The 109,264-nt window shown below is 40.8% G+C and overlaps 2 protein-coding genes across 9 annotated transcripts; both read left to right on the top strand.

Moving 5' to 3' along the window:
- Nucleotides 1-5,939: 5,939 nt before the first annotated feature.
- On the top strand, nt 5,940-30,078 carry ARHGAP11A (Rho GTPase activating protein 11A). 7 transcript variants are annotated; one of them, XM_063652545.1, is made up of 13 exons: nt 6,222-6,316; nt 6,444-7,398; nt 11,141-11,211; nt 14,546-14,642; nt 15,214-15,467; nt 16,124-16,287; nt 16,531-16,677; nt 19,759-19,833; nt 20,630-20,797; nt 24,028-24,157; nt 24,983-25,091; nt 26,825-26,963; nt 27,302-30,078. In XM_063652545.1, the coding sequence occupies exons 2-13, from the start codon at nt 7,270-7,272 to the stop codon at nt 28,888-28,890; spliced, it is 3,072 nt and encodes a 1,023-aa protein (XP_063508615.1). In that variant the 5' UTR covers nt 6,222-6,316; nt 6,444-7,269; the 3' UTR covers nt 28,891-30,078. The 7 variants fall into 7 exon arrangements, with proteins under 7 accessions (XP_063508614.1, XP_054307401.1, XP_063508615.1 ...); XM_063652544.1 differs by having other exon boundaries at nt 5,940-7,398; XM_054451426.2 differs by lacking the exon at nt 6,444-7,398 and having other exon boundaries at nt 6,085-6,316.
- A 2,581-nt stretch (nt 30,079-32,659) lies between these two features.
- Nucleotides 32,660-88,771, top strand: SCG5 (secretogranin V). Of its 2 annotated transcripts, none has more exons than XM_054451428.2 (6): nt 32,660-32,816; nt 34,632-34,864; nt 71,383-71,532; nt 76,204-76,313; nt 83,391-83,444; nt 88,189-88,771. In XM_054451428.2, the coding sequence occupies exons 2-6, from the start codon at nt 34,639-34,641 to the stop codon at nt 88,282-88,284; spliced, it is 636 nt and encodes a 211-aa protein (XP_054307403.1). In that variant the 5' UTR covers nt 32,660-32,816; nt 34,632-34,638; the 3' UTR covers nt 88,285-88,771. The 2 variants fall into 2 exon arrangements, with proteins under 2 accessions (XP_054307403.1, XP_054307402.1); XM_054451427.2 differs by having other exon boundaries at nt 32,697-32,816; nt 76,201-76,313.
- Nucleotides 88,772-109,264: the final 20,493 nt, after the last annotated feature.

The raw sequence follows: 109,264 nt of genomic DNA on the forward strand, positions 1-109,264 counted from the left end.
AAAAAAGTTTAAAATATAAAAAAATAGAAAAAATCTTATCGAATATGGAAAGAAAATATTTTTGTACAGCTGTACAATGTGGTTGTGTTTTGAGCTGTTACTATAAACAAGTCAAAAGTTAAAAAAATTTAAAAGCTGTTTAAACTGAAAAGTTATAGTAAGCTAAGGTTAATTTATTACTGAAAGAAAAAATTTTAATAAACTTAGTGTAGCCTAAGTACACAGTTTATAAAGTCTATAATAATGTACAGTAAGGTCCTAGGCCTTCACATTCACTCACCACTCACTGACTCACCCAGAGCAACTTCCAGTCCTGCAAGCTCCACTCATAAGTACCCTACGCAGGTAAAATTTTAAATCTGTGGCCGGTCGCAGTGGCTCTCACACCTGTAATTCCAGCACTTTGGGAGGCCGAGGTGGGCGGATCACAAGGTCCAGAGATCAAGACCACCCTGGCCAACATGGTGAAATGCCATCTCTACTAAAAATACAAAAATTAGCTGGGCATGGTGGTGCATGCCTCTAGTCCTAGCTACTCGGGAGGCTGAGGCCGAAGAATCACTTGAACCCAGGAGACAGAGGTTGCAGTGAGCTGAGACTGTGCCACTGCACTCCAGCCTGGTGACAGTGCAAGACTCCATCTCAAAAAAAAAAAAGAAAAAGAAAAAAAATTTAAATGTTATATCATAAATTTTAAATCTGTTAAGATACATAAATACTTGCTATTGTGTTACAGTTGCCTACAGCATTCAGTACAGTAACCTGCTGTACAGGTTTGTAGCCTAGGAGCAATAGATTATATCACATAACTAGGTGTGTGTGTAGTCGGCTACACCATCTAGGTTGATGTAAGTACTCTCTATGATGTTTGCACAATGACAAAATTGCCTAACAATGCATTTCTCAGAAGGTATCCCTGTCATTAAGAGACACATGGCTATAGTTTCCAGGTGATATCTATGCCGTATTTGAATAGCAAGGCTCTAGTTTAGAGCACCGTTTAGGGAAAACCATTGGCCCTGTATCTTAACTTGGGTTGCCTGAAAAACAGGTACTGAGATGGAGATTTCCCCACAGGAGGCTTACTTGGGAAGGCTCTTGGAACAACACAAGGAGTAAAAGAAACAGGATTGGGCAGCCTGTGAAACAGTTGCCACCATCTCAGCTGCTCCTTCAGGAAGCTCTAGAGCTGGGAGGTCCTTCAATTGTCTTGAGATATGGGGGCCAGGCCTATGAAACCCCATATTGACCAGGCACAGAATGCAGACTGCCCACGGGAAGGCATCACTTGGGGTGAGGCAGGTCCTTTTCATGGAGCAGCTCTCAGAGGGGGACTTTGCTGTGAGCCATGAGGAAACAACACTGCTGCAAGTGGGGCCAGTGAGCACCTCAGCCTGGAGGGGGATCTAGGTGAAGCGCCACAGTGTCTACTACTCTGGTGATAGCCCCAGTGACCTCAGGAAATCACTGTACTATTTTCCATCTTAGTCCACATTTAGGACAGAATATGATAGACATTCCTTCAAACATTTCTGTTTTATTAATAAATGAAACAATGTGGCCGGGTGCGGTGGCGCACACCTGTAATCCCAGCACTTTGAGAGGCCAAGGTGGGCAGATCACAAGGTCAGGAGATCGAGACCATCCTGGCTAACACGGTGAAACCCTGTCTCTACTAAAAATACAAAAATTAGCCGGACGTGGCAACGTGCGCCTGTAGTCCCAGCTGCTGGGGAGGCTGAGGCAGGAGAATGGCGTGAACCCGGGAGGCAGAGCTTGCCGTGAGCCGAGATCACGCCACTGCACTCCAGCCTGGGCGACAGAGCAAGACTCCGTCTCAAATAAATAAATAAATGGAACAATGTGTCTGTGGAATGTGCCAGGCCCTAGAGGCAGTGATTCTAGGAACAATCATTTTGGTTTTACAGAAAAAACTCTGACCTAATTTGAAAGTTGCACAAATCATCTTATTTCAAGCAGGGATGCAGGTAAAAAAGGTTCAGGAAGGCCCTTTGGCAGACGCTTTATGGATTGATTTCACAGAAATGAGAGCTAGGTGAGCTAACATCTAAGGAAAAGGATGTGTGCCATCTAGTGGCACTAAAAGCAAAGCCTAATGATTAACGAAAGATTTCCCTTTTCATCGTCAGAGAACTCAGTGAGGTTTTCAGTAGTGTTTTCCTACTTTTAGAAGTAGGTGTGGGAGTTCACTAAATGAAATAAAATTACAATGTCTACAGCTGGATAGCTGTGTGGGGTAACACATAAAATTGGATCCATTCTTTCTACACTGGATAAATTCTAAATTTAAGGACCGGGCACAGTGGCTCATGTCTAATTCCAGCACTTTGGGAGGCAGAGGCAGGCAGATCACCTAAGGTCAGGAGTTCAAGACCAGCCTGGCCAATATGGTGAAACCTCGTCTCTACTAAAAACACAAAAATTAGCCAGGTGTGGTGGCATGAACCTGTAGTCTCAGCTACTCAGGAGGCTGAGACAGGAGAATCATCTGAACCCGGGAGGCGAAGGTTGCAGTGACCAGAGGTCGCATCACTGCACTCCAGCCTCAGAGATCTAATATTAAAAAATGAAAACATAGCAATACTAGAAAATTAATTACTAAAATTTACAAGAGTGAATACCTTTATAACTCAGAAGTGGGGAAAATACTTCTATCTATGATCAGAATCCAGAAGCATTAAGGGAAGAGATTAACTATAATTTAAACAAACAAAAAAGGCAAAAAGTCTAAAAAATATATGCAGCTTATATCATGAGGGACTAATATAGAAAAAGCTTCTAAAATATTTTTTGAAGACCATCCTGAAAGTAAAAGATGGACAATTTAAATAAAAAGAAGTACAAATAGCCCTTAAACAGGTGAAAAGATTGATTTATTGCACTTTGTTTTCCATTTTAGGAGTTGCTTTTACATTTTATTTTATTTATTATTATTTTGTTTAGATGGAGTCTCACTGTGTCACCCAGGCTGAAGTGCAGTGGCCAGATCTTGGCTCACTGCAACCTCCACCTCCCAGGTTCAAGCGATTCTCCTGTCTCAGCCTCCTGAGCAGCTGGGATTACAGGCATGCATCACCACGCATGGCTAATCTTTGTATTTTTAGTAGAGACGGGGTTTCACCACGTTGGCCAGGCTGGTCTTGAACTCTTGACCTCAGGTTATCCACTCACCTCGGTCTCCCAAAGTGCTGGGATTACAGGCGTGAGCCACCACCTCATTTTGGCCTTATTTTGTATTTTAAACATGTTACACATTTACAGGGTTCCAAGTTTATATATAAAACAAGATACATTCAGAGGTATAGCTTCCATTCCTATTTTCTCCTTCACCTGTTCTTGATCTTGTCCTATTGTTTACCATTTTTATTAGATTTTGGTTTACCTTTCTATTGTTTATTTTTGAAAATATAAGAAGTATCTGTTTGTATATGTATCTCTAACACCCCATATACCAAAGGCAGCATACTATATACACTCTTTTGTGCCTTGCTTTTTCACTTCACTTCACATCATAGTCATATATCTTCCACATTCCTTAACAGCTTCATAATACTTTGTCGTATGCATGCATCATTTGAAAAAAATGTTCCACTTCATTGACAAAAAGATAAATACAAAACTATACTGAAGGCCAGGCGCAGTCGCTCACGCCTGTAAACTCGGCACTTTGCGAGGCCGAGGTGAGCGGATTGCTTGAGGTCAGGAGTTCGAGACCAGCCTGGCCAACATGGCGAAACCCTGTCTCTACTAAAATTACAAAAATTAGCCAGGCATGGTGGTGCTTGCCTGTGGTCCCAGCTACTCAGGAGGTTGAGGCAGGAGAATTGCTTGAACCTGGGAGGCAGAAGTTGCAGTGAGCCAAGATAGAGCCACTGAACTCCAGCCTCGGCAACAGAGTGAGACTCCGTCTCAAAAAAAAAACCAAAAAAACTATACTTTGATAACATTTCCCACATATCAATTTAGCAAACATCTAGGAGTTGGACAATTCATTCTATTGGAGAGGCTGCAGAGAAACAGGAAATGCTGCTGGTGTGAATACAAAATTGCACAACCCCTATGAAGGGGAATTTGGCAGTATTAAACAAAATAACATGTTCTTTTACCCTTTGACCTAACAATCCCATTTATAGAAATCTATGCTAAAGACCCACTGGCAAAAGCATGTTATATATGCACAAGGAAACTTTTGTATAGCAAAAGACTGGGAATAGTCCACATATCCACTAGTAAGGGCCTGGCTAAATAAACTACAGTACATCCATATATAACCAAAAAGAACAATTATGCCCAGTTCATTTAAAACACAGTATCTTGACTGTACATCCCTAGTTGGATACAATTTTAGAAAAAAGGAAGTACATGCAAAGTTAAACTTCATTTATCTGTCTAATGTTAGCAATATCACTATTGTTATTGTTTTTATTCTTTATCTTGTTATTGCCATTATTGTTATTGTTTTTATATAGCTGTGAATATAGGTAGATGAAGCAAATAACCATTATGTTAATATTAATATTTATTAATATTAATTAATAAGGCAATGAAAAGAACCAATATTTTCATTGCCTTCTTGTGTGTAGGAAAAAAGAATCAATATTTTCTTTTTTTTAAACGAAATTCACATTTTATTTAGATTGAAATAAACTATACAAAATTGATTTTCTTCACCAAAAATAACAGCAATATTCTCCATATTTTTCTAGATAAACCACAACACTTACTTTGTAGGTTTTCCAGGTTTTGCTTATAAATCAAGATGAGGCAGTAGATAAGAGTCATGGAAAAAGACAGAAAAAAAAACAGACAAATCGTAATCCTTTTTTAAAGCGGAGCTCTTTTTGTTTTTCGTCTCCTTTCTCTTAAGATGAAAATATTAAGAGAAAGGAGACGAAAAACAGAGCTCCGCTTTAAAAAAGGATTACGACGTAGAAAAAGACACAACACTCAAGATTGTCATGGGTCTTTAAGAAAAGGAAATTTGAGACGGCTAAAACGCAGAACAGTGTGGAGTTTGGGGAAGAGATGTGGCTAAAGACAGCGTAAGCAATTTTTTAAAGTTATGTCTGAAGCAAGAAGAAAAGAGGAATAGGTTCAGTTTCATCTCTGATACACCGTTTCTTGTTAAAATTGATGTTTTTTTCTGCAGGTATTTGCTTCCCGAATGATGGTCCCACTCAGCCATCCACCTATACTTTCTACAAAGTCAATTTATACTGATTCTTCAGATCAGTTAATCACCGGTACGTTTCCCCTCCCCGGTCAAGGATCTTTTATTATACGCTATCATAGAATCATATTCCTTTCCTTAGTGCACTTCTCTCAACTGATAAGTGCCCCCATTAATGTACTTACTTGACAAACATATGCCTGCCTTTCCTCTTCCAGGGCCGAAATTGTGCCTGGTTTTGCTCATCATTCTATAGTATATAGCAGGAGTTCAATAAACAGTTGTTAAAGCAACATATTTAACTTACATTTTGTTCCCATCTCTTCACTCAGAGACTTTTCTTTGGATTGGGAAGGGTAAAATACCCGAAGACTTGAACTCCAAAAGAAACAAAATTATTCTATGCAAACGTTTCCTACTTAAAACTCATTCATTGGGCAAATATTCATTTAGTCCCTGGCACTATTTGGTAATGGGAATACAGGAGTGCATATGGCAGATAAAGTTCTGTTGCTGCCCTTACCAAGTTTCGTGGGGGTGAGATGTGGTGTTAGTAAATGCATACTATATTGTCTGTATTTAAATCGAGTCCAAATCTCTCGCTCTAAATCCCGCCTTGGGATGTTTCTTACATCCCAAGAAACAGAGAATATTTTGATGGGATCGCTGATGTTTCAGACTGCAAAAGCAGCTCAGGGCGTTTGCAGTCGTGCAAGTCAACAAGATAACCCTCTGGACCGGAAGCTGGGCTCCTCCCGGTCTCCTAACTCCAAATCCAACACCAAGCTTCTGCAGCTGCCACCTCCCGTAGACTTCGCATTTCTTCCGCACTCTCCTCTCACGACGGGTCTTCTTTGTTGTACTTGATTTCCTACGCAATAAGATTTCAGCATCACCATCAGTCCCCCAAAGGCTAATTCCCACACAGCCGAAGTTCCCACCAAGGGCCGTGGGTTAAGGTTACTAAAATCAGCGTTTCTGAATCCCGTCTCAAGTTGTCTCATCTGGGCTTCCGTAGAACGGTTTCTTCGTAAGAGTGTTTTCAGCAACAGCCGAGCTCGGAAAAAAACGGGAATAAGTTGTCTTTTACATTTCCTCAAAAACTGTGAATGGTCTGAGGCGCAGGTCAGGTGTATTTAAATATCCTTTAAACCGTATTCCCCCGCCCCAAAAACTGGCCTTGAAGGAACAAGTGAAACTCATCCTGCTTTTCGTGTTTGCCCGTTACGCCCCTTCGCCCGCACCTATCTAGACAGGCAGCTCTCGGCCACCCTCCGGGGTCCTGATTTTGAAAAGAGGAGTGGACCAATCAGATGTGGAGCGCTGTTTGGCGCTGGCATTTGAGCCTGGTCTGAAACTGCGGGTGTGACCGCCGTGGTGGTTCCGGGTGTCTTCGGAGGAGCTGGGGGCGAAAGCATGAGGCTAACGGCTTGGCTTCAGTGAAAGCACCGGGATGTGCAGGCCGGGAGGTAGAGGCAGGCTGATGGGGGAGGGAACAAGCAGCGTGTGAGACGGGGTGACGGCGGCGACCAGCCCGGGCGGGCACCGGGACTGGAAGAGTTGCCTGAGCAGCCGGCTGGTCCGGCGGCCAGGCTAGGGCGGGGGCGAGCGCCCAGTTGAGCCTACTGGGGTTGGAGGAGCGAGAAGGGTCCTCTTCACATTTCAGAGCAAACCAGACGGGGACAGTAAGGTTTGGAGGAAGGGGGATCGTTGGAAGTAGCAGGAAGTGGAGAGAACCTGGCAATAGGCGAGAAACCGAAAGAATCAGAAAGAAGAGAAGTCTATGTGAGTAACTGAAAGGATTGGGTGACCAGAAAGAAGGTTGGTGTAAGTGAAGGAAGAGTGAGGTGTGGCTGGGTCAAAGGGCTAAGAGAAGAGGGTCTGTGTAAGTGGATGTGAGTGAGGATCAAGGAAAAGCCGTGGAAGTGGCCGGGGGTCGGGGCCGCAGGAGTGCCAGACGGGGCCGGAAAGCAGCCGAGCGGAGTTCAAATTTGAGAGCGTTTGGAAATTGGAAGACTTGGTGGCGAACGAGGGTCAGGACCTGCATCCCGCCTCAGAGAGTTATCGACGTGTCCGGAATGTGGGATCAGAGGCTGGTGAGGTTGGCCCTGTTGCAGCATCTGCGGGCCTTCTATGGTATTAAGGTGAAGGGTGTCCGTGGGCAGTGCGATCGCAGGAGACATGAAACAGCAGCCGCGGAAATAGGGGTAAGTTCTGTGAAAAGGGATTTAGGTTTAAAAGAAAGGGCACACCCTTTATCATCACTTACTACCAGATCATGCTAAAATGTTCACTCTGTATCAGAAAGAATGGTTAGGTGTGTAATTCAGTTCAGATGGTCGATTGCTGATATTTAAAAAGTGACATTCTTGTTTTTTCCCCCCAAGGATTTTTGATCATTGAGAGAAAGTTGCAGGATTTTCCAACTTTAGCATTATTGACGTTTTGGATTAGATAATTTTTGTTAGGGGAAGGCGAAATGCTGTTCTGTGAATTGTGGGATGTTTAGCGGGATGTCTGTCTTTTACCCACTAGATGATGGTAGCATCTCTCAGTTGTGACAACTAAAAATGTCTCCAGATATTGCCAGCTTACTGTATTTGGAACAGGTAGTACGTTGGGAGGGACAAAAACTCTACTCCTCCACCCTTGTTTTAGAGTAAGGCTGTAGAGGGACAAGGGAGACCAGTGCATTTTCTACATGAATCCGTAGATGAAGAAGTATGACAGAACATTAGAAATAGGCTTCAAATGATAACTGCATATTCACTAATTTGGGAAACAAATTTGCTGCTTGGCCATGTCATACTTTTGAGACAGCAATTTTTTTTTTTTTATATGAGTAAATTGAGAAGCCAGAGTGGAAGAATTGAGAAGTTGTTGATGTTTTGGTGGTTGAAATAAAGGGATTTTGAATGAGATTTTAATAGCTCTGCCACATAATCAAGAATTCCATTGTGAAAAATAAGCTGAATGTAAAGCATTTTATTTTAAAATTATGTGCCTAATTTATATGGTACTTCCTAGTACTTGGAGACAAGCTAATAAAATTAATATACATTGCTTTTAATAGTTTATGGCTTCTAAAAAAAAGTGCTTGGAGAAGAAAACCACTAACAAAAGTAATATGTGTACCTCTTAATCGCTGATAAACTTTGGAGAAGTTATTTTTGTTGGTAGTAAATTAATGGCAATACATGTACTTACATTTAAAAAGCTACAGTGATTTTTTCTGATTGTTGAGCTGGCTTTCCAAGATCTCAAATGTAGCTGATTTTGTAAGTATATGGAAGAGTTTGTATATGGACTTTTTTCACCCCTTTTCTTTTCTTTTCTTTTTTTTTTTTTTTTTTGAGATGGAGTCTCCCTCTGTCGCCCAGGCTGGAGTGCAGTGGCGCGATCTTGGCTCACTGCAAGCTCCACCTCCCGGGTTCACGCCATTCTCCTGCCTCAGCTTCCCGAGTAACTGGGACTACAGGCGCCCGCCACCACACCCGGCTAATTTTTTGTATTTTTTAGTAGAGACGGGGTTTCACCGTGTTAGCCAGGATGGTCTCGATCTCCTGACCTCGTGATCCACCTGCCTCGGCCTCCCAAAGTGCTGGGATTACAGGCGTGAGCCACTGCACCCGGCCTTTTCACCCCTTAACAAGAAAAACTGTTGCCTGTTTTCAGAGTCAGATAGACCTGAGTTTGAGTCCTGTTCCACCCCACTACATCTGTAAACTTGGGCTGCTTGTTTGATTTCCCTAAGCTTCAGTTTTATATCTATAAAGTGGGAATGCATTTCTCCTTGGATTGTTTAGGGATTTTTAAAAAGTGAAGCTCTTTATGTAGGCCTAGCACAGTGCGTGTCACATGCCACTTCTTCATCTAATGATAGTTGTCATATCATTGGTCAGCCTCCTAATTGGTAATCATGCCATATAAATTCAGCTAGAAACACTTATAAGAATATTCTAATGAAATATAGAAGATCATTGTGTTATGAGATCTAATGGGATAGTTTGTTTGAAAACAATTTCTTTAGCCCACTGGTGTTTGTTAGCTAACTGTAGTTTTAAGTTTTAAAAACATTTTATGAGATTAAATTATAGTGGTTACTTGTGAAACCAGTTATTCTAAATAATAAGACTTAAGGAAAAAAACACGCTGAATTCTAGTTATATATAACAGAAGTAGACTTACCAGCTTAAGTATCTGGTTTATTTTTACATTTGGTTTGATTGCACAGTATCAAGAAAATTCTGATTTACCCAATAAAGGGGTTGCCCATACTAACATTTTTTAAAGTTGAGCTTAAAATGATGACATAATATTAACAAATATTTTTTGAATGCTTTCTCTGTGTCAGACACTGATACAAGTGTTTTGTATGTTTTAATTTATTTAGTTCTTCCTACACCTCTATGACTTAGGATGTGTGTGAGGGTACTGAGGAACAGAATGTTAATTTGATCCAGGTCACTCAGCTGTTAAGTACAAGAGTCAAGATTTAAAACCTGGCATTTTTGTGGGTGCGGTGGCTCACGCCTGTAATCCCAGCATTTTGGGAGGCCGAGGCGGGTGGATCACGAGGTCAGGAGATCGAGACCATCCTGAATAACACGGTGAAACCCCCCCACCTACTAAAAATACAAAAAAAAGTAGCTGGGCGTGGTGGCGGGCGCCTGTAGTCCCAGCTACTCAGGAGGCTGAGGCAGGAGAATGGGTGAACCCGGGAGGTGGAGCTTGCAGTGAGCCGAGATCGCGCCACTGCACTCCAGCCTGGGCCACAGAGCGAGACTCCGTCTCAAAAAAAAAAAAAACACCTGGCATTTTTGCCTTTAGGAGCCTACTCTCTTAAGCACTTACTATACTATACTGTCTTTTCAGCTTACAATATTTGTAAATTAATTGGAGCCAGGTGCTTGAAAGGGAATTAGTATAATTTTGTTACTGTGTTGCGTCATTGACAATGCTGAGTGATTTTTATTGTAAATATAAAGTTAAATATAATGCTCATAAAACATAAATACTTCTTGGTTGATAACTTGTGACATCGAAAAAAAGTACTTCAGCATTCACAGAGCAGATGCATGTAAACTAAATTAACATATGAGATTATGCATACCCACTTAAGTTGGAATAACCAGACATTTACAGGCTTGAATTTACCTTTCAGTGCTGTGGAAAGCGACATATTTTTAAGAGGTTCGAATGCAAAGATAGTGGCAGATTCTTTATTCTTCAGTGTGCAAAAACATTCAAGTTAACCAACACACAGCTTTACTCTTGGGATCTTAAGTGTATTAAAATTTGAATGTGAGGTTTTAAAAATGGGTTTCCAGCTAGTTAAATGAAGTTTGACTTAAATATTTGCATACTCCTGCCTTGCTTACCTCAGGGCATGGTTTGAAAAGTACTCTTCTATAGAAGGTGGAAAATGTATTAGGTATAAAAATAACCTCTTCTGATGTAATTTTAGGAAGACTCAATGAATGACAGGAATTAGTGTTTTGCTTTTCAATTGACTTAGTCTTTTGTGTAAGTATTTATAAGGTGACCAAAAGAAAGTATATAGTAAGCATTTATAAGGTCATTAAAGCAACCTATAGTATTTTGGGGTAAATGTTAGTGTTTTGGACCAAATTCTGTTTTAAGAATTTACTGACTAACCCCTAACCAAATTGACTTTATGATCAGATTGGGAACTTGAGTTTACTAGATTATTTGAGGGGAATGACATTATCTTGGCCATCTTTGTACCCCCAGCACTTAGCATACTGTCTAATATAGTAATTATTTGTTATCAAATGCACTTGAAATGATTATTTTTGTCTTGATTGATAGTTTATCATTTATTTCTGATTTTTTAAAATTTCCTGAGGTCTTTAATTTGCCTAAAGTTTAAGAAAACTGATATTATGCCTAATATTTGTGTTAGAGTAACTGAATTTGTCATTTTAGGGTAAAATATTTGGAGTACCTTTTAATGCACTGCCCCATTCTGCTGTACCAGAATATGGACACATTCCAAGGTAAGCAGAGTTTGAAATGAAGAAGGCCGGGTGCAGTGGCATATGCCTGTAACCTCCGCATTTTGAGAGGCCGAGGTGGGCGGATCACTTGAGCCCAGGAGCTTAAGACCAGCCTGGGCAACATGGTGAGACCTCGTCGCAAAAGATAGAAAAATTAGCTTGGCGGAGCACACTTGTAGTCCCAGCTACTCAGGGGGCTGGGGTGGGAGGATTGCTTGAGCCCAGGAGGTGGAGGCTACAGTGAGCCTTCTAGCCAGGGAAATGAAGAAGAAGAGAGTAAACATTTCAAACTGGTTTTAGAGAGTTTAAAAGAAATAGTTGATTAAAACATACTTGTTTCAAACCAGCAAATGATTTCATCTCTCATAGTGTTAAAAATATTTTTTTAACTTTTACATATTTTAAATTTATAATTTGTACTCATTCCCAGGATTGAATTTTAAAGTCCAGTAATGAGTAAATGTTAGAAATCACAAAAAATTTTTGTTCTGTTAAGTCAGTTTTCAGTTCTATATGAATTCTTTTGCCACAATTCAGATTAAGTAATATACTGAATTAACCAATTCAGTAATAATTTTGACTTTTTTTGTTTGTTTAAAAAATATTGGCCAAGCACATTAGCTCATGCCTATAATCCCAGCACTTTAAGGGCCAAGGCAGGAGGATCACTTGAGCCCAGGATTTTGAGACCAGTTTGGGCAACAAAGCAAGATTCCATCTATAAAAAAATTCTAAAGAAAAATCAGCTGGGCAAGGTGGTGTGCACCTGTAGTCCCAGCTACTCCTGAAGCTGAGGCAGCAGATTGTTTGACCCTAGGAGTTTGAGGCTGCAGTGAGCTATGATCATTGCCACTGCACTCCAGCATTGGCAACAGAGTGAGACCCTGTCTCTTGAAAACAAATATTGGATAAAAGAATATTTAAGCTAAGATATTCGAGTGTTTGTGAAAATGTATTATGTGTCACTTAGCTTTTCTATGCCGCTTACTATTTATAAATAACCTTTTGTTCTTTTTTTTTTTTTTTTTTTTTTTTTTTGAGACAGTTTCGCTCTTGTTGTCCAGGCTGGAGTGCAATGGCGTGACCTTGGCTCACCGCAACCTTCACCTCCTGGGTTCTAGTGATTCTCCTGCCTCAGCCTCCCAAGTAGCTGGGATTACAGGTGTCCACCACCACACTTAGCTAATTTTTGTATTTTTAGTAGAGATGGGGTTTCACCATGTCGGCCAGGCTGGTCTCAAACTCCTGACCTTAGGTGATCTACCTGCTTCAGCCTCCCAAAGTGCTAGGATTACAGGCGTGAGCCACTGTGCTGGCCTATTCTAACTGCATCAGAAATTACTAGGAAATTTCTGATGTTTTAAGAATATAATTTTTTAAGAATATAATGTTTTAAGAATATAATTTAGCCGGGCGCGGTGGCTCACGCCTGTAATCCCAGCACTTTGGGAGGCCGAGGCGGGCAGATTACGAGGTCAGGAGATCCAGACCATCCTGGCTAACACGGTGAAACCCCGTCTCTACTAAAAATACAAAACATTAGCTGAGTGTGGTAGCACGCGCCTGGGAGGCTGAGGCAGGGGAATGGTGTGAACCCAGGAGGCGGAGCTTGCAGTAAGCTGAGATCGTACCACTGCACTCCAGCCTGGGCGACAGAGTGAGACTCTGTCTCAAAAAAAAAAAAAAAAAAAAAAGAGAATATAATCTAAAAATGCATATGATGAAACTTATCCTTAATTCATTTCCCCTCCATCTAAAGTAGGGTTCATTTGGGCTACTATAGACCAAGAATCTAGGTTTTAATTGACATGTCATCCAAAAGCAATTATCGAACACCTTGTTGCCTTAGGACAGTTTCCCCCCATTCATCCTATAGGTGTAGATTCACTGTCTTCTTAGGTAACCGCTTAACCCTTTTGCTCTTTAAATGACCTATGAAAGGCTTGATTTTCTTATAATGAACACCTATAATGATTTTCAACAGGCCAGGCACAGGAGCTCATGCCTGTTATCCCAGCACTTAGGGAGGCCCAGGTGGTGGATTGCTTGAGCCCAGGAGTTCAAGACCAGCCTGGGCAACATGGTGAAACCTTGTCTCTACAAAAAATAGAAAAATTAGCTGGGCGTAGTGATGTGTGCCTATAGTCCCAGCTAGTCGGGAGGCTGAGGTGGGAGGATCATTTGCGCCCAGGAGGCAAAGGTTGCAGTGAGCAGTGATTGCACTACTCCAGCCTGGGTGACAGAGTGAGACCCTGTCTCAAAATAAAAACTAACAGAAAAAAAAAGAAAAAAACAGATTTTCAGCATCTGGAATTGCAAAGTCATATTCCCAGAAATAATGACTAAATCTTCATTGTAATTTCATGACCTACTTTTTATTTAATTAAAAAGACTGTTTTGTCAGTTACCTTCTGTAAATAAGGCTGACATTCAGCCACTGTGCACCAATACAATTGTATCAATTGTTTGTAGCTGATATTCATTCTAATCTGTGGGTCCCAGCTGTTCAATATCTAGGTATCTAAAGCCAACATTGAGATTATTGTTCAAAATAAAGAAATTGAGCACATTCCCCTTAATATGAAAAGGCTTGTAAGGACTGGGATATATCCTACTTTTCTGAGGGATAATGTTGGGGTGAGGAAAAAAAAACCTTGCCCTGTTTTTGGGTAATGTAGGAGATGAGAAGATCACCCATGGAGAGAGAGTAGATAAAAGAAGGTGGCCTTGGACGGAGCCCTGGGTTGTTCCAGCATGTGGAGGTCTCACATAAGAGGAGTGAGAAAAGGAGTTTGAGAAGGAGCAGGCAGGGAGATAGCAGGAAAACTAAAAGAGTAGTGAAAAAGTATTTTTGAGATGAACAGGGAAGGGATCAGGTGTGTCAAATGGTGATAGATCAAGCAATACGAGGACAACACACTGACCATGGATTTGGCAAGGCAGAGACTGTTAGTGAGCTTGAAGAGAGCTATTTCTTTGGAGTAATGAGGTATGAGAATGATTGGATAGAGGAGAGTAGAGACAGATATGAAGAAGTAGAGGCAGAAAAAAAAGACAAATCTTATGCTCTGAAGGGAAGCAGAAATGAAGTAGGATTGAGAAAGATAAAATTTAGTGTGCACATTGGAGCTGTTATGAGTAAAAAGATGGGCCTTGGAGAAGAATTTGGGAAGCAAGTAGACAACTAAAAGTAACATTTTTATCTCAAAGACTACAGAGATTTGTGGCTTTAGAGCCTCTGAAAGGTATGTAGTGCTTGGCCTGCTCATGTATGTTAGCAGAGGAATAGGATTTGATACGTATATCTAGCCACCTGAAAAAATACCTCTTTCAGCTTTCTTGTCGATGCTTGCACATCTTTAGAAGAACATATTCATACTGAAGGGCTTTTTCGGAAATCAGGATCTGTTATTCGCCTAAAAGCACTAAAGGTAAGCATATTGTTGAACTATAATTTTTCATTTGAACCATTTTCTGATTTGGTTTTTAAAACTGAAATATTTAGAACTATTAATATGAATAGTTGACAGAAATTGAATTTGCATTTTTTTCATTGCAGAAGAATTTTTTTTTCCAAAAGAAATGGTATATTATTTCTATCGTGCTTTAAAAATTTAATAGGGTACTTTAAATTCATGGTCCTTATTTCTATCAAGTATTATGTAAAATGAAAAAATTTGTTAAGTTGTATTGTTGTTAGCCTTCTAGAAGGAGTGATATAGCTGAGTGTGGTGGCACATGCTTTTAGTCCCAGCTACTTGGGAGGCTAAGGCAGGAAGATTGCTTGAGCCTGGGAGTTTGAAGCCAGCCCAGGCCACATAGTCTGTGCCACATTTCTATAAAAATAAAAATAAATTTAAAAATCATTAAAAATAAAGTAGTGACATAAGAGTTAAGAGAAATTTATTAAAGAAAACTCTAATTAGAGTATAACAAAAGATACTTTATTTGCAATAAACTCTTAAGTTGCCAAAATACTCAAGATGATTATATTTATTTCAGAATAAACTGGATCATGGTGAAGGTTGCCTATCTTCTGCACCTCCTTGTGATATTGCGGGACTTCTTAAGCAGTTTTTTAGGGAATTGCCAGAGCCCATTCTCCCAGCTGATTTGCATGAAGCGCTTTTGAAAGCTCAACAGTTAGGCACAGAGGAAAAGAATAAAGCTACACTGTTGCTCTCCTGTCTTCTGGCTGACCACACAGTTCATGTATTAAGATACTTCTTTAACTTTCTCAGGAATGTTTCTCTTAGGTAAGTGGTAATTAAAACTCTTGGCAAATAATAGTTGAATTTTTCAACTAACGTTTTATGCTTGTAGATATGTTCAATTTCATTTGGAATGGAAATTTTTCTTTAAAAATTACATATTTCGTTACTATGAGGCGTATACTCTAATTTAAGAAACAGCATACCAAATGATATAATATTTCCTTCTCTTAAAGTCATCATCATGAATGCCTTCATGGTTCATTGGTGTTTATAAGATTCATTGTCCACTGAAAGGCTTTGTTTACTGGGTTTTTAAAATATTTCTGTTTTGCTTTTCAAAATTTCCCTCTCCCTGCTCTCAGTGAGCCTGCTTATTCTAGACATACTTGCTGCCTTCTGATACTTCCAACTTTTTATGTGTAGGTTTGAAAATCAGATAAAGATGTTCAATTTGTGTGGAAAAGCAAAGTATGAACTCTAAGATTAGCATGATTTTTAGAATACATATTTAAATATAGAGAGGCCATATATTTCTGGTTCTTTCTTATGTTCAAGCCAATCATGTAGATGAAGGGTAACTATTTTGACTTGTGTATGACTGATAATAAGAGGTCTTCAAAATGTACTACATAACATTATTTTAACTCTTCTGTATTTTCACCTTTGGCTCCATCTAATAAAGCCTTTATTCACTTAAGATCCAGTGAGAATAAGATGGATAGCAGCAATCTTGCAGTAATATTTGCACCAAATCTTCTTCAGACAAGTGAAGGACATGAAAAGATGTCTTCTAACACGGAAAAGAAGCTACGATTACAGGCTGCAGTAGTACAGACTCTTATTGATTATGCATCAGATATTGGTAAGATGTAGTTGCATTATTAACAGAATTTGTTTAAATGAGGAAAATCTCTGTTTCTTCCAAAGGAACTATGAAGGCAACTGTTAGAAAGTTGGTATATTACTGACCTCACCCCCACCCTACAGTACCAGCCCCTCCTGCAGAGAAAAAAAGAAAAGAAATTGGTGTATTACTATCTAAACATTTTTGGGGAAGAGTGGAGGAAGGATAATAATTGTCTTACTTGTGAACATTTTCATTTAGGGCGTGTACCAGATTTTATCCTGGAAAAGATACCAGCCATGTTGGGTATTGATGGTCTCTGTGCTACTCCATCACTGGAAGGCTTTGAAGAAGGTGAATATGAAACTCCTGGTGAATGTAAGAGAAAGAGAAGACAAAGTGTAGGAGGTAAGTGGCAGTCCCATTTTATGGGGGTACAGTGATTTGCTTTAATCAAAAGTACATTTCACATAAAGAAGCATGAACTGTGGTATGTGCCTTTTTGATGCTTAAAGCACAGCTGGAAAGATAGGACGTATGCATGTAAAAAGTTAAAGCAATAGTACAATCTAATGTTAAGTGTTAAATCTTTAGCACAAACATAAAATGTGTTAAAAGGAGAAAAGTTCCCTGGGTTGTAATGATCAGGGCTTGTCAAAGAGGAGCCAAACTGAACCTTCTTGAGTAATGCATAGAATTTAGTGGGATTGGGTGGAGGATCAGAATACTTGTATCCTATTCTAGATGAGAAGGATGCTATGAAGAAAGGTTTGTGTAGGGAAGAAGTAACCTATGTCTAATGTAGATAGAGCAGTATGACTTGAGTGAAGTGTTCAGCATGAGGATAAAGGATGGTATTATGGTAAACTTAATGCCAGGCTAAAGAATTAGAATATTAACCTGGGTGTTGGTGAATCATTGAAGATTTATGATGTGAGGGATGATATGATGAAAAAAAATTAGAAAATTACCTGATTTGAAGAATTGAGACTTGGAAGTAGGGAGAATGGTCAGCAATGTGTGTCAGTAATCCAGGCATGAGATTATTGTTTGAACTTGTTTTGAACTTGTTAGTGACATGGATTAGTTAGTTAGGAGTACGAACTAAATAATGAAGGAAGTATTATAAAGGAAGAATCAGAAAGACCAAAAGTTTTATGATGGTGGAGTTGGTAATAAAACTTGCAATCTCCTTGATCAAGAAATCAGAGGCCATTATTCTTCCAATTACTTTAGGAAATTTCTTATCTTTTGAATATCAGAACCAAATGTTACTAACTATCCCAATCCCTTTTTCATCTTTTGGTTTATTTGTTATTGCATACTTGTGTTTCTTCTTTACCTCCTTTGTAGATAAGATAATACTGATGACTTATGTATGATTTTCCTAGGGCTATTGTAGCAAAGTACTACAAACTAGGTGGCTTAAACCAACAGAAATTTGTCTCACCGTTCTGGAGGCTAGAAGTCTGAAATCAAGGTGTTGGCAGAATGCCTGAAACCTGCAGGGGAGAATCCTTTCTCGCCTCCTCCTGACTCCTGGCAGTGGCTGTCAGTCCTTAGCATTCCTTGGCTTGCAGCTGCATCACTCCAGTCCCTGCCTATGTCATCCCATGGTGTTGCTCTGTGTCAGAACTTCCCTCTTACAGGGCACATTGGATTAGGGCCCACCCAAATGACCTCATTTTAACTCGAGTACATCTGTAAAGACACTGATTCCTAGTATGGTCACCTTCATAGGTACTAGGGGTTAGAACTTAAACATAGGTTTTTTGGAGAACACAATGCAACCCATAAAACTTCCTATCCCAAGTGGAGATACTTCTCAGATGCAGATCATCTGTATTGCCCTCTTTCCCAGTCCTGTAGTTTCAGTTATCACATCTAAATAGATAAGCACCACATCTGTACCACCGTTATCTTGAAAATGTCAGTTCCACTTTACTAATGGCTTGCTAGGCAGACCTCATCACATCTGCTTTTCATTGGTGCTTTAAGCTTAACGTTTTGAAATGACCATCTTCATCCTCTTTATCCTGGTTCTGTGTGAATTCCATTTTCTTCTAACAGCACCACTATTCCCTAGATACTCAGGCTTTAATCATGGGTTCTACCTTTTCCTGTACCATCTATAATCAGACAGTTTTCATGTCGTTTAAGATTCTATCTCTGTAGTGTTTATTGCATTGTTACTGTAAGAATCTTCTTGGCCGGGCACGATGGCTCACGCCTGTAATTCCAGCACTTTGGGAGGCCAAGGCAGGCGGATCACGAGGTCCGGAGATCGAGACCATCCTGGCTAACATGGTGAAACCCCGTCTCTACTAAGAATATAAAAAATTAGCTGGGTGTGGTGGCGGGCGCCTGTAGTCCCAGCTACTTGGGAGGCTGAGGCAGGAGAATGGTGTGAACCTGGGAGGTGGAGGTTGTAGTGAGCTGAGATCGGGCCACTGCACTCCAGCCTGGGCAACATAGCGAGACTCCGTCTCAAAAATAAAAATTAAAAAAAGAATCTTCTTGGTCTTTATGCCTCCTCCTTGAATCTGCCCTACATATTGCTATTAAGGCTCACTTTTTTTTTTTTTTTTGAGACGGAGTCTGTCTTTGTCACCCAGGCTGGAGTACAGTGATGCTATCTTGGTTCACTGCAACCTCCACCTCCTGGGTTCAAGCAATTCTCTTGCCTCAGTCTCCCAAGTAGCTGGGATTACAGGTGCACGCTACCATGCCTGGCTAATTTTTGTATATTTAGTAGAAATGGGGTTTCACCATGTTGGCCAGGCTGGTCTCTAACTCCTGACATCAAGTAATCTGCTTGCCTTGGCCTCCCAAAATGCTAGGATTACAGGTGTGAGCCACTGCACCTGGCCAAGGCTTACCTTTTAAATTGTATAACTCTACTCAAGTGTCTCACACACATACGCTTCAGAAATTTTAATTGGTAATAGTGATATTTATAGCTTGGCATTAAAGGTCTTTCATAGGATTGCTCTAGCATACCTGTCTACTATTTCCTGTCTTTGAGCAACTTTAGTCAAACTATGTTATTTATTTTCCAGACACTTTTATTCATTTGCTTACATTATTTATTGATATAATGTTTTTACTTCCATCTCTACCGATCTTTTAAATACCTTTATTTGTGCCTCCATTTCCATGGTTCTTGCCTCAGTTCAGACCTTCATCTTTTGCCTTAACATGTAATGATTTCTTTTTCCCTACCCTTACTGTACATTATATGTATTTGTATTACATTTCTTTCTGTATTGTGTCTTTTTTATTTTAGGGATATGGAAGTATAAGTGGGGAATGGAATAAAAATATATCCTTTAGTATTTTTCCTATTTTGAAATAATTCCTCTTAAATAACTTAAAATTTATAAGCCAATGTAAAGTTACATGTTGAAAGAAGACCGCAAATATTAATATGAATTATTGGTGAAAGACAAGTAAATGTTAAGTTGTAATTGCTTATGCCTTGCATTTCAGATTTTGTTAGTGGAGCACTAAATAAATTTAAATCTAACAGAACACCTTCTATTACACCTCAACAAGAAAGAATTGGTAGGTATTTATTATATGCATTTATTTAAATTAAAATTTGTATAGTATTCTATAAAATACAATTACAGTAATAATTACCTAACTTATATTAGTTAGTAATCAAATTTAGTTTAATCAAATCAAATATTATTTTTAATAGACATACTGTACTATATATACTATGTTGTGACATTGCTAATTACATAGGCTATAATGAACCCAAAATTGTAGGCAAAAATTTTTTTAGTCTCCTATGTCTTTAATCTTCTTAATCATGCTTTTCTGTTTGTAATTTAGATGCTATTGAGCGTGTGAAAATAGTTCAACCTCATTTTTATCTTAGGACTAGAAGTTCATTATTGTATATTTCAATTTTTTATCCTAATTTGCTTGTGGCTGAAATTATTCAGCCAGTAAGAGTCAACATGATCTTCTGTTTTCTAGAGTGAAGAAATGAACTGGTTAATACTCACTTATGATGAAAAGCAAAATTAATATTTAGTTTTTGTTTCAACTCCTTGACTGTAATTTCTTCCTTACATTAATATTCTTTAATGTATATCATATGCATCTTTTAGTCTATTAAAGTAACTGCTGTCTCTTAAGAGTCTTGCCTCTGCGACTTCCTTATTTTCATTTAAGTAATTGCAGAGTGTTTTAGTTAAACAACATCTACTTAACTGATGATGTAAATATATTCTTATTTTTTGTTTAGCTCTAAGTAATAGCTTTATAAGAAGAAATTATGTAAAGCTTTTGTATGTTGTCAACTCTGCAGTAGAAACAACAAGTTGGTTTTCTTTTGATATTTTTTCAGCCCAGCTATCTGAATCACCAGTGATTGTTACACCAAATGCTAAGCGTAAATTGCCAGTAGATTCTTCTCATGGTTTCTCAAGTAAGAAAAGGAAGTCCATCAAGCACAATTTTAACTTTGAGCTGTTGCCAAGTAATCTCTTCAATAGCAGTTCTACACCGGTATCAGGTAGCAAATAGAATTTATATAAATGGATTGTAAACATTAAAATGAGTGCCTATTCTGGGCACAGTGCAATTTCATATTAATAATACCACCCTTAGGAACTAGAACTTTATTCTGTTTTATCCAACTTATGAATTTTTATAAAACCCCCTGCCTTTTAAAATGGACACTGTTTCAATATAGTGTGTGTGTGTGTGTGTGTGTGTGTGTGTGTGTGTGTGTGTTTTATGACCACATCTATTGAAAGTTATGATAACCCAGAGTAGTAGTTTGGGCTTCTGGTGATAGCATTGATGCTTAGGTTTTATGCTATTAGGCATCCTGAATCCTGCTATAGTTACTTCTGGGTCTATAGCTGTGGCTTTTTTGCTGTCATTTGTTGAATTGAGGTTGCCAGATGTTTGATCATGTCTGATTCCCAAGTAGGAGTGTTACTATTGCAGGTTATGGTTTGAAAATGAGGGTATTTTTAAAGTTTTAGATTTGAGTACCTTTTGTAAAAGCTTTAGAACTTTGTTGACGCTGTTCCTTGTGCCATGGCTTCCAGATCCCTTACCAGCCCAGCCATTTTCTTCCATATTAACTACAAGTTCTAATGTGGCCAACCAGAGCCTTCAGAGAATAATAGAGTATGATCATGCTAATCCAGAGATTAGCCTGGGTCTTAGATTCAATTGGCTCTTCTAGCAGATACAGAATTCAAGTTGGCTCATATTAACCTTATGATCAACCAAAAATGAAATGAAACTCAGCCCAGGGTCCTCCGTCTCATTTATCTAACATTTAGTCAAAATGTGAGTGATCTCTGATCATTTTAGATTTTTATTTTGTTGGTTTCAGACAACGTTAAGTTTCATTTTTGATTCATTATCTGAGTTATATGAGTCCTTCCCCAAAGCCTCTCTTTTTCCTGTTGTCCAGAAGGGTTCTTATTTGTTTCATTGAGAAGTTGAACAGAATAGCAACTTGAGGTTTTCCAGAAAAAACCACTTCTTCACAGGTTCTCTAGGGCTCATTGAAATGTGATGATAGTAACTCTGAAGCTTATGTCTGTAGCTTTTGCAGTGTTCACAGGTTGGAGACTTAAACTTTTTTAAGTATCATAGTTCAGTTTTTTTTTTTTTTTTGAATATTTAAAAGCCTTTGCAGTTTTGGAGGACTTTTTCCAAATGGCAAATAGGAGTTGTAGTTCTACCTGCCTTTGCTTATTAGCATTACATCTTCCCCAAGGAATGAACATAGTGATTCCTTCTTATCCTCCTCCAAGCTACCGAAACAGAGGTTAAACAGTCTTGTGCTATTTTTATTTTGAGCTTGCCTAATCAGTGAATTTTCTTTATAAAAAAATTAAAAAGTTCAACAACAGTAATCCTATTATTTTTACACCACTTTTCTTTGACCCTACTTTCTCAGCCACAATTCAACAAATTCCATTTGCAAAATTGAAAATAGATTGATTTCTAAGTTTAGATTATAACAAATATGATGCTTTTAAAAATATATAAAGGCAACATTAGTCTGTAGTCCATAGAGTATCTATTCATAATTTTCTCTTTTTTTTTTTTTTGAGACAGAGTTTTGCTCTTGTTGCCCAGGCTAGAGTGCAATGGCACGATCTCTGCTCACTGCAGCCACCATCTCTCAGGTTCAAGCAATTTTCCTGCCTCAGCCTCCCAAGTAGCTGAGATTATTGGTGGCCACCACCACACCTGGCTAGTTTTCTTTTGTATTTTTAGTAGAGACGGGGTTTCACCACATTGGCCAGGCTGGTCTTGAACTCCCGACATCAGCTAATCAACCTGCCTTGGTCTTCCAAAGTGCTGGGATTACAGGTGTGAGCCACCATGCCTGGCCATAATTTTCTTATATATGTGATAAATTTGCATTGTTCCATATATTCTGACTGTGCCTCCTGCGACCATTGACGCATTTTTTATTTTTATTTTTTGAGACGGAGTCTCACTCTGTCTCCTAGGCTAGAGTACAGTGGCATGATCTTGGCTCACTACAACATCCACCTCTGATGTTCAAGCGATTCTTGTGCCTCAGCCTCCTGAGTAGTTGGGATTACAGGCATGCACCACCACACCCAGCTAATTTTTGTATTTTTAGTAGAGATGGGATTTCACCATGTTGGCCAGGCTGGTTTGAACTCCTGGCCTCAAGCAATCCTCCCACCTCAGCCTCCCAAAATACTGGGATTACAGACGTGAGCCACGGTGCCTGGCTGGACACATTTTTAAAGTGACTAGACTGCAGCCCTAGAATAAAGCTACTTATGTCACTTTAGATGTATAATATTGGCTTCCAAAATTTTCTTTAGCTAAATGCACCCAAAAGTTTCTATGGTGGTTGTATTTTTTCCGTTTTCATAATTGAAAAAATGTGAATGTCTCTGGGAAACTTTGTGAATTCTTTATTAATAACTCAGATGAATTGAGAGGGTTCATGTTTGTTGAATGTGTCCTGGGTGTGATTCAAACATAAGTGTATATGGAGCCTTTGTTCATAACTATTTTACTTCTTTCATAATTGTTTACTATAGTTGATTTCATAATATAAATGGTGTTAAATAATTGAGCTTCTGTTGTACCAATAATTATTTGCATGGAATACAGCAGCAGCCAAGTGATTAGGCATGTGTTATAGAATAATTAGTTTTTGTTTACTTGCCAAAAATATTGAACAAATTACATTCCGGAGTCAGGTGGGTAGCAGTTGGCCAGCAGGTATATCTCAAATACTCAGATTCCAACTTGTTTGCCAATAGCTTATTTTTTATAATACCATTAATTAGTATTATGTACTAGATACTGACTAAATATTTTATATAGATAACAGTAATATTCATCATAGAAGTCTGTTTTCAGAGCCTAAAGCCATTTAGTAAGTGATGGAGCAAACTCAAGCCTGTCTCCAAATCTTGTTCTTTTTCCAGTCTGCAATGGTGCCTACCCCTGCCTTGTATTATTAAAAGAGTTTAAAGAAAAGCTCTAATATAAAAGTAATGCTTAATCTGACCTTTAATTGGCAAGTCAAAAGTAAGAAATGAATGCTTTTTCTTAGCTGAGTTGGATTATTTGACACTTGAAGTTTCTAACCAGAAATTAAGTGATTTCGGTTGTTGCCTGGGATAGAAATTAAGGCTTTGAATCTAATTGCTGCTATTACTATTTTATACTTTAAAAGGAAAATAGGTATGCGTGGTATATTACATGTGGTTATTTTTGTAGTTCACATCGATACAAGCTCAGAAGGGTCATCTCAGAGTTCACTCTCTCCTGTACTCATTGGTGGAAACCATTTGATCACTGCAGGTGTGCTAAGGCGAAGTAAAAGAATTGCAGGCAAAAAAGTTTGCAGGTACTTTATCCAGGGCATTTTGTTTTCATCGGATAAATATTTGGTGTACACATAATTAATAAAATGTTTTGTCTTTCTGTCAAGTATCATATTTGAGTCATAATTTTTTAAAATCCCTTCTGTCTTCATAGTCTTATTAATCAATTGCCTTTTCAATACCCACCAGAGAAAAATTACTAATTTGAGTCCACTTTGCTTGCTTAAAATCCTATTTTATGTTGATGGTGTAATTTTAAAATTTCCTGTTAGAGGCTGGGCACGGTGGCTTATGCCTGTAATCCTAGCACTTTGGGAGGCTGAGGTGGGTGGAGCACTTGAGCTCAGGAGTTCAAGACCAGCCTGGGCAACGTGGCAAAACCTCATCACTACTAAAAAGTACAAAAATTAGCCAGGCATGGTGCCACACGCCTGTAGTCCCAGCTACCTGGGAGGCTGAGGTGAAAGGATCATCTGAGCCCAGGGATGTCAAGGCTACAGTGAGCTGTGATTATGCCATTATACTCCAGCCTGAGCCACAGAGTGAGACCTTGTCTCAAAAAATAAAAAACATACAAAAAAATTCCTGTTAGGTTAAAAAGCTACCCTATTCTAACAATTCTGATTTATAACTGACTAAATAACTTTTAAGATTAGCAGATCATTTTTATATGCAAATGCAATGTGTTCATATATAGTATCTTAAAGTTGAACTGTTTTTAAAGAATTATTAATCCATCCAATTATTATCAATATGATTTGCTGTGGACTTTATTTCAAATTTCATATTTCAAGTATTTCTCTGGTGTTTATACTATAAACTGACATTTTTAATTCCACTTCTTCTAGAGTGGAATCAGGAAAAGCAGGCTGCTTTTCTCCTAAAATCAGCCATAAAGAAAAGGTTCGAAGATCTCTTCGTTTGAAATTCAATCTAGGGAAAAATGGCAGAGATGTAGTAAGTTTCTTACCATTTTATTGATCTTTATATTAGCATAACGCTATAAACTTGATACTAAAAAACACTCATAGCCCTGCCTTCCCTCCAGTGACTGTCTCATTCTGTTCTTTTTATACAAAACTCTTATACTTGAGTTGATATCAAATTTCCTTGCATTGGAGTACCCAAAGCTTAGTCCTTGGACTTCTGTTTTTTCTCTCCACTCACTCAAGGTGATCATCAATTTTAAACATTATATACAGGTTGAGTAGCACTTATCCAGAATGCTTGAGACCAGAATTTCAGATTCCTCATTTTTGGGGGAGATTTTGGAATATTTACGTTATTTTTACCAGTTCAACATCCCTAATCTGAAAATCTGGAATGCTCCAGTGAGCATTTTCTTTGAGCATCATGTCAAATACTTAAAAGCTTTGGATTTTTGGAGCATCCAGAATTTTGGCTTTTCAGATTTGGAATGCCCAACCTGTATTTACTTAAAACTTCCAAGTTCATGTTCTCTAGTCCCAAATGCTCTTCTGAACGACTCGGCTGTTTCTTAACATCTGCTTTTTTGACTCTACTACTTGGATATCTAATCCAATAGGCATTTCAAATGTAACCTGTCCCAAGCAGATGCATTTCTTTGCTGCTGCTATCCCCTGCACCAAACAACACTTTTACCTGTGGTTTTCCCTATCTCAGTTATGGCAAATCGTTCTTCCAGTCACTTAAGCCAAAAACCATGGTCACATCCTTGATTCCTCACTTTCTCTGACACACCATGTCTAATCCATTAGAGAATCTTGGCTAACTTCTGCTTTTAGAGTATCTCCAAACTGACCAGTTCTCATTATTACTACTTTTACCACTTTCTCTAAGTTCTGTCGTCTCTCGGCTGGATTACTCTAGTAAACTCCTATTAATAGTTCTTCCTTCTCCTACCCTTGCTGCAGTTCTATAGTTGAAATTGCTCTTTTAAAATCTGTTAGGTTATGTAGTTTTCTGCTCAGAACACTCCAGTGACTCCTCATTTCACTCTGAATAAAAGCCAGAGTTCTCATGTTGACCTGCAAGGCCTCACGTGATCTGTTCTCAGGCTGCATTTCTGAGCTCTCCTCCAGTCCCCCTTGCTCACTCTGCTCCAGTCTTAGAGACTGCACTGGCATTCTGCTCTTTCTGTAGTGTTCTTCCCCCTTAAGTCTTCATGGCTCTCGCCTTTGTTTTGTTTTACTCACAAATTGTCTTCTCATCACCCTATTTTAAACTAAACCTCCATTCTTCACCACTCCATATCCTTTTTACCCTGTTTTACTTTTCTCCATAGCACTTTTCACCTTGTGTATTGTATTTATGCAATATAATTTACTGTTTATCTTATTTAAGTCTAGATTTCCCCATCTAAATAGAATATAAATTACATAAGGATAAGATTTTGGTCTAGGTACCCCACTGCCCCAACTATTTGTGAACAGGCCCCAGCACAGAGTCAGAACACACACAGAAATTATTTTAATTAATATGTGAGACTGTTTTAAAAATAGATCATAAAATATCAACTAATAGCAAAATCAAATGATTACAGTTTTCATTAGCAGGTAAGAATATTTGTCATTGTTAAGAATTGTTTCTCAATTGCATATCCCTTTTTAAATCAGCTAAAGATTTTGATAACTACACAAAATTATTCTGTCTTTATATTTGAATTAACTAGGCTTATTTCTTAACTAAAACTTTTTTTTTCTGTACAGAATGGATGTTCTGGTGTCAATAGATATGAAAGTGTTGGTCGGCGACTTGCAAATCAACAAAGTTTAAAAAATCGAATTGAATCTGTAAAAACAGGTTTGCTTTTTAGCCCAGATGTTGATGAAAAGTTACCAAAGAAAGGTACATTTACATACTACTGTTAGAGTTTTGCCTAAAAATCCTGCTTTAGCTGCTTTTTTAATGGTAAAACATATTAATTAATTTACTGTTCTAGAGATTAAAAGTTCATGTTTGAATAGAAATATTAGAATTGGCAATGTATTTTTCTATCAACAATTGAGAAATGCTTATACATGTAAATATGAAAATGTTTGGCATTCTTATGTTAAAAATTATTTCTTTTAACACAAATACTTTATTAGAATTAAATGCTTAGTGACTTATTTGCCATGTGCTTGGATATTATTTCAAAACAAGGTTAAATACAAAGGATTAAGCACTGAACTGCTTTATTTTAGGTTCAGAAAAGATCAGTAAGTCTGAGGAAAACTTACTAACTCCAGAGCGACTAGTTGGAACAAATTACCGGATGTCTTGGACAGGACCTAATAATTCAAGTTTTCAAGAAGTAGATGCAAATGAAGCTTCTTCAGTGGTGGAAAATCTTGAGGTAGAAAACTCTTTGGAGCCTGATATTATGGTAGAAAAGTCACCCGCTACTTCATGTGAACTCACCCCTTCCAATTTAAACAATAAGCATAATAGCAACATAAAAAGTAGCCCTCTTAGTGGGGATGAAAATAACGTGACCAAAGAGACTTTGGTGAAAGTTCAAAAAGCATTTTCTGAATCTGGAAGTAATCTTCACGCATTGATGAATCAGAGGCAGTCATCAGTAACTAATGTGAGGAAAGTAAAATTAACTGAACCATCTTATTTAGAAGATAGCCCAGAGGAAAATCTATTTGAAACTACTGATTTGACTGTAGTAGAATCAAAGGAGAAATATGAACACTACACTGGTAAAGGTGAAAAATGTTTTTCAGAGAGGGACTTTTCACCCCTTCAAACTCAAACGTTTAATAGAGAAGCAACTATAAAATGTTATTCAACTCAGATGAAGATGGAACATGAAAAAGACATTCATTCAAATATGCCAAAAGATTATTTAAGCAAGCAAGAATTCTCCAGTGATGAACAAATAAAGAAACAGCAGTCCCCAAAGGATAAACTAAATAATAAATTAAAGGAGAATGAGAATATTATTGAAGGTAACTTACCAAAGTGTGCAGCACATAGCAAGGACGAGGCTAGATCCTCTTTCTCACAGCAGAGTACATGTGTTATAACAAACTTGTCAAAACCTAGGCCTATGAGAATTGCTAAACAGCAGTCATTGGAAACATGTGAGAAAACAGTTTCTGAAAGTTTACAAATGACAGAACATAGAAAGGTTTCTGATCACATACAGTGGTTTAACAAGCTTTCTTTAAATGAACCAAATAGAACAAAAGTCAAGTCACCTCTTAAGTTTCAGCGTACTCCTGTTCGTCAGTCCGTCAGAAGAATTAATTCTTTGTTGGAGTATAGCAGACAACCTGCAGGGCATAAGTTGGCGAGTCTTGGTGATACAGCTTCTCCTCTGGTCAAATCAGTGAGCTGTGACAGTGCTCTTTCCTCTTGTATAGAAAGTGCATCAAAAGATTCCTCTGTTTCATGTATCAAATCAGGTCCTAAAGAACAGAAGTCCATGTCATGTGAAGAGTCAAATATTGATGCAATTTCAAAGTCAAGCATGGAGTTACCTTCGAAATCTTTCTTAAAGATGAGGAAGCACCCAGATTCAGTGAATGCTTCTCTTAGGTCTACTACAGTTTGTAAACAGAAGATGTTATCTGATGGCCAAGTTAAGGTTCCCTTGGATGATCTGACTAATCATGATATAGCAAAACCAGTTGTAAATAACAATATGGGCATTTCTTCTGGGATAAATAACAGGGTCCTTAGGAGACCATCAGAAAGAGAAAGGGCCTGGTACAAAGGTTCTCCAAAACATCCTATCGGAAAAACTCAATTACTACCAACAAGTAAACCTGTAGATTTGTAATTGGTAAATGTTATACTTGTCATTAATGTAAATAAAGTGAGCAATTGGTATGACTTGCAGGATAATCTACATGTTAGTTTGTAGCTCAGGATGATTGTTAAGCAATAGATTTGCTCTGAAACATTTTTATTTCACTGTACAAGCAACTTGGATTTTTATTTGTACAAATTACTTTGTTTTTCTTAATGATGGCAATTTTTGAACTTTAATTTTATTGTGATCTCTTAAAGCAGAGGTTAGACTTTACCTTTCTGACTCCGTCGTCCAGGCTGGAGTGCAGTGGTGCGATCTCACTGCAAGCTCCGCCTCCTGGGTTCATGCCATTTTCCTGCCTCAGCCTCCCAAGTAGCTGGGACTACAGGTGCCCGCCACCACGCCCAGCTAATTTTTTGTATTTTTAGTAGAGACGGAGTTTCACCATGTTAGCCAGGATGGTCTCGATCTCCTGACCTTGTGATCCGCCCGCCTCAGCCTCCCAAAGTGCTGGGATTACAGGCGTGAGCCACCGCGCCCGGCTAGACTTTACCTTTCTAAAGAAATTGACTGGATTTATAAGAAGTTAATTTTTGAAAATGACATGATATTTTTGTGTGATAGGAAGAATGGAGCAAGTTGTGCCTATTTCCTCCAAGTCAGATAAGGTTTCTAAAATAAATAAATTTCTAGCATGTAAAGGATAGAGATAAACCCTGCAAATCTTATGTCTGGAATTATATTAATGTTTATTGTCCTTGCCAAAATTCCTAGAAATTAATTTCCTTCAATAGCATCCTAATACTGTATTTTTATTTGGGGCAGAGTAATTTCATTTATAGTGCCAGTAGGTGTACCATGTGTTCACTCGAACTAAGAACAATGGTTAAGGTGGAATAATGCCTAAAATATGTTCATATATTATGATGTGGAAATAATTGATAACTTTTAAGCCATACTATGTTTTTAAAGATAATTTGCACAAACACATTTGTGTCTGTTCTGTCCAATATAGATTTGGCAATTATTTAAAGAGGGATAATCTTGAAAAAAATTAACCAAGGTGATTTCTTGTATCTAGATGCTCGATTTTGGAATTTGAAATAGTAGATGCACCTCTTTACCTCTTTTACTTGGATAAAAACCTACGATGATTTTGTCCTGTGTGTAAGTGTTATTTATTTAGCATAGACATTAAAGATAACTCTCTGGAAAGTGACTTGACTAATGCTCTCATGAAATTCAAAGTGCCATTTAGAACACGCACCAAATTGTCAAGTAAATCTGTCTAAATTTATATTTTAAATTATTACAAATTACACATCTTTGAGGAAAGAGTATTATGAACAATAGAACATATTCTCTAGGTTGTAGGGGAAGGAATAAGCAGACAGAATCAACCACTAAAGGTAGTTTTTCAGATTGGTTGTTAGAATGTCATGTTTAGATGTTGGAGCAGATTAGGACAGCATTCATGCCACTCGGAGCAACCAGACTTACAGCATAAGTATGTACGAGGAATTTCAAATCATCAGATGTTTGCTTGGCTAGGTTCTACTTTGTTTATTTGATATCAAATAGGTTTGTAGATGTTTATGGCATTTCTAATTGTAAGTAGAGACAAAATATTCATATACTCAGATATATGTTGTCTGCTTTAAACAATTTTTAAATTTAAAAAATGCATTAATGTCTTTTTATATCCATCAAGGGATGGATGAAATGTTGAATTTGAAGACTAATTCAGTAAGAAGTCCTAGGGGTTTAACTGTACATACTACCTGAACTGGCTTTTCTGAGAGATGAATCAATAATGAAACATGTCTGTTTTAAAAACTACCACATGTGACTGCTATTTTTGTTAGCTGAAAGCTGCAATACAGAGTATTACAGGAATGTGAAGGTGACTAGCTTGAAGATACGGTAACTAGAGAGTCAGAAAAGTTTTGTTTTAGACTTAATTTAATGTGTTTTTATTTTTTCTTATACAAAATAGAGATAATGTTGCTAACTTCATGGGATATTTGAGGAAATGATATGAAAGTGTCTGGACATGTGCAGTAACCTCATGGGTTCTTCTCACTGTCTTACAAATGTAAATAAAGATCTAATATTAATTTGGTTATCTAAGAAGCAACAAACAACTTAGTACATAGAACTTAGTAGACTGCACGCCCACATTCTGTAATATGATCACTAAGAACTTAATGTAGAATTTTAATAGTCATGTTTTTCTTAATTGTGGCAGAATTTAAACCTTAATTTTGTGATCTTTTTTAGTTTGTTTGTTTTTTGTTTTGTGTTTTTTGTCTTTTTGAGACGGAGTCTCGCCCTGTCGTCCAGGCTGTAGTGCAGTGGCACAATCTCAGCTCACTGCAACCTCCATCTCCCGAGTTCAAGCGATTCTTACTGCCTCAGCCTCCTGAGTAGTTGGGACTACAGGCATGCACCACCACGCCCGGCTAATTTTTGTAGTTTTAGTAGATATGGGATTTCACCATATTGGCCAGGCTGATCTCGAACTCCTGACCTTGTGATCCTCCCACCTTGGCCTCCCAAAGTGCTGGGATTATGGGCATGAGCCACCGCACCTAACCTCTGTGATCTCTTAAATATATATGAAGTTTTATTTCTGAAATACCAAATTTCAAATGAAGCATAGGCATTTTGATGTATTTCAGTTAAATTTAACACAAAAGCAGTAAATTGTAGTGACTTCATTTTTTTCAACCACAAAATGAAGATAACAGTGAACAAAGCTAAAGTAAAACTCAGAATTGAAAAAAGTCTCTGTGCATCAATAATAAATACTAACTCCAGCATGGCCAGTGAGCCTAGAGCCATTTAATGGATAGTGTTTGTCCTGTTGATTTAGCATGCATTGAAACAAGAAGCAAGAAGCAGATGAGCATCCATGGAAAAAAAAGTACTGGGAAAGAGGCTTGGCTTCAGAATGAAAGGCCATGTGTCTCATAAATGAATTTTGCCAGCCTCTATTCATTGCATAAAAATTGCTGTAGATGATAATGGATTTGCTGTCTAGAGCTAAGATAAATAGATTTGGATTCTAACCTCATCAGTTTACTCATTTTGAGACCTCCAGCTTCTTTACTCATCCTCCATCTTGATGAAATTTGCAGTGCCATATTTCTTGTGTGGCTTTACATTTTGATTTTAGTATTTGAACAAATTTCAGTGTTCAAGATTGCACATAGTAGGTGCTCCATAAACCCTTATTTAAGAATCTGGGACTACCTGGACATACTTCTACAGTATGCTGGGAGTATGGTTTCTCTTCAGGCCAAAGTGGAATTTTACTTGATGGTTTGTGTGGAAGTTTAGAAATAACACTCAGAGCTGATATTTCTACAGATTTTCAAGTTTATCACTTTAATGAAAGCTTCTGGCTTCTTGTATTAAATATCCCCATAGTTTTCCTGATCAGTAAGAGGCCCCTCAGAGCAGGGTATACCTTATCATAGCCACCATTAAAAGTTCTTAGGACTTCATCTTTTGTCCCTCTACCATTCATTGCCTCTTCCCTCTTGATGCTGAAAGGCTTTAGACACAAAAACAAAAAACATATTCTAGAAGTTGACAAAATTAAAAGTGTGCTATAGTGGTGATCTGGCACATTGTAATTGAGACTGAGAAAGGAGGTGAATGACTTCAGAGGTCGATGGAGCTGAAGAGAGTCTCTAGGAAATGTCATAGTCAAGAGGTTTGTATGCAGAATGTGTGGGTTGAAGAGCTATGCGGCTCCTGGTGAGAGGCACTCTTATCTGGGATACAGTCTGGGGAGTCCTGGCGAGGCAACCTCCACCTGCTGGAGGAGGGGCTGGGGCGGAGCTAAGATGCGGAGGAGGGTGACGCACGAGCTCTCCAGTCCGCCCGCTCCTGGCCTGACCCCCACCAAGGCCCATACCGCAGTAGGCTCCTCGGGCTGCCCCTCGGTGAGTACAGCTTTGATGTCGGTTCCGCCGCCTGCCGCCAACCCGAGATTTCGTATCGCCAGTTGGGGGAGGGCGTCCTGCTAAAATCCTTGAGGTGGAGGCTGGGGTCAGACAAAGGATGGGTAGGGGATTAGAATGTTTGGCTATCAGTAAGGGGAAGGGAGTACTGAGGGAGGAGATTGTGTAGCTCATCAAATCGGAGCGGCGTTTGCTGGGATGGAAGTGAAACAGACATCCTGCGTTCAGAGTGGACAAGGGAAAGATGGAGATGGAGAGCCTCGTGTCTGCCTCCAGCCTTTTCCATCAGAATTGCAGATTTTGCTGTTAAACAGCTACTCTCAGCTCTTTGGAGAGCGAGGTTTTATATCTAGTGGCTAGAAAAGGCCTTTTCTTTGCAGAAAAAGAAATTGGAGGGCATAAAAATTTTAATTTCAGTAAAGGAAATGCACGATTTTGCCTCCTCCCACCTCTCCATCCCCCATCCTCAGTAGAAGAATGATTAGAAGGAGGGTTTGCGCCGGTCATGGTGGCTCACGCCTGTAATCCTAGCGCTTTGGGAGGCTGAGGGAAGGGGGTGGATCACCTGAGGTCAGGAGTTCGAGACCAGCCTGACCAATATGGTGAAACCCTGCCTCTATTAAAAATACAAAAATTAGCCGGGTTCGGTTGTGGGCGCCTGTAATTCCAGCTACACGAGAGGCTGAGGCAGGAGAATCACTTGAACCCGGGAGGTGGAGGTTGCAGTGAGTCGAGATGGCGCCACTGCCCTCCAGCCTGGGCAACAAGAGTGAAACTCCGTCTCAAAAAAAAAAAAAAAAAGAGGGTTTGCAAGGCCGCTGCCTGAAGCATCCATCCAAACAGGTTAAGCAGCTATGGGGTAAGCTGCAAGGATAATGTTTGCTTGTTTTGCAGACATACCCATAGAAACCAACATTTAGGACAGGTTGACCCTCCCACTCCCAGGCTAGTTTACTCCCTCTCACCACCACTGCCTCCCCAAATTCTAACCTCCACAACTGTTAAGGCAATGTTACCAACATAATAATACCAATATAGGGGCTCATTCTGTGCCTGGCATTGTCCTAAACACTCTTAACATGTATTCGCACACATCCTCACAATAACCCTAAAAGGTAAATGTTTTAATTATCTCCGTTTTGCAGAGGAGGAAACTGAGGGACTTGCCCACGATCACTCAGCATGTGGCTGAGCAAACATACCTCAGACTACCCCAGCAGATTGCAGGGCGGGATCTAAGCAACATTTTCCTTCCTTTCAGGATCTCAAACGTATTGGATGTTTGCTAAATTAAGATGTTTTCCTGCCACCACTCCCAACCTTCCTGAGCTTCTTGACCATTTGTATCTTCCTGACTCCCTCCTGTTAGCCTTTTATTCCCTGAGACTGGGAAAACCCAAGATGCCACTGTCTCTTTCTCACAATTTAAGCAAGTTTGGTTTATTTGTTTTAGTAAGAGAGGGAGAGAGTGGTGAAGTTAGGAGTAATGCAGAACTTTCAGGGAGCTACAAGGAGGATAAAAATTTATGAGTGAGAACCACCATTCCAGCCTAGCTTTCTCAAGAATGCAAACAGAGGGAATTGGATACCTGCAACTGTTTTGTTTAATACCTTTCTGCAATGATGCTCTGCCTAGCATGGAAACTTAAGACAAAAGCAACCTCCTAAGGATTTTTTATTACAACCCCTTTCTGGGTGGTCCTCGCACCACAACCTGGAGTGGGTGCATCATTATAATTGTATTATCACAATTGCCAATTGTAGCCTATCAGTATACATTTGGACTTTTATCTGCAGGTTAACAATGGTCTCCAGGATGGTCTGTACCATGCTATCTGGCCTACTGTTTTGGCTGGCATCTGGATGGACTCCAGCATTTGCTTACAGCCCCCGGACCCCTGACCGGGTCTCAGAAACAGATATCCAGAGGCTGCTTCATGGCGTTATGGAGCAACTGGGCATTGCCAGGCCCCGAGTGGAATATCCAGCTCACCAGGCCATGAATCTTGTGGGCCCCCAGAGCATTGAAGGTATTTACTGTGTTCTGATGGTTTGAAGTTTCCGTTAGCATTTTAAATAATATATTTGCACACTTCTCCTCACAACAACCTTATAAGTAGATGCTTTTATTATCCTATTTTTTTCAGAGGAGGAAGCTAATTTTGAAGAGACTCTACTTTCTGATGGTTTTCCCTTTCTTCTTCTACAGTGTCTACATACTTACATATACACACCCACATGAGAATATAAGTCCTGTGAGAGCAGGGACCTTACCTATCTAATTCATAGCTGTAGCCCTAGCACCTAGCACAATGTCTGGTACATAATAGGTGCTCAATTAATGTTTGTTGAATGAATGAAGGAGCATCTAGTGTTATCACTAAAGAAAGGTTAGAACCCAGACCTGATGTTTTCTCCTCACTGCTGATCTTAGGGAAATTGTGTCATCAGGTAGCCTTTTGAGTCAATGCCAGCCAGTACTTGTAAAAGAGCTTCAAAATGTAGAACCTACAGGATCTGACTTGATTCCTAGGAATGACTCCAGTATACCCAAGAGGAGACGAAAGAGGTACTGACATTAAGAGTTTATGCTGAAAGCTTTTGAAAATATTTAAAAATATAATGATTTTATTAAATAATAAATTAAGAATAATTAAATTGTTTTAAGGGGGCAAGACCATTTCCCCCCTGAAGTTTTCCAAGTTTCTGGCAATGTGATCATAATACTTGTATTAGAAAGCAGTACCTCATTTGTTTGTTGTTTAATGATTTGTTTGTAAAGAGAATCTAGCTCCTAGGAGATGGTGATGCAGCATTAGACAGATTCCTTATTTCCATGCCTTGCTTTTTAGCCTCTGATTCTAATGATCTCCTTCTCCACTAAGGCAGAATCCTAAAGAAGCAGCATGGTTAATTTCAGTTAAATGCAAGGGAGCATTTCCTTATATTTCAAGGATTTGCCCATGGAGTGGGTCCGAAGGAAAATGAGAATTACCTCTAAAAGCATACCAACCAAATGCTGTTTGTTCCCTACAGATTGATTATGAACTATTTTGCCTGAGTCTGTGATTTTCTAAAAATGCTGTATGCCCCAGGGTTCTGTGAATGCCGTGAATATTGTTGATATATGATTCTCATTTCTGTTTTGTTACCCATAGTTTTAAGCCATTGAGTAAAACTAATTCGGTGAGATTGTAGTCTGTTTAGGTTGACATTTGATTTCAGGAGTGGATTAACACAAACGCGTTGAATCGGCAAGCATGCAAACTTAGCACATGGCTTGAATTAGAACAAATCCGACAGAGCTTCCTGTCATCCCTTTTAGGGAGAATCTCAGTCCTTCTCAGCATCTGTCACCATTACTTCAAGCACACCTATATATTTCAGGCCAGCGCTTTTGAGACAAACAATAAATATCTACCTTTTTAAGGCAGGAAGTGCTTGGTTATTCACCTAAGCTGTTGTCATGGAGCTCTCTGAGTTTCCACTAATACCTGAGGCCTGATCAGCTGTGCTGGAAAAGAAACAGCCACTCCCGGGGCATCAAAAGCCTCTTTATCCAGAGACTCCATTCCCTCCAGTATCCAACTATTTAGTACCCACTATATACCAGACACTAGGCAGGTGACTGGTGCAGCTCTGCCCTAAAGATTCACAGTCCGAGTGGAGAGGGAAGTGGGGATACACATCAAAAGTTATGACAGTGCATCCCAGCAGGTGTTTTGATAGATGTACACACAAGCTGCTGCCATGGAAGCAAAGAGGAGTAATTTAGTCTGCTTAGGAGTGGATGGGGTGGCTATAAGGAAATGCTGCTTTGAAGAGGCAACATTTGACCTGGGTTTTGAAGTTTGAGTAAGAGTTCATCAGGGAACCATAAGTGTAAAGGCATGGAGGTACAACTATTATGTACCCACAAAAACTAAAAAAATAAAAGGCATAGAGACATGAAAGATCATGGACTAGGACAATTCAGAATTAAAAACTCTGCTTCCCTTATTACCCTTGGAATAATGTGCTAACATAGCAATTTTTTTTTTTTTTTTTTGAGACAGAGTCTCACTCTGTCAGCCAGGCTGGAGTGCACTCTGTCACCCAGGCTGGAGTGCAGTGGTGCAATCTTGGCTCGCTGCAAGCTCTGCCACCCGGGTTCACGCCATTCTCCTGCCTCAGCCTCCCGAGTAGCTGGGACTACAGGCGCCCACCACCACGCCCGGCTAATTTTTTGTATTTTTGGTAGAGACAGGATTTCACCGTGTTAGCCAGGATGCTCTCAATCTCCTGACCTCGTGATCCGCCCGCCTCGGCCTCCCAAAATGCTGGGATTACAGGAGTAAGCCACCATGCCCGGCCTAACATAGCAATCAATCTTAAGTCTCCCCTATCAGTGTCTGTGGAAGGGATGAATACCGACTTGAATTTTAGTTTTCTATTACTGTATAACAAATTACCACAAATTTAGCAGTTTCACACAGCATTCATTTATTTGAGTTTTCCACTGCTCAGGACTTTGGTGCAGATTAGTGTTCAGGTGCTGACCAGAGGTGTCGTCTTGGCTGCAGCTTTCGTCCTCTTCCAAGCTCATTAAGGCTGTTGGCAGAATTCCATTTGAATTATATTGTAGGACTGAGTTCCCTTTCTCTCGCTGGCTGTCAGCCAACCAAAGCCCCTCTCAGCTCTTAGAGGCCGCCTCAGGTTGTAAGCCACATGCCTTCTCATAGCAGGAAGGAGAATATCTCTTTAGTCTTCTGATTATAGTGTAATATGATCCTGGGAGTGACTATCCCATGACCTTTTTCGTATAACAAGGGACTGATATCTCATTAAATTCCCAGCAGGTGGGAATCTTGGGAGTCATCCTAGAATTGTCTACTATAGCTAGGATGAAAACTAACAAAGAGAATAGTCCAAAGATACTTGGGGCAAAAACAACAAATAAAAAGCCTGGGTTTTTCCCAGTCTGGGACCTTGGCATTGAATTTGTTGGGTGGTCTGATCATTTATTCATGTGAGTTAGTTATTGTTTCACCTGATCCATTTATTTGCATTATCTTTGCTCACACTCCCTGATGCTAATTCCCTCTGACAGACACATGGAGTATCTTCCATACCCTTCCAACATTGATTTTAGGTTTTTATTATGAAGAACCAAGTTGGGAAAGTTCATTTTTAATTGTTACAGAAAGAATATACATAATATATTATCATATTTTATAGTAATACTGTATTCTGGTGTGAATTTCAAATACATTTAACATGGTGCTTATGAGCACAAACCATTGTCAGAGACACCCGAATTTGAATGCCAGCTTCATCATTTATTGCTAATGTGACCTTGGGCAAGTTACTTAACTCCTATAACCTTCTGTTTAGCTTCGGGGTAGGATTTAAATTCACTTACTTGTAAGCAGGTAATGTTCCAGTCCAGAGAAGCAAAAATAAAGTTTTAGCAGGGATAACTGCACTACCATGAAATAATTTCTAAACGAATCATCATCATCATCACCTTAGATAATTACTAGAAGTTAAGTTCCTTGCAGGCAGAGTTGTTCACTGCCCAACACATGGTACATAGAAGACAAATATCTATCTTGTCTACTTAAATAAATTAATTGTATGATCAATGGATCTTAACAAATGTGTATATTTGCTCTCAAATATAGAATTATAAACTGGCCTTTTAGTATAGGAATATAGTATCAGTATAAATTAATGTTAGGTCAGTGAGGTATCATATATCCCATTAAAAAAACATTTCTTCTTTGATTCCATATCCCTTCTAGTTACTGTTCCAATTTTCTGCTGCCTTTCACAGCAGCCTTTCCTCACATGCCAATTGTACTTCTTCACCTCTCATTCTCTCCTGGTCCATTGTAGCCCACTGTTCTCACCACTCATTCATCAAACCAACTAGTATTTATTGAGTGCCAGGCACTGTTTTAGGTACTGAGGAAATAAACGTGAACAGCAAAGTAACAGGGCGAGGAAATGCAGTCCTTAAATAAACAAGTAAGTATTGGGCTTTCCTTTTTTCCTTTTTTCTTTACCCATTTGTTAGTTTCGTTTACAGGTTTCTCTGGCGGCCTTTAAATGTTAAGTTCTCCAGGGCTCAGTGCTGGGTCCACTTCTCTTATTTCCCTCAATTCTCTATCTACTTGATCTCATTCATTCTCTTGACTCTCAATCCATTTCTTGGCTGGTGACTCTGGTGTTTGCATTTCAGCCCACATTTCTTTCTTGCATATCCATGGGCTTACACTAATTGCTAAATTGCCAGGTTTCAATCCTGATTTCTCAAACCACTACCTTCCCCAACCTGTTTATATAAGTCTTTTCTGTCTAAATGAGTAGTGCCCCTACTTAGCCATATATGCAAAGTAAATACCTACAGTAATCCTTGATTTTCTCCATCACACTTCATGCCTCAATTTTAAGTAATTTATTTCATTTTTATCTCTAAAATCCACGTGCAATATGCCTGTCTGCTTCTCTCTACCTCTACTCCAAACACCCTGGTCCAAGATACCATCATGTCTGGCATGGAGTTTTGAAATCGCCTCCTAACTCATCTTCCTGCTTCTATTCTTGATCCCTTTTCGATTGTTCTTCACAGGAAGGGCAGAGTTAAACTTGAAAAGTTTAAACCATATTAGTGTCATCTCCATAGCTACAATTCCACTGGTGGCTTCCCATCGTACCCTAAATAAAAATAACCCTTCTTGCCATGACCTACGAGGATCCACAGCTCCGGTCAATCGTACCCCCTACTTTGTTCCACGCATTCTGGCCCTGAGTCACACCGGCCTCTTCCCACCTCAAGGCTATCAACACAGGCTGTTCCTCCCACTCCTTGTGTAGTGAGTTTCAAAGTCACCCACTCAGAGAGGGCTGCCTGACTGCCCTGTCTGAGCAGCACCCCCTCCATTCCCTGTTGCAGTGTACTTTTTTTTTTTTTTTTTTTTGAGACGGAGTTTCCCTCTGTCCCCCAGGCTGGAGTGCAGTGGCGCGATCTCGGCTCACTGCAAGCGCCGCCTTCCAGGTTCACGCCATTCTCCTGCCTCAGCCTCCCACGTAGCTGGGACTACAGGCTCCCGCCACCACGCCCGGCTAATTTTTTGCATTTTTAGTAGAGACGGGGTTTCACTGCGTTAGCCAGGATGGTCTCTATCTCCTGACCTCGTGATCCGCCCACCTCGGCCTTCCAAAGTGCTGGGATTACAGGCGTGAGCCGCCGTGTCCAGCCTTTTTTTTTTTAAGCTCCATAGCATTTTTTGTCATTTATAATCATTGTTTTCTTGCTTATTGTTTATCTCTCCAGCGGAATGTAAGCTCCATGAGGCTATATCTGTTTATTAACTGCATTATATTCCAGGTACATAGTAAGCATTCGGTAAATATTTGAGGAATTAATATATAATATCAGGGGGAAATAAATATACCTAATGGCAATACGTATGTAAATACTGTTTTACATCTGGATCTGCCAAGACTTTCTGCCTTTTAGTTCAAGGAAAATATTCCATTTCTATTCTGTGTTTTTAAAAATCTCTGCCTAGAAGTTCTTGCCATGGAGCTTAGTGGTAATGTGCTGAGCAAAAATGTCTGTTATCTAGAATTGACTATGACTGTGATCACCATGGTGCAAGGTTTGTGCCCTTTGTACAGTGCCTACCAAGGAGGCAGAAGGACTTTTTGTAGTCCTGGGACTAAACCAGCAGAGGGCCAACTAGACTAGAAGTTTATTCTGGAAGATTCCTGAACCCTGGTAGCCAGCCTCCTGGTTGTTAATAGCTTTAAGTGGTTGCTGGGATAGAAGCATTTGCCAGAACATCCAGAGAGGATTGGGGGTTATGTTTAACTTCTCCATGGGTGCCTTAAAAACAGCTTGGTAAGGAGCATCTTTCAAATGTGTAAATTCTTAGTCCAAAGCAAATAAAAACACAAAGACAAACAGGGACCTACTTGGCGTTACATGAAGAAAAGAGTGTGTATGTTTATGGCAGAGAACTCGGGTTGAGCCGTAGCCGTACCATTTTCTAGCTATGTGTAATCTTGGCAACTTTCCGAGCCTAGTTCTCTCAAATAAAATGGGCCCTAATAAAATGGGCTTGTCTGGTTCGAGTTGGTGTTTGAAAAATAAAAATAAAATAAAATGGGGTTTCCAGCCCACTCTTACATGCAATCAGTGGGTGCCGTTAGTAACTGAATTGCAGGCCTTCCTCCTCTCACTTTGTGGATTATCAACAACATGTTTTCAATCTTTAATGGCTTACCCCGATCTTATTTATTTATTTATTTTTTGAGACGGAGTCTCACTCTTTCGCCCAGGCTGGAGTGCAGTGGCGGGATCTCAGCTCACTGCAAGCTCCGCCTCCCAGGTTCATGCCATTCTCCTGCCTCAGCCTCCCGAGTAGCTGGGACTACAGGTGCCCGCCACCACACCCGGCTAATTTTTTTTTCGTATTTTTAGTAGAGACGGGGTTTCACCGTGTTAGCCAGGATGGTCTCAATCTCCTGACCTTGTGATCCGCCCATCTTGGCCTCCCAAAGTGTTGGGATTACAGGCGTGAGCCACCACACCCGGCGCCCCAGTCTTATTTTTGATTACTCATCAGTTAGCAACACAGTTCAGAAATGCTTCAGTGCGCCATGTATTTCAGCAGTAACCATCTTCTCCCAAGCCCACGGTTGCTCACTGGTCTCCAAGACGTAGCTAAATGGCTACTGTTGTTGTATTATCCCCAGAAACAAATAAAGCCACCAACTGTCCAGGGGACTGATTCGGAGAACAATGTGCTGTGAGATGGGAGCCCTTGGGAGTCAGAACTGGTTGTGCCAGCTGACACTGATGATGGCCTTAGATGGCCTTGGATGAATCCAACCAGAAAATGTGCTTTCGTTTTCAAAACATTAACAGCCTCAGGTAAAAGATGGGCTACTCAGTGTCAGCTATTCATTTTCCCCACAGTTCTAGGCCACCAGCTATCTAGCACTGTGATAACACCAGGTATCTAGCCATTAAGATAGAAATGTATAAACATTAGCATTTGATGGCTCTGAGTACATTTTAAATCCATATTGCCAAACATTAAAATACCCACGTTCTGCCGGGCGCGATGGCTCACGCCTGTAATCCCAGCACTTTGGGAGGCCCAGGCAGGCAGATCACCTGAGGTCAGAAGTTCGAGACCAGCCTGGCTAATATGGTGAAACCCCGTTTCTACTAAATATACAAAAAATTAGCTGGGCGTGATGGCACGCGCCTGTAATCCCAGCTACTTGGGAGGCTGAGGCAGGAGAATTGCTTGAACCCTAAAGGCAGAGATTGCAGTGAGCCAAGATCGCCCGTTGCACTCCAGCGTGGGCAACAAGAGCGAAACTCCGTCTCAGAAAAAAAATAAAATAAAATACGTTCTTTTTTATAACACTGACTGTTGGACTTCAAATTTTTCACTTAGAAATAGAGACCCAAGGTTATTTTCTTAATAAATATCAAGTGGAGAAAGAGTCCTGTGGATGATAGGCTACTTGAAGAGGCAGATCCTAAGAGCCTCTACTCTGCCAAGCTTTGGCCTTGGTAAAGGAGCTGCAGTGCCTCCGCTTTGCCACAGGGTGGCAACAGTTGCTTCCCATTTGAGGATGGCGGGGTGAAGCAAACCTTGAACAGTAGGGGACCCTCGGTTTCTGGCTAGTCTCTCTCTGCAGCTGGAGAAAGCAGTGCAGCTGACTCTTATTATCTTGACTAAAATCTGTTTCTAGGTTATCCTCACCCTGGAGGAACCAATGAGAGCATTGGGTTTGTAGGCCATCTATGAGTGGACTGGGACCCCCCAGTGGGCCCATGCCTTTGGGGTTGCATTTTGTCCACCTTGAACTTCAATTCTTAAAGTCTGTGGATGATTTTCAGTTTTTCTCTGTTGAGCAATTACATGGATAGTAATGAGAAATTCAAAAGAAACGGGGAGGTTCTTTTTGGGAGGGGAAAAGGATAGGAAAGATGAACATGATGACATGTTTGTGTGTGTTTACGGTGTCCTGGGTATCCAGAAGGCACTTAGATGTATATGGCACAGGAGAGATGTCTGGGAAAAGGAAGGGTTTCAGAGTCATCCCCGTGTTAGTGGTGGCTGATACTGTAGGAGTGGATGGGGTCACCCTGCGTAGGTATTGAGAACAACAGGGCACCTAAGACAAAGGCCAGGTAGATGAAGAAGAATCCACAAAGGAAACTGGGATAAATCGGCCAGAAAGGAGAAGAACCAGAAAGATAGAGTGTAATGAAAACAAGGAAATAGTGTTCTGAGAAGGGGCAGTGGTTTCCACTGTCAGGATCAGCAGAGAGGTCACATGAAACAGTAAAAACCATTGGGTGTCAAGTGTTCACTGGGGGTAGCAACACAGAAGTTACTACTTTGTGGGGGCTTTGGGCAGAGCCGGCTCTGGGAAGTAGTGGGGGCCCACCATACCTGCAGGGCGTTGAGGGGATAAACAAGGAAGAAGATGCAATGTATAAATGTGTTCCCAGAATGTCAGGTAAAGGGGAGATGAGTAATAGCTGTGGAAGGATTGGGGGAAGGGTGAATGATTTAGAGCTGAGGACGGTTTCTGTTAAGGTTGTTTTCGGATGTGAGGAACTGAACTTGCTGAAGTGCTCATTGCTAAGAACCAGCAGAGAGGCAGAGTTGAAGATGTGGAATGGGGAGCAGCAACTGAGGAGGTGGGAGAAGATGAGGACTGGAGCACAGGTGTTGGCCTGTGTTTTAGGTCTTTCCTTCCTCCATTGGGGAAAAAGGAAAGTGGCAAAGGTGTGCTGGGATACAGAGCTTTGGCGGTTTTGGCCTCAGGTGTTTGCAAGCACTGTACCAATTCTAGCCACCTTCTCAATTAAAATAAGAATACAAGAATGAAATGCAATCTCCCAAATCTCTTTTCTTTGCCAGCTTATACATTTATACACCTCACTGATATGTCTTTTGATGTTTTAAAATTTTGGACAGCACTATTTTTAACTTTTACAACTATAACTATTAGTTATTTACTGGTTATAGTATAAACTTTTAATATTTACTTTTTATAACTCCTAGATGTCTTGTAGATCAAAAGATCTAAAGTGTCATCTTTGTCTATTTTATATCTTGTTTAATAGTAATAAATGTTTTAGTGAAGCATAAACCTAGAACAAAAATAGAAAATAATCTTAATAGGGTGTTGGGGAATTTTATGTGAACACTTCATGTGTCTTTGAAACAGTACAATGTAAAAAATTAGCACAGTCTTATTGCGTGCACAAAATGTGAAATAATGTGAATCTTCCCCAAATAACAGTTTGTCAAGAATCACAAGTAGTAGGCTTAGTAATTCTAAACAATGATCAGTAGAATTTGTCATCATCCTCAATTAGGATTGTTCTTGAATTTTGTGAATTTTCAATCACGAGTGAGATCTTTAGTCCATTCCTTAAATAAAATGTGACTATCTTAGAATGTCAAAGACAGACACAGAAAACCAGATAACAACTCCTGAAATTAAGTTGTCCCTCTTTGAGAGCCTGGGCAAGTCTGAGCCCCAGTGTATTTTCATGGAAGTCACTAGAACCAGATGTAAATCCTGGGTTCTCTAGAGAAACAGACAAACAGAACCAATAGAATGTATACAGAGACAGAGAGACAGTTATTTTAAAGAGTTGGCTCATATAAACATGGGGGCTGGCAAGTTGAAAATTTGTAAGACAGACTGGAGACTTGGGCAAGAGTTGATAATTTTGAGTCTGAAGACAGTCCAGGGGCCGAATTCTTTCCTTTCAGAGGACCTCGGTCTTTTCTCTTAAGGTCTTCAACTGATTGGATGAAGTCCACCCACATTATAGAGAGTAATCTGCTCTTCTTAAAGTCCACTGATTTAAATATTGCTCACTTTAATACCTTCACAGAAAAATCTAGTGTTGGCTTATGATCACACAACTGGGTACTATAACTTAGGCAGTCTGACACATGAAATTAATAGGGTGTTGGGGAATAAAATTAACACAGTTGTCATCAAGCCCCCATTTTCTAAGGAAAATTATTATAATCCACATAAATATGGTATTTTGCTTTTGAATCTCTCTAATAGAGTCTGGGTCTCAAATTGTCTTCATGCACAGTGTCATGCTTACCCTCACAATCACTTACTGCAGGCAGGCAAGGAGGGTGAGTATTCCTTGCCACCTTTTACAAATGTAGAAAAAGAAACTCAGAGATGAGACTTATCTAGGGATACAGCTTGTCTTCTGGTGTCTTTTCAGGCTGCTATAACAAAAATTCCACAGACTAGGTGGCTTAAATAACAAAGATTTATTTCACAGTTCTGGAGGCTGGGAAGTCAAAACCAAGGTGCTGGCAGATTCCGTGCCTGGGGAGAGACTGCTTCCTGATTCATAGGTGGCTGTCTTTTACTGTGTTCACATGGCAGAAGAGATGAGAGAGCTCTCTGGGGCCTCTTTTATTACCATCACATTGGGGATTAGGCTTCAACATGTAAATTTTAAGGGGAACACAAACATTCCATCCATAGCCCAGCTAGTATTTGTGGGATCGGAACCTGAGCTGGACCCTGGTGTTTTCCTCTTCTGTCTGTCCAGCACATCACACTGCTTCTTTGGCTAGTTGATCTAGTTGATTATAGGTACTGTGCAGATGCAGAAAGGGTTAAACCTTGACCACAAGGTTTATCCTTAAGGATGATCCTCACTCCTGGGCTCATTGTTGATACTTCTTTGTATTTGCTTCTTTAGCCTCATTGTGAATTGGCATTGTGAATTGACATGATGAGGAATGGCTTGCCCTCCTCGCTAGACTATGAGATTAGCAAATGCACACACAATATCTGCCTCGCTTTTTGTGTCTGTACTGCCTAGACAAGGCCAGGCAAATAACACCCACTAAATATTTGTTGAAACAACCTTGCCATATTTGCTCCCTTGAAACAGCCATTGACTTCTGAGACACCAGCAAGTGGGACTCATGTTATTCCAGTCAAGATTATCCAGCCTTCACAACATGTAAATATATCTGGAGCATTTTGACGGTAATACCCTAAAAGTCACCGGCTTTTCTCACACTTGGTCACTTAGGACTGCAATTTCCTGGAAAGTGCTCTAAATATTTCTGGAGATCGCCGGGCATGGTGGCTCATGCCTGTAATCCCAGCACTTTGGGAGGCCGAGGCGGGCGGATCACAAGGTCAGGAGATCGAGACCATCCTGGCTAACATGGTGAAACCCTGTCTCTACTAAAAATACAAAAAATTAGCCGGGCGTGGTGGCAGGCACCTGTGGTCCCAGCTACTCAGGAGGCTGAGGCAGGAGAATGGCGTGAACCCAGGAGGCGGAGCTTGCAGTGAGCTGAGATTACGCCACTGTACTCCAGCCTGGGTGACAGAGTGAGACTGTGTCTCAAAAAAAAAATATATATATATATATATATATTTCTGGAGATCATAGAGCATACATCGTATATGATCCTGAGCATAGTGAACTGGTCCACTTCCATGGGACAGTCACCCATTTTCCCCTTTTCCTCCCCTTGTCCCCTTAAGTTCGGCACCACCAGGCCCTTCAGCTATGATTGTCTCCCATTACAGCTGGTGGGTGCCCCCAAGCTATGCAGCCTCAGGGTGTTCTGTTGTAGTGGGTGCTGACTTGGGAGGGCAATGGGAAATCCCCTCAGTGTATGCTATGGTCTGAATGTTTGTGTCTCCCCCAGATTCATATGTTGATGCCTAATCCCCACTGCAATAGTATTAAAAGATAGGGTCTTTGGGGGTGATTAGGCAATGAGCACTTCACCCTTACAAATGGGATCCATGCCCTTATGAAAGAGGCCAGAGGGAGCTCATTTGCCCTTTCCACCATGGGAGAACACAGTGAGAAGGAGCCACTGTGAGGAACAGGCCCTCACCAGACACAGAATCTGCAGGCACTTTGATCTTGGACTTCCCAGCCCCCACAACTGTTAGCAATAAATTTCAACCGTTTGCAAATCACTTGGTCTAAAGTATTTTTTTACAGCAGCCTGAATGGACCAAGACAGTGTGCCTTGACATCCCTAAATACTGAAGAGTTTTTAGGGAAACATAGCTTTATTTTTTTTGCCCCTCTGCCCCACAACTTTCTGTAGGATTCACATGGGGGCGTTGGACATGGAGACAAAGCTAAGCACTGGGAACCATAGGTTCTAAAAAATCCCAACCTTTCCATTGACCACTAAGGCATTATTTATTGCCTGGCGCCTTGCGGTTGGCAAGCCAGACTCCTCTTTCCTTCAGTCTGAGCTTTCTCCTGGAGGTTTCTAAGTTCCTCATGCAAATAGGCTTCTGGCAGATGTCCTCCCAGACATATCTGTTCAAAACTCAGAGTGTTCAAGCTGGGACCTTGTTTCATGTCATCTGGAAAAAGGGGGAGGCAACAGGAAGCGTGCTGAGTCACCAGGGAAGCCACAATCAACAACTTCCCACAGGTAATTGACAAAGTGAATCAGGCACATGTAGGAAGTGGAATTGTGGTAACTAAATTTTATATATTTTATGGTTTGCGGAAATACTTTTCTATATTCTGTCTCATTTGATACAGGCTTTAAAAAGTTTAAAAATGTTTAACTGTGCCCACAATCACACCGCTTAAGCTTTATGAATTAAATGTCCTGTTGGCAGGACAGCTGTGTTAGGTTTAAATGCGTCTCCCCATCCAGCTGTCTTCTATCCTGGTAGACTAGTACAATCCTGTGATATTTCGCTGAGAAACTATAATGTGCTGGGAGTTGTGGCAAACCACATGTGGATTTGGGTGGATGGTGTTTCAGAGACGTGCCGCTTCTGGAAGCAAATGTTCTGACAAACTGCCCTCTTGGAACCAATTGGTGCAAATATCTTGGGCACCACAGTTCGTAAAGAGAACTATTGAAGGCGGCTGGAAGGGTTTAGCAGACCACAATTTCGCACTGCAAATATAACTGAGCATGCACTTTTGACCATGGTGTGCTGTGTGATGTTAGTAGAGGAAGGGGCACTAGCGATGGAGGCTGGGCGGACTGGGTTTGTACAGCATAGCAGGAAGAGCACTGAGGCAGGATGCCCAGGGGTTCTAGTCCTAGCTCAGACCAGCTGCGTGGCACTGAACAAGTCCTTTCAGTTCCGCAAAGTTTAGCTTCCCAATCTAAAAATGGAGATAAACTGTCCAGTCCATCTCACAGGGTTGATAGGGCAGTCAAATTAAATAATATATATAAATGTATTTTGGAAAGCATAAAATGGTACACAGGTGCAAAGCATCATTCTCGTGGTCCTTAATTCTTTCATCCTCCTATATATATATTTCCAGGTGTAAGTGGCTTTGGGATTGGAAGATAGTCATATCTTTCAATCTTAGGTTCCCTGTGTCCTTCACGTGGCCTCAGAAAACTGCCTCCAGTAGTTGCATGTTAAACTTTGCCAGAATCAGTTTCCCACCTGGCCTTAAGTGCTCTGCTCTGTATTGGTGTTGACCTTAGGCGTGAGAAACATGTGACTCTAATGAGGATGGATGCTTTCTAAAAACTCATAAATAGCAACTTTTTCATACTGAAATTTGCTCTGTTCCATTCTTGCCCTTGTGACTTTACGGATGTTGTATTCTGCCATGAAATAGGTTATAGAAGCAGGTTTAAAGTGCAGGAGACTATGATTCAGCTGCCAAACCAAAAGTGAAACCTGTCCATGTGGATATAACAGATGTCAGTGGAAGAAAGGTGTGCAGAATTGGAAAGCTTGCTCTCCGTGGTTTGAGAACACACTGTCCTCTTGTGGGCGTCTCTGGCAGCCCGTGATCGGTACGCTTCCTTGAACCAAATAGCCTATCAAAATATTATCTAATACATTTCTACTTTTATTTACTCAATGAGTAATTACTGAGTGCCTACTACATGCCAGGAACTGTGGCCCTGATATGTTTCAAAACCCGTAAACATGCATCTAACTTATTTATATAGGATCTCCATCAGGCACTATCTTCTTTTAACCTTTCCAGTGAAGGTTAAACTCTGACCAGAGGAATTGAGCGTGTTTACAGAAAATCAGGGATGGAACAGAATTAGACTGCTTTTCCCGTTACTTCCCACTCCCTTACAGCATGTTCCATTGGTACTTGAGTCTAGAGGCATCCAGAGGTGTAAGAATAACCAAACACAACAAAGATTAGGAGTAACGAAGTGTTTTCATGCAGTGCCTCACCCCAGTGAGGTGGGCTGGCTAAAAGGATGTGATACAAACTGATATCCAGGGAATGGCAAAGAAGAGTAGCTGGGCCTGTCCATCATCTCTTATCATGACTCACAGCCCTTGTTTAAGGAATTTGAAGTCTAAGTGGGTGAAAGGGACATCAAACTTAAAATGCACAGCTGCAACCTACTAGATAGAAGCTGAGAACCCTGTATGTGGATCAGGCAGTCACTACTGGAGTTCAGGAGGGGGATAAGGCATTGGCCCCCAGAGAAGACATCACAGATCAAACTTGAGCTAGACTTCCTTGAGGAGGGGTAGGATGTAGATGATAAAGATTCAGCTTCAGGCAGTAAGAAGTGAAAAGAAACATACTTTTTAACCAGTGTGTGTTGAGTGGAGGGTGGTTATGGGGAAGGGAGGGTGGCAGGGAAGGCTGGATGCATTTAAGGCTGTCGCCAAGTTTTTCTGCTTAAAGAGCATCTGGGCACAGTGGCACAAGGTCTATATTACTCAGGGCCCTAAGCTCACCTGGGAAGCTCCAGCCTCCCTTCTGCACCTTGCCCACAGAATGTTCTGTAACACTTCTCTGTCCTTGCAGATAAATAGGCTGCCCCAAATCTAGCGATACCCTTGATGGCGGCAGGGATAGTAGCAGTGGCATTGGATGGGACAGTGGGTTGGATATTTCCCTTTGTATTGGTCAAATACATGCACAGATGGCACCAACACCACTGGGATCTCTGGAGATGAAGGTAGGTATTTCTTCAGTCACTCAGCACTTAACAACTGTCAGAGAGGGCCGGGAGTGGTGGCTCATGCCCGTAATCCCAGCACTTTGGGAGGCCGAGGTGGGTGGATCACGAGGTCAGGAGATTGAGACCATCCTGGCTAACACGGTGAAACCCCATCTCTACTAAAAATTCAAAAAATTAGCTGGGCGTGGTGGCGAGCACCTGTAGTCCCAGCTACTTGGGAGGCTGAGGCAGGAGAATGGCGAGAACCCGGGAGGCGGAGCTTGCAGTGAGCTGAGATGGTGCCACTGCACTCCAGCCTGGGCGACAGAGCGAGACTCTGTCTCAAAAAAACAAACAAACAAACAAAAAAAAACAAAAAAACTGTCAGAGAGATAATAGGAGAAATGTGCCTCCTGTACTCGCACTGCACAGCATGTACCGGATCATCTGTGAAATGGATCTTTCCTCTGGGAGCTCCATCTTTTCCAGGTGATTGTTCACTTGGACATATTTGATTATAAGCTCCAAGAGTGTCAGACACGGACCTCTCATGGCAAGTTAGATGATCCCAGGTGCCCAGTGGGTGGCAGTGCAGTGAGTGGCAGGAGGAAAAGTTTCCTGCTGGCTTTTGGTCTGACCAAGACAGAGTGATACTTATCCAGGGCCTAAAATGACCATAGCAATAGGCCTTGCCAGAAGGGATCTGTGGCAGGCTCCTAGCACTACTGGTCAGTTCCCCCAGTGGCCTGTTCAAGTTTTTCTTTGCATGAGACAGAGATTATGGCTGAGGAAACAGCCAGGCCAGGAGGCTAGTCTGCCCTGCAGAAGCCCAGGGGAACTTCCTGATGCCATCTTTCTGGTACAGCAGCTCAGCAGGCCTGTGTCAACAAGCCCTGCACAGTTTGGACAAGATGTGAGTGACTAACGTCTTCCTCTGGAGCAGCAGGAATGGATGGGCCTGCTGGGAAGAATCCCTTTGCTGCGAACTACCTAAGACGCCTGGCTCCTGAATTGAGCCAGCGGGTCCCTTCTCTGTATCTTGCTTGCTTTCCTTTAAAAAAAAAAAAAAAATCCTCAGCAGATGATGGGAGGAACTATTTGCTGAGTTTGTCCAGACTCTGAATAGCCCTTGGTCACTGAAGTGTGCAAAAACATGGCAACAACGCAGGTGCTGTGGTCTGAAAATGTTTGCAAAGGAAGGAGAGGAAAGAGCAGTTATTCTGACGGTAAATGGTACATAATACTAATATTGGAAGGATTATTTTGTTCCCTGTGTGGTCAGTGAATACAATTTTTGGCAGTCGTCTATCATTTAACTAGGTCTGTATACAGCGCACTGGAGCCTGGTAAGGACCTCTGGCTTTTTTTACAGTCAGAGTTTTGGTGCCTAGGGGTCTGGGCTGTGGACAGGCAAGATGTACCTGCAGGCAGGGAGTGGTCAGCTTACTCTCAGCTTGCCAGATCCGTGACTCTGACGAGAGAGTTATCAGTACCTACAGAGCTTCCTCCTGCAGCCTGCCTACCCACCCAGGCCATCTTCTGACACTGCCTCAATGTGTCCATGCTCCCAGGCAGGTCAGATCACCTCCCTCATTCGTTTTGGACATCAAGGAGACTGTGTGAATGACCATCAGCCTCTCTCCAGTCTACCCAAAGGTATCAGGTATCCAGCACTATTCTGATGGAGAAGCAGTAAGAATGAGCCTACCTTAGATCTATTAATAGAGCTCATTCAGCCGAGGAAAAGGATCCAACTAACCCAGATGACTACATGAGCCTAGGTCATTCACATGTAGCTTTGGTGAGTAATGAGAGATGCACGCATGATACCCCTGCTCCTGTCCTTTGGAGCCCTGCACCCCTCTCAGGTGCTCTCCAGATTCAGCCCTTCTGACTGCAGGGCAGACCCCAAAAGATCAGCTTTTCACCTTGATTACCCCTAGTACTTAAGACATTTGCCTTCATGAGTTTTTGGTAATCAATATTGTACAGCCAGTAATTTAATTTTTTCATGGTATCAATCTGATATTAAAGCTCTAGAATCTGGGAAGAGCACAGCAAAGCTTACCTGACTGACTCCACAATTATATTTGGAATGGATAATTGAGATATAATTTAAAGGGTAGAATATATTCTTTCTATAACTGCAAAAGTTTGCTATAACTAGCAAAAGGAAATACAAAATTGAGTAATAGTGTTGGAGGAGAAGGAAGCAAATATTTATTTTGTATCTACTATGTGCCAAACACTTTATATATTGTATCTTGTCCTCCGAAATCATATGCAGATGATTCTATTTTACAAAGGAAAGTTGAGGTTTAGAGCAGGTGAGCAACATGCCAAGATGGAACAGAAGGGGCACAGATCCTGGATTCAAGTCAGAGCAGGGTTTACACCCTCGGCACCATTTACATGTGGGTCAGATAATTCTCTGTGGTGGAGGCTGCATCCCTGGCCTCTACCCAGTAGATGCCAGTGGCATTTCCCCCATTTCTGACAACAGAAAATGTCGCCAGGCCAAGTGCGGTGGCTCATGCTTGTAATCCCAGCACTTTGGGAGGCCGAGGCGGGCGGATCACCTGAGGTCGGGAGTTCAGAGACCAGCCTGACCAACAGGGAGAAACCCTGTCTCTACTAAAAATACAAAATAAGCCAGTTGTGGTGGTGCATGCCTGTAATCCCAGCTACTAGGGAGGCTGAGGCAGGAGAATCACTTGAACCCGGGAGGCAGAGGTTGCGGTGAGCCGAGATTGCACCACTGCATTCCAGCCTGGGCAATGAGCGAAACTCTGTCTCCAAAAAAAAAAAAAAAAAAAAGAGAAGAAAGAAAGAAAACATCTCCAGACATTGTCAAATGTCCTCTGAGGGTCAAAATCAGACCCCCTGTGGAGACCCACGGCTCTAGAGGCTTTGTTTTTTCTGCCATCACACACTCAGAGGGAAATTTGGGGGTAACTTTAAGGATGCTATATGGCTAACTTATGTTTCAGTATTTTTTATGATGAAGATAATAAAAGCTGTTGTGGATCATTTAGAAAATAAAATAAAGATTGTTTATAATCGTACCACCTGGAGATACCCACTTTCAGCATTTGGCTATGTTTTCTTCCAGTCTGTTTTCTTTGCACGCATAGGTAGTTTTTAAAATCATACAGTAAATCTTTTATCTCTTTTTATACTTAATATTATATCAAGAGCCTTTCCCTATATTAAAATCAATGTAATTATTTTTAGTAGCTGCATTATATCCTATTATATGTTTATGCCTCAGTTTACTCAAGCATTTTTGCAAATGGCCATTTAGAATTTTTCCAGTTTATCCCATCATAAACACAGCTTCAATGAACATATTTGTGCATAAATGTTTGTGTACAGTCTTGATAAATTCTCTGGGGTATATATTTCTATGAAAAGAAGAATAATTGGGTCAAGCTCTGTACCTATTGTTTAGGCCGCATTTCCTACATACTGTCAGGTTGCTTTCTGTAAGTGTTGGACTTATATGGCTGTGCTTTCTCTCTCACTCGTTTGTGGGTGTCCTGTCTCACTTGTTAACTAAAAGTATTACCTTTTTAAAGTATTTTAATTTGATAGGCAAAAATGGCATCTCATTGTTTTATTTGTGTTTATTTGATGACCAATGAAACAGAACATCTCTTCCTATTATATAGCTATTTGCTTTTCTTAGTCTCTGAAATATTTGTTAATATGATGCATTGCTTCTTTATTAGATCTAATTTGTGTCTATCCACTTTAAGATTTGTTTCTTTCCATTTTCACATGTAGACTTAAAACTACAGTTCTTTAAGCTATTTAGCAGCAGTAGAGGAAGACTTGAGGCAAGTTGGAGGAGAGATGAAAGGGAGTGCTTTTGTATAAATTGGAGATCACCTCAACTATAGAATTAACTGAGCCCTGAAGTTGGAAGAAGAGGGAAGAATGGCGAGAGAGGAGGTAGTGCAGAGGTGTGCGGGCAGGATTTCCTGTAATGGCCACCAGGTGGTGCCATCTGCCCGGGACGATCTGATGTCTCTGGTGCAGGAGAGCAGGAGAGCCGGAGAGCTGGGAAGAGTATTAATAAGGTGGTCACAAGCGAGGTGATTGGAGTGCCATTCATACATGTGGGACATTAGTTGGGCCTCTGTAATTAACCTGTCAGTGATCATGAGTTGATGCATGTGTGTTTGTGTGTAGAGCGGGGAAGAGAAGATTAGGGCTGTTAAAAAAAAAAGAATATATATCTAATATATGTATATATAATATATATAATATGTTATATAATATATGTATATATAATATATATAATATGTTATATAATATATGTATATATAATATATATAATATGTTATATAATATATGTATATATAATATATATAATATGTTATATAATATATTATATATAATATATATAATATGTTATATAATATATGTATATATAATATATATAATATGTTATATAATATATGTATATATAATATATATAATATGTTATATAATATATGTATATATAATATATATAATATGTTATATAATATATGTATATATAATATATATAATATGTTATATAATATATGTATATATAATATATATGTTATATAATATATGTATATATAAAATATATATGTTATATAATATATGTATATATAATATGTTATATAATATATTATATATAATATATATAATATGTTATATAATATATAATATGTTATATAATATATGTATATATAATATATAATATGTTATATAATATATGTATATATAATGTATATAATATGTTATATAATATATATAATGTATATAATATGTTATATAATATATGTATATATAATGTATATAATATGTTATATAATATATGTATATATAATGTATATAATATGTTATATATACACATATGTATACATATATACATATATAACATATATATTATATATGAATGGCAGCTTTATTGAGATATAATTCACATACTATACAATTCAACAATTTAAAGTATACAATGTAATGGTTTTTAGTATATTCACATAGTACAATCAATTTTAGATTTTTTATTGCCCCAAAAGAAACTCCATTCCCCTTAGCCATTCCCCACATCTCTGCCTCCTTACTCCTTCCCTCAGTCTCCTTTCCCCAGACTCGGGAAACCACTACTCTACTTTCTATGTCTGTGAATTTGCCTCTTCTGGACATTTCATATAAATGGAATCATAGAATAGGTGGTCTTCTGTGGCTGTCACTGCTTGTCCTAGCCAATGCTACACCAGCTTGACTTTGTGGCAGGAGGCATCAGGGTATCCAGATAAACTTACTGTTTTAAAAGAAACAGCATTTCCAGGCTGGCTAGGACAGAGAAAACTACCTAGAACAATACTTTTCCTACCTGGTGGATGGTCAGAATTACCTGGGAAGCTTAAAATGAAAGATTCCTGGCCCCTAATCTCTCCAGGAATTCAAATATGGTAGTTCCAGGGAGTCTGAGCTGCTTGGGATTTTTTTCAGTGCCAACAGTGATTCTAATGATTGTCTAGCTGTAAGCAGTGGGACTCAAGTTTTGAACAGAGGCATGAGAAGAAAATGGCATTTCCCTGCAGATGGGCTGTACCAGCTGCAGCTTCAAGTCCAGTGCCTCTTGTGGGAGAGGAGCCACTCCCTTGTCATTCGCCACATCTACACTGCAACGCTTGTTCATGTCAGACTATCATCTTTGACTCGGCATGACAACAGTGCATATTTGAAGGCCATCAAACCAATGATATTAGCCTTGCTTACTGTTCAGCTGGAAAATATCTCCCATGCGGTATAGTAAGAAGAGCACTGAATTTGAATTCTGAAGCTCACCAAAGTGTTCCACTGACTAGTCTCAGGGCTACTGTGAGCACCCAGTGAGAGTGGCCATGAGAGGTGACACACTGCACAAGTCAGGGCACTGGAATCATGGGACAAGATGGGACTTTACAGCATGTCTTATCTGCCTGCCTCATTTCATAGTAGAGAAAATGAGGCCCTGAGAGGTAAAGTTCTTCACTGAAGGTCATACGCCAGCTATTAGTAGTGTAGCCAGCACCAGGGTATCCTAGCCTTTGCCTCCTTCTGTTTCTCACTGTGCTCTCCTTCCCTACATTGCTCTCTTTTGGGATCTGAGGAATCATATTCAATCACCTTTCATTTTCAGAAATGAGGAAACCCAGGCCTCATTTGTCCATGGCTACAAAGCTAAATTTGCTTTGGATGACTAGGAATTCAAATAATGACAGGTGAAAAATCCAAGATGGCATTTGTATACCGCTTTTAAGAGCAATCCACAACAGACTCAAGTTTTGTGAGGCCTGAAACTGATGCAATTTGAAAACTTTTTTCAAGAAAAAGAACACACAATTGCAAATGAAAAGTTAGGTTCCAGGCCTTGGAAGCAGTCTGCGCCCATGAGGGGCCCTCGTTCACTTCACTATAAATCCGCCTCCAGGAACAATAATAAAGAGATCCCTACTCACGTGTGTGCTGCTAGGTTCTTCTGTTTGTATAAATAGCATGTGTCCTGCTAAGTCACCTCCACTCTTATAAAATGGAGGCCATTCTGCCAACACATATGTATTGAACGTCTCTTTATGTGCAAGGAATACTGAAGGGAACCAAGAAAGGAAAATAAGCTACCGTCTCTAACTCAGGAGATGAGGCACAAAGGCAGAAAGGAGGAATTCCCTCCCTGCTGTGGTCTGGGCCAGGGTGCCTATGGGAGCCCAGCCTCTAGGAGGTCTCCAGTTTTGGTCTCAGATAATCTTCCTCTCATAGTCATTCTTCTCCCTCTGCCTATCAAATGCGGATGTTGACATGAGTAAACCCTTTGGGGTTTTTGGATGAAAAACTTTTCAAGATTTACATGACATTTTTGGGGTTGTGCCTACCCAAAAGAGTCTCATATCTCACATCACTGCCTTGAAATGAATTAAAGGTGCATTTATCCATCAGGGCCACATTCTCCTAAAATGCATCTAATAGCACTGAAACAATCGGAATAACACAGGGATCCTGAATAATCCATGTCTCTTGTCAAGAAATTTTTTTCTATTTTTATTTTTGTAAAACAGCTTCTTTATCCAGTTGTGTTTAGTTTATTTAAATGATCACATCAGCATTAGGTTCTGGTTTGGGGTGGTTTTTTTTTATTTGTTTGTTTAAGTCTCGTTTCTGACACTTTCTGAAAGATACAACATGGAGATAGGCCAGGAGGGAAACTAGTTTTAGGGTGTTCTCGTTACATTCATTTTGTGTCATTTTTTATTATTAGGTTTACATTATTGAATTCCTGTGGAGAAGAGGAGTCAGAGCTGTGAATAAGTCATAAGTCCCTATAAGTAAAATCAAGTACTATTTTTCTCTAATCAAAATTGCCCTTTCCATTGATAGGAGAAATGACTGGGCCTCCTTGTCATCCAGAGTTCGTTTTGTTTTTCGTTGCAGTTTCACTGTCTTTGGGAATTGAGCTTTTTGAAATGTTAAAGCATGAGAAGCATGAACACCTTGGCAGGGTTTGCAGTATCTCCTTCGAGTGCAGGATGGAGGGCTCCAGAGCTGGCAATTTGAGGAATGGCTGGTGGCTTCTGATGTCACCTGCCACTCATGTGTCCCTCCCTGTTTTGAATCATGGATCTCAAACATCCTCAAAAGCTCTTCCCTGGTAATTTCAAAACACTGAACAAATCAATCCTAACAAAAAATAAAAAAACATGCAGAGGAGCAGAAGGATATTTAGGATATGGTTCTAATTAAAATGTTTTAAGTTTTCCTTTTTCAAAATCCTGTATGAGCTATTAAATAGGAAAAAACAAACTTCTGAGTAGGAAAGCAATAAAGGCCATTACCTTTAGAGATTTTGAATCTTATAATAAACAAATAGGTCTTCTTTTCCCTGAATGTTTCTTCTTATCAACACAAGGGAGTCGAGTGATGGCTACAGCTCTAAAATACTGAACATGACTGCCTACTGAATTCAGCATACATACGTAGGGATATGTTACATAAGATGCACATACATACTTTATTTCTATTAGCCTGTGAAACAGTGAACATGCCTGCTCTTATAAAGCTTCTAGTAAAGGAACTACAAAAGAAACACATGTACTGGGCACTCTCACACTGGCTGAGGTAGGTTGGAACCATCTGGATTCTTGCCTGTGGCATGGTTAACCTCATGACTATCCAGTTTTCCAATTATCCGGGCCCATTTACCTCTGCTCCCACTCAGCGAGCCCTTTGGCTATTTCTCTGTTCATTGGCACCTAAAGTCAAAGAGAAAGAAACGAACACTTATTAAGTGCTATGTTTGTACCAGTTAATCTTCTCAATGAAGTATTATTATCACCCCTGTTTTACAGAGAAGGAAACTAATATTCAAAGAGGTAAGATAACTTGTTCAGGACCACATACGTTTTTAAGTATAGAGCTCATGCATTATAAAGTGACCACCCTAGCTAATATTTATTAAGCACAATATTTGCCAGAATTCTTGCAAAAAGCCTTACAAGTACTATTTTATTTTATCCTCATACCAACGGCTTAAGGATGGTATTACTTAAGTATTCTTGTTTTACAGATGAGGTCATACAGCTAGGGTGATGAAGCCAATATTCAAACTCAAGCATCTGGATTGCAGGCTGCGCTTTTGATCGCCATGTCTAGCCTCCTCTATACACCTGCTCTGACCGATTTGGTATTCACCATGCCCATGAGGCTACTGAACACCTGAAATATGGCTGGCTGGAGTTGTGATGTGCTCTAAGTATAAACTACACACCCTATTTGGAAGACAGTACACAAAAAAGAATATAAAAAGTCTCATTGGCAATTCTTTATATCAATTACATGTTGAAATGATAATTTGGATATATTGGGATAAAAAATTAATTATTAAATTTAATTTCACTATTTCTTTTTACTTTTTGAAGTGAGAAGACTAGACAATTTAAAATTACAAATGTAGTTCATATTCTATTTCTATAGAACAGCACTGCTATATACTATTTTAAAATAATATATAAAGGGGACTAGAACTGACTCAGGCCAACATTATTTTTCATCAGTAGTTCTAGTTAAAAATTTGGTTGGAAGTGGGCGGATGGGAAGGTTGAAGCCCATTTTTAAAGATAAGTTTGGTGTTTTTATGAATTTGAGTTATGTGTGCTTTCTTCACCCCTTTTACCATGTGTGGGTAAGAGACTTGCCATTTTTAAGGATCAAAAGAGTTCTGTGAGGTGTATTTCCAGTGTCTGTGTGTAGTGCTGCAGCTGTCTGAGCGTATTGCCAGAGGCACCTCTTTTGGACTTGAAGGCACGAATTGCTCACCACTGTCCACACAGCTTTTTGGCCGCCTTAGAGTCTATCTCTTTTAACATAACATTGGGTTCTGGCTCCAGGTATGGTTCCTGGCACAAAGTTGATAATAACTGGTGAATATTGTTTTGTTTGATTTGTTATAGTTTTATTCTTTTTTTTTTTTTTTTTTTTTTGAGACAGAGTCTCACTCTGTCGCCCAGGCTGGAGTGCACTGGCACAGTCTCGGCTCACTGCAGCCTCTGTCTCCTGGGTTCAAGTGATTCTCCTGCCTCAGCCTTACGAGTAACTGGGACTACAGGCACACACCAGCATGCCTGGATAATTTTTTTGTATTTTTATTACAGATGGGGTTTCACCATGTTGGCCAGGCTGGTCTCAAACTCCTGACCTCAAGTGATCCGCCCGCTTCGGCCTCCCAAACTTCTGGGATTATAGGCATGAGCCACTGGGACCGCTTTATTCCTAATACCTATGCTAGGCAGGGGTTACATGGATATAAAAGAGAGAAATTGGGAATATTTGTATAAGATGGGAAACCACAGGCCAGGAAAGCATTACCAAAGGGTGGTAGAGGATTTAGTCTGAGCAACGCCCCTCCCCAACACACATACCACATGCCTTCTCCTCTCGAGGCTAGAATTAACCCTCACCCCACCACCAGCCACCAAAAATAGTAGTAGCTGCTGGGAACTCAGAAAAGAATTTTCTATGAGATTACTGTGTAAAACAAATGTTTATTCTAGCCATTTATAAAGAACACTTATGGATTTACAGCAGCTTAGGATAGCGAAAAAGAAGTAGGGGAATGGTAATTAATGCAAGTACGAATTTGTAAGGCCAAGTGAGAATCACGTTCCTTGTCGTGGCCCAAAAGGCCTTGTCAGACCCAAATGGAGTCTCCTCGTTTTAGTCTACAGACATATGGAGGGAAGTGACATGATGGAATAATTACATTCCCAAGCCGTGTACCCCCAATCTGTGCTAGGACCATTCCCCTGGCCAGTGCGGAACCAGGTCAGCTGGTGGAAGGGGCTCTGAATGGGCACAGCGCTGCCCGGCCCTGCCACTCCCACCTCATCCCATCCAGAATGGGCCCAACACAGTTCCTGCTAACCCTTATCCACACCTCCTCAACCATAGTCCCCAGTGACCTGCTTCCTCTGTGAAGCCCAGGCTGACTGGAAGGTGATCCTCAACAGAAACCATCAGAGAGCTTTGGGTCTGGGGCGGAGGGTCACCTCCACTATCACAGTGTCTTGGTGTTAATGTCATCTGTTGGTTCAGCCATTCATTGCTTCTCTCTTCCCTAAGCTCCTGCAGATCTCCTTTACTCGTTTCTTTCGTGTAGGAAGCTATCTCCTTGGATGCTGGGTCACTAATTATAAACTTCCTATGCATTTACCTGGCTCTGGTTTGGCCCCTAATGTCTTTATTTCTGCCTGCAGGATTGTCATTGCCATTGCCCCTTTTCCTTACCTGGGAACCTGGCATACTCTGCTTATCCCTTGAGCTGGCACACCAGGGGGCCTGGAATTCCTGTTGGTGAAGTCACTACTTTAAGAGAATTATCCCAGAAATCCTCTAAGTTGCAAATCATATAGGAGCAGAGTACCACATGTTAATTAGCACTCATTATCATGTTAGTAGAGAAGCTTACCCAAAGGAATGATACATAGGACCTGCTATGTCATTGAGAACAGAGAGGTGGGGCTCAGGTTCTGGACAAATGATGTCATAGGTAAGTGTAGTTTCAGAAAGGAAGGTGAAGTGGGAGCTTTAGATAATTGGAGGCGGTAGGCCTGTATATGGAACCAGATGCTAGAGAGCCCAAGTCCATATTCTTACTTTTTCACAGTTTTGTGTCCATATCCTCACTGAATCCCAACCACCACCACAGTTCTATATCCCGTTATTTTTTCAATAATAACTGATACCTCAACTTAAGCTCCACTCTGACCCTCAGCTAAGCCATATAATTTCAGCAAGAATTATAAAATAAAGTTTTTAAAGGACAAACATGAGCCTTAACCTTAGTATTAAAGTCATGCTTAGCCTTCATACAAATTGCCAAGTTGAGACTTCATTTCAGACAGCAAATAAAAGTTATATGAAGGAGCTAAAAGTGCTATTGCAAATTACCTATTTGAAACGGCTTTTTCAAAACCTGCTAAATCACACCTCTCCTAAAAATGCTTTGTTTCCAAATTATTTCATTTTGGGGTTTTGTGTGTATGTTAGAGGGGGTGGGGTTTGTGGTGACTACAGAAAAATTAGTTAAATTCATAGGATAAAATTTGAACTTTTGCAAATGAGTAAACAGCCAAAACAAACACCACTTCAGAAAAAAAAAATACACGTTTTCTCCTTTTGAAAAGCAAGCAATGCTTAAGCAAAATACCTTAAAAGTGAACTAAAAAGCTTTTCTAAAATAAACAACTCTGCTTGTGATCCTAAATTGGGACCACATGTAGATGTGAAAGCTACAAATGCAGTGCCCTCAGAATTTGCGTCTCTGCCTTCACTGTTTGCGTGCCTCTGAGTAGATGATGATAATGTTGGCTTTGGTCCCCAAGGAGCCTGAGTTTTTTAGATCCTAGTATGGGGGGAAAAGCAGAAGAAGAAAGAGAAGGAATGAAAACAAATGCCTTTCAAGACAAAATATCCGAATGGGTTTCATTTTGCTTATCTGCCAACAGGCTCAACCCAATTTAGATCTCTCCTACAAGGACAGGATAGTGCCAGCCGGGGTGTCTGCCCTTGCCGGCTATGTGGGGCAGTCCCTGTGAGAGACCGGGCTCGAATTCAGAGCAGAAGGATCACTCTAGCAAACTGCCAGGGCCAGCCCTCTGCCCTGAGGCAAGTCAATGAATAAGCCAATTCAGCACAGATAGAATCATTCCTTTGTTTTTCTCAATTACCAAATGCTGTGTGCTTTGGGGGTCACTTGTCGTGTGAGTTTAGAGAATGTGGATATTGCAACATAAACCCTCACCATTCTAAACAGCTTAAACTAAATTCTGTTCCTAGGGAGGAGAGCTGAGGTGATAATATCCATCTCTAAGTATAAACTATCGTGTGTTCATTTTCTCATTATGGGAGACAAATTTCTCTTCTCCGCTAGTGCTCATGGTCTCTTCCACCAGGCACAAACATCAGATGTGTGTTTATGTGGACATATTTTGTCCCCTATTATTGGAGAGCAAGCTCCTTGAGAGAAGGGATTATGCTGCCTGGATTTGTAACTTTGTTAGGCAAAGCATGACTTTATTTAGTTTTGAATTGATGAGGAGGCACCGATGTTAGTAAAAAGCTCACATGTCCTGAGCCCTGTTGCTCAATACCTCAAACACAGGACCATGATCACCACAATGAAAAACATGCAGGATCATTAATTTCGGCTCTGTTAATTGTGCTATTAGGAAATGTTGACTAGATAGGAAAAGCAGCTAACATTCATGGAGTGCTTATTACCTACCAGGTACTGAGGTAAGCATTTTACATACAGTATCCGATTTGTATCCTCCCACAAGCATGTTATCCCCAGGTTAAAAGGGGAGAAATTGGGGTCCGGTGAGATTGGGAGGTTATGAGAATCCCATAGTGTGTGGCAGAATGTGGACTTGAACTCAGGGCCCTAACAAACAGGAAGCTATAAAAGCCTCTTTGTATAAAAAGTGCTCTCGTTTCTGTGGGTCCTCAGTAAATGAAAATAGTTGCTTTTCATAAATAGGTTTGAATGTTGGGACCCTCATTTCTCACCAGGAGTCAAGACCGAAAGGTCTTAATACATAGAGTGAATTTTGAGAAAGGATGTGTGGAAATGACTCCGTTCTTCTCTTTTATCTCACTTCAATTACTTGGGATGCAGGAAGCAGAAACTGGGAGTCAGACATCTAAAATGTGAAGTTCCACCCTCATGTTGGCCATTCCTTTCAGCCTCCTTTCCCCATTCCTAGGGGCCAATCTGTTTGTCATTCTGCTGCTCTTTCTCCTTGCCTCTGTCTTCTTTCCTGTGGAGACACTAACGTGTGGTGGAACTGCCTGAGTGCTTACTGAGGAGGAGAAACCAAGCGCAGATTGTACAGAAGCTGACTGATGAGCCCTCTGGTTGTGGACAAGTGATTGGGCTTTTTGTAAAATTGTGTATGTGTTTACCTCAAGTTGTGAAAAAAGAGAAAAAACAACTTTTGAGGCAAGTTGGACCTTAGGAAGGAGATTGTGGGTCTCGGGGCTTCTCTTAGCCCCCAGTGCCTGGTGCCTGCGGCCGGTGTGGCCTCAGGGAGTCCCAGGCTGTTCTGTGGCCTCCAGAAGGAGCCACCCCGCCACTTCCTCGCCCCACTCCGCTTTGCCTTCCCTTAGCCTGGGGAGCCTTGCCGCCTCTCCACCTTCTCTCCTGGTCTCCTCGGGCACTCTCGCGCTGGCACCTTCACCTCTGTCAGAGTCTGAGGGGAAACCAAAGGAGGCCAGGCGGTGTCTGGAGTGCCCCATCCGACCGCTTCAGGCTCCCAGACCGCTGACAAAAGGAAAACTGGTCTGTCGCTTTCTGAATGATGTATCGAGACCGCAGTGTATTTTTAGCATCTGCTGTTTGTGGTAACATAAGTGAAAACTGCTGGATCCGTTCCCTTCAGCTGAATGGCGGGTATTCAGGCGAGTGTGCTCACTCCCTGCCAGACGCTCCTCACAGAACTCCCTTTTTACGAGGTGGGCAACTGGCTCCCTGGCACCAGGCTGCCCCACCACAATTCTCCTTTATTGCCCAGCGCCAGTGCCCAATTGCGTGAGTCCCCAGGGCTGCAGGCAGCGTGAGGGGTGCGAATGGGACGATGCTGGCTGCGGGCTTGTCAGGGTGTTCCTAAGTTGTGTGGCAGAGTCTGGAGGGCAGGGGTTGTCCGGATGTTCCAAACCTCCAGCGTGAGGTGGGCACTCAGGTGCGAAGGAACCATGGTGGCGAGGCTGACAGGTGGCGTTCCATCTCAGAGCCATTTTGCCGGGGCCTGGCTCTGCAGTAGTCACTGACACCGGAGATCCCCTGAGTGACCTGGAAACTATGAGAGACCACAGTTACCCCGACAGGTCATTCTACTAACTGTGGCTGTGGAGCTCCAGCTCATCTTTGGAAGATGGAAACGCACTGGAAAGGGTATGAATGGACACCGAAGGCCTCGTGGGGGCTCTCCCAGTGCCACTGTAGAGTAAACACAGGGCTGGAATCCAAAATAGCACCAACTTGCTGAGTGGCTTTAGGCAAGAAACCTTTCCCCAGGTCTCACTTTCTCACTTGGAATGATGAATAGTGATTCTTGTCCTGTTAACCTCACTAGGATGTTTTTAATAAGGATGAAAGCACTTTGAAACTGTTCAAACCATAACATTACAAAAAAAAAAAAAAGAGTGACAAAGTAACGCAGGTCCCATTTATGTTCTTAATTTCTGACCAACCTTAACTTCCATCAAAACTGCCTCCACTAGCCCCAGCCAGGAGAGCCCTTGCATCGTGGTGGGACATCATCACTCTGCAAAGGACATCGCTTATACTATGAGAACTCACGTTCAAGGGAGGTGTTTACCTCCAATACCCACAGAATTAGCGTAAGTAAGAAATGGGGCAGCAGGATCCTTTCCTTGCAAAGTGTGAGCAAGTGCCTCTGTAGAGTAAAACTTTAAGTAAAAGGACTACAACGGCAGTGACAGCTCCTTTATCTGAAACTGCAGACTTTTAAGAAGGTTCTTAGCAGCCACACCGATGTCACAAGTTCCATAAAGCAAGACCACCTAGGCACTCTCTCGGAGCTAATTTTATCTCATTTTATATATAATTCTAATAAGCCTGGCTCTCTCATTTTCTAGTCCCTTGTTACTGAAAATGTGGCTCATGGACCAGCAGCATCTGCACTATCTGGGAGCTTGTGAGGAATGCAGAATCTCAGGCCCCACCCTTCTTCACCTTGAATCAGAATCCACATTTGGATAAGATCCCCGTGTGTGTGTGTGTGTGTGTGTGTGTGTGTTTGTGTGTGTTGTGCGGGGGAGGGTAAAATTAGAAGAGACTTGCAGGGCCTAGGTGCACTCAATTTATTGTATTTCATTATGAAAAGGATTTGGGATGACTAGAATTAATAACTTAGAAGGAGTGAGGTGACAGAGAACATTAAAAACTATTGCATCTGGGACCATTTAATATAGGTTTTTTGTTTTTGTTTTTGTTTTGAGACGGAGTCTCACTTTGCTGCCCAGGCTGGAGTGCAGTAGTGTGAATTTCGGTTCACTGCAACCTTCACCCGCCAAGTTCAAGTGATTCTCCTGCCTCAGCCTCCTGAGTAGTTGGGATTACAGGCGCCTGCCTGTAATTGTATTTTTAGTAGAGATGGGGTTTCACCATCTTGGCCAGGCTGGTCTTGAACTCCTAACCTTGTGATCCACCCGCCTCCACCTCCCAAAGTGCTGGGATTATAGGCGTGAGCCACCGCGCCCGGCCCATTTAATATAGTTTTATATCCAAATGCCCTTTAATACTCTGAGAATACACTGTTACAACACTGTATAGTCATTGATATTCCCAGTAATAGTCCCAAATTATCAAGAACAGGCAAAGTTATATTCTCCTGCTGTTTAAAGTATTCACCTAATATTCATAGTGGAAAATTCTCCTTTAAAATGATTAAATAAATCTTGATCTTAAACCGATGCTTCGGTGATCTGAATACTACATGAAACAGCATATTCTCTCTAAAGAGATAAGTGAGATGGTAGTATAATTGGAAACCTCAGTTAATTCAGATTTTGTTTTTTATGCACAACATTTTGGAGAGTCAAATTATATCAAGATAAAATATGCTAACAGAGATTTACTCTAAAATTAAACAATGAAAAAAACCCTACCAGTGCAACAAAAAAGCCATGACTGTTCAGAGCCAAGTAAAACTTTGGGGGTCAGAAGGTATTTAATTTTCATATTTCTGTTTACTAGGTACTAACAACTGATCTTCAAAATCATACAGACAGGAAAATGGATTTGAAACCCAAGGGGGTTTTTAAGTAACCAGAAAAGTTAGTGCCCTGTTCTGGACAAGCGATCATTGGAGTTGTTAGACTCCAGCTGCTTGTCCTTGGGAGTGCTGTTGGGGGCTCTGTTGACACCAAACAAGACCATAAGTGGCAAAGTTTGGAGCTGAGGTTGAGCAGATCTCCAAGGCCAGGGACAGACTGAACCCAACCAGGTCAACTTCCCAGCTGAATTGCCAACCTCAAAAAAGGGAGAATTGGAGGAACATAGCAGAGGGTGAAAATGCAGAGAAGAGCAGGATGCGGTCAAAAGATTGGCAGATTTTTATGGAGGGTTCCAGCACAGGCCAAGAAAGAGATTTAAGGGTTCTGACTCAAATAAGACCAACTCTCCTTCTTTCTCACTCCCTTGACAATTACATCTGAGTGCAACTTTATTGCCATGGCGATACAAAGAAAGTCTACCAATGATTTGATATCTAGAGCTTAGAAATAAACAGCTGCATGGTACCAATTTTATTATATAAAGCAAAGTTTATATAAACGCAACTGGGCTTAAAACTCATTTGGCAAGAATTAAATATTTTCCATTTATTCTAGAGACATTTGTAGAGTGCCATGGCTGTGGTGGAAACATAAATAAAGCATCATCACAGGACGGGATTAATTAATTGCCTGAAATAATTTCAAAGCTGTAAGTGAAAGATCCTATCTTTATTAATGGTATTCTTTTCTCAAATCAGATTTTGAAACCTCACAAGCTTTTGACTCATCTCTCTCCTGTGCACTGCTAGAAATCTTATTTAACTCATGTTGCAGCCACCCTAATTCCAATCCTTGTCACTTCACTCCTGAATTTCAGCCATACTCTTAGAGCAGAACTTCTTAATTTTTCTCCAACCTAGCTTTGTACAATGGTCTGTTCTCTGTACCACCATCTATTGTCTATACTACAATACATTATGTTGGGAATATATCTTATTACGTACTACTGGCTTATTGTGTTAGTCATGAGTAACCAACTAGAATGAAGAACAAACTAGAGAACAGGAACTATGTCTTTCACATTTATGTCTTCTATAGCACCTAACGTAATTATTGCTACACAGTATGTTGCTACAGGGAGTCTTCCATGACCTGGATCTGGGCTAGATACTTCTCCTCTACACAACTGTGACACACTGCCATATCCTGGTTACATTATCAGTGCATTACAACTGGCTGTATTATGTTTGTTTCTTTTTGTTTCTCTATGAACTATGACAGCAGAGCCTACATTTATCTGGTTCATCATTGACCCTCTAGTACCTAGCCCAGGTTTTGATTATATATTATGTGCTCAATATATACTTTTAGATTGAGTTATTTATTATTGGTTAGTACAGTAAGACAGTTAAGGAAGCTGGGATGAATAGACCAAATGGCATCCATAGCATCATATTATTTTGTTTGACTTGGCTTCAGGTACAATAGATCAATATAACCTAAATATTATAATGAACCAGATAACTGGCACTTGGCCCTTTGTAACTGTATAATGTTAAAATTATTATATTTTCTATACCTGTTTAATTGTCTATAAAATGCTAGCTCCTGGAGCGCAACGGACAGCATTTTTTACTTCTGCATATCTCCTTCAGTTCCTACCTCAGTGAGTGTTTCTTGATCTGACATCATTAAATGCAGTTTAAAAAGAGTCTGTGTTCTAATCTATCTGCCTAGTGCTAAACATCTGTTGCTTCCTAACAAGTGCTGCATTCATTTTAATGGCACTGGTGCACAGAGGTAAACAGAGCCTTGGCAGGCCTTCCATAAGGGAAACTGTTTGCTTCCTTCATTAATTACTAATGGAGCATTAAGACATGCATTCTGCTTTGAGCCAAGTTGGATAATTCCTGGCACTTAATGCTAGGGTGCTTTCAAAAGTTGAGACATGTATTGACACACCAGAGAGCCTGCCCTGTAGCAAGCACAGTGGTGTCTATAGTGCCAACATTGTATAAAGCTTCAAATATATCAATACCAAGTGTACTGATATGTCTAACCTTTGCATCTATTGGGTTAATGTGGAATCACATGTATCCCTACACTAGTTCTGAAGGTAGCTATCACAAATGAACTGGATGAATCATCAGAAAGATACAGAAAGGTTAAAAATAAAAGGATCATCAAAGATTTACCAATTAAACACAAATCAACAGAGTGAGAGTGGCAAGCTAATAGAACTATAAATCAACATCTGATTTATCAGTTTATATTTAGCAGCCAATTACCAACACAATTAAAATGAAACATTTATACCCTTGGATATGCTAACTAGTACAGCATCAAAATGATAAAAACAGTAAGAAGTAAGAGAATGACAGTCACTTATTGTTAGTAGTAGATTTTAACATATAGCCATCAGATTATGATAGACTAGAGATAAAATATGAATATGGATATAAAAAGAATATAATTAAAATATTGATAAATTGGCTATATTTAGATGTTTATGGGTTATATAAAATACCTTATATTACATATTCACATGGAAAATTTACAAAAATAATATGGTAGTTTACAAAGGAAATACCATTTTTTTTAATGCAGATATTTTACAGTTTCTCTCATTACAAAGCAGTGACCTAGATCTGGGCTAGATACTTCTCATCATTGTCATTACAAAGCAATGAAATATAATATAAATGTAAACAAAACAAACGAACAACCACTTGATGTTGCCTGAATGTGCGGGCTAGAGGAATCAGCAGAGGTAAGATTGTCCTTTTAAGGTTAAACTTTAATCAACACAGCACACAAAGACAGAGTGATGCAATGTTACTACAGAGAGACAATATGATCCCTAGGACACTGAGATCTAGTCATGATTCTACTGAATATATTAACATTTCCAACGGGGGAAAAAAAGTGTGAATCCAACGAAGAGCTGGTTCAGCCAAAACAACAAAGGCAAGTGCTAGTGTTCATCCAGGGACAAGGGAGCCTCATTCAACTAGACTTAACTAATCCAGCCTGTGGCAGGATCCTCCTTCATGAGAAGATGGAAGCATGGTGTTGTTTTTGCCTGATTTTGCTCAAATTTCATGCACACCAAGGCACCTTTTGATTGTAAACCAGCCTGTCCTGTATTGGTCTGCATACACCATGATTGTGCATTAGGGGAACTGTGAGTGTGGGGCTCCTATGTCCTCATGGAGCTGGTAAGCATGAAATCCTTCTAAGAAATGATCTGCTGTGGTCCTGGAAAAGGAAGCTTCATGGGCCTTATAGAATGTTAATGCTACAAGAAAAGAAAGTCCAGAAATTAACATGCATTGGTATGTTAACTTGGTAACTTGGTAAAACAAGTTTTGGAGTATAAGTTGTTCTTATTCACTGCTGTGTTTTGGTGCTCAGAGTAGGTTTTGGTGCTCAGAGTAGGTTTTGGTATGTATGAGACACTTAAGTATTTGGTAGAGACATGAAACAAGTAGGAAAGGACAGAATTATTTAGCAAATGCTGGTGGGATAATTGGTTAACTGTTTTACATACACTAAAATAAATAACAGGGATTAAAGAGTTAACTTACAAATAGAAAATTAAAAGAATGATCCAAATGTCAGTAGTACTTCTGAAGGGGCAACTATTTTGTGCATTTAGAAGGATAAGAAGAAATCACAAAGGGAATAAAAATGACAAATCTGACTACATAAATATTAAAAACGTATGTTAGCAAAATACTATAATAGTAACCAGAATTCAAAGTCAGACAACATGGGAAAATATTTTCAGAAAATGCGACAGCCAAAGGCCTTGTATCTTTATTATGTAAAATGTTCATACAAATTGATAAGAAAAACATTGAAATTCCAAGAGCGTAAACAAACAGCTCACATAAAAGAAATTAAAATTAGTAAATATATGGGAAGATATTTGACCCAGCTGGTAATCAAAGACATTCAAAATAAAACAGTAATTTTAAAAACTTTGAATTAGCAAAGAAAATATAAAAATTGATTTTCATAAAACCCAATGCTTGTGAGAATGTTGCAAAATTTGTATTTCATATTTTGCTAGTGATGGCTTATAAATTGGTACCTCCTTTTTGGAAAACAGTTTGGCAATACAACATCAAGAGTCATTAAAATGTTTTATAGCCTTTGACCCAGTAATTTGACTTCTGGGAATCTATCCTGAGGAAAATTAATCCAAAATATGGAAAACATTAAATGTCTAAAATGAATTGGGAAACACTAAATGTCTTACAATAGGGGAGTGGTTAATATGTTATAGTACAGCCATTGGACTAAAAACTACATAGCCATTTATAATTACAGGAATAGAGACCATGCAGCCAAATGGAAAGATGCTTGTGCTTTAATATTAAATACAAATGAATATATACTTAGTATAAAAAGATACGTAGCAACAATTGGAGTAAGTACACCAAATTTTAAGTGGTTGAGCTAAAATAGCAGGATAACAGTGACCTTATCTTTTTTCATAATGTGCTTTCAGCCTGTATATCTGGATGGCAATTGCCTTCCTTTTTTGCCCCAAGTCCTGCCCAAGCTCCACGCCCAGCTTACAGAGCCCTACCCATCTGTGTTGATGCCACTCAGTTTCCAGCTTTTCCAAGAAGCCCTCCCATCCCATCAGCCAAATGGAACTCTCCCTTTCCCATGATCTTTTCTTTTTCTTTTTTTGAGACAGAGTTTTGCTCTGTCGCTCAGGCTGGAGTGCAGTGGCATGATCTTGGCTCACTGCAACCTCCACTTCTCGGGTTCAAGTGATTCTCCTGCCTCAGCCTCTTGAGTAGCTGGGATTACAGGCAACTGCCACCATGCCCGGCTAGTGTTTGTATTTTTTTTTTTTTTTTTTTTTAGTAGAGCTGGGGTTTCATTATGTTGGCCAGGCTGGTCTTGCACTTCTGACCTCACGTGATTCGCCTACCTCAGCTTCCCAAAGTGCTGCAATGACAGGCATGAGCCACCAGGCCTGGCCCCTTTCCCATGCTCTCATGATGCTGTATTAACATTTCTTTTACAGGATAATATACAATTTGCCTTGTATGGAAATAATATGTGTACAATATGTGTCTGTTTCTGCAACTAAATTTCTAAACCCCTAGAGGGCAAGAACCATTTCATTTATTTTTCTCTCCCCACAGCAGAAGGCACAGGGCTTTTCCTGTGTGATATGCCTGAATAAATATTAGTTGAAATTAATTGAATTGCACTGCAATGAACTACTTCTGATTCCCTCGCAGGTGGAGCTCATGAAGGACTTCAGCATTTGGGTCCTTTTGGCAACATCCCCAACATCGTCGCAGAGTTGACTGGAGACAACATTCCTAAGGACTTTAGTGAGGATCAGGGGTACCCAGACCCTCCAAATCCCTGTCCTGTTGGAAAAACAGGTAACGGACATGCCCTTGGGTTCCCATGGAAAGTTGGGGCTTTGGAAGGAAATCAGAAATTCTAACATCAGCTACAAATATTCCCAGAAATTGTTATTTCCCTTCTGATGAGCCCATGTGTATTTGTAAGTAGATGGGAAGGTGAAATTTATTCTAGAATTTTTGTGTGAGCTCTGTGTTCAGACACACCCACATAGGATTTTCCCTTGCCAAGGCTTTACTTTCTTCCTGTGTCTCCCCTTCTTTGGGAATTGATGCACTTTTCTGCACTTGGTACTCCTTTTTTTTTTTTTTTTTTTTTTTTTTTTGAGATAGAGTCTCGCTCTGTCACCCAGGCTGGAGTGCAGTGGCGCGATCTTGGCTCACTGCAAGCTCTGCCTCCCAGGTTCACACCATTCTCCTGCCTCAGCCTGCCGAGTAGCTGGGACTACAGGCGCCCGCCACCATTCCTCGCTAATTTTTTTGTATTTTTAGTAGAGACGGGGATTCACCGTGTTAGCCAGGATGATCTCAATCTCCTGACCTCGTGATCTGCCCTCCTCGGCCTCCCAAAGTGCTGGGATTACAGGCGTGAGCCACCGTGCCCGGCCTGCACTTGCTACTCTTTTAATGAAAGGGGAAACACTTTTTTTTCCTTTTCCATGATACAACTTCTGCTCAGTTTTAATGTCTTTGGAACTAGTTAGTTTGTGTATTATCCATGCCTGTTCGTTCTCCTCGCTGATCATGACAGTCGACATTCTAACAGTGTCATGCATCAACACAGTTAGCATCTATCCTAAAATCCTGTTTATTTGGGGGCCAGGAGGTGGCATGGGAGAGAAGAGGTTCAGGAAGAAGCTGCTTAAGGAAGAAGGTTGAAATTTTCTGTGTTGTTCATGCATCCCACTCACTTTCCTACCCACTAATGCCATGGAGAATGGTGAGTGGGCTTCACTTACATGCAGCTTTGAGCAGCTGACCTTGGTGGTTAAGAGTAGTGGCTCTAGACTCTGACTACCTGAGTTCAAACTCCAGGTCAACCTGTGTGACCTTCAACAAGTTAATTAACCACTTTGTACCTCAGTTTCCTTATTTGCAAAATGGAGGTCATTGTGGGAATTAAATAAAATTATCCATGTAAAGCATTTTAGCACAGCACCTAGCACAGAGTAAGGACTCTTTAAATGTCATCCTGATTATAATTAGCTTTGCTGCCCCTAGTAAATAATGCACCTCTTACCTTGGGCTTGTGTTAGCTTCTAGCACCAGAGTAGTCTTTTCCTGCAAGCCTGATAATACTAATAGTTTGTATTTATCAGGTTGGTGCAAAAGTAATTGCAGTTTTTGCCATTGCTTTCAATAGGAAAAACCGCAATTACTTTTGCACCAATCTAATATTATTTCTACTTTATATTAAGAAAACAGAAGTTTAGAGAGTAACTTGCACAAGGTTATCCAGGTAACAAGTAGCTGAACCAAGACTCAAACCCAAGTCTACCTGATTAAGGACTGTGTACTCAACCACCAGGACATACTGCCTTGCTCTGAAAGTTGTGATAACATTGACTACTCAACTTTTTTCTTTTTCTTCTTTTTCTTTTCTTTTTTTTCTTTTTTTTTTTTTTTTTTTGAGATAGGGTCTTACTTTGTTACCCAGGTGGGAGTGCAGTGGCACAATTATAGTAATTCTCTGCCTCAGCCTTCCAAGTAGCTGGGACAACAGGTGTGCACCACCATGCCCAGCTAATTTTTAAATTTTTTGTAGAGGTGGGGTCTCATTATGTTGCCCAGGCTAAGCTCAAACTCCAGAGCTCAAACGATCTTCCCACCTTGGCCTTCCAAGGTGCTGGAATTATGGGTGTGAGCTACCACACCCAGACTTTTTTTTCTTATGATACCCATAACTAGTCTGACCTCAGCTTTTCTTAAACACAATGCAGGCTGTCTCTGAAAGAGACTGTCTTAAAAAAGATGCTCCTCCTTTCATTTAGGATGAGGCCTCTGTTTTCCGTGGGGCACAAAGCTTCCATCTTGAGGCAGAACAACCAACGTAGTTGGATGTGACACCAAGCCAATGTGTGGCTGCTGGGCCAGGAGGCAGAAAAACCTGAATCACTGCCTGGCTCTAATCATTTCAGCCACCTTCTACTTGCTTGTAGGGTTTTGGATGGGTAGGAAGAAAGACTAGATCAGAGTTTAGAGAGCGACAGTCTCCATTGTTAAATCCATTGGATGTGGTACAGTGCAGTGATTCTTAAAGTGTGATTCCAGGACCACCAACAGCAGCAGCAGCACCTGGAAACTTGCTAAAAATGCAACTTCTCAGGCCCTACTCTGATTCAACCTATTGAATCAAAAGATTCTGGGGGTGGGACCCAAGAATTTGTTGTAACCAGTCCTCCTTACAGTTCTAGTGCACACTGAAGTTGGAGAATATTATAGGAGAATGGAAAGAGGTCCAGAGTTTGAGCCAAGAGATCTGAGCTCTAGTGTTGACTGTAGTATGCCACTTTCACTTTCTTGAGCCTTAATCTCTTCACCTATGGAAGTAAGACATAGGCAATGCCTCCAAAGAGCATACAGTGTAGTTCTAGCTTGTCTGAAAACAAAAACAATAAAAACACAAAATCATACAGACCTATGGAATCAAGCTCTAGCCTGTGCACTTAGGAGCTCTGAGAGGACAGCAATCAAGCTGGCCTGGTAGAATTGGACAAAATCCCAAATCCAGACACTTTCTTGTCACAGGTTGTCTGCCATTTCCTTTGCTGTTCTTCCATGAAACTAACATATTCCCTCATTCTTTGTTCTGCCACAATCTGCATTCCAAGAATGAAATCGCTTGCTAAATTTAGCCATTATTTGTGAGGAATTGCTTGAATTATGACACAACACAGCACAGTTGAGCAATCCAAGAATAAAACCTTGACTTCTCCTTTCACGCCATGCTCTCCTCTGAATCGTGGCCCACTCACCCTGGATAGAGCAACAGAGCTCAAAGAGTCCATCTCAGCTTCAGAGAGAGGATGTGAATTCTAGGGCACATCTTCAGACCCGGAGACACCTTCGGTTCCCAGAGCAGGCTTTATCTGCATCTCAGTCGGGGCCCACTCAGAGGTACACCAGAAACAATTATGAAAGGTTATAAAGGTGCCATATGCAGATTGCCTGAACTCTCTTGAATTGGTATATTTTCCCACATGTTAATTGCTGTATATTGTGTAAGTTAGATAAATAGCTCACTGAAAAGTGGAGAGCCGCATTAGGGATTTGTTCAGAATGCTGATGACTTCCACACTAGCTGTATGCTGCTAAGAGCTGAGAGACTGTGTACTGAAAGCTTAAGAGCAGTGTCAAGAACTAGACAACCTGGCTAATTGTAAATAGCCCCCCTTTCAGCATTGACTTTGATGTCTCATTATGTCTTTCAAATGAGACCCTCCTTCCTCCCCCTAACCCTGCACAAAATTCACAATCCCTCCTCTGTCCCCCTTTTTATTGCTGTTGTCTAAAATATATTAGACATGGGAAAAATGACTCTTTTTAGAGCATCATGCTTAGTAATGATAGAATTTACATAAAAGCAGCATCTGAGAGAGATAGCCTTCTTTGGTTTGAATGGAAAACTTGCTTGATTTCAAAGGGCAGTCATAGTATAAACTGTCAGTTAAAGGGAGATGATGGGAAGGGAACTAAAACATATTGCAAACCTATTGTGTGCCAGGTGTTCTAAATGTAATCATCTCTATTCCTCACAGCAATCCTGTAGGTAAGTATTTGATTATTTGCATCTCACACATACATGAACAAACTTGGAGACACCAAGTTAACTTTCCAAAGGAACTAAGCCTATCTATATCTTAGGAGCTGGGATTTGATCCTTGAGCTCTGCTCTTGTCTGACTCCAAAGCTTAAGCTGTTATCACAATAAAACACAACATCAAGTGGTGTGTGGAGATTGTTGTTGTTGTGTAATGTACTTTCTCCAAGAAGCCAAAGTAGTTTCTAAACTGCTTGCTCAGGAGAAAACAGAGTGAGTCATGTGCAATAGAAGTATGTTACTTAAGGAAACACTTGCTGTCGTAACAGATAAAAACATTTTATGGCTCAACGTAATAGAAGTTTATTTTTCACCCGTGTGAAGTCCTGCCAGAGGTGGGTGAGGCTGTGGTGCGGTGGATGGTTCAGCACCCCCGACTGCCATCTTTACACTTGACCCCCACAGTTGCCCTGGCAACATGTAACAAGCTGACCAGAAGATGGGGGTGGGGAATGAGGAGAAGTGGAGCATAGTATGAGAGGTTTTTATGCTTTTAGGTGATGTATTTCACTTCCAGGCCTGGGAATGGAATACATCACTTGTGCCCACATTCTGTTGGCCTCCACTCAGGCAAATGACTCCACGTGATTGCAAAGCAAGGCTGGGAAATAAGTCTAGCTGGGTGCTAAGGAGGAAAGGGAAGTGGGTTTGGTGAACACCCAGTGAGTCTCTGCACAGGAGTGGGAGTTTGAGATGAGCAATCCTATCTAACTAGATCTTAGAGGGAAGGTGGCTTCTAGTGTTCTAAGTTACTACTGATGTGAATAGATTCTGACCTTTGGCTGCCTAGTTGTTTTTGATAAATTAACTCTTAGAATAATGATAAATGTCTTGGCCGTTCCTCAAAAACCTTTGGCTGTTTGCAGCAGATGATGGATGTCTAGAAAACACCCCTGACACCGCAGAGTTCAGTCGAGAGTTCCAGTTGCACCAGCATCTGTTTGATCCGGAACATGACTATCCAGGCTTGGGCAAGTGGGTAAGTCCTATCTCAATTGTTAGTAGATTTTGCACTTTGGTACTCTGAAGGTGCTGATGGCAGGGATGAGCAATATGGGCAGAAGGAGAGAAGAAAAATTATTTAGAAGCTAATTTTTCAGAAATCTCTGGTTGACAGAGCTTCAAGTCATGACTATTCAAAACCACACTTATGTGTCCAGGCAGCAGTATACCAAATCCATCTAAAGAGACAGCAACCTAACATTGACTGTAGTCTCCAGAGGCTTCTACTCTGGTCTACTTCACAGCCTGTGTCATACACATCCTACATTTCACCAGTGTTTCATGCATCTCTATAGGGTTTTATCAAAGGATATGATTTTTTTTTAAGTGACACAGAAAATTTGCAAATTTGATCTCTAAACTAAGGGAGATGATCTCTGTGGAATCAAGGGAATAAAGATGCCAGGGCTTAGAAACAGACATATATAATTCTGCTTTATAGAAAGAGAAAAAAAAATTCCAAGATGTGTAGCAGGGAGATTGCTGTCGGTCCTAGGTAAGTGCGCATAGCTGTCAGTTAAGGGAGTTGTTTATAAGCACTTGGAAAGAGAAATCATGACCATTTGGCATCAGTGTGCTAAAAGCAAGTCTTGCCAATCTAATTATATTCTTCCATTTGCCAGCATTATGCATTTATTTGCCAGCTTGATGAAGGAAATCAAGTGGGCATGGTGCATCTGGACTTTTGCAAAGCATTTGACAAGATCGTTTTATGCTCCCCTATTGGAAGAGGTGGAGAGATACAGCCTAGGCAACAGAATATCACCAAAATGGGGCTTGTTAAAGAGTCCGTGTAAATAGGGAGGGAGATTTCACATGGTATTCTGTGTGTCTTAGCACTACCCCACTCCACATTTTTATCAATGTTTGTAATAAAAATATAGAACAGGTACTTCTCAGATTCCCAGAGGATGACATGAAGTTGGAAGAGATACCATCAGATGACAGAGTTGGGATTCAAGAAGATCCCAGCAGACCAGAACAATGAGCCAAACAAGATCAGAACTGAGTGGGGATATGTCTGTGTTCCTGTGGTTGGGCTTATGTAAGCAGATGCTGAAGCCATGGGAGAAAAGTGGGAAAATACCTACGAGTGTTCATTCACATGCAACAGTAGGTGGCCAATACGTCTGTGGAATGAATGAGTGAGTGAATGAGCAAATATTCCAACTCCCTCAGCCCTTCTAAAGTCCTCACCTCTTCTCAGCTCATTATTGGCAGATGGCCTTGCTTACTGCTTCACTGGGAACACTGAAATTTCAAAACTAAACTCCCTCCCTTCCTCCTACATTGTTTTAGAGAAATCTTCATTAATGACCACTTTTATTTTTTTCAGCATCTTGCTTTAACATGCATTGTCAGTTCCCTCTGTCTTCAATGTACACACATTTCCTGTCTTAAAACAACAAAGCAACAACATTCCTAAGTTAATTTTGCTTCTTCCAGTTTGCATTATTCCATTTCCTTCTTTCTCATAAACAGTTCTGTTTGGAAGAATTGGTTTGTGGAGCCACTTTCAAGCCTAGTAGTAGAGCTTAAACATGTTGAATTAAATAGAAAAACATCTATAAGTTCTTGAATAGGAGACTGAAATAAGAAAAGCCTTCTATAAAAGAAGTTATTTTGGTGGCATATTAAAGGATGAAGTAAAAGGAGAAGATACTAATCCTAGACAGGAAGAAAATATGGGGAGTCATTTCAGTTATGATGACTGTGAACACAGTGAAGAAGGGTGAGAATCCAAAACATTTTAAAGGGGGAAAAACTAACTAGAATTGGTATGTGGAATAAATATAACATGAAGCGGAAAGAAGAGATATGTCAGGTTGATATGAAATGGACAATATGAACTTTTTCTCTGAGTGCATTTTAGAAAGAAAGAAAAGAGAGGAATAGAGGGAGGAAGGACGTGAAAAAGAGAAGAGAGAGTGAGGGAAAGAGTAGATTACCGAGGAGTACTGGGAAGGGATCCACAAGAGGTGATCAAAGCATTGCCAAACAGAAGCAAAAGCCAGGTTCAATAAGGCACAAAGAGAACATATGGAGCCTGCTGTGTTCCAGGCACTGTGCTAGATGCTCAGTATACAGGGGTCATCAGGACATGGTGCTGGTCTTCAGAGAGCTTATAGTCCCATGGTTGAGATGAATTGCATGAAAATGAAATGAACCCAACTTAGCACCACTCAGCTTCATGTTTTGTCTGTATTCTGAGGGCCAGGGGCAATTATTAAGGAAGATGGAAGACAAGGGTAGAGGAAGATACAGAACTAAGGACTGGTGTGGCTGATTGGGATAGTAGCCATGGAGGAAATCAAAGCACTAGGGCAGCACTGAAGTTTCAGGTGGGAAGATCTTCAGCTTCACCGGTAGGCTAGAAATGAGAAAAAGAAAGGAGGGAGACTGAGTCAAGGTGTGAGTGAAGGCAAGGAGCCCAGTTGGTGGCATGATGAGGTGGGAGGGATGAAAACATCTCTTTGCAGCTTTCCTCATCTCTTCTTGAAAATCTTCACAGATTTCTCTCACCAAATTCCACTCACTTCCAGTGCCCCAGTATGAGGCCAACCACGGTCCTTCAATCTCTGTGCTTCCTTCTCGAAACACTGACTTGAGTTTCTCTCAGTCTTTCCTATTCTTTGTCCACATTAGAGCTACAGACTAGAATCTAGGACCAAATGTAAAAGGAAAATATTAGAGATCAATGACCAGGAACAATGTTTAGATACCTTTTATCATCTGCAATTATGTGTTTACTTAAACTTAGGTCTCCTTGTTTATTTTCTCATTACCACCTACCAGTAAAACATTGTTTCCTTGGTTTTCACACGGAAGTGTGAATTGAGTATGTCTTGCTTTTCTAAACTGGGAACCACAAACCTTCCTCAGTGCTTATATGGAATGACAGTCTCAAGCTGGTCTTCAGCCCAACCATCCTTTAAGTTAACAGAGTCATCATCTTTCATGATAGAACAGCACAAAGAGCCTGCTCCTTATCTGCTAATAATGCTTCCTTGTTTTTGACAGTAGCTGGAGCTGAGCTGCATCTTTAACAATGATTCACATATTACACATTTCAGTGTCTGTCTTGTTTCCTGCATTTCTCTCTCTTTGTTAGTGCATCAAGACACATTTATTAAAGGCACATCATATGCCTTCCGGGCCCCGTGTTAGGTAATGGGAATACAAAGATGAATGATAATAGTAATTGTATTACATAATACATAATACTATAATACAATAGTAAATAGTAATGTTTATTGACCACATACTATACGCCAGACTCCTTTCTAAATACTCAGTAATCTTATTCAATCTGCCCATCCTTGTCATTCTCACTTTCCAGATGAGAAAATGCAGGCTTGGAGAGCTGAGGAGCCTGCTCAGCCCACAGAGCTGGGATTTGAACCCCATCATCTGACTCCAGAGTACTTTACAAGCTGAATACATTCCCTATCTTTTCACGGCTCCTAACCTGTCCTCCTAACCTGTCCTGTGTGGTGGTCCTATTGAGCCCTACCGAGGGCTGGCTGCCTTCCAGACAATGTGTGTGACTACACCAGTGGTGACCACACCAAAGGCTGGCTCCTGTACATGCCAGCTACCCACTCCCCCTTTACACATTAACTGCTGAGTGTTATTTACTTAAGAAAAAGTTGTCTCAAAAAGCAAATATTTTTCCTTTCCAAATGTTTTCACACCTTTTCATCAGTAGCTGATCACAGCCAGAGCCTCAGCCATGGGGATATGAGGGACCAGGCCCCTCCCTGACTTGCTTTGTCTTTCCTGACCTTAACATGTTTGATGAGTTGAATGCTCTTCAATGTGGATTTGACTCAGGTTTCCACGTGATTAGACCTGCTTAGTATTTTATGTCCTACTTAGTATTTTACATCAGGAAGCCCATGATGTCAGTTTGTCTCATGACTGGCAGTGTTCACTTTGTTCACTTTGTTAAGGTGCTGCCCTCCAGGTTTCTTTGGTGTAAAATTCCCTTAGAAATTAATAGTTAGGCCGGGCGCAGTAGCTCACACCTGTAATCCCAGCACTTTGGGAGGCCGAGGCGGGTGGATCACGAGGTCGGGAGATCTAGACCATCCTGGCTAACATGTTGAAACCCCGTCTCTACTAAAAGTTAAAAAAATTAGCCAGGTGTGGTGGCAGGTGCCTGTAGTCCCAGCTACTCAGAAGGCTGAGGCAGGAGAATGGCGTGAACCCAGGAGGCGGAGCTTGCAGTGAGCCAAGATAGTGCCACTGCAGTCCGGCCTGGGCAAAAGAGCGAGACTCCGTCTCAAAAAAAAAGAAAAAGAAAAGAAATTAATAGTTACTCTCTGAGAAGAAGTTTTGGGGCTGTGTAAATATTCTGCTCCTCGTTCAACTTTTAACCAACAAATATAACATCCATTGATGATGCTTACCAGATTCAATGATAATGATGATAGCTGCAAAATGATGATTTTCTTACTCTGCTATTCTTTCTGCATTTACTAGTTGACATTCCATTCTAAGCAAGAGTTTCCCCTGCTGTTCTATTTATTTATTTATTTATTTATAAATGTATTTATTTATATAGTATAAGTATGGATTCATGGATTCCATAATGCGTATTATTATGTATTTTGGTGTTCAAACGGTCCTAAATTTGGCCAGTGGGAGTCTCCTCAAGCTTTCTTTTCTTTCCTTTTGACAGGACCCCATCATTTTTTTGAGCACTTCTTTACTTTCTGACCTAATTAGCTATTCCATCTTCACCCATCCTTGTACTTTCCTTCCTAGCCGTGGAATTAGACGTTTCTCCAGGAAGCTCCCTGGCTGTATTTAGGAGTGTAATTTGAAACCAGGATCTGGACAGTTGTCCAAAATCTTGATGGCACTATGGAAAGCCCTTTTAATGAACTTGACCCTGCTACTCACATGGAAAACAGGCTCACCACTCCCCAAGGAATCAACAAGGAATGGGTGTGAGGAGAGATAGCTGATTTCTTTTCATTCAATTTGTATGCTTCTCTTACCCATGCCATACCTGCCAATGCCTTCAAGTCCATACAATAATAGGGCTAATTAAGAATGTCCCAGACACTTTCATGCAGGGGTAGGGAAGCATTATCCTGCTAATCCTAACCCTGGCTCTTAAGGAGACACGGGGACCATCTTTGAGAGGAAGATTATCCAGGCCTTTTGCATTTCTTTTTTTTTTTTTTTTTTTTTTGAGACGGAGTCTCGCTCTTTCGCCCAGGCTGGAGTGCAGTGGCGTGATCTCGGCTCACTGCAAGCTCTGCCTCCTGGGTTCACGCCATTCTCCTGCCTCAGCCTCCCGAGTAGCTGGGACTACAGGCGCCCGCCACCACGCCTGGCTAATTTTTTGTATTTTTAGTAGAGACGGGGTTTCACCGTGTTAGCCAGGATGGTCTCGATCTCCTGACCTCATGATCTGCCCGCCTCGGCCTCCCAAAGTGCTGGGGCACATTTCTTTTTGAATGAAGACTCTTATGGGTATGATCTGCCCCCAAGATCTCCTAAAGAATTAAATGATGCTGCCTTTACCTGGCTGATGCCACAGTGGAACTCTGCCAGGGCTAGCTGACAGTCCCACCCCATGGTAGTAGCTCTCAGGTTCTTCCACACTCCATCCAGCTCAGGCAGCTGAAAACAATGGTGCACATGAAGAAGCCATGTCCTCACCCCTTCCCGGCCTTCCCAGCTCTAACACCAGCTCTTCGGATATTCTCTGCCTCAGGAGTTTTTACGTTCACAGAAAGGCAACCACAGACTGTAGAGAATGAGCCTCACAGCAATATCCTCATTCCTCAAGGAAACGATCTGCAAGTCTGCCTTTTCTCCCTTCCGATATTAAATTGATTCATTCCCCAAGTGAGCAGGAGATAGAGGCTGTAGCCAGTACTGGCGTTTTTGGCAGTAGAAGCTCCTTCACTCTGGCACCGCCTCCTTGCATAGTTGAGGTTGGGCCAGAGATATGCATTGTAAATTGCAGGTGGGGTAGATTTTAATGAACGTGAAAAATGATGAAGCTCATTCTTGGCATTTGTCATTTTCAATTCCAAATCTACCACTAAAAATAAGTCTTTATAAGTGGACAGCTCAGAGGATACATGTTGTATAAACTTGTTCCTTACCAGAACTCTGTCGTTGTCTTTGTTTTTTTTTTTTTTTCTTAATGTCAGGGTATTTTATTTAGAACAAAATGAATCACCTCTTTTATAAATCATTTTCCTCCAGATAAAAAAAAAGCAAATAAATAAAACAACACAAGTAAAGCCCCCCCCACCCCAACAAATCCCCTTCTGCCTTTCTGCCTTCAGGTTAAGTGTTCTGTCTTTTATAATCCCAATAGAAGGGAAATCTGTTGAGCATGTGTCTGATATTCTAGAGCTCATTTAAGCCCACTATGTGTTTGAAATACAGCAATATGTGGAAACACTTATACAAACTGTGGTAACAGAGCCCTGCCCCCCGACGCAACATAACTTTCCTTTCTGCCAAGAAGTTTTTTGGCAGTTTTTAAAAGGTTCACTCTATTAAAAATGTTATAGACCAAATGGTTTTCCAATTGTCTTGACTGGGGGCACTGACTTACGCCACAGACGAAATGGTTGCAGAAGTCAGAATGTCTCATTTATTTACACAGGGGATTGTTGTTAATAGTCAGACACTACTCTAGAGAGCAGTTTATAAAAAGAGAGTTAGATACAAAAATAAATGAGATAAAATTATTTGTTTTAAACAAAGGCTGTTCAAAGTGAGGAGATGGGTTTCCAGCACCCCTCATGTTTTAAAATGTCGTATTTCCCTGTTTATGTGATTGTTGATGACACTGGTGTGCCTCAGGGCATTGCAGAGGACTTTATTAAAAGCCGAACCACCACCAAGGCTTTTCTCTTGTGGTCTCTTTCTGACACGACATTCCTTTCATCTAGTTTTGTTTCCAAAATATGTGTATGCAAATATCTAGGGGACACACCAAGTATTGCTTTTAAAATAGACATTCACCAAATTTGATCCATACTTCTGCATTTTTTGTTTTCTTTTCTCCCTATTCTAGAACAAGAAACTCCTTTATGAGAAGATGAAGGGAGGAGAGAGACGAAAGCGGAGGGTAACACGCGCCTGGCTGGATTGTTGCTGGGATGCTTGGAGCTTTCCGAGTGGGGCAGTGAACAGGCTGAAACCCTCACTTGCTGGGAAGTCACAGAATCCTCCCTTGTGTAGTCCTGAGAAACACTGGTCTGTGTGACAAGGGCCACACCCAGAAAGTCTGTCCTTGGTTTCTGCGAAGGCTTCCCCAGGCTTTAGCAGATGATTTTTAGTGGAACGCCCAGTCTGTGGTGATTCCAGCAACTCCGTTTCGTTCAGGAAATGTGTATTGCTTCCCCCATCAGTGTGGGACATATCTGGAGGACGTGAGGGTCTGTCTGCCCTCCCAGGGTCTGTAGGCCAGTGGGGAAAACTGATCACACATCTGCATCAGTTCTATAAAAACACAGCTCAGAAACAGGGAAGTGCTGAACTGCATGCTCCAGGAAATAATTTTGAAGGAATTCGGGAGCAAAAGATGAGATGAACAAACCTAATTTCTCCTATATATCTTCTTTTCTTGGCCTAGCCAGACTGATGTAAAATCTACTACATCTATAATATTTGTTTGCTGTCTGTTGAATTTACTGCAGGCTTAGTTTTTAACCATCCCAGGGCTGCCCAAGGCAGGAACTTGGTCTAGATACTCCACATTTAGCTACTTCATATACAGTGTTGCCTCATGTAAAACTCAATGTCACATTTGCTTTGGCTTTCCAGGGTATTTTATAGCATCAAGACTTAATAAGTGATCAAGGTCCATTCTGCTAATCCACTGGTACCTTACTAGTTAGAAGGGCCTGGCCACCTACCTGCCTCTTTATCTGATCAGATGAAAGTGGGAGAAAAAACAACCCCACTGTTACATGGTAAAATGCTAGGAGATAGTGACCATTTTAGTTAAAACATACAAACCGAAGGGCGTACTCAAAGCCACTGACTATTTATTCAGAAGAGCAAGTGCCTGGATCCTCACAAAATTTGAGAATCTGGGCAGTGGTAATTGTGGCCATTCTGAAGGGTTTTGCAAAATCCAAATCCGGTCAGAGAGAGCTTCAAGAGGTGTGGATTTTCTGGCCTCAGCATCAGTCCTTAGGCCCCCACAACAGAAGGTTCCAAGCCCCTGTACTGCCTGACAAAACACAGAAGACATACAGCAATTTTCTATGCAAGAAGTAGAAAATTTTTACCTCTGGAAACAAATCTTTTTTGAGGAGAATTAACGGAGTTATTAGGGTTTTTTCTTTGTGATTACAGCTTCCAATAGCAGAGGGTGACAGAAAGGGTCCAAAGGGTATAATGTGGTCTTGAGGGAACATCAAGAAATTCTATTCTAGGAGCTCAAAGTACACATAATTTACCAGTAACACGGCTTGAATATCACCCTACAACACAACAAGAACATTTCCAAATAAGAGCAATGACTGACCCAAAATGAATAACTTAGCTTGAAGCTTTAATTGTCTGTACTTCCTGGCCCACCATTCCTTCTGCCCTGACTCAGTGAATGACCATGGGTCACGATTTAGGTCATTTTTCCATGAGACTAGTGATTACCAAAACTCAGAATGCTGGCTAAGACACATGTTATAAAGGATTTTACTTTAGCCTCAATTTCTTCCACATAGGAAAGGCTTAGAATTTAGAAAAAGAAGGGTCACTTTGACCCAGAGATATCAAATTCTTCCTATTCTTGGGCATCTACAAAGACCCATTCTCATGCCTTAAACCATGGGCCTTTCTGGATTGATAAGGAAGCACGTTGGCCCTGCCCATCATCAGGTCTCAGATGATGTTCCCATCTTGATTGAAGACATTAACACTGCCCCACCACCACCCCTGGTGCATGAATCAATATAAAGAAACTATAAGTTTTCTTTTTTGAACAATGAAGTCTTCCTTCAATGAAGCTCAGCATCTGCTGTGAGTTTCCAGAGGACATCGGAAGCAAAGATCCAATCCCAGTGGTTCTTCCAGTTGTGAAATGGGAATCATGTTCTCTGTGTGCCCTACCCAGTCTCTTGCCCAAGTGAGAGAAGATAAATATAGAACTGCCTTGAGTTTTTCAGAGCACAATTAAAGCCAAGGCTCAGCTGGGCACGGTGGCTCACGCCTGTAATCCCAGCACTTTGGGAGGCCGAGGAGGGTGGATCACCTGAGGTCAGTAGCTCAAGACCAGCGTGGCCAACATGGTGAAACCCCATCTCTACTAAAAATACAAAAATTAGCTGGGCGTGGTGGTGCCCTCCTGTTATCTCAGGTACTCGGGAGGCTGAGGCAGGAGAACCGTTTGAACCTCGGAGGTGGAGGTAGCAGTGAGCCGAGATCATACCACTGCACTCCAGCCTGGGTAATGGAGTGAGGAGACTCCATCTCAAAACAAAACAAAACAAAACAAAAACAAACCCAAAGCTCATCATTATTATTCCTAAGTGCTGGATTCAATACTCAGTTAAATATTTATCAAAAAAGTTCACCTGATTCCTCTTTTTACTTCCTCATTAATTTTCCCCCTCCCCTCCAACATTTGCATGTTGTAGGTCTGGGCAGGACTTCTCCCATGAGAGATTCTCCTCAAAGTTGCAACCAAGCCCCATATGGCTTTGTGCAACTTTATGTACTCACCCAAATCCAGTTGAATTCCTCGTTGCTTCACAAATAAAAGGTCAATCTACCTTTAAATGACTGTGAACTTTTAAACTCTTAAGCTGTATGTTGTTAATATTTGAGCTCTACTATTGATCTTATTTAAACAGCTTATGAACCTTTTAATCTCATATTTGATAAATTTGAACCTCTCATACCTCCTTTAACATATTAGAATTTTTGGAATAAATATTACTAAACAAAATTCTGATATGATCCCCTGGGGTAGGCCAAACCACTGTAATTGATAAAAGGAATTTCTATTATTTTAAATATTTCTAAGATGAATTCTCAGCAAGGTGTCGTCTTGTGACATGTCACTTTTCAAATGTCTGAGGACATTGCTCACTTTGTAATTCTCACCCACTTTGTGATGCATCTTTGCAGAGTGAGTTGGACCTTTCATGATTCATGCGTTTAGCAGTCAGAATGTGAAAGAACATTTGTAAATGCTAAACTCAGGTTTCATTCCTTCTCTTTTGAAGAATGTCTGCTCACCTTTCAAGAGTCATGGCAGGTTATATCATGGACAAGAGAGCTCCACCTGTGAACAGCCTCCATTCATACATGGGGATTGAGCATGCAACAGGGATTGCTGATCGTTTGTAACTACAGCTTCTTTCTTTCTTTTTTTTTTTTTTTTGAGGTGGAGTCTCGCTCTGTCGCCCAGGCTGGAGTGCAGTGGCGCAATCTCAGCTCACTGCAGGCTCCGCCTCCCAGGTTCCTGCCATTCTCCTGCCTCAGCCTCCCAAGCAGCTGGGACTACAGGCCCCCGCCACCACGCCCGGCTAATTTTTTGTATGTTTAGTAGAGACGGGGTTTCACCGTGTTAGCCAGGATGGTCTCGATCTCCTGACCTTGTGATCCACCCGCCTCGGCCTCCCAAAGGGCTGGGATTACAGGCGTGAGCCACCGCACCCGGCTACAGCTTCTTTCTTATATTTTTGTTCCATTATTGGAAGGCAACTTCAATAAACAAACATCTTCCAAAACTTTTGAATTTTTTTTCTGCTTGCTAAATACTATTTTGCAAAGTTTCAATTACTAGTTCAAATCCAAACCTCAATAAATAGATATCTATTAGAGAAGGAATGGCAAAATATTTACTCATTAAGAATACCAACACATGAAAGTGATTTCAGAGTATGGAGTCTTGAGTCAAAAACAAAGGAGCCTTCCAGGAAGCTTCCTTTTTTGCTTCAGTTTTTGAATTTGACTGAAGGAAGGTGGAAATGATCGCTCAAGCCCCTAATGAATTCTCCTTAGTAAAATACTGGCAAGGAAGAATCAATCCCAGCAACAGGATGATCTGGGACCAGTCTTGAGGTGCTAATTCCCACTTGGCCCTACTCTTCTCCTTTAGAACATTTTTCTTGCAAAATATATTTTAATGCATTGCAGATTCCCCTTCCTACCTAAATAGGGCCATAGAATAATAATTATCTTTCTTATGGGTCTTGGTATCTAAGTTAGTAGCAAGGACTTATGAGCTGGTTTACCGCACATCTTTGCACCAAAAATAATAATTTTTAAAAAGACCACATTGTATCTGATAAAGAGCTCTATAGTTGTGTGAAAAACTCAATTAGAGATATCTGTCAATCAGAAAATGTTTCATAGGCCACTGAGATATTAATTAGTACACTGGAGTAATTGTTTGGTAGTTGGTAGGTGCCACTGGTACATTGTTGTTAACCCGATAGGCCAGAAACAATTCTTTTTTTTTTTTTTTTTTTTTTTTTTGAGACAGAATCTTGCTCCGTCGCCCAGGCTGGAGTGCAGTGGCATGATGTCTGCTCACTGCAAGCTCCGCCTCCTGGGTTCACGCCATTCTCCTGCCTCAGCCTCCCGAGTAGCTGGGACTACAGGCACCCGCCACCACGCCCAGCTAATTTTTTGTATTTTTAGTAGAGACGGGGTTTCACCGTGTTAGCCAGGATGATCTCGATCTCCTGACCTTGTGATCCACCCGCCTCGGCCTCCCAAAGTGCTGGGATTACAGGCATGAGCCACCGCGCCCGGCCCCAAAACAATTCTTGTTCATTTCTTTTCTGAGATGTCTGTTTCTGATGTTCACATATAACACCAAACCACATGGTTTTTGTTTGTTTGTTTTTCAGAGTGTCAATCCATATCTACAAGGACAGAGACTGGATAATGTTGTTGCAAAGAAGTCTGTCCCCCATTTTTCAGATGAGGATAAGGATCCAGAGTAAAGAGAAGATGCTAGACGAAAACCCACATTACCTGTTAGGCCTCAGCATGGCTTATGTGCACGTGTTAATGGAGCCCCTGTGAATGACAGCATGTTTCTTACACAGATAATTATGGATACAAAGCAGCTGTATGTAGATAGTGTATTGTCTTCACACCAATGATTCTGCTTTCTGCTAAATTAGAATAAGAGCTTTTTTGTTTTTTGGGTTTTTAAAATGTGAATCTGCAATGATCATAAAAATTAAAATGTGAATGTCAACAATAAAAAGCAAGACTATGAAAGGCTCAGATTTCTTGCAGTTTAAAATGGTGGCTGAGGTTGTACTATTTTGGCCAAGTCTGTAAAAAGTTGGCATTTGATTTTGATTATGTAGTTCATCCAGCCCTTGGGCATTGTTATACACCAGTAAAGAAGGCTGTACTCAAGAGGAGGAGCTGACACATTTCACTTGACTGTGTCTTAATAAACATGAATGCAAGCATTGGCATATGAAGTTTTCTTTTTAAAGCATTATAAAGAACAATTTCTTTGTGTAATAGAACAACCTGATCTACATACATGATAGTATATGATCCTAACAATAATGCTGTGAACTTATTGGGTCTGGTATTATCCCCATTTTACAGATGGTAGAACTGAGATGCATTCAACACACTGAGATACATTCAACACACTGAGATACATTCAACACACCATTGGGAATTATCGGCAAAATCCAGCATGAAGAGACTCTACGGGATAAGTAGCCTAGCTTTTTCCAACAAATAAATGGTAGGAGGGAAAAATGGTGGGGTACCATCATAGATTTTAAAAGGCTTAAGAGACATATGAGCCAAATATAATGTGTGTGGGTCTTATTTGCATCCTGACTCAAAGAAAAGCGTTGATCAGACAGTCAGGGAAATTTTGAGTAGTGACTGAATATTTCGTTATGATTCAAGTGTTACATAGTATTATATTATGGCTATTTTTTTTAAAAGATCCCTTATATCTTAGGGATAAATATTGAATTATTTACAGATGATATGATGTCTTGGATTTACTTTAAAATAATCCAGTGTTAGTGATGAGGTGGAGGGCCGGGAGGGAATGGGGATATAGATAATCAAGACTGGCCATACATTGATAACTGTTGAAGCTGGGTCAAGGGTACTTGGGAGTTAATTGTACTTCTTATTTCTTTCTTTCTTTCTTTCTTTTTTGTTTTGAGAGAGAGTCTCACTGTGTCACCCAGGCTGGATGCAGTGGCGTGATCTCAGCTCACCCACAACCTCCACCTCCCGGGTTCAAGCTGTTCTCCTGCCTCAGCCTCCGGAGTAGCTAGGATTACAGGTACCCACCACCACGCCCTCTAATTTTTGTATTTTTAGTAGCGACTTGGTGTCATCATGTTGGCCAGGCTGCTCTCAAAACTCCTGACCTCAAGTGATCCACCCACCTTGGCCTCCCAAAGCGCTGGGATTACAGGCATGAGCCCCCACACCTGGCTTGCACTTCTTATTTCTATGTTTGTATGTATTTGAAAATTTTCAACAATAGAACCACAGTTAACGGTTAAAAAGTAAGAGTAGATCCTGGTAAGAACTGGCCTGGAGTCCATGTGTGGTGCCTCACGCCTGTAATCCCCGCACGTTGGGAGGCCAAGGCAGGCGGATCACCTGAGGTCGAGAGTTTGAGAGCAGCCTGACCAACATGGAGAAACCCTGTCTCTACTAAAAGTATAAAATTAGCCAGGTGTGGTGGCACATGCCTGTAATCCCAGCTACTTGGGAGGCTGAGGCAGGAGAATTGCTTGAACCCAGGAGGGGGAGGTTGCAGTGAGCTGAGATTGTGCCATTGCTTTCCAGCCTGGGCAACAAGAGTGAAACTCAATCTCAAAAAAAAAAAAGAACTGGCCTGGGCTGGGTGCCGTGGCTCACACCTGTAATCCCAGCATTTTGGGAGGCCGAGGCAAGTGGATCACCTGAGGTCAGGAGTTCAAGACCAGCCTGGTCAACATGGTGAAACCCTGTCACTACTAAAAATACAAAAATTAGCCGGGCGTGGTGGCAGGCGCCTGTAATCCCAGCTACTCGGGAGGCTGAGGCAGGAGAATTGCTTGAATCCGGGAGGCAGAGGTTGCAGTGAGGTGAGATGGCACCACTGCACTGCAGCCTGGGTGACAAGAGTGAGACTCCGTCTCAAAAACAAACAAAAAAAAACTGGCCTGGAAATAGCAATGCTGGACAAGCTAGAATAAGGCTACATAAGGCTGCGGACAATGTGAGGAAGCGAAAAAGGAAGGTGAATGAAGAGTTGTCCCAGGGTGCTAGGGCAGTAACAGAGGGATCCATGGGAGAGAAAATCTGGCTGGGACCAGTGGTGATGAACTAGATAGTGAAGTCAGAGTGGCTGGAAGGAGGAGGGATTTTCCCAGAAAAAAAAATAGGAAACTTAGAGGCAGGAGACAAGGAGAACCTCCATTAGACAGACTCGGAAAGGCTCTTTCTGAATGGAGTCAGCTGGGCATCTGCAGCAGAGACAGAGGGATTTGCCTGTGGGCTGGAGAGGGTCATTACCTCCTATCTCAGTCTTTCCACAATGCTCCAGCTGAGGATCTTTGAAACCAGAAAGGTGGTTGTAGTCACCCCAGGGACATGTGGAGAACAAAAGAAGAGGATGGTGCTAGCACCACGCCATTCATCCTGATTGAACTCCCACTGTGGACACAGCCAGCTGGAGCCTCAGAGCAGTCACACAGCATGAGGAGGGGTTTACAATGGGGTCATTCTAGAAGAGAATTTCCTCTGTTCTTGCTACTGGGAGAGAGAAAATAGATTGTTGAGTGTCTCCTACAGCGTTTGTGCAAAGCCATCCTCCCCTCCCACTGCCTTCAAAGTGAGTCACATGCCAGGTCACCAGGCTGAGTCTTCTAGGGATGGCTCTTCCAAATGTATTTACACCCAACGATGCAGTGTTCCAGAACACAGCTGGAGATTCCTGAAGGGAGCAATTCAGAGTTGGAAGTGTTTCTGCCAGTGAGTTGGGGGTCTGTCTGGGTTGGGCAGCTACCTGGAGGTGATATGACCTTGGAAAACTGAGTCATCCACTCGATCCACAGTTGCACAGTCACTGCCGCACAGTGAGGAGCAGCATGACCCCCACTCCACACTTCCCAAGACTCCTGGAACAGAATTCTATTTCTTTGGCAAGCCTGCGACGAGGACCTTTCCTATTTATTCAGCTAGGCACAAAGGAACAGCAGAAACATCTTTTCTCCTCCTCTTTCCTTTGAAACCTTTTAGAGATACCAAGCTTCCCAGATAACTCTCACAGACAACAGCCACAGGGTTAGGGCCTGGAGAACGAAACCCTCCAGGTCCCCTATCTGCCACAGGATCACATGGTGATCACTAAGGTGCCACTGCCTTGGCCAGGGGGACAGGAGAGCCAGGAAAATGGGAACATTTATTAAAAATAAATTATAGGCCAGGCACAGTGGCTCACACCTGTAATCCCAGCACTTTTGTGATCCAGCCAAGGTGGGCGGATCACCTGAGGTCATGAGTTCAAGACCAGCCTGACTAACATGGTGAAACTCCGTCTCTACTAAAAATACAAAAAAAAAAAAAAAATTATCCAGGCATGGTGGCGCATGCCTGTAATCCCAGCTACTTGGGAGGCTGAGTCAGGAGAATCACTTGAACCCAGAAGGTGGAAGTTGCAGTGAGCCGTGATCGCGCCATTGCACTCCAGCCTGGGCAATAAGAGCGAAACTCCATCTCAAAAATAAATAAATAAATAAATAAAATAGATTGTCAGCTAGAGGAACTCATTCTTCTAGCTGAGAGTGGGTAGGGGAGGACATGGTTAATTACTTCTCTCTTATGATCCCTTTTTGTGTTCCTGTGGGACCCCACGCATACTTTCATATAGTCCCTGTAACAGGGCATAATGATAAGAGTTACTCTATATACATAACAAGCTCTGTATGCATTGTTCATTTAAACATCCCTCCCTACATTTTATAGATGAAGCAATTGAGGCAGAGGGATTCCATGACTTAACCAAAACTCCTCAACTAGTAAGTGGCAGAGTTAGAACTTGAATTTAGGTCTCTGGGACTCCACAGTAGATACTCTCCGCTGTACCACACTACCACCTGTTAAAAGAGAAACCTTAGACAAATTAAATTGAACAGACTTGAACTGAGTAAAGAGCAATTTGCAAAATAGGTTCAGAGAGACTCTGCACTGCTGTGTGGTTGAAGACAACCAATGGACAGCAAAAGGAAAGTGAGGTACACAAAAGTGAGGGACAGAAACAGCCGGATTGGTTACATTTAAGTGTTTGCCTTATCTGAACATGGTTTGAACAGTTGGCCATCTTTGGCCGAATTTCAGTGATTGGCACAAGAGTAGGTTACAGCCTGTTTACACATCCAGCTAGGTTACAGTTTGCTATGTACAGAGAAAACTTTAGGCCGAGCTTTCACTATGTAAGGAGGCAGCTTTGGGCCGAACTTAATTTAGCACACCCAATACTTGTTTACTTATTATGTATGTGCCTCATTCAACCTGGTTATAAGCTCCTTGAAGCCACAGGCTGTGTCTCATTTTTCTTTTTATCTTGATATCTTGCACGCGGCCTAACAAAGGCAATAATAACTGCTGAATGAATGAGCATGATGGAATGTTTTAAAGAAGTCATAAAAGGTAAATCATCTTAGACTGTGTACAGAGGGAAAGGTGGAATTACCTCTCACTTTGGTGGGATTTACAGATTGATGTGAAGTTGTGTACATGGTTCTCAAGTCTTTCTTTTTTTTTTTTTTTTTTTGAGACGGAGTCTCACTCTGTCGCCCAGACTGGCGTGCAGTGGCGCGATCTCAGCTCACTGCAAGCTCCGCCTCCTGGGTTCACGCCATTCTCCTGCCTCAGCCTCCTGAGTAGCTGGGACTACAGGCGCCCACCACCACATCTGGCTAATTTTTTTGTATTTTTAATAGAGACGGGGTTTCACCATGTTTGGCAGGATGGTCTCGATCTCCTGACCTTGTGATCTGCCCACCTCGGCCTCCCAAAAGTGCTGGGATTACAGGCGTGATCCACCGCGCCTGGCCCTGTCAAGTCTTTCATAGAATCAGCCAGTAGAACTACCCGCTTCTTTTCTGAGTCACTGCCCAAATGTCAGTAGTTCAGGAAGTGTCAAGGCACAGAGTTCCTGCCAAATATCTCAATTTGCTGCACACCATGATGGTTGTGCATGATTCATTATTAGGGAGACAGACCAGATGCGTGGGACGGCCCTGCTCACCATCAAGGCAGATCTGTGGGCAGACAGAGCATTGGGTTCTGCTGTGGGTTTTCATCGACCAGTGTTCACTCTCTGACCACGGGACAGCCACATGGGCAGTGCAGAAGGCATATCCCAGCCCTTCACTGGTATCATGTGCTGTGGCAACAGCCTTGGGGATTAGAACAGAGAAACCTGGGGAAAACATTGGCCACTCCATGAGGAGCAAGCTTGGAGGGTAGGAGGAAAGTCCTAAGGAGGGGTATCCAGGCCATCACCTTTCAAAGTGCTCCGGGACATAATTTAGAAAGTCAATTGGCGTATCTAGCCAGGAGTATATCTTGAGAAAGTAGTATTCTTTGAAGCCTCCTGAAGCCTGGGTTTTACCAACAGCGTAGGCCTGGCAGGATTCGGGAGCTTGTACTTCACATACTCAACTTTCTGTTTCTAAAGGGAAAGAGAGACTCTACCAAGACTTTTTGGCCATCAGGCTGCTCTTCCAAAATTGTCTGGTGACTTAACTGTAGGTGAATCAGAAACATGTGGATCAAATTTCCTGCTAAAATACACATGGGTTTGGCAATTAAAAGAAAATGTGTAGAATATAGCAGATTTGGTGGCCAGAAAGCCCCGTGAGAAGGCAAGGGCCACTGAAAATTATCATAACTATATAGTAAAAGAAAACTTGGTTCCAAATGGGCACAGAGGAATCCATGGAGAAAGTTGGTAAGACATTTATGGGTGTCACACATCGGCTTCTGAAGTCCACAAGTAAAGGCAGGGTGTTTGCAAAGATTCTTGTAGAACCATGTCCTTGAATTTGGGTTTAAAAACTTATTAACTTATAAGTTGCCAAAGAAAGACTCTTTCAGAAAAGAGCTGCTATAAGATGGGCTGAGTTAGAAAGACCTAACAGCCCATCCTAATAGACTGAACGTTCTATTGTTTGATGAATGTTATGTGCCAGTAGAACTTGTTGATAAGCCATTCTTCCCAACAGAAACCATAACTATATACACAGGAAACAAAAATATTTGTAGTGGCTTTTAGCAGTGGCAACTGAACACCTGAGGAGTGAGAAGCATCTTAATAAAGCCCATTTGGAAACTATAGTGACTTCCCCACAAGGTGTCACATTCCTTGATAGGACTCATCACAATACCATTCATTTATTCATTCAGCAGTAACTTATCAAGGATCTATTCTATGTGCCAAATACTGAGCTATATTCTGGGACGGGGGAGTCTTACCAAAGAGGTGTAAGATATAGGCTCTTCCTTCATGGAGTTTAAAGCACATTTGCAACCATAAATATTCAGCTATTTGTACACTATTATTACACACTTGATCCCATGGCATCACAGTTTAACAGAGTAGTTAGATACAAAAACTTTGTAATTGGATTTGCATTTGACTCTGGGTTCTGTGACTTACAAGTTGTGTGGCCTTGAGCAAGTAATTCCATCTCACTAAACCTTAGTTCTTTCATGTAACCAATGGGAAAGCTAATACTTACCTTATCATATTGATGTGAAGATAAATTCTTTGCAATACAGCACCTGTGTTAAACCTCGATTTAGATGCCAAATTCAGAATTCATCAGATTTCAGTGCAAGAAACAAACTCTTTACTCTGGGTATTTCCATATGAAAGGGATTTAATGCAAGGAATTATGTGTTTACAAAATTATTTAAAGATGTGGAGGAGCATGAGGCAGGGATCCACAGTTGGGTTTAACCAGTTCAAGGTCACCCACGTAGCTGGAATCCAGAGGTCAGGAAACAGTGGTTGGTGTCACTGCCACCACCACATCACTACCAATGATGTGTGACACTCCCAAAGTCATTGTCTTGACACAAGAATGGTGAGTCTGCCTGCAGCTACCATCTCTCATAGCAGAAACAGCAGCAGAAAAATAGATGTTTTTCTTTCTCTTCCAACTTCAACATCTGTGGGAGTGCATCTATTTGGTGTTCCAGTTTGCTTCCAAAAGCCTGTCTCCTGAGGAGTCAGGTATCAGCTACATCAGGGGTTCCCAACCCCTGGGCCACCAACCAGTACTGGTCTGTGGTCTGTTAGGAACTGAGCCATTCGGGAGGAAGTGAGCCCCGGTTGAGTGAACATTACCACTTGAGCTCCGCCTCCTATCAGATCAGTGGCACCATTAGATTCTCATAGGAGCGCAAACCCTATTGTGAACTGTCCATGTGAAGGATCTAGGTTGCACACTCCTTATGAGAATCTAATGCCTGATAATCTGAGGTGGAACAGTTTTATCCCAAAACCATATGCCCCTTGCCATCCGTGGAAAAATTGTCTTCCACAAAAATAGTCCCTGGTGCCAAAAACGTTGAAGACCACTGATCTATATTTTCCATATAGGGATAGCCAAAACCCAGGTAAGCTGAAGCTCTATCAAAATTCAAAGTAGAGCCCAGCTGTCCTGATATCAGTTTTACCATCAATTTACTATGTTATGATAGCTCCAAAGGAGAAAAGTGAAAAACTGTAGAATTTTAGAGATTATTGTTTCCTGCTTTCCTGGTTGATAAAGTAAGAAATAGTGCTTGAAAGAAGATGAATAATCGCAGCACAGATGTAAACCAAACTCAAGCTTTATCATTAGGATTGGCATAGGAACCATCCCCATGACATAGACCCCAAACGTACAATGGTATGAATGAAAAAGGTGACAGCGGGGGCTGATCTTTATCATATTTCACTATGCTTGGCTTTTTTGTTGTTGTTGATTTTTGAGTTGGAATGTTAGCTTATTTATCCTCCACAGCTTTTGGAAGATTTCAGCCTGGCTCATCCTATGTTAGAGTGTCTGACAGGGGAATAATGCGTGGTATTTAGATGGCACCAGTTATCCAAGAAGGTCAAATTTCTTTGCAATTAGTTTATCGTACTCCAGAAAGCCCTGAGAGAGGCTGGGGTAGGAGAGAGGGAGTTATCTTCATTTAACAGCAGATAGACTTAGGAAGCGGCGGGGGCCAATGAAAAAGCAGGAACGAGAATGGCAAGATGTCCCAACACTATCTCCCTTCCCCCACCAACAACCCAGGAAAAATTTTCCAAATCACTTTCTACATATGCCTTGACTGTTGATTCATCAAAGATGTCTTCAATAGATTCACAACTCAAACCACATTGCGGTATTTAAGTAAAGGGGAGCATTGAAAATGTGAATATAGTATTTCTTCTATTTTTGCAAATGGATGTGTTTGATACCAAACACTGTCAGCAGCTAATACTATTACTATGTTTGCTAATATGCTCAGATCAACTGGGCACACAACCAAAACCCATAACATTCCTGAGTGAAGTATGATCAGATGCTCTCAAATGCAATTTGCCTTCTTCCCTCGCATCATAAGAGAAAAGGCTTTTGTTGGATATGTTTTGTGAACACCAAAGAGAGTAAATAGCTTTTTGAAGAAGCCAAAGTGTTTTCCTCCTGATTCATTGCGAATGCCTGCAAGAGTGTTTCCTTTTAAGTTAAAACAATTTACGAATTCTTCCTACTAAATCAATCTACATATTTTTATCACTGCTATTTTTAATAAGTAACTTTTCTTTCTGAAAATTTATTTCACTTTGCCCCAACCTTTCTGTGATTCTTGGGAGACAAGAAACAGAGTTCATTTAAAACACTTTTGTTTATGATGGATGAAACCACAAACTTTGTGTGATGTTAACCCACTCACAGAAGGAGAATCTGAACTTCAGAGTATTTTGTGTTTGGAGAGAAGGCTCACTAAGGAAAATGGGCTCATTTCAATTTAATATATTATAGGAAGGAAAAGATCAAGGAAGAGCTGGTCTTAAAACTGTCAAAATATAAGAATTTGATGGGAAGAAAGAAGGAAAACAGAGCAGTTGGAAATGCAAAGATAAAAGAACTGGATCCAGACATGTCTATGTAATTTCCCAGAAATGGAAATTGTACTGGCAATTTGGAAAGAGATATCGAAAAACAATATACATTAAATGTTTAGCTTTTCTTGCAGCAATGCACTTGGAAGGCTCTTAGAACACATGGCATAATGGTATTATGATTCATCTACATATGGCCTGATCCTTGGTGACTGACGAAAGGGGAAACCAAGTTTCATAAGGAATCAAACACAGAAGAGGAAGCTAAACACTTTTTTAGAGAAAAAATCTCTTAAGCTTCTAGGTCATCAGCAGAGTATTAACTAACGCAGCCTACTAAATTTGCATTGGGATAGATCACATATGTAATTTCCTTTAATTCTTCAATAACCCTGTGACATAGGCATCATTTTCTCTGTTTCCTGATAGCCCAAGAGTTGCTGTCTCTAAAGTTGCTTAGGTAGTTGGTGGTTGAGCTTAGATGCAAATAGAATTCTTTCCACCATACCAGTGATTGTCAAACCTGGCTGCTTATCAGAATCATCTGGAGAGCTTTGTAAAAATACAGATTCTTAGGCCTCACCCCAGGAAATTCTGATTCAGTAGTCTAGAGCAAGCTCTGGGGATCAATTTTTTGTTTTGTTTTGTTTCTCCAGTGACTCTGATACACAGTGAATTTGGGGAAACATTGCACACAATTGCAACCAGAAATGGTGTGAGAATGGGTGAATACAAAAGCCCCAGAGGGAAGGCTATAGAACACAGGAACTCCACTGCTCTATGAGAAGCCTGCTAAACTACACCCAGCCATAAATAGTCTCACAAAAATCTACCAGATCTGAAAAACATGCTTCAACTCCACCTGAATTTATTTCTAAGACCCCAGACATTCCTAATCAGCCCATCTCCTCCCAGATGGCTCTGCAAACCACTCCTATCGTTTGGAATTATGTTTTCAGAAGCCTTACAACCACGATAAAATGCTGTTGCCGTAAGCATTTTCCTAACTCCTCAAGATGAATTAGATGAGCTACTTAGTCCTTCATCAATAAATTGTAAAGGAAGAGGCATTTGGAACTATGGATGCCCTTCAAATGTACTTGGCTAGTTACTTGCCTCTGTTTCCAAAAAGATTAAAACATAAAATGAAATCAGTGGCAAAACGTGCATCATTCCTGGCCACATACCCAAATATTCTTTCTCTTATCCAATATGACTTTTTCCTTTGCATGCTTTTTCACCAGGCTAAGAAAACTAAAATATCTTTCTACAACAAATCCTTAAGGTTTCCCAGAAACACAAAGCAATGGTGCATTATTTATTTCTTAGGAAATTTTACCATGTTATTTTTAGCAGAGTGCGTGTTACCCTGACACAGGCCATAAAACTTACTCACTTCTTTGGGGTCTGAGGAATGTAATCTTGTGATTGGTTTTACAGGGAGAACTTATCGGGGTGCAGTTGCAGTTTCCAGAGTGAGTCTGTGCCATCATTGCCTCCGCTGTTATTCAGTGGGTAGGGCATCCGGAGCACAGGAATGTGCTCTCTGATTCCACGACGAAACTAAGGACTGAGGCTCCCCTAGGCTCAGTTGTAGATTTTGAGGCTCTTGAGGCTCAGTTCTCCAATGAGTTCCAGGCAAAATGGAGAAACCAGGCCAGGCGCAATGGCTCATGCCTGTAATCCCAGCACTTTGGCAGGCCAAGGTGGGTGGATCGCTTGCCCCCAGGAGTTCGAGACCAGCCTGAGCAACATGGTGAGATGCCATCTCTACAAAAACTACAAAAATTAGTGCGTGCCTATAGTCCCAGCTACTTGGGAGGATGAAGTGGGAGGATCATTTGAGCCTAGGAGGTCAAGGGTGCAGTGAGCTCTGATCTCACCAATGCACTCCAGCCTGCTGGGTGAGAGTAAGAGCCTGTCTCAAAAAAAAAAAAAAAAAAAAAAAAAAGAAGGAGAAATCAGAAACAGAAGCAAGGCAAAAAGGGGGCTAGAGCAAGGGTTATAACATGAAGGAAAATAAGAACAGCTGCACTTTTAATCTATCCATTCAACAAAGGTCTGGGAGCCTCTATGTACTCCAAGTGCCATGTAGAGGCCGGGGATTCAGTGAGCCACACAGAGACGGTTCTTGCCCCCACAGAGCTTACAGGCACGTGGAGGAAACAGACAAAAACCAAGCAAATCTACAAATTGCATAATTTAAAAATTTGGTAAGAGCCAGAAAGAAAGGGCATTGGTCAAAGGAAGGACATGGCCTAGTACATAAGTTATGAAATGTCCAGGCTGGGCACAGTGGCTCACACCTGTAATCCAGCACTTTGAGAGGCCAAGGTGGGCGGATCATGAGGTCAAGAGATTGAGACCATCCTGGCCCACATGGTGAAATCCCATCTCTACTAATAATACAAAAAAATTAGCTGGGTATGGTGGCACACGCCTGTAATCCCAGCTACTCGGGAGGCTGAGGCAAGAGAATCGCTTGAACCTGGGAGGTAGAGGTTACAGTGAGCTGAGATTGCGCCACTGCACTCCAGCCTCGTGACAGAGCAAGACTCCATCTAAAAAACAAAACACAACACAACAAAACAAACAAGCAAAAAACAAAAAACAGACAAAAAAGAAGAAGTGTCCAGTGGCTGTGGGTCAGCATCAGTGAAAGTGGGGAGAGCAGTAAAGAAGCAATTGCAACCTTCTAGGTGAGAAATGACCGTGACCCGGACTTGGGGATGGGCCGTGAAGAGGCAGGGTGGACTCAAGACAGCTATGGGACTGCCACTGGCAGTGATATTTTGGAGAAACTCTAGCAGTTAGTTCTTCCAACACGGTTCCTACAGGTGATGGGATAAAAATAGAAGACAGCAGGGGAAATGATGAGGAGACCTGGAGCACTTTAATTACGATTCAACTCAGCCTGTGCTAGGGCCACAGGGACTCAAAGAGGAGGAAGGAGACACTTCCTCCATGCAAGGAGTCTACGTTTCATTGAAGAAGATGCGTCCAGCATACATGTAACTACAATAAAGGAAAAATATGACAAGAATCATAGAAAAGGCAGAAGGCTCTGAGAAGGAGGCTTGAAGTCACAGTAGGAATTCCACCAGAAGAGAGAAGGGTGGGAACTTCTGAGGGGAGGGAGGAGCAAGAGCAAAGGTGTAAACGTGGTGGTCTGTGGTATGTGCTCAGCTCCTGCTGGGCTCAAGTGTTGCATGTGCAGAGAGAACATTAGCTGGAGACCATCAGGCTGGCCTTGAACACCAGGGGCAGGAGTGGATGCTTACTACTCAGCTGTGCACTCCTCTCATGTTCTTTTCTACATTTGTGCAGTTGGATGTCTGTATTATATGTGTGTATTAAAAGTGAACTCTCACTTAGAAATTCTTCTTAGTGGCAAGATTCTTTTCTCTAGATTGACAGTGCAGAGCTCACATAGTAATCACTGCTGTTAAAATAGATATTTAGGACTATAGAGCTAAAGCTTAAATACCATTTAAGGCAAGCTGCTGTTATCTGAAATGATTCATCTTTCTTATTTAAAAGAACCAATACCCTCCCCCTCTCTCTTTCCCTCCTTCCCTCCCTTCCTTTCCTCTTTTCTTTCTTCCTTCCTTGGAAGAGTGGAAACATAACGAGGGGTTCTGGCTAGTGTCCTGAGGTGTTGGCTACGTAAATTTTTTAGAGTTGTTCGTGCCAAGAGACCAGCACATACATTTCTCTAGGGGAAGTACATCCTAATGATTCCACAGACATCCATGGATTGCTCTGGCTAGCAGAGCAGCACTGCAAAAATCATTATGATTTTTTTTTTTCCAGAAAGTTGTTCTTCTTTGGCTTAATGTCCACATGACCAGGAATCACACTTTACAGTCTTTAAGGGCCTATCCCATGCTCAGCCACTTTCCTACAAAATTGTGGCGACGTGGACAGGCAGACATGTGCACCTGGGAGCTTCTAAGATCCTGTCTGCTCAGGCTGATGCAGTGACCAGAGTCACCAGAAACCCTCTGCTCCATCTGGGAGACCCAAGAGAGATCATCTGGAAGCTGGTATCTGGGGACACACTGCTACATTGTCCAGTCCAAAGTCCATCAGCTTTGTTTTCTTTCTCTGTCACACGAACAAATAAAACAGAGTGTAGAAACAAACACTGCAGGCAAGGTTACCTAGTCTCCTTGGAAAGGTTGCCTTCCTACTGGCTAACTTTCAACCTAAGGGAAAATGCAGCTCGATGCTCAACTCGAAGATTTTCTTTCACATTCTATTATACATGTGCATATAAAGGAATTTCTCTTACTATTGGTTTCTTCCTTCTCTGATCCTCTCTCCAAAGGCACATTTCTCCAGAGAGTGTGTCCCAAATGCCTCATGTCTACGGAGTTCTTTGCAAACATTAATAGACAAATGGTTAGTTTATATAAAGCACACATGTATTGCTCTGACATAAGCAGTGAGGAGCCCACAGTTTACATTTTTCATCTTTCTTTTAAAAAGGAATGAGAAATCGTATTCCAGATGATCCAACCTTTTACGCTATGAAGGGAAGAGTGGAGAAGGAACCAAGATTGAAAAGAGATTTAAATTTGGACCCTTTGTGAGCCAAGTGCAAATTGGTATACAATTTCACATTGATCTTTAGAAGGGAAAGCAGGTATTGAATTTGCTTTCCACCTTTAGCTCCATCCTTCTCTACCTTGAGAAGAAACCCAAAATACTGAACTTACTTATAAGCTCCTAATTTTAAAGGTAGACTGATACAGGTTGGGTGCAGTGGCTCATGCCTGTAATTCCAGCACTTTGGGTGGTCGAGGCAGGTGGATCTCTTGAGGTCAGGAGTTCGAGACCAGCCACGGTCAACATGGCAAAACCTTGTCTCTACTAAAACTACAAAAAACAATTAGCGGGGTGTGGTGGTGGGTGCCTGTAATCCCAGCTACTCAGGAGGCTAAGGCAGGAGAATCTCTTGAACCAAGGAGGCAGAGGTTGCAGTGAGCTGAGATAGTGCCAATGCACTCCAGCCTGGGTGATAGAGTGAGGCTCCCTCTCAAAAAAAAAAAAAAAAAATATATATATATATATAGAGAGAGAGAGAGAGAGAGAGACAGAGAGAGAGAGAGAGATAGAGAGAGACTGATACAGTCATTAATAACTAATGGCAATAAGTCAGGCTTGGGTTTTTGTAGGAAACCTCAAGACAGGCCATATGGGTTTTCTTTTTTTCCTTTTCTTTTCTTTTCTTTTTTTTTTTTTTTTTTTTGAGATGGAGTCTCGCTCTGTCACCCAGGCTGGAGTGCAGTGGCACAATCTCGGCTCACTGCAAGCTCCACCTCCCGGGTTCACGCCATTCTCCTGCCTCAGCCTCCTGAGTACCTGAGACTACAGCAGCCCACCACCACGCCCAGCTAATTTTTTGTAGTTTTAGTAGAGACAGGGTTTCACCGTGTTAGCCAGGATGGTCTCGATCTCCTGACCTCATGATCCACCTGCCTTGGCCTCCCAAAGTGCTGGGATTATAGGCATGAGCCACCACGCCTGGCAGCATATGGGTTTTCAATGGCTATGTGTTCAGCATTCTTTATGAGTAAACTCATGTGATATCGAAACCCATATTCCTCACATATGTGTTCATATTTTACACAACCAAATGTTTTGACAATACCAGCCATCAAATTAAGTCATTTGGCACTTAGGAATAGTTTTCTTTCGTGAAAAAATAGTGGTTTGAATACCAGTTTTAACAGTGTATGGTGTAGACTCTTGTTCACAGTATAGAGTAGAAGCTCAGTGTATGGGGCTTAGGAGTCAGCAGCTGTGACTGCTTCATATAGCTGTGTGCCCTTGAGACAGTCACACAACCTCTCTAGACATCAGCTTCCTCATCTTTAAAACAGAACAAACAATAGTAGCAATTTCATAAGAGTGTTACGATAATTAAATTAGATAATGCACATAAAGCCTAGTGTTTGGAACACATTAAGTAATTACTAAAAGGCCACTTTAAGAAATGTATGTATACACACACACACACACACACACACACACATTGTTAATCCTATAAGAGAAACTAAAGTGTTATAGTACGTTATAGTATGTTATTCATACAAGAGAATATTATACTACTGTTAAATTGATATTTTTGAAGAATTTTAATAATGTCCCCCAAAAATAATTAAAATATTAGGTTAAATTTAGAAGTTAAATAAATCATCTTATTATGTACAGCATCTTCTCTTTCTCTCTCTTTCTCTCACATACACATGCACACACACACATACACACACACTATATAATTAGAAGGAAATCCATATATGTACATATATATATAGTGTGTGTGAGCAAACAGTGGTTATTTGGGGATTGTGAGATTACGGTATATTTTTATTTTCTTTATATTTTTCTCTATTTCCAAGTTTTCTGTGATGAGTTTGTAATATTTTTACAATAACTTTATGTTATAAAATATTTTATAAGATGATGTAATGAATCAGTCCAAGTGACAAAGTAGGAGAGCGGTAGCAAGAGCAAAATCGCACATATACTTCCATGCCTTTAAAAAAGGACACGAGTGAAAACGTGAATCCTAAAATGACTTCTAGTAAATAGCAGAGACATCAAGGAAACAAAGACTGGGAAGGGACTAAATAAGCCAAAAGTTAAAAAAAAAAAAAAAAAAGTGAGGAGCAGGATAGCCAGAGACAGTGGAGTAAAACCTTGCAACCTTCAGTTTAATAGGTACTTTCAACAGATCTTCCCCAAGGCACTAGCATTTTAAAATTGCAGTAAAATGAGCTTTTTTCAAAGAGAAACCCCCACCAAAAAAAATTTAGAAAATGAAGAACACAAGTTATAAGGGAAAACACAAAATTATTAACTGAATAAAGTCCCATCACATTTTTTTTCCAAGAGTGAGGTCACATCAAAGAGCTCAAAACAAATACATTTGATATAAACCTTTCAAACGTAGCAAGTTATCCTGTCTGCAGACAAAGAAAGGAGCCTCGTTTCACACAGACTCTGTTGCATTTAGGCACTGGGTATGTGAATTTTTGCTGAGAAATACATTGCTGTCTCTGTCTTTCTGTCTTGTTTCACTCCCCAGTCTCTTGGATGGGAGTTTCAGCCTGTCTAACTACCCATTTGGGCATCTTCTGGTCTCTTATTCTTAGCTTCTATCACTGTAGTGGAACCATCCTGAGAAGGGTAACTTTAGGTTAGCATGATTCTCATAGTGCAGGCAAAAAAGAGCCAGAAGTGTTTGATAAAACTATTTACTGGTTTTACAAAAAAAAAAAAAAAAAAAAAAGTTGTGCCATTTACTGGAAGGTATCACTCATTTTCTTTCCTGTCTTCCTCCTTCCCTTTCTCTCTCTTCTTTCCTTCCTTCCTCCCTCCATCCCTCTCTTTATCTCTTCCTCTATCTCTTTCTTTTCCCCTTATTTTCTTCTCCTCCCTTCCTCCCTTCCTTCCTTCTCCCTATGCAAGTACTCATTTCATAGCTTTGTCAAGCATTTGCTGTGTGCCACCCGTGCATTACCCAGAGTGAATATGAAGATACATAAGACCCAGTCGGGCGCGGCGGCTCATGCTTGTAATCCCAGCACTTTGGGAGGCCGAGGTGGGTGGATCACGAGGTCAGGAGATCGAGACCATCCTGGCTAACACGGTGAAACCCCGTCTCTACTAAAAACACAAAAAATTAGCCGGGTGTGGTGGCAGGCGCCTGTAGTCCCAGCTACTCGGGAGGCTGAGGCAGGAGAATGGTGTGAACCCGGGAGGCAGAGCTTTCAGAGAGCAGAGATCGCGCCACTGCACTACAGCCTGGGCAACAGAGCAAGACTCCGCCTCAAAAAAAAAAAAAAAAAAGATACATAAGACCCAACAGACGCTGATATTAGACTTACTGTTTTTTTGTGTTAGCTCCCAGTTGAACTCTAGTATCTATGAAGACACTGATGTTTATTAGGTGCCTGGCACTTTCACAGAGCTTGCTTTACTTAATTCCAGCATCTACCCAGAAGTGGGTGTTATCACCATTCCTATAATACAGATGGTTGAATTTCAGCCCAGAGGCTTTAAATACCTAATTGAGACATTCAGCTTCTAAGGGGAAGTATTAGGAATTTACTCTGACTTGCCTGACTCTGAGTTCTGTGCTTTTTCCCACTGTGCCAGAACTATTGACTGTGAAGGATTATGGTCATAGTTTGAAGCTTTCACCTTTTGCATACTGCACTGCACATGGAGTATATACAATAAATATGTGCATGAAATAGGGCATGAATTGTATTACAATGGTCCTGAATAACTCATTTAATATACCTGTATTTGGTAACATTGTACGGAATTTTCATATGCACGTGCATTTTCCATACACAGGAAACTGGTTAGGCATAGACCTCAGACAGGTCAGCAGACATACACACTTACATAAGGGCTTGTTTGCATTCTGAAAGCATGCCTACTCAGATTGGAGCCGGTTACAAAGGACACATGGGAAGCAAAAATGTTCAGTTTACAAATGATGATCAAAATCACTCTTGAAATCATAATAGAAACATCACATTTGTTTTAAATTTCAGGGTTTAAAAAATTATCAATATGTAGAGAGTTATCTAGCAAACACATCCACGTACCCATCACCCAGAAATTCAAATTGTCCACATTTTGGCATATTTCTTTCAAGATTTTTTTTTAAGACATAAAATTTTAAATGGTTTGTAATGCTGAAATTTCTTTTGTCGTCCATGCCTGATCCACTTCCTCCCCTCCTCATTCTGGTGAACATCATTAAAGGTATGGATTCCAGTTCACTATTTATCCATGCACATGACCACATGCTTCACAAGCAATTTATGCTATTTTTGTATGTTTACTATAAAATACACATAATGGTATCATACTACTTATATCATTCTGCAGCTTCCTTTTTTTTTAAAAAAAAGCATCTCTGTTTTGAGCTCTATGTTAAAACATAAAAATCTAATCAATTTCTTTTATTAGCTATGTAGCATTTTGCCATATGAATAAAATAATTTCTTATGCCTTCTCCTATATTTGTTGATGGACATTAAAATTGCTACAAACAATACCACAATAAACATGCTTATACAAGTTTCTAGTCCTCATACACACGTTCAAATTTTTCTAAGGTGTTTACCTAGAAGGGTAATGTCTGGGTGGCATACTAAATGCATGTTTAATATTAATGCAAATTGACAAATTACTCTCTGAAATGATGGTACTAATTTACCCTCTCACTAGCAATGCATTTGCTTGCTTGCTTCTCTCTACCTTTTCCAATGCTGGATATTGTCAGACTTTTAGATCTTTGGTAACCTAATAGATAAGCAACAGTATCTTCTCATTTCAGTTTATATTTCCCTGATTTACTGGTGTAAGGTTGCAACTTTTTGTATTTACTGGCTGTCCAGGTTTCTTTTTTGTGAATTACCTGCCCATGTGGTTTGGCCATGTGCAATTTTTGTGGGGATTTTTTTCTTACTAACTTATAAGAAAAATTCATTCTGAATATGATCCATTTAACTGGTATTTGACTCTTGTAAATATGTTTTTACTTAATCATTGTCGAGTTTATAGTTTAATACTTTTTTTCTTTAGAAAGGGCATACAAGGTCAGTTCCAACTGTGTAAAGGGCTTTATTCTTTTTTAATCCTATGCAAGATGGCATACATAGTCTCTGCAATTGGATGAACAGCTGTAAATAGCTTTTGCAGATCTAAGTAAAAACTCTTCTCTAAAGGTCTTCAAAGTTATTCTCCAAACCTGGGGAGTAGCCCTCTTTTAGCTTCTTGGGGTTAGAGAGAGGCTAGCACATTCCATACACAGGAGGGCAAAACAAGAGGAAATGGACTTTACTTTTACGAACCAGTGGCTGAGCAGAATCTACTCTTCTCACAACCTCAAAGTAGTTTGAAAGTACTTTCATTAAATAAAATTAATCATTTAGTGTTCATGGTTTAGGCATCTCAGATTTAAGAGTTTAACTTTGACTACATCGAGTCATTCTACGTCTCCCCTTACTAAAAGCAGGTTTTAATTATGTAACCATGTTTAGAGAGGTCTAGGGAGTTTTTACCCTTATGCCTTCATCCTGATTGGATAATGGTTTGCAATAACTTGTTAGGAGCTGTGGAAACACAAATATTGGGCAAAAAACTTGCGTTTCTATATAAATATTTACAAACATACTAGACTATAAATTCTGTGAGGTGAGGGCCTGTGTTTATCCTATCCACGATGGTTATATCCTCAGCATTTGGTTCAGCTGACAATCTTAGTGGGAATGTGCTCAACATTCTCTATCCACCACTATTTATTGAATCTGAGTGCTGTGTTAGACAATCTATATTCTACGTGCTTCATGTAATCAAAGTGACCTAGACAAAATCCCTGCCCTTATGAACCTTACATTCTAGTGGCAGGAAATACTATAATGCCAGGGAGAAGGGAGAGAGAAATGAGAATGAAGAAAAATGATGCAGTGATGCACAGCCCTCTCTATCTCTTTGGGATACAGAGAGGGGGCGTGTGTTGTGGGGAGGAGGTGGGGGCTCTATTGTAGAAAATATGGCCTGAGAAACTGCATGAAGAAGAGTCATCATGATTTGATACATGGAGATAGAGAAAACCACAGTGTCAGGGCTCCAAAAAAAAATCACTTCCATTTTGCGAGGTAATTTCAGCCTCTTTGTATTTTGATTTGGGGCAGTATGTAAGTCTCGGGAAAAAAAGAAGTGACCAAAGCTTTTATTTCAGATGAGAAGGAGTTAATGAATTTGTAAAATATGCTCCCTTTTGTGGGGAGAAGTACAGCAGTTTGCACGTTGGGAGAACAGCTGGCTCCAATACAGCTTGGTGGTGGGCTTCGACTGAACTGGTCATCGCCTAAGTATTTTGTGTATTTCTGATTACCTATCTCTCCAGGAGCCCACGTGAGCAAGACACGTCTTCAAGCTGGTTCAATGCTCCCAACCTGCGGGCAACTACAAACTGTGGCTCACTGGATGATTTAACAAAAAATGATTGAGAATTGTTAAGTGCAGCCTCGAGTTCATGTGTAGAAACTGCCATCTGCACAAACAAAACATTCAGAGGACTAAGATTTTAAAGATACGAATGCAGACTTCCTTCTTGCTTCATTTATTTAAAAATATCTATTTCATGTTCCTAACAGCATCTAGTAGATGTTTCTTGCTTCTTCCCCCTAACGCCGGACTAAAGAGAAAAAAAAAAAAATAGGCTGCTTTCTGGTCTGGTTTTGTTTTCCTAGTCAAGTACTTAAATTACGGGTGTTTCATAAGTATCTTTTGGTGGATTTCATTGTTTTGTTTATTTGGCTTTAGACAATACAGACACCTTCATATTTCCTTCTGCAGCAAATCTTTTTCAAAGTCTTCATTTGACGTGGCTGATGGAGCTGGTCTGCAGATCTTGCAGACGTGTTAATTTTTGCACGGACTTTAGCTTCGACACACAAAACTTACGGCCTCTTTGAGGAACCAATTTTTCAAGCTAAGAGAATAAATGAAAGTGTTCGCTCATCTCTCGAAAACTATTTATGTACTTGGTATCCGGAATGTGACATTGGTTTTACACGTTGGTAGGTTTTCGTCCTAAATTTCTGGGAAGTTACTTCCTCATCTAACGTTTTATTTTCCTGACTTATCCGTCTTTGATATGCTACAGAAAACCTCTCTCGCCCAGTGACTGTTTTCTCTCTCTCTCTCTTAAGATAATTTAGGAACGGAAGCCTTGACTTTTGACGGTCCTTTTAGTTTTATTCTCCTCCCCTCTATACACTCACAGC

The sequence above is a fragment of the Pongo pygmaeus genome, chromosome 16, assembly GCF_028885625.2.
Source record: "Pongo pygmaeus isolate AG05252 chromosome 16, NHGRI_mPonPyg2-v2.0_pri, whole genome shotgun sequence".
Taxonomy (NCBI): Eukaryota; Metazoa; Chordata; class Mammalia; order Primates; family Hominidae; genus Pongo; species Pongo pygmaeus.

Excerpts from the sequence above, each read along its gene's own strand:
- ARHGAP11A (XM_063652544.1), top strand. The coding sequence starts at position 7,270 with ATGTGGGATCAGAGGCTGGTGAGGTTGGCCCTGTTGCAGCATCTGCGG. Across the intron at positions 11,212-14,545 it reads GAATATGGACACATTCCAAG|CTTTCTTGTCGATGCTTGCA; the intron begins GTAAGCAGAGTT and ends TACCTCTTTCAG. Across the intron at positions 26,964-27,301 it reads TGAAAAGTTACCAAAGAAAG|GTTCAGAAAAGATCAGTAAG; the intron begins GTACATTTACAT and ends GCTTTATTTTAG.
- SCG5 (XM_054451427.2), top strand. The coding sequence starts at position 34,639 with ATGGTCTCCAGGATGGTCTGTACCATGCTATCTGGCCTACTGTTTTGG. Across the intron at positions 71,533-76,200 it reads CTGTCCTGTTGGAAAAACAG|CAGATGATGGATGTCTAGAA; the intron begins GTAACGGACATG and ends GGCTGTTTGCAG. Across the intron at positions 83,445-88,188 it reads GAGAGAGACGAAAGCGGAGG|AGTGTCAATCCATATCTACA; the intron begins GTAACACGCGCC and ends TTTGTTTTTCAG.